The following is a 121,896-nucleotide window of genomic DNA, read 5'->3' as shown; positions in this document are numbered from 1 at the left end:
AGTGTGGGGTGCCAGCAGGGAAACATATCCCATCCAATCTACTATCAAGATACTGGGGGTAATTTTGGATCAGAATTTATCTATGAAGAACCAGGTTGATGCTCTGGTACGAAGGGGTTTCCATACATTATGGAAATTGCACACCATTAGAGTATATTTTGATGTTTCATCTTTCAGACTTCTGGTGCAATCCTGGTTCCGAGTCAGCTTGACTATTGTAATATTGTACATCTTGCCAGTACTCAAAAAAATCTTTACAGACTACGCATTATTCAGGGCTGGAGGGGTTGTCCTGAAGGATGTCCTGGACCGATGACTAGATTTCGTTATGAAGTGTCTTTTGATCCGCTGCAACGGGGGTGCGAGCTGCAGTGGCCACTTCCTCTGTGGCCTGAGCATGTCATACTGAACTTCGTCAGGTTCCTGTGGAGGTTGTCCTTCGAGACCTCGGCTTCCTGGTTTTTGGAGGGAATTATTTGGCAGCCGCACTCTGTGATATTTGACTGTGTTTACTAAGCTGGGTGCTTCTTCAGGAGGATATTATGGATTCCACAGTGGTCGGGTGATTCTTCATCCATATCTGTACTAAGCAACTTACCCTTCCACGGTTTGCCCTTTTTTATCCAGGGTTTGGATGACCTGATGGCGAGTATGCAGGACTGCAAGCCTCAGGCATTTCCTGGCTCTGGACCTCATCCGTCCAGGGGGATGGAACGGCCAAGTTTTCGGCCCTCCTGGCGAATATCAGTACGCCGGACCCCCTACGGCGGGGCAGCATTTCGGAGTGTCTTATAGACCTCGCTTTGGAGGTGCAGCGCGCCAACAGCCTTCCAACTCTCGATCTTCTGTCCCTTCTAAGAGATCTTTACGACACCAGGTCTCTGGTGAGGTCCCACCCCCCAGAATCGGGGGACGGCTTTTGGCCTTCCTTTCAGAATGGGTCCTAGCGGTTTTAAAGGATGGTCTTTGACTACAGTTCTTCTGGCTGTTACTGGACTTCTGGTCCTCTCCTGAGGGACATCCGGACAGGGCCGGCAAGCTACGCACTACGGTGTGCCGGTTAATGGATTTGGCGGCCATGGAGTCCGTCCCACGGGATGCCTGCGGCTCTAGGATATATTCAATTTTCTTCATTGTGCCAAAGAAGGACTCCGATTGCAGACTGATTCTGGACCTGTGAGCAGGGCGGCTGGACCCGGGGCATTCTGTCCTAGTGGCGGTGGCACCCAAGGAATTTTTGGCTTCCTTGAATTTCACAGAAGTGTGTCTCCACTTTCCAATATTCCCAGATAGGAGGTTCCTGAGGTTTCTTGTTCTTGGGAGGCATTTCCAATTTGTGATGCTCCCTTTTGGTTTGGCATCGGCAACCAGACCTTTACCAAGATCATGGTAGTGGTGGCTGTCCATCTGCGATCTCGTGGTGTCCTAGTGCTCGACGACTGGCTGATCAGAGCTCCTTAGTTGAAGCAGGGTCACTTGGCAGTTCAACAAGTGGTGTTGTTGCTGGTATGTCTCGGATGGGTGCTCACTCTGTGGAAGTTGCCTTGTGCCGACCCAGGACTTGGAGTACCTGGGGATCCGGGTCAACCAGGTTTGAACCGGATGTTTTTTTTCCAGGATCCAGAAGCTTGAAACTCAGGAGTGCGATTTGGGACGTATTAGCGGGACTGACACCAACGGCCTGGCAGTACCTGCAGATGTTGGGTCTCATGGTGGCAACCACAGATATAATCCCGTGGGCAGGAGCTTGCCCGCATCCTCTTCAGTTTTCGCTTCTGGAGCGGTGGAATCCCCAGAGAGATGCACTGGGGGTGAAGCTGCCTTGGTTGACAGCGGCGCATAGCGGTATGATGTAGTGGTTGAACCCAGTCACTCTGTCCACAGGGCTCCCTCTGTGGGTCTTGGATTGGGTGACCCTGACTGTGGACGCAAATCTCTGGTTGGGGAGCCGTTTGCATGTCCATCCCGGTCCAGGGCCACTGAACTCCGTGAGAGAGCCGATGGTTGATCAATCGGCTGGAGCTCCAAGTGATCCGGTTAGCTCTGCTACGATTCTGAGGGAGTTACCGCCGAAAGGCTGTTCGTGTGTTGTCAGACAATGTGACGGCTTTTGCCTATGTCTACTGTCAAGGGGGCACGAGGAGTCCTCGGCTGGGATTGGAGGCTCAGATGCTCTTTGCTTGGGCAGAGAGTCATCTCTTGGCCTTATCTGCGGCCCATGTGGACGGCATCGGCAACGTTCAGGCAGACTTACTCTGTCATCAGTCTCTGGACTAGGGAGAATGGTCCCTTTCAGGGCTGGCTTTCCAGGCCATAGTGCACTGCCGGGGTCATCCTACCTTCGATCTGATGGCGTCATCAGTGGACCGGAAGACGGACAGATTCTTCAGCCGCCGCCGAGAAGTCAACAGCATCGGACTCGACATTCTGGTTCAACCTTGGCCCACAGTGGAACTCCTGTACATTTTTCCCACATGGCCCATGATAGGGCATGTTTTGCACCGGATGTCCTTGCACAGGGGTCCAGTGATCCTTGTGGCTCCAGACTAGCCCACACGACCTATAATACATCCCAGCCCTTGTGAGGTTAAGCTCCGGGAGCGGTCTGCATCTTCCTTGCCTTTGGCAGTTGCTCACGCAGCGACCATTTGCACTTCAAGTTCCGGACAACTTTGGTCTTATGGCCAGGGGCTTTTCCTCTGTGGTTATTGCCACGTTCTTACTGAGCAAGCGGAATTCAATGGTCTCAGCCTACGCGTAAGCCTGGAGGTGTTTTCAGGCTTGGTGTGCGGGGCTCGGATGGTCCCTTTGGTACCGTCGCTGGCTCAGGTTCTGGACTTCCTGCAGGATGGCCTCAGGAAGGGTCTGGCGGTCTCTTCTGTAAGTGTTCAGATTGCGGGACTCTCCTGTTTGGATCTCTCTTTGTTCAGGGGTTCTCTAGTTTCTCACCCGGATGTTATCCGGTTCTTGTGGGGGGCAGGGAGGCTGCGGCCTCCCTTGCAGCTGCCTTGCCCGCTGTGGAACCTGAATTTGGTCCTGCGCTCCCTGACTCGTCTGCCCTATGAACCCCTAAATGAGATCTCTCTGAAAGATCTTAACATCAAGACCATCTTCCTGGTGGCGGTCACTTCTGCACGGCAAGTGTCAGAGCTTCAGGGTTTGTCGTGCAGAGATCCTTTTCTTCGCATCACGGAGTATGCGGTGTTTTTGAGGACTGTGACTTCTTTTCTTCCGAAAGTGGTTTCTCTTTCCACATCACCGGGAAGTTCGGTTGCCAGCCTTGGTTCCTTCGGGTTCCAAGTCTCAGGATTATGGTTTGCGGTCTCTGGATGTACGGTGTCTTCTTTTGACATACCTCGAGGCCACTAACGACTTCCGTCTGACGGACCTTCTGTTTGTCCTGGCGGGCCCCACGCCTCGGGGGTCAGCCTGCTTCCAAGACTTCTATTTCGCGTTGGATACGAGCGGCCATTTAAGCAGCCTATGTGGCGGCGGGGAAGAAGCCTCCCCTTGGGGTGTGGGCTCATTCTACCTGAGGACTGGCTTCCTCATGGGCTGCATCTCGTGCGGTCTCGCCTGAGGAGCTTTGTCAGGTGGCCCCGTGGGCTTCCCTTCATACCTTTTCCAGGTTTTACAGGCTTGATGTGGTGGCTAAGGGTGCTGCGGCCTTTGGCACTTCTGTTCTTGCAGCGGGCTCATCGGGCACCCCTTGAGTTTTGGGACTGCTTTAATACATCCCATCCGTTCAGCATCCAGAGAGATTGTACATGAAAGATTAGGTTTCTTACCTCTGCTAATCTTCTTTCTTGTAGATCTTCTCTGGAGGCTGAACGCCCCGCCCATCTGTTTTGTCTGATTTGCAGGTCACCTCTTCTGAAACTGGTAAGCTGGATTTCTGTCTTTGACTGGCCTCACTAAGAATTTCATGTGTATTCCCCTTCATTTTGTAATTCTTTATTTATAATTTTCTAACATTTGACAACATTATCAGTCAAAAGAAAAGATACAATGAACTGAAACAAATTCATCATAAAGGGTAAAAAACACATGATCCCTACTTTTAGGATAACAACAACTTATCAAGGTATGGTTAGTCCACAATTACAGAGAACGGAGCTAAAGAATTGACTGAGAAACATTGTAAAGAAAGCTAAAGAAAAAAGGAAAATAAAGACTCAGCTTGATAGTCCCAAAACCATTTATCATTGAGCAGAATTATTAGATTCAATCCTCACGGTGATGATGTTATCTGACCTTTAGAAACAATAAACTTAGATAATTGCTGCGGCTCGTAAAAAACATATCTATTCTACTGATATACTAATACACATTTGCAAGGGTAACGCAGGACAAAAGTCGCTCCTAACTGCAAAGCCTGAGGTCTTAAAAGCAAAAACTGTTTTCTCCTTTTCTGGGTAGCCCTAGATACACCTGGGTACATTCTCACTTTATAAGTCATAAAAGAAACCTCTCTATATCTGAAGAAAAGTTTTAGCAACCATTCCCTGTCCAAATCAATAGCAAAAGAAACAAGTAATGTTGCTGGTACCTGGACATCCATTTCCGACCTCTTCAATAAATTAGTCAAGTCCAGACTATCAGCAGAAAGATTCTGCTGGTTAGGACTCTAAGATTTAGCCTTATTAGGCAGGTAATAAATTTTGGATATAGGTGGATATGATGTCTCAGGTACTTTCAAAATTTCTCTCAAATACCTTTTAAACATATCCAATGCAGAGATAGATACAACTTTGGGGAAATTTATAACCCTAAGATTACACCTTCTGACTGCATTCTCTAGCATTTCATACTTGAAATGCAAATTTCCAGTCTTTAATCCAGACTAGGGATTGTGCCTCCAAAGATTTCAGCCTGGTATCACAGTCTAACGACTTGCTTTCCAAGCTTGAGATTTTGTTCTTTAATTCCAAGTGTTCAGATAACACTGATGTACACCAGTTGGATAATTGCTGCATTTGATTGCCCAAAGAAGACTGAAGATTTGAGATAGCTTCCCCTATCGTTTTTATGGTAAAGACTTTAGGTGTGTATTCCCCTTCATAAGGTTTAAGGGTTGGTGGGGGTTCCCCGGGGGGTACTCCTTCTAATTTTCAGGCTGTGTCCACGTTCCAGGTTTTTCCTGGGTTTTGCAGTTTATAACGTTTACATTGTGTTTGATTCCTGTTAGTTTTTGGTATAATACGATATTGAGCAGAATTGACTGGTAGCAGGAGTTCCTGCGCCCTCTTTCTTTTCTTGTTTCCCGTTGTCATAGGTCTCCATGGCTTTTCTACTAACTGGGCATGTCAGGAAGCTCCCGGGCAGGTAGCCCAAAGGGGAGGGATCATCTTTTAGTTGTCCTGCAGCTGAAGCTATCAGAGATGCAAGATCCCATCCGTTCAGCCTCCAGAGAAGATCTACAAGAAGGAAGATTAGCAGAGGTAAGAACCTAATCTTTCATTAGTGGTTGTACCTAAGTGAAAACCAGTTATTTGTGGGCATTCTGGGGGTGATGTCAGCAGCTGGCTGACTAAGTGCCAATATTAACCAGCCAAGGTAACTGCATACATGGGACCACAACCCAGTCTTAGCTTTATGTCATAGCTGCTTAAGTTCTGAATATCAATTTCACTGGCTTTGCACTAGCTGGCTCCACATAAACTGGATATTCAATGCTGAAGTTCCAGACCTGACCTGGCATTGAATATCCAGAAATAACACCAGTAGCAGTCAGCAAAACAGTCACTGCTGCTGGCTACATATTGACCCCTTAGGTGTTAAAGAGACAATGTGACAACTGCTGGAAACCATGATAGTAGTACAACAACCAGCAGCAAGACAAATATCATATCCCAAGCAAAATACTTGATGGGATTACCCCTCAACTTTCTGCCATGACCTTGAGATTTAAACCAGTCAATGACTTCTCCGAGATTAAACTGCTGAGCTTCATATCCCAGCTCCCTCTTTGCCTTCTCCGTGCTGAAGTAATGTGTGACTCCAGTTTTGTAAACCTCTGTACGTGTGAGAAGTGGCTGAAAATTATAAATGCGACCCACAAGGAAATGGATCTGTTCTGTTAGGAATGCAAAGAAGTAAACAAAAGATATAGGAAGGCGAATTGTGGGGAACCTGTACCCCAGGCTTTCAACCAAGGGACGGAAAAATTCAAAGTTGTTCACCGGTTTGCCGTCTGAAATAAAGTATGACTGGCCAGCTGCTATGCATCTTCGGTCTGGTTTAAGAGCCTCAGAAGCCAGAATATGAGCAGACACAAGATTATCTACATGCACAAACTGTACTAAACTGTCAGGATCTCCATAAACAAACTTGAACAGGCCACTTTCAATGTAGTTAACTATTCTGGGAAGGTGTTTCTGTTCTCCAGGACCATAGATTCCTGCAGGCCTCAAAGCGCAGGTGCTTAGTGCACCCTTTCCTTTCTCAAGTGTACTACCGTTTGCTTCCAGCACTTTCATCTCTGCTAAGGATTTGGTCCGTGAGTAGTGGTCCGGGTGAAGATGAAGAGGTAGATAAGGCAGAGATTCATCCCCATTTTTTATAATTTGTCCTCCAAAAACTACGTTGCAGGTGCTTGTGTAAACCAAGCTTGGCACTCCCTGTCTTTGGCAAGCCTGAATGACATTTTCAGCACCATTCACGTTAACATCCTCAATCAGCCTTCTGTTCAGCTGCTCTTTGCCAGACATCCCATAGGATGCGCTATGGAACACACAGCTGACATTGTTCAGTGCTTTTTCTATGTCGGAGAGGCAGCGGACATCGCCAGCCATGAACTTAACTCCCTCTGGCACATCATGGGCAGGTTTCCGTACATCAAACAGAATTACATTAACTCCCTTCTTGTGAAGAGCACAACCTAAACTGAAACAAACAAACAAAATTACATTAAAATTATATATTTCAGAACTTTTCATAGTTAAACATGATCAGCAAAGTGCAGAATTTTGCCTCCTTTAAGGGTTAATTTCTAACATTTCTTATGTCAAGACATAAGCACTTTAAAAAGTGTCCATAGGTATACAGGTACAACAGCAAGCACTAGCAATGCAAAGCATATACTTTTACATGATATGTAAGCAGGCCTCTTCAGGAGTGGCGGCTGGACAGAGCTGTAAGATAAAGGCATGCTATAAAATATGTGCGCATTTAGCATAGTTGCGTACCTGTAACAGGTGTTCTCCGAGGACAGCAGGTATATATTCTCACATGTAGATGACATCATGCACAGATCCCAGCACGGACGTCAAAAATGGTACTGCCACTTTAAAACTTTAAGACCTCCCATACTGTGCACGTGCTGGTGCCTTCCCAACCGAAGTTGGCTTGTGAGACCATCCATCGGTTCAGTAACAAAGCAAAGAAGCCAAATAGGGGAGGTAGAAGGGTTATGCTTGCTATACTCGGAGAACACCTGCTACAGGGGAATAATTATGCTTTCTCCAAAGACAAGCAGGCAGCATTTGGGACTCTCAAGCTGCCAGGATTATACCTCTGAGAAAAGAGCTACTGACAACTACCATGAGCCTGACAAAACTGAAAGGGTTGGAAGGAAGTTGGAGAATAATTTTTTTTAGAACTGCTTGGTTGAACCAACTATCCCACCTGGAATGATTCTCCAAATAATAGTGGGATGTGAAAGTATGCATTGAGGACCAGATGGCTGCTTTACAGATGTCCTCAATAGGAGTGGAATGTAGATGGGCTACTGAAATCGCCATTGCTCGAAATTCATGTGTAGTGACAATGGCTTTCAAGCATCAGTCCAGCTCGAGCATAGCAATAACCTGCCAGTCATGTGGAGATGGTTCTCTTGGTGACAGGAACTCCAAGTCTGTTTGGATTAAAAGGCAGGAACAGTTGAGTGAAATTCTGTGAGGTTTGGGTCGATCCAAGTAATAAGCAAGAGCATGTTTATAATCCAATGTGTAGAGTGCTGCTTTACCAGGGTGAGAATGACCCAGTGTGCAGAAGTAAGAGATATGAGGAAGACTACTGTATTTTCACTCATATACCGCGCACCCGTGTAAAACGCGCACACGGGTATAGCGCGCGGGAAACTGTAATTTATGTAAATAAATTTTTATATACTCCGCACACCTGTATACCGCGCATGCCGCCCCGACTCTCCCGTCGCCGCCCGACTCTCCTTTCGCCCGCCCCGACTCTCCTCTGGCCACCCCGACTCTCCTTTCGCCCGCCCCGACTCTCCTCTCCCCCTTGAAGTCCTGTCCCCACCCTGAAAGCCTGATGCCCCCCCCGACATCCGATTCACCCCCCCCGCAGGACCGCTCGCACCCCCACCCCAAAGGACCGCTCGCACGCACTTGCACCCGCACCCCGAAGGACCGCTCGCACGCACTCCCACCTGCACCCCCACCCCGAAGGACCGCTTGCACCCCCACAGCCTCCCGACCCCCCCATCATGTAGAAGCTCCTACCGTTGTCCTGCTGCTTCCTCTTGGCGGTCCCGGCCCTTCTGTGAGCCCTGCGTCTGCGCTGCTTCCTCTTCCGGCGGTCCCGCCCTTTCTCTGACGTCAGAGAAAGGGCGGGACCGCCGGAGGAGGAAGCAGCGCAGACGCAGGGCTCACAGAAGGGCCAGGACCGCCAAGAGGAAGCAGCAGGACAACGGTAGGAGCTTCTACATGATGGGGGGGGTCGGGAGGCTGTGGGGGTGCGGGTGGGAGTACATGCGAGCGGTCCTTCGGGGTGGGGGTGCGAGCGGTCCTGCGGGAGGGTGAGTCGGACGTTGGGGGGGGGGGGGAGAACTATGTAAAAAAAAAGTTGTAAAACGCGCTCACGCGTATAGCGCGCAAGGTTATGCACGGTTTGTAAAAATCGTGTATAACGCGCGCGTTATATGCGTGCAAATACGGTACTTTTTGAGTGAGATGCTTGAGAGATGAAGTTGAAAGTGGTTCAAATGGAGGCTTCATTAGAATGGAAAATATAACATTAAGGTCGTAAGTAACTGGAGGAGGCTTGAGAAGTGGCTTGTTATGATAAAAGGCCTTGCATGAATCTGGAAACCAAAGGATATACAGAAAATGGCCTTTTATCCAGTGATGTATGAAAAGCACTAATAGTGCCAAGATGAACTCTGACTAAAGTAGTTTTGAGACTAGAGTTGGAAAGTTGTAGAACCAATGGAAGAAGACAAGTGATTGGATCTATGGAGATCACACCAAACTATGAAGCGAGTCCACTTGAAACAGCAGTGCTATATGGAAAGTTTTCTAGAAGCTTCAATGATGGCTGATACTGGCGCACATAGTGCAAAAGCATCTACTCGCTGGGATACTATGTTGTGAGTGCTAGCAAACATAGATTTGAAGTGTGATGGGTTCCCATACACTGAGTTGTAGGAGAAGGGACCACGGTTGATGTGTCCACTGAGGTGCTATGAGAATTATGGTAGTTTCATCTTGGTGAAGTTTGAGTAGAGTGTTCCTGACTAGAGGTATTGGAGGGAAAGCATAAAGAAACTTCACTAGTCGAGGAAGAAGGCATCCGACTCCAGATGATTAGGAGTATAGAGTCTGGAATAGAAGAGTGGAAGTTTGTGGATGTGAGGGCAAGCAAAAAGGTCCACTTCTGTGATCCCATAATCCAAGAATAGCTGATGAAAGACAGTTGATTTGAGTGACCACTTGTGAGATTGTAGGAGTTTGCTCAACTTGTCTGCTAATATACCTATGTTCATTCTATCATTCTCTGCAAGAAAATTCCCTAGTCCCCCATATGTCTTGTCTGTCTGTCCAAATTAGATAGTCCCACACCTCCTCCACTCCTCTCTCCTTTCCACTTCCATCCTTTCCTCTTTGATGGTCAGCATATGACAAACATGGAGCTAGGGGCTCCCATCCTATCTATCCTGGGCAGCAACTACTCCACCCAGGGCAGATGCTGTCCCATCTATCTTTTCTGTCTTGCACAATGAAAGAGAGACTGCTCTCTAAAACCACAGGTAGCTACTGTTCAAAAGGCTCCCATCATCTCCTTAATGTACCCTTATCTCAGCCTATCTGGTGAGGGCTGACTCCTCTTGAAGGCAGTCCCAGGACTAGATGAAGTGCTAAGCATTAACTTTTGTGGCTTGGGTATCTGGTGCCAATTTTTCCAGCTCTGTTTTCCCATTTATTTTTGGTGTATGGGAACAGCAAATTAATATATAAGTCCCAAAATATCTTAAATAACAATACTAACCGGTAACCGAAATAACCACTGCCTCCTGTAATAAGGACAGTTTCCTTAGTTAGCTGCTCACAGATCATCTTTTCCTTTCAGAATGGCAAACCAAATTTACCTTGAAAAGAAAAAGAAATCACACAGAGTGCTGTAAATAGGTATCATCATGAATAAGAATCCACCATTTTCCATTCCTTCATGTCATAAACAGCTACAACATTACAGATGCTTTCTGGAGGTCTAAGAGGATTATTCCAGGAAGTGTGGACCTTAATTCTTCTTGGAGGAGACAACTTAAATACACTTCCCCCTCCCCATTCGCGATCTCGACACTTGTGGTTTCACATATTCACAATTTTTTTTTTGCTTAGTTTAGGACGTTCCCACCTCCCTCCAGCCTTCCTCCCGGCATCCCGGCCTTACCTGGTGGTCTAGCGAGCTTTCAGGGCAGGAGCGATCTTCCTACACTCCTGCCCCGTGTAGATCGCCAATAGGAAATGGCTGCCATGAGCTCCCATCGTAGTCTCGAGAGACTATGGGAACTCACGGCAGTCATTTCCTATTGGCGATCTACACGGGGCAGGAGCGTAGGAAGATCACTCCTGCCCCGAAAGCCTGCTAGACCACCAGATAAGGCTGGGATGCCAGGGGGGTGGGGTCAGAGCCGGACGAGAAGTTATTCGCGGTTTTTCTCAATTCATGGTCTGGTTCTGCCCCTATCTCTCGTGAATACCAAGGGAGAAGTATACACAAACTTTTTTCTTATCAGTTTGCTTATTTTCTTTAGCTTTTACATTGCTTTACTGTTTTTGGTTTTATTTCTGTGCTATTTTGCTTCATTTCTTTTAATGTTCACTTTTCTGTATTTTAGAAACCCAGCTCTGGATCCTGCTGACTACTAAGCCCAGTAGTCTGTCCACTGGTCCTTGTGATGCAAACCCAGTCTAAGACCTTTACCCTCACATACACGGATTCTCTGTGCTTACCCAAGCTCTCTTGGATCCTCTAACTGTTGGCCATCACCTCCTTCACTATCTGGGAGGCTGTTTTATGTATTCATCTATTAAGCTTTTGCACTTCTAAAAAAAATATTTATTTGGATTTAGAGCATCCCTTTTTAGTAACGACTGAAGGTGTTATCTTCAGGTACACTAGACATTTCCCTGTCCTTAGAGAGATTACAATCTAGTTTTTACCTGAGGCAATGGAGCCGAGTTGCCCATGATCACAAGGAGCAGCAGTAGAATTTGAGTTTGGTTTGCCTGGTTGTCAGCTTGATGGTCTAATTACTAGACTACTCCTCTACTTTTTTGTTCTTTAAAAAGAAGCAAGTAATATATTTTTTTATTTATTTAACTCATTTTCTATCCTGTTTTCACCAACAAGCTCACATGCGTAATATACAGTTAACGGGTTACAAATTGCTTCTTCAATACAAGTTTTTATCCTAACTTGACACATACTAGGGATCTAATACCAATATACATAACACTGGCCAACATTCATTTTGGTGCCTAAAACCTTGGACCTGGTTCTGGGCATATTTGACCTGCTGATTCCAAAAATGGCAACAGTTTTCTCCTATTAGCTCTAGTTGTTGAGATACAGAGCATGTGCCACACACCACTCTTCACTCTGCTCGCCCATTAAGAAATCAGGATATTTTAATGCAGTGTTTAAATTAATATCTTTTAAGCATGAAGAAACATGTTAAAAATTAAAAGAAAAGTGTACAACATGAAAATCTACTTATTTCATACCAAAAGCACAAGTTTATGATACAAATTTTCCAGTCATTCAACACACAAGCTCCTTTTATAACACTTCCGAGAGCGGGATCTGCCAGGACAATCCCGCATAAGATTCCAACAACAGTCTGCCATCGTGTGTGCATCCCATCTTCCTTGGTATCTGGCTTCCATTGTTTTTATGTCTTGGTGAAATCTTTCACCTTGCTCTTTGCAAGGTTCTCCGGAAAGCGATCTGACTATGCAGATAATGGACTTTAACACTTGTTACAGCCAAGCCTGTTGAAATGAAAGAGCATATCCTCTACTAATTGTGTGTAGTTGTCTGCCTTCTTATTGCCAAGAAATTTTTTCACCACAAGAACAAATATGACGAAGACCACGTACCACGTTAGTAGACTTCCTTTGGACCGACTCCATCCTTTTTATATCTTTTTGAAGGTGCGGTCTCCAGAATTTTACATAAAATTCCCCTTTACCAACTGTATCATGTTTTTTTTACCCTGGCTGCGGCGGTAACAGCTCTGACACTCATAGAATTCCTATGGGCATCAGAGCTGTTACTGACACAGCTGGCGCTACAAACCATGCTACAGTTTTGTAAAAGGAAGGGGTAAATAAGGTCTCATGAGATTCTTATACAGAGGCATCAATACCTCCTTTTTCCTACTAGCCATATCTCTTCTTATGCACCCTAGCATCCTAGCTTTCACCATTACCTTTACAACCTGTTTGGCTACCTTAAGATCATCACATATAATCACAACCAAGTCCCGTTCTTCTGTCATCCATATAAGTTCTTCACCCCCTAAACCGTACTGTTCCTTTAGGTTTTTGCAGCACAAATGCATAACCTTGCATTTCTTAGCATTCAATTTTAGCTGCCAAATTTCAGACCATTCTTCAAGCTTCGCTAGGTCTTTCTTCGTGTTATTCACACCATCTGGGGTGTCTACTCTTACAAATTTTGGTATCATCCGCAAAGAGGCAAATATTATGCGACAGCCTGTCAGCAATATCACTTATAAAAATGTTAGAACAGGCCCAAGAACAGAACCTTGAGGTGTACATCCCTTTCCTCAGCGCGATCTCCATTAACCACTACCCTCTGTTGCCTTCAACTCAACAAGTTCCTGACCCAGCCTGTCACTTTGGGGCCCATCCGAAGAGCACTCAGTTTATTTATTAGACATCTGTATGGAACACTGTCAAAGGCTTTGCTAAAATCTAAATACATCACATTTAGTGCACTCCCTCTATCCAATTCTCTGGTCACCTAATCAAAGAAATTGATCAGATTTGTCTGACAAGACCTACTGAATCCATGTTGCCTCCGGTCCTGTAATCCACCAGATTCCAGAAACTTTATCATTCTCTGTTTTAAAAGCATTTCCATTAATCTGCTTACCACAGAAGTCAGATTTACCGGCCTCTAATTCCTTACTTCTTCCTTACTTCCACTTTTGTATAGAGGGACCACATCCGCCCTTCTCCGGTCCTCAGGTACCACTCCCGACTCTAGAGAGGCATTGAAAAGGTCAGTCAGCGGAGTCACCAGAACTTCCCTAAGTTCCTTTAGCCCCCTCGGATGTACATAATCTGGCCCCATTGCTTTGTCCTTTAAATTTAGCCAGATCCTCATGAACAATAACCTCTGAAAATCGATCAGGGTCTACCACTCCTCCATCTCTACTTCCGTTTGTTTTCTGCAGTCCCGCTCCTGGCGCTTCAGTTGTGAACAGAGAAGCACCGAAGATTTTGGAACCATCTTGGTTTTGAACTTACATCCCAAAGCCAGTGTACGAGTAGTGCCTAATCCTGCCAACTGAAATCAATGCTGCAAGTCACATAAAGCATCAGGATGAGGTAGTGAGAAATCTAGGACTGTCCCAAAATCTCTGGCAGTCCAGGATTCACGGAATCCTGGAAAATCCTGCAAATCTTTTTTTTTTTTTTACCAGGATTTCCATACTGTTAAATGAGAATCCTGGAGATTCTAGTTTTACTTTGCTCCTTTCTGCCTATAGATCTATAATCTTTAAGAACGTGAATGTCTCACATATTCATTCTTTTTTTTACAGCCACACATTTCACTAAGTCACTTTTACTATTATAAGCAAAGCCTAGGGGCAGCCTGTGCACCGAAACCAGAGATGAAAGAACACAATAACATGCGTTACAAAAATTTCTATCCCTTCCCAGTACAAGCCAAGACTCCTAAAGCGGCTCAAGTACACTCCACGGAAGATGGATAGAGCACAACCCACACCTCACTTACCTCCTTCTGCAAGGGACTGACACTTCCTGAAGCAGACGCGGGAAAAATACCAGTCATGTGACCAGGAGCAGACGTCACTCAAAACCTTTTCTCCTCTCCCATTCGTCCGTGGAGGCGGCGCCAATACAGAAAGGAAGGCGGGCACTTGTGTACTAGCGCGCGACTATACGCGTCATGGCGTTTCCATGGCAACTCGCGCACGGCGCTCTGGCTGGCGCGGAGGCTCACTTTCTCTTTTTCGGAACGGTTGGTGGCCCCACGTCTCAGGTCGAGTTTAAAATCTTTGCGCGCGACTTGCAAGCTGGCTTCCGCATTTTGCTAGACTCCGGCAGTGACGTCTGTTGTGTGTGCGGCACGTACCAGACAGAGCCCCTCTCCCGTTCGTCTGTGGAGGCGGCACCAATACAGGCAGGAAGGCGGGTACTTGTGTACTAGCGCGCGACTACATGCGTCATGGCAACTCACGCGCGGCGCTCGAGCTGGCTGGCGCGGAGGCTTACTTTCTCTTTTTCGGAACGCTTGGTGGCCCCATGTCTCAGGTCGAGTTTAAAATCTTTGCGCGCGACTTGCAAGCTGTCTTCCGCATTTTGCTAGATTCTGGCGGTGACGTCTGTTCTGTGCGCGGCATGTACCAGGCAGAGCGCGATGGCGGGAAAACTGAACATGGAGGAGAGCAAGGCCTTGTTTTTAAGATTGGAAGTTGTTAGTCGCTCCTTGAGTAAGCGCGGGGAAAAGCATAGGGGGATTCTTCAGTAGTGCAGGGAATACATTTTTATAACTTTCAATACAATTCAGTAGAAACACACACTGCATTAAAATGAATGCTAATGCAGTGATTACATGTGCTGGGACTATGGAAGAAAACGTTTCCGTTGTGTGGCTAATCTGAGGAAATTTTGCTAGTGCAGGGCCATGTAGAAAGGGTTGGTTGAGAGGAGTGTCTAGTAACGCCTGGCTCTCCCCTCAGCTTTAGCACCCTGCACCAGGTGTCTTTTTGCATTGCTCCCCCAATCCCCCCCTTTCTCTAGCTAAAAAAAATCACTGTCTAGTTTTATTTATTTATTCAATTTTCTATACCGTTCTCCCAGGGGAGCTCAAAACGGTTTACATGAATTTATTCAGGTACTCAAGCATTTTTCTCTGTCTGTTCCAGTGGGCTCAAGAGAAACAATGCTGGAGAAGTGATGTTCCTGATATGGACTTTATTAATGAATCAACTTAACAATCTACATAAAAACCTCTAGGACCCAACAAGCCCTTCTCACACAGAGTTTCTGTGGATTAGCATATTTCGATTGTTTAGTTTTTCCACGTATCTTCACCTTAGGACTATTGGGGACCCCTGAGGAAGACATTCTTGTTGAAACATGAACTGTGTTGGGTCCCAGGCTCTCAGTGGACTGGGTCCTAGAGGTTTTTATGTGAATTGTTAAGTTAACTCATTAATAAAGTCCATATCAGGAACTTTACTTCTCCATAGTGTTTTTTTGTTTCTCTTGGACTTTTTTTCTGTGGATTTTACAGGGTTAATTTTTTTTGTTCTTGTCCCGTTGGGCTCACTTTCTATCTACTGTATCCTTTCCCAGACTCACTTTTAAATAGGAGGCAGGAGCAATGGACTAGGCAGAGTCAGTCTGCCTTATAAAATTCCATCCCATTCTGCTGCCTGTTCAACTTACAAGTATCCATTTGTTAGAGTAATATTAGCGGTGAATGACATGAAGTTTTGTTTTTTATTTATAACCCGCCTTTCCCAAGGCAGCTCACAATATAAACATACATAATAAAATACATATAAAACAAACAAGGTAAGCGACCAGTGCTTTCATAAATGCAAATTTCTTAATGCCCATATTTCATTTTGCAAAATAAATGCCTTTTCAGTAATTTCCTAAACACCTCAAGATTGCTTTGCTTTCTAATGTGTAAAGGTAGCCGGTTCCATTCTTGAGGGTCCCTACAGAAAAACATAGTTGCACTTTGAGGTATTCAGTCTCAGTTCACTTACCGATGGCCCAAACAAGTCACCATGATGGACAGAGTGCAACTTGGATAAAGGGACATAAGCTTGAATAATACCCACCAAACCTGCAGGAGCCAGACCATTCAAGCACAGGTAGATATCACAAGCAGTCTAAAATATATACGGTCTTCCAACTTCAACCAGTATAACTTCACATATTCTGTGACATGTTCAGTCTTTTCCAAACAAAAAAGTTCTAACCACTGAGTTTTGAGCCACCTGTAATGCACTCAACAGGGTTAATGGTAAACCCAAAAGCTCAAGATTACAATAGTCCAAACATGATAATACCATTGACTGCAAAATGACCCTAAAGATGCTAGCAGGCAGATACGGTCAAAGCCTATTGAAGAGCTGCAATCTGAAAAAAAAAAATTTTTATCAAAATATTGAACATGGTTTTTAAAGGTCAATTTTGAGTCCACCACAACATCTAGGTACCTAACTTCTTCAGAAAGTTTTATCGCGGTGTTCCAAATCTGTAAAGACCCAGGAGTTTCTTGCACCTGTGATCTCTGAAATAGCATCATTTTCATTTTTTGTACATTCAGCTTTAACCTACTACCCTCCATCCATTTCATCACATTCATCATCATTACTTGCAGTCGTTCCTCCATATCCCATTAACGGTTCATTGTCGGTCGCGTGTGAAACACCAGCGCGCTGACAATGGAGGGCAGACAATTCAGCGCAAGACACCAGCGCACCGCGGGAAAACTTAGTTTTAAAGAGCTCTGAAGCGGGGTGTGAGTGGGGAACCCCTCACTACTGCATAGTGTTCGCGCTTCTGTTGGGGGGGAGGGGGGTTTGGGGGTTGGGAACCCTCCATTATAGAGCAAATGGAACTTTTTCTGATTTTTTTCGGGAAAAGTTCCATTTTCTCTATAATGTGGGGGGGTTGTCCCCCCCCCAAAGCAGTGCAAACAGTATGCAGTAAAGTGTGTGTGTGTGGGGGGGGTCCCCACTCACACCCTGCTTTGGAACTCTTTAAAACTAAATTTTCCTGCAGTGCGCTAGTGTCTTGCGCTGAATTGTCGGCACACGATTGTCCCGTCACCCCATTAACAGGTAGCAAGGTTAAAATATCATCGGCATAAACCTGGTAGCTAACCTCAGAATTCCGCAGCAGCTTATAGAGAGGGAGAAGGTATAGATTGAAAAGGGCAGCTGAAAGCACTGAACCTTGAGGCATACCTATCAGTAACATAATACGTTGGGAAACATCACCATTCACTCCCACCTCTTGTTGCCTATTTGACAGAAATGACTGAAACCAAGCCAGGACCAATCCTGAAATCTCAAAAGCTTCTAATTGACCTAATAAGATCTGATGGTCCAATGTGTCGAAAGCTGCCAATATATCAAAAATGGCCAAATATTGACCTCCATTATACAATCCCCTGCGCAACTCATCCAGCATCAAAATCAATAAGGTCTCAGTGCTGTGTTGATGACAGAAGGCATATTGATGAATATAAAAAATGCACTGATCAAGAATTTTTGTCAGTACTGGCAGCAAGGATACTGGACAAAAATTACTAATGTCTTGGACTCTCAACTTTTTGTCCTTTTCAACTGGTTTGACTGTTGCAAGCTTCAACATATCTGGGCCAGTCCCCTCTTGTAAACAAAGATTCAGCAGAACCGTGATTCTTGGAACTATTTGTTTCCCCAAAAGCTTCAAAATTGCTAGGGGGCAAAAATATGACATTGTTGGTTTACAAGAGTTCAAGGTATTAGCCATCTCAAATTCTTCAACCTGCTGAAAAGACTCCCATTTCAGAGTCTCTTCAGCAGTGTCAACAACATCTATACTCCTCAACGGAATACACTGGATAATTGAAGCAACTTTTGAAGCAAAAAAGACATTAAGTTCATCAGCAGAAAAAGGACTTGTAGAGTTCTCAATAGTCTCATTCCCACACCACGTCCGCACTAATTGGTATAATTCCCTAGGCCAATTGGTTCTTCACTTCCAAAATTTTATCTCGATAAAACTGAGTTGTAGGTTCCTGAACTTTGATTTTATAAACACTCCAAGGATCTATATCACTCTCAAGCATACTCTCACCACACATGTTCTAACTTTCTCAAAAACTTACAACTCAACAAGTCGTCAGTCAGCCACATGCTTTTTTTGTATTTTCTTTTCCCGCATGGGTGCAACCAAATCACGTGCAGTTTTCAATGTCCTTTGCCAATCCTGAAATCCACCTGCAGAGTCAACCATATCAATGGACTCTAACATAGTTCATAAAAGAAGCAAATCAAAGCAGAAAATAAAGTATACCAATCCTTCTACTGCTTTAGTCCACAGTCAAAATTAAAGGAAGGGGATGAAGAAAGCAAAAGTGGAGTTCAAGGAAAAATTATGTTCTTACCTTCTAATTTTCTTTCCTTTAGACACAGCAGATGAATCCAGAGACTAGTGGGATAGCGCACATCTACCAGTAGGTGTCGATAGAGATAGAGCAGGTGGTCCTCTTGGATGGAATTTCTCCTGGCCTATTAATATCACTCTTTGCCTAAGCATCAGGAACAAGCAAACTGCACAGGAAAAAACTTTTTTCCCATAAACACTGACAAATGGAACTCTTCCCTGAACTGAAACAAACTACTAACCATAACATGCAACATACACACCCCGCGAGGGAACCAACATCAGATAGCAAGAAATGGTGGGGCTCTGGATTCATCTGCTGTGTCTAAAGGAAAGAAAATTAGCAGGTAAGAACATAATTTTTCCTTCCTTAGCAACAGAAGCAGATGAATCCAGAGACTAGTGGGATGTAGCAAAGCAATTTTTAATCTGAGTGGGAAGCAAATGCCACCATCTTCTCCATGACCAAACTGTCACAAGATGCCTCTACGCGCCACCACATCCAATCGGTAATGAATAGAAAACATGTTTGAGGACGACCACGCCACCGCTGTACAAATCTCTTCCAAGGAGAATCCCTGGGACTCAGCCCATAAAGTAGCTACCACTCTAGTCGAGGGAGCATGGAGAACCGCTAGCAACTGCTTACCCGCCACTAATCCAGGTGAAGCAATAGCCTCTCTGACCCAAAGGGCCACCAATGCCTTGGATGCCACCACACCTTTGTCGTACCCTGTGAACAAGACCAAAAGATGATCCAAATGACTAAAATCGCTAGGAAACCAAAGGTAGAGAAGGCACAGACACATCGAGCAATCGCAATGATCAAAATAGAAACCCTTAGTCCTCCCTGAAGGAAGTAAGAAGGAGACGGAAAGACCGTGTCAGTAAGATTAAACTCAATTGCTGAAGAAAAAAATGAACCCTCGAAGGACGAAGCCCACAAGAAAAAATGATAAAAGAAAAACTCACTTTTCTGGGTGGGTTTTTTTTGGGGTTTTTTACCGACAAGATAAAAGAAAAATATATAAGAACGAGAAAAAAATAGAAAAAGTACACGAAGCAGGAAGGCAAAAAACAGACTGAACAGAGTTCAGAAAAACATGACTTTGCTCTGCGGAAAATGAAGAACTGAGGTACTGTGAGTGAGCCTACATCGGGCGGGAAGGCACTCGCGCATGCACAGTGCAGGCAGTTGTGAAGTTTCTAAAAACTTGAAATGGCAATGCACTTTGTGATAGGGAAGCCTCTGTCACGTGGAATAACCCTGCTCTAAAACCCTAAATCCCTAAAGCTAAGCCAGTTCAGCAGCCAGAGAATAGGGTTTTAGGCAGAGTAAAACAAGCAGGCTTAAAACAGCCATCCACCAGGAAACCCAGTAGGGAGGGCTCACAAACCACAGTCTAATTGCCATTATTCCTTTCCCAAGAGCAGAGAAGTTTCCCTGCAAAAGCTGTGAAACAGAGAATCAACCCAGAAGGGGCAGGGCTACACTGGGGAAACTGCAAGCACTTGTAAGCTTTCAGACATGAAGCAGAAGGGAAATAAATTGACCCCAGCTGTGGCTGGAAGAGAGACTCGAGCCCAGCCCACAGCTCCAGGCTGCACATTCCCTCCACAGAGACAGAGAGGTAGCTTTTTGCCACCCAGAGAAGGACAAACAAATTCCTCAAGCAGCTAAGTACTGGGACCTTGCAGAGAGTTTTGTAAGGGAAAGGCAAAGTAATGCTACAGAGGGGGGAAGGGAAACTTGGCCAGCCTGCTCTTCTAACTACCCTGAAGGGGGAGGGGAATGGAAAAATATAAATGCAGAAAGCATGGAAATAGCTGAGTATGAGTGTGATACCAGTAGTATGGGCTTGGAGAGCCATGCTAATATCCCAGAAGAATATAATTATAAATAGCTGAGTATGAGTGTAATACCAGTAGTATGGGTTGGGAGAGCCATGCTAATATCCCAGAAGAATATAATTTGCCAGAAGAAGGCATGGAGTTGTAATGAAACTGCTCACCAGCACTGCACTTTGCAAACGTCTCCCCAGCCAGAATATTAAATGAGCTAGGAACATGTATGTACTTGGGGAGGGCTACAGAGTGCCAATAAGAAACAGGGACCAAGCACAAGTGCTAGGGGCAGTGGCGTACCCAGGGGGGGGGGGGGGATCCGCCCCAGGTGCACGGGCCCAAGGGGGTGCACAGCTGGCCTGCCACCGGGGAAAGGCTGCCATTGCAATTATCTGAAAGAAGCTGGCGCCAGTTCTCCCTCCCTCCGAATTTGCCCTGCTTCTTTTCCCGCGGGCCGACCAACTATAGCCGTCCGACGTCAATTCTGACGTCGGAGAGGACGTTCTGGGCCGGCCAATCGCTGCCTGGCTGGCCCGGAACGTCCTCTCCGACGTTAGAATTGACGTCGGACAGCCAGAGTTGGTCGGCCCACGGGAAACGAAGCAGAGCGATTTCGGCGCCGGCCTGTTTCCGACGGCCAGTGGCAGCCTTTCCCCGGCGGTGGTGGCAGCATGGTGGTGGCGGTGGCATGGGTGAGGGCAGGGAGAAAGAAAGAAAGGGGGGGAGACAGGGAGCAAGAAAGAAAGGGGGGGGACAGGGATCCAGAAAGAAAGGAAGGGGAAGGGTGAAAGAAAGAAAAAAATGGGGCATGGGGAGAGAGAGAGAAAGACAGACATAGAGAAAGAAAGGGGGCTTGGAGAGAGAAAGAAGGGGGCAGGGTGAAACAAAGAAAGAAATGGGGCACGAAGAGAGAGAGAGAAAGACAGACATACAGAAAGAAAGGCATGGAGAGAGAAAGAAAGAAGGGGGCAGGATGAAAGAAAGAAAAAAATGGAGGGAATGAGGTCTGGAGGAGAGTAAGCATACAGGAGGCTGAAAGAAGGGAAGAAATATTGGATGCACAGTCAGAAGAATAAAGTGCAACCAGAGACTGATGAAATTACCAAAGGTAGGAAAAATTATTTTATTTTCAATTTAGTGATCAAAATGTGTCCGTTTTGAGAATTTATATATGATGTCTATATTTTGCACTATGGGCCCCTTTTACTAAACTGCAATAGCAGTTTTTAGCGCAGGGAGCCTATGAGCGTCGAGAGCAGTGTGGGGCATTCAGCGCAGCTCCCTGTGCTAAAAAACGCTATCGCGGTTTAGTAAAAAGGGAGGGAGCATATTTGTCTATTTTTGTATAGTTGTTACTGAGGTGACATTGCATAAAGTCAACTGCCTTGACCTCTTTGAAAACCCATGGAATATAAATGATAATTAACATTTTCTCTGCGTACAGTGTGCTTTGTGTTTTTAAAATTTTATTGTTGGTAGATCATTTTGACTTGGCCACGAAGGTAAGAGGGGGGAGGGAGGGGAGCTGCTGAAAGACATCTAGTAATCCTTGCAGGCTTGACTGTGCAGGGAATTATTTTTGTAAAATCATGTTTTGTTATGTGACTGGCATTATTTAGACTTTAATTTCTATGAATGAATAGAATGAAAATGATATAAAATTACTTGCTTGTTTTTATGTGCGTGCGCTGAAGGAAAGTGGAGAGAGAGTGTGCTGAGGACGCTGAAGGGAAATGGGAAGAGAGTGGGGAGAAGACGCTGATTTATAAATTGACAATTGTACAGAATATTGTTTCTTTTTATACTTTAATATAATAAGTTCAATATAAAACAATTCAAGGCTTGTGTGGATGGAATCAAGTGGTTTGCGGGGATGGGGACCAAGCTTACGGGGATTAGTCCAATAAAATGGTATTTTCTTATTTCTCATTATTTGTTTTATTTTTATTTGTTAATTTGTAAAGTGGTGATTGTTATATATCAGTTTTTCAAATTTACATCTACTGTCTTTATATTTTGCACAGTATTAGAGGACATGTATTACTGTTTTTGTGGTGTTGCATTGTATGCAGAGTCTGGTTTCTTGGCGGTTCAGTTTAACTTTTGTCTACATATTTCTATTTTTAGTTTGTGATTATTCCATATTGGGCAAGGGTGTATCTGTCTGTGTGTATGAAAGGGACATGGCTTTCTGATAGCATTGACTGTACAGGATCAATTGACTGTGTGGGATCTGGCTTGTTTAGTTTTACAATGTATGTGTTGGTATTCTAGTGCTCACTGCAGTGTTTAAGATGCTGCCTTTTCCTAGGTACACTCTTGTGCGATATGTGGGTTGTTACTAAAAATCATATTTTTGATATAGAGGGGGGGGGTCAAAAAATGATGGGCCCCACTAGGTACGCCACTGCCTCCAAGAATATCAAGTTATACGATTCCTTTATATCTACAGACTACTAAATGTGATGCATTCTGTTATCAAACATTAGTGAAACTTACATAATTTAAGTAGTTTTGACATTCTATGGCTTTTTCTAGGACCTTTTGATCTTCTGCAAGAGATTGGACACAGGTGCCTGGAGTTTGGGGGCAGGAGGAAGAAAACCCACACACACAAAACAAAGACAGCTTTATTCTTCACAGAGTAAATTAAGACATGAAAATTAACAAGTGACATACTGAAACCTATGCTCTCTCACATGCATTGCCTATATGAAAAAGCAAAAGATAATGCAGACAGGACAGAATTCTCCCTGCACCATCTCTGAATATTTTCCAAGTTTTGCATCCATAGCATGCCACAAAAGCTCAGATCATGATACTCACCAGCCAATCTGCCTTGTATATTAGTTACACTTTAAAAACTAACACTACTACTACTAGACCTAAGTCCATCATATTATTCTTTCCTTTCAGCCTCACAGCTTGATTTCTTACATGCTTTGTTTCTTGTTTATTTAAACTTCTGCAGTATGTCATTGTCTTTATTTCTTTACTTCGTAAGTCTCTCCTCACAGGGTTTATGGTATAGGCTTGGGGTGCCCAATACGTCAATCGCGATCGACCGGTAGATCTCTAAGGCAACCGAAGTTGATTGCAGAGCCCATCCCGGGCTCCATGATAGACTCGCATTGCCTTTGCGATCTACCGGGCCGATCAGCTTTTCTCTCCCCAACGTCCCCCACCGCCGTCCAAAGCTCTCCCTGCAGAAGCTTTCTCCCCAAAGTCAATTCTGACGTTGGAGAGGAAGTTCCGGGCCAGCCAATTGCTGCCTGACTGGCCCGGAACTTCCTCTCCGTCAGAATTGACATTAGGGAGAAGGCTGCTGGCCTGTTGCAGTGTCGGAAAACAAAGAACTCGGCAATGGCGGCGTCTGTGGTGGCTTGGGGGCCTAGAAGTCCGGCGTGTTCCCAGAAGTCAGCGGTGGCTTGGGGGCCTGTTCCCAGATAACAGCCCCAGCAGTGGCTTGGGAAGGGGAGACAGAAAGACAGAGACGCAGAACAAGGAGACAGACAGGGAGGCAGACAAGACAGATGGGGAGGCAGAACAGGGAGACAGAAAAGACAGGGAGGCAGAAAGAAAGTGGGGGGCAGGGAGACAGAAAGAAAGAGAAAATGAAAGAAAAACAGAAAGGGGCAGGGAGACAGACAGAAAGAAAGGGGAGGGGGCAGGGAGAAAGGAAGAGTATAGAGTGGGTAAGTGGGGTTTGGGTAGGAACTGGTCATGTTAGATAGGTTTTATGTATTTTTTGAAGAGTAGGGTTTTAGTATCTTTAAGGTTTTATAGTCTGTGGTCGATGATAACAGAATGGTGATTTGTCTGTCCAGTTTAGCTGTGGTTTATTCAAGCATTATCCTTTATCAGAAGAAAAATTGAGTCCATGCATTTTTAAAAATTTATATGAAACACCCCCCCCCCCCCCCACTGCATATTGTAATGTTTTTGAGAATGGAAAAAGATGTAAAATGAGTTAAAATTCTGGACCAATAATGAGTTTCGACTGCTATGATATGCTATCTGAAAGACCAGCGGGATATGCTATTTGCTACTTGAAAGATGCATCTCTGAAGGTCCTAAAATTTTTTTTCCTTCTGATAAAGGATAATGCTTGAATAATCTATAGTATGCTGATGTGAATACAAGTACTTGAGAGTGTTTTATGCCTGGGGTTTGCTGAATAGTGTTATGTGTTCCCCTGCATATTCATCCTACTCAAAGTGGGAATACAATATGTCTGTGCATAGACCCTATACCAGCAGTAGATGATGCAGTATCTCTAGGTTTAACCTTGTGCTTCCTCATAATGCTTCTGCATGAGGAACTTGGTGCTCCTTAGGGGTACATATCCTTTTAGGCATGCCCATAAGTAGAGACTAATGGGCCTCTGAAAAGATCCCAAACGAAGTCAGGAGATCTTATCCTGCAAGTATCTGCTGGATCAGTGGTTTGATGATGGTCTGGCTTACTGGTCATAGCACAGTCTTCCTATTTACATTTTTTTAATTGTTCATGAGTAGACTGGGTTTGTGATATGTATTAGTTTTAATTAATGATTAGATTGGAAATTCTTAAATAATATTTATTTTCTATTGTTTTAACACGCATCCAGGAGAGGGTGGGAGGAGGGGGGTATCTCTTTTGTAGTCCCTGTTTGAAAATATTTGATGGGGAGGGGGTTTTATTCTGTCTGTATTGATGTTGACAGATTATAAGTGCTGATTGTGATTATTTGTGTATATGTATGTATATTGTTTGGGGGGGGGAGATAGGGGCTAACTTCTGTAGCTTGCTGCACTGAAGAGTGGCCAACATTTGAATACCTGTCAAATAGAACTTTGTGTATGAAAGCGATGGCAGGTATTGCTGTATATCCCAGGTATTGCTGATAGAGGGCGCCATTGAAGCATGCATGACATTACTCACGAGATCCTTTTTACTTTATGCACATGTTCTTTTTTAAAACCAGATCTTTGCCAAAGCTTTGCAAACACACCTGTCAGTTTGGTTCACTGCCATACAGAAAATACTAACACTGGTGGAAAAAAAGAGTAGCTATTAAACTTTGGATACAGATGAGTAATTTTAGAGCAGCAGTTGACATCTGTTTAGAGTGCTTGGCTGTATCTGCAAAATGCTTAAACTTTTGGGTTGCAAAGAACTGAATTAATGAAGAGGAAATGAAAGAAAATAAATTTTATGCAAAGTTTTTTTATGGGTCGAGATTTTATGACACGAGAGAGCATTATACCTGACTGCCTCTAAAATGTGCAGGAAAAGGATTTTGGCCTACTGTTATACAGTATAAGCAAATTTAGGAAGATTTTAATAATTGGATAAGCTTACTGCTAAGCAAATGGAACTCTCTATACGGTTGAGATATCTCGTATGCATGCATGTTCCAAGATCATAGAGCTAGCAAAGAAAGCTACTCATCTGAATGATAATAATCTATCATAATAAAACCCTAAGCACGCATGCACACTTCAAACGCCGTGATCCCTGACTCCGTGATCCGTACTTCTCTGGTGCTGCATGCGCAGTAGGACCCTGTGGCGGTTTCTCTATTGGCCTCCATTCTCATACACATACATGCCAATGGCTTCCCCCCTCCCACACCCCAGCCAGCCTGCGCCTTGACGAACGTTGCACAAACAAGAACTAGCGGCGTTTCCCCAAGGCAAGACCAGCAGCGCAAGCAGCCGCGGTTTCATCAAGCAGACGCGGGCCATTTGCTAGGCCGGTCTACTTCGATAATGCGAGGTGGGCCGGCCTAGCAAAAGCCCCGAGGCTGCCCGGGCTAGCGGATGCTGGATAGGGGAAGCAGGTAAGGGAGAAGGGGTACTACTGGAGATAAAAGGGGAGCAGGGAAGGGGTGCTGCTGGACAGGGGGGAGGTAAAAGGAAGCGAGAAGGGCTACTGCTGGACAGGGGGAGCAGAGAAGGGGTGCTACTGGACAGGGGGGAGGTAAAAGGAAGGGAGAAAGGCTACTGCTGGACAGGGGGGAGGTAAAAGGAAGGGAAAAGAGCTATTGCTGGGCAGGGGGAGCAGGGAAGGAGTGCTGCTGGACAGGAGGGAGGTAAAAGTAAGGGAGAAAGGCTGCTAGCACCCGTTAATGTAACAGGCTAAAAAACTAGTTGTCATAGAAAACCATTTATAGAGTGGAAATTTACACAGTTAGTAATGCCTTCCCTTCTATCGTGTCTCAAACTGGTTTAAACAATTTTGTATCAAAGCAAATTGTAGTCAGGTGCACTGTCCTTTTGACAATCTGTCTCTACACAATTTATTGACAAAAGGTCTTTAAGTCACACAACAATGTTAGATGCAAGGAAAATAAAAGATTACTCATGCATAGTAAATTGATAAAGACTAGCATGGCCAATCCAGTCAGCCGATCCAGACTCCATGTGCGTTATTCTCTCCCTTTGTCTATAAGGCAACTGACATCCGCTGCAATCTCTCCCTACATGCATCTTTTTTTTTGTATTCTTTAAATTGTGAAAGTCTATTTAAATTTTATTCTAAGTGGAAGTTCACTATGGGGCTCATAATCGAAAGAGAAAAACGTCCATAAACCGGCCTAAGTCGGCACTTGGATGATCATAAACGAAAGATGTCCAAGTGCCGATAATCAAACCGGGTTTTGGGCGTATTTCTAAATGACCTAGGCCTTCATAGTGCCGCTGAACGACCATAGCTAAACAGGGCGTTTCAGAAGGAATGTCGAGGGCGGGATGTATATCCGAAAGTTTTACAACAGAGCCTAGACAGAACTTGGACATTGTGACTTAGATCATTTAAAATATGGTCTAAGTCACAAAAAACCACCTAAAGTCACCAGATAAGCACTGCAAACACATAATACAGATCCCCACACACTATCCCAGTGATCACCGACTCCCCCCAACCCCATAAAAATCGTAATCATACCTTTAAAATTCAGCCTCCAGACCATCGCCTGGCATAGGAAAGCCTAGTCGTCCAGCACAGAGGCAGCTTAAGCCGTCTTGGGGGTGGGTTAGGGACTCATGAAAATGAGGACCCATGCCCATAAGCCCCTGTAATCACTGCATTGATACTTAAACATGTGCACTCCTCTATACACCCCCAAAACCCTTTTTTACTGGCATATAAGTGGGTCTAGGGGATTCTGGAGGTGGTTTGGGGGGCTCACCATGACCTATAAAGGAGCTGTAGTGAGGAGAAGACATGGCACTCTTTTTGTGAAGTTCACAGTAGTGCCCTGTAAGGTACCCCACTATTTAGGTGCCATGTCTGGGTATTCAGTCCATCACTTTGCAGACCCCTCCCACGTCCAACAGGGCTTGTTCTAGGCATTTTTGACTTGGTCAAAAAGTTGGACAAAAATGTGGTATAAAGATGGACGATTTAGCGACTTGGACGATCAGATAGGCAGGACGTATAGTTAGACGATTTTCAAAACAAAAAAAATTTTGGACGTATTTTTCGAAAACATGTCCTGGGCTGTTTTTTACTTTGGACGACTTGCAGCTTAGACGAAAGCGGACTTAGACGTTCCTTTCGATTATGCCCCTCCACACTTTTATTCCACAGTTTTGCCCTATATATGGGGAACCTCCTATGTTAAACACACACCATTTTGAATTTCATTTGTTTGTTTTTTTACCTCACCTCTTCCCATGGAAGAACATTGTAGATGTAATGACATCTTTAGTCAGTGCACATCTTACAGCAAAGATGGTGAGAGAATAGAAATAATGTGGGCTATAGGTAAGTAGGATCCAGGAGCAGTTGGAACTTGCAACTTTGCTTCAGTTTATTCATGCTAAAAGACAGAAGGTAGAGGGGCAATATATAATTTTTCTATAGTCGTATCTATGAGATCTGTCTATGTCAGATGTTAGTATTAGTTTGATATGGACATTGAAGCCCTGCTGATGAGGTATTATGCATTCATATAATTTTCTCTTTATTTCAACAGAATTTAGAACCCATCCAAACAGGATTTGTACTGAAGGAAAAGGAAAAAGCTGTTTCCAGACATGAAGCAGTTTAAATGCTAGAAGAGTGTGTATACAAGCTCTTCCTTGCTGACTTAGCGCAGTGTTCTCCCTAGAAATTTTTTCCAGCCAGGTGGCATGAAAAAGTAGCCGGGTGGAGTGGGATGGGGAAATCTGGTGGTGGGGAAAATTAACCCCCTCTTTTACTAAGATGCGCTAGCATTTTTAGCGCGCACAAACCCCTGCGCTATGTGGGAAAACTAGCGCCAACTCAATGCTGGCGTTAGCATCTAGCGCATGGCAATTCCTCCACTTGCTAAGCGCACACTAAAACCACTATCGGAACTTAGTAAAAGGAGCCCTAAATGTATACTATTTTTATTAGTTAATTATTATTATTATTTTCCAATGCTCAATATGACTTCCTTTTTTAAGGTTTGACACTTGTGCCAGAATATTTTTACTAAATTTAAGAAGTATTTGCCCTCTTTCAAATGGTATAGAGGTTTAAAAAAGGGAAAGGCATTAATGAAGTCATTAGGTTCAATCTAGCCATTTATTTCTGCATGAATTTAAACAACTTAAAAAAAAGATAAATATAGCTCATCCAGTCATACAAGAAATGGCTCTACAGCAGGGGTGCCCACACTTTTTGGGCTTGCGAGCTATTTTTAAAATGACCAAGTCAAAATGATCTACCAACAATAAAATTTTTAAAAAAAACACAAAGCACACTGTACGCAGAGAAAATGTTAATTATCATTTATATTCCACTGGTTTTCAAAGAGGTCAAGGCAGACGATTCTATGCAATATCACCTCAGGAACAACTATACAAAAATAGATAAATATACCCCCTCCTTTTTACTAAATCGCAATACTGGTTTTTACAGCAGGGAGATGCACTGAATGCCCTGCGCTGTTCTCGATGCTCATAGGCTCCCTGCGCTAAAAATCGCTATTACGGTTTAGTAAAAGGGGGCCATAGTGCAAAATATAGACAGCAGATATAAATTCTTAAAACAGACATATTTTGATCACTAAACTGAAAATAAAATCATTTTTCCTACCTTTTTGTCTGGTGATTTCATGAGTCTCTGTTTGCACTTCCTTCTTCTGACTATAAATCCAATATTTTTTTCTTTCTGCTCCTCCCCTTTTCTTTCTGTCTCTCTTTCTTTCTCTCTCCCGCTGCCCCCCCAAGCCATCGTGCCAATTTCTCCACTTCCCCGATTCTTTTCCTACCCCCTAAGCCACCATGCCGATTTCTCCCTGCTTCCACAAGCCGGACCAGGAATGTACAAGCGCCGGACTCACAAGACTTCACCTCTGATATCAATTCTTACATCAGAGAGGAAGTTCCAAGCCAGCCAGGCAGCGATTGGCTGGCCCAGAACTTCCTCTCTGACGTCAGAATTGATGTCGGAGGTGAAGTCTTGTGAGTCCGGTGCTTGTACGTGCCTGGCCTGGCTCAGGGAGGCAGGAAGAAAAAGATTGCCAAGGCAACGCGATCGACTCACATTGCCTTTGCGATCTACTGGTCGATCGCGCTCGACCATTTGGGCACCCCTGCTGTTATAGTATCCTGTCCTGACCTGAGGAAAGGGGTTTAGTCCCCCAAAACTGCCTTATTTCCATTTCCTATTTATAAACTTTAATCAATAGATACAATATTACTTGATTCTATGGTAAAGCAACAAAATTTTTTTTTCTACCTTTTGTCGTTTCTGCTTTAATCATCTTGTCTTCACTCTTCTTTCTAGCCAGCATCTGTCCGCTCTGTCTTCCATGCAGTATCAGCCCCTTCTATCCACTGTCCGCCCTCTCCCCGTTCCATATGGCATCTTCCTTCTTTATGCTCCTTCAATAAACTGTCTATCCTGTGGCCCTTCTCTTCTCCTTTGAACATGATTGATTTCAGCTCTGCCACCTCTCCATTTTTCTGTCTCTGTCAACACTCCGTCCCCTATGCTCTGGCAAGTCTCTCTTCTCTTCTCCTTTCTTTCCTTCACACCCCACAGTCTGGTATCTTCCCTTCCCTATTCTCTGGCATCTCACTTCTTTCCTTTTCTTCCATCTCTCCCTCCCCCTCCATGCTCTAACATCTTCTCCTTCCTTTCCCCCTTCCTTTTCTCTTGGTCTGGCATACTTTCCTCCTTCCCTCCAATCCCTGGCATCTCGTTTCATTCCCTCCCTCATCTTCTTTCTCCCTCCAGTTGGGTGCAGCAAGTCTCTCCCCCTCTGCTCCCTTTCCTCCTTCTGTCACCCAAGGTCTGGCGTCATGAACTTCTTCAGGCAGCAGCTTTCACAATTCGCTGCTGTTGCCAACTTCGGGCCTTCTTCTCTGTCGGGTCCTGCCTTCATAGAAACAGAAGTAGGCAGGACCCGGCAGAGAGGAAGGCCTGAAGCTGGCAACAGCAGTGAATTGTAAATGCTGCTGCTAGCCGAAGAAGTTCATGACGCCAGGCCGAGCACCCGGGGCAGACTGCTACACTTCCCCCCCCCACGACCCTCCTATCTCTCCCTCCCATCATGAGACTCTAAACAGCACTGCTCTACTCTAAGCAGGCTGCTTCAGCGCTTTCTCCTGCCGTGATTCTCTCTGGCATGTCACTGATGAGGGAAGGAGGGAGATATGGGATAGGGAGAGATCGGGTTTGGGGGGCGCCCGGGATGATGATGAGGCTGCTGCTGCTGCCAGCGAATCCAGCAAGGGTGAGGCCCCAAAGCACAGCACTGGCGGACCCCCTGACCATTTCAGGCCCTAGGCCTGTGCCTACTGGGCCTATCCTTTAATCTGGCCCTGCTTCCCGCCCCCCCATATGCCCTGACATCTCTCTCTTCCACTCCATGGTATGGTATCTCCTTTCCCTCCCTCCCATGGTCTTTGCATCTTTTTCCTCCTTTTCCTGATCTTCCTTCTCTCTCCTTCCCTCTCTCTCCCCAATTGGGTGCAGCAGCATTTCTCTTCCCTCTCCCCCTATTGGGTACAGCAGCAGCAGCAGCATTTCTCTTAACCCCCCCCCAATTAGGTACAGCAGAAGCACCAGCATTTCTCTTCCCCCTCCCCCTCTAATTGGATACAGCAGGGCCGCCATCAGAAATTTCTGGGCCCCTTACTGAGCAATCCTATTGGGCCCCCCACGCACACCTTCCCCCCCTGACCCCCCCTTCTTCCATGGGCCGAAAACACACATACTTTTCTCTGTCGCCGCACTCTTTGACCAAAAGATTTGTAAGCCTGCAACCATGTCAAGGTAGACTCTTTCAGCAGCTCCCCTCCCTCCCCCTTACCTTTGTGGCCAAGTCAAAATGATCTACCAACAATAAAATTTTAAAAACATAAAGCACGCTGTACGCAGAGAAAATGTTAATTATCATTTATATTCTGCGGGTTTTCAAAGAGGTCAAGGCAGATGACTTTATGCAATGTCATCTCAGTAACAACTATACAAAAATAGACAAATATTCCCCCTCCCTTTTTACTAAACCACGATAGCGGTTTTTAGCGCAGGGACCTGCGCTGAATGCCCCACGCTGCTCTTGAAGCTCATAGGCTCCCTGCACTAAAAAACGGTATTGCGGTTTAGTAAAAGGGGGCCATAGTGCAAAATATAGACAGCATATATAAATTCTCAAAACGGACACATTTTGATCACTAAATTGAAAATAAAATCATTTTCCTATCTTTGGTAATTTCATCAGTCTCTGGTTGCACTTTATTCTTCTGACTGTTCATCCAATATTTCTTCCCTTCTTTCAGCCTCCTGTATGCTTCCTCTCCTCCAGACCTCATTCCCTCCCCAAACTTTTTCTTTGTTTCACCCTGCCCCTTCTTTCTTTTTCTCTCTCTCCATACCCCCTTTCATTCTGTATGTCTGTCTTTCTCTCTCTCTCCGTGCCCCATTTTTCTTTGTTTCACCCAGCCCCCTTTCTTTTTTTTTTTTTTCTGGCTCCCTGTCCCCCCCTTTCTTTCTTTCTCCTTGCCCTCCCCTATGCCATTGGGAAAATGCTGCCACTGCCACTGGGGAATAGGCTGCCACTACCGCTATCGGAAACAGGCCGGCGCCGAGTTCACCCTGCTTCTCTTCCCTGCGGGGTCGACAAACTCTCGCCACTCGACATCAATTCTAGCGTCGGAGAGGACATTCTCGGCCAGCCAGGCAGCAATTGGCTGGCCCAGAACGTCCTCTCCAACGTCAGAATTGACGCGGGTGGCGAGAGTTGGTCGGCCCCACAGGGAAAAGCAGGGAGAACTTGGCACCGGCCTGTTCCCAATGGCGGCGGTGGCACTCAAGTGGCTAAAGAGACGCAGTTTGCCAGCCTAGGGAGAACACTGGAGGGTGGCCAGCTGTGCACCCCCTTGGGGCGTAAACCCGGGGCAGACCGCCCCCACCCCCACCTTGGTATGCCACTGTCTGTACCTCACTCCCTCCCTATGACCAAAAATTCTCCTTTCTTCTATTCCCCGTGTACACAACCATCTCTTTCCCTCCCTTCCTCTCTCCCAAGTCCTTGCCTTCTGTGTCCAAAAATGCATTCCCTCCCCCACCTCAGCATCTCTTTCCCTCCCTTCCTCTCTCCCAAGTCCATGCCTTCTGTATCCAAAAACCCATTCCCTCCCCCACCTCAGCATCTATTTCCCTCCCTTCCTCTCTCCCAAGTCCATGCCTTCTGTGTCCAAAAACCCATTCCCTCCCCCACCTCAGCATCTCTTTCCCTCCCTTCTTCTCTCCCAAGTCCATGCCTTCTGTGTCCAAAAACCCATTCCCTCCCCCACCTCAGCATCTCTTTCCCTCCCTTCCTCTCTCCCAAGTTCATGCCTTGTGTCCAAAACACACTCCCTCCCCCTTTTGTGTTCCCCGTTTGCCTCCCAGCCCATCTTAGCAACTTTCTCAGCAAAATGTAGCTCGAGCCGTGTAGGCTTGTCTTCTATTTCCTGCCTGTCCCGCCGCGCACACATAGCCGACCAGAAGTCTTCCCCGACTTCAGCGCTGACGTCGGAGGGCGGGCTTTGCTTAAGCCCTCCCTCCGACGTCAGCGCTGACGTCGGGGAAGATTTCCGATCGGCTGTGTGAGCGGCAGGGCAATCGGAGTAGAAGACGAGCCACGCGGCTCGAGTTATATTTAACCCCGCGGGTCCCCCATCATCCCCGTTCAGCTCTCCTGTGCACCCGGGGCGCACCGCCCCCCCTAGGTACGCTACTGGCCCGGGCCCCCTTTCAGCTCCGGGCCCCTGAATGCAGGACTGGAAGTACTGCCCTGATGGCGGCCCTGGGGTACAGCAGCATTTCTTCTCCAGTCTCACACATCCGGCAGATTCGCTACAGACAAAGGCAAGTTGCAAGTTTCCCTTCGTCGTTGACCTATCTCCCAAAGGTCAGCCACAGAGGGAAGCTTACAACTTGCTGCTCTTGCTTACTTCGGGCCTTTCTCGTTGCCGGGTCCTGCCTTCACGGAAACAGAAAGTAGGCAGGACCCGGCAGCGAGAAAGGCCCGAAGTAAGCAAGAGCAAGTAAGCTTCCCTCCGTGGCTGGCCTATATCCCGCATGCTCAGGGGCTCTAATGGTCCGTGCCGGCTTCTCTTCCCTACCCCCCCCCCCCCCGCGACGTAACTTCCGGTTTCGGAGGGAAGCCGGGTTCGAGTCGCTTGCTGGGGTTTGTTTTGTTTAAAGTCCGGCGGGAGTCTTTCAGCGGCTCTTCAGGCTGCGCGTTAAGCAGTGGTGGCAGCAGGATTCGGCAGATGACTGCCGGGCGGTAATGTAAATTTGCTGGGCGGAGCGCCCGGCTGAAAAGCGCTGGGGAGAACACTGTAGCGTATGGGTCGGAATTGCCTATATGACCTGTAAATAGCAAAAATTGATAATCAAATTTGGACTTATGTTTGTGATATCCATGTCTTCATTTTGGTGTGCTAGTATTCAGCCTAATCCTAATATTAATTTTATTTAGCGAACATCAAAATGTTCCAACAGCAAAAAAATTTCAATTTTGCTTCCAGCTGTTTAAACATTTAATAAAAAAGTGTTTAAGCCCGTTAACATTAACGGGTGCTAGTAAAGCCTCCTTCCCTCACATGTCCCCTATTTTCAGCCCCAGCTCCAAACCCATTTTTACCTCCCCCCCCGCCCCCTTCTCCCATCTGTTCCCTTTCAGCCCGAGCCCCCTTTTCTCACCAGCAGCATTTCCCTCCCCACTCCACTTCCCTGTCCAGCAGTACCTCTTCCCTGCTCCCCCTGTCCCTCTTCCCTGCTCCCACGGTCCAGTAACACCTCTTCCTTGCTCCCCGGCCCAGTAGCACCTCTTCCCTGCTCCCCTGTCCCTCTTCCCTGCTCCCACGGCCCAGTAGCACCTCTTCCCTGCTCCCCCTGTCCCTCTTCCTTGCTCCCCCAGTCCAACAGCACCTCTTCCTGGTGGGCTGCAAGTCGGGAGCGCTGGCTGCTCGGAGCTGCAGGCGTCGTCCTGAGAGCCTGCCTTGCGGGCGGGCGTCCGTGGCGTTTTCTTCAGTTGGCGCGCGGTGGTTGCACGGGTGGAGCTGTGCGCCGGGCCTTTTCGGCAGAGTCGGCATGTGTTCTCGGGCTGCCTTCGGGGCTCCATGTCCGTGCTGCTTGTCTTGGAGGGTTGAGTCGGGGCGGGGCTCCTGTGCGCAATTCCCTTATGGTCAGTGCTGTGTTGGGGCTTCTGCTGGGCAGTGACCTGTTGGCTCGGCGTTGTGCGCGTGTGAGGAGTAACGGCGGCGGGCCTGTGCTTCCTCCAGCGGTTGGTGAGCGAGGACGGGAGGAGTGGAGTGGCCAGAGTATTCCCTGCTGCTGCGTACTAAAATAGAATCCGGCCACGGATTAGAAAACACGGCGGCAGGGAACATTATGGATGTATGTCTTTCTCCCTGGCCCTTTTCTTTCTGTCTCTCTCCCTTGCCCACTGTCTGTCTTTTTTATTTTTTTTTTCTCTTTCTTTTCTTGGCTTCTGGCTGTCTTGTCTTTATTTCTGTCTATCTCTCTCCCTTTCTGTCTGTATATCATTCTTTTTCTCTTTCTCCTTGGCCGCTGGCCGTCTGTCTTTTTTTCTCTCTCTCCTTGGCTGCTGTCTGTCTCTGTATTTTTCTTTCTTTCTCTCTCTCTCTCTCTCTCCTTAGCTGCTGGCTGTCTGTTTTTCTGTCTGTCTGTCTTTCTGGCATCCTGTCTGTCTGTCATTCTTTCTTTCTATCTGTCTCTCTGACCCCTTGTCTGTTTGTCTTTCCTTCTGTCTGTCTTTCTCCCTTTCTGTCTGTCTCTCTGGCCCTCTGTCTGTCTGTCATTCTTTCTTTCTCTCTGTCTCCTTGGCCGCTGTCTATCTGTCTGGTTTTTTTCTTTCTCTCTCTGTCCTTGGCTGCTGGCTGGCTGTCTTTCTGGCCCACTGTCTGTCTGTCATTCTTTCTTTATTTCTCTCTCTCTTTCCTTGGCAGCTGTGTGGATGGCTGTCTTTCTTTCTGTCTGTCTTTCTGCCTGGCCCCCTGTTTATCTTTCTGGCTGTCTCTCTGCCTGGCCCCCTGTTTTTCTGTTTCTCTGTCTTTCTGCCTGACCCCTGCCTTTCTTTGTCTCTCTTTCCTTGGCCACTGTATGGATGGCTGTCTTTCTTTCTGTCTGGCCCCCTATTTATCTTTCTGGCTGTCTCTCTCCCTGGCCCCCATTTTTTGTTTGTCTGTCTCTCAGTCTCTCTGTCTTTCTGCCTGGCTCCCTGTTTTTCTTTCTCTCTGTCTCTCTGCCTGGCCCCCTGCCTGTATTTCTCTGTCTCTTCTGGCCCCCTTCTCTCTGTCGGCCTTCCAGCATACCCCTCCCTCCAAAGTAGCCCCCTTTCCCTCTCCCCCTCCACTTCCCTGAGCCGTATTTTTATTTTTTTTTAACTTTGTAACAGCGGCTGCACACCCCGGAATTGACACTCTCCAGTAACAGGAGAGAAAATGCCGGCGCTGCCGCTTGAAACCGCCACCGCCACTATCCTTTCGGCTCCCTTAGTCCCTTGCCGCCCCGACAAACATCCTTACTACAGCAAGGGTCGCAGCACTCTAAACAGGCTGCTTCGCGGCCGGCTACTGCCCTGATTCCCCCCCCCCCCCCCCCGAGGCGGATGTCGGCCGCGGCGGCTGTCGCCGGTTGCAGGCTGCTACGGCTGTCGGCGGAGCCCGCTTCCAAAAAGGTTCTTTTTCCTGCACTGGAAGAATGAGCTCTCGCTGGTGTGAAGCCGTGGCCAGCTGAAGGCGCGCAGGGCTGAAGAAGGGAGGGCCCTCCTCCCCTCTCTGTGCGGGAGGAGCCGCCGCACGGCTGCAAGGGGCCAGACAATTTAAAAGTAAAAACCACCAAAGCCATCCTACTGTATTCTCCTTCCCCGCCCCCACTTTTTTAAATTTTCAATCTTGATGTATTTTTCACTCCCCTGTCCCCCCTTCTCCCACTGTTCCAGTTAGTACTTTTCAATTTGTCAACCCCCAATCATTTTAATTATAATTTATTTTATTCAATATTACTTTTTTTGTTTCTTTTAAGCATTGGCTTTGTTTTTTTCATTGTAAAAGTATTGTAAACTGTTTAGGTATTGTGAGAGAGAGAAAGGGCATGATGCTGGACAGGGGGAGCAGGAAGAGAGGGGGAAAAAAGGAAGGGAGGCCTGCTGGACAGGGGAGCAGGAAGAGGTGCTGATGGACAGGGGGGGAAGTAAATCAAAAAAGGAAGGGAGGCCTACTGATGGACAGGGAGAGCAGGAAGAGGTGCTGATGGACAGGGGGGGAGGTAAAACAAAGGGAGAAGGGCTGCTGCTGGATAAGGGGAGCAGTGAAGGGGTGGTGGTGGACAGCCAAAAGAAAGAAAGACAGAAATACAGAAAGTGGCTAAGGAGACAGAGAGACAAAGAAATAAAGACAGACACACACACATATATTCTAGCACCCGTTAATGTAACGGGGTATAAAGCTAGTAATCCAATAGTCTGACTAACAGGAAAATCCTAGCTATGAAGCTGACCATTAAGCTTGAGTCAGAGCAGGCACATCAGATAAACTGCTGGATGGGGAGGGGTGTTCAGCATACCATCCCTAAGTACTAGAAAATATATTATCAAGATAAGAACCTAGTGTATATTTTGCTCCATTAGATGCACTTTTCCTCCCAAAAGTGGGTGGAAATAAGGGTGCGTCGTATGGAGTGAATACCCAAAGTGCCCCCCCCCCCCCCCGTTACCTTATTTTAATGCTGCCACCCTCCCTTGCTTGCTGGCCCTCTTGCTCCCCCTACGTACCTTTTATTTAAACTTCTGGCGCCTTCACTCGCTGAGAGCGGCACACAAGGCTGGCTGGCTGCCTGGTCCCCGCCGCCTCCTTGAGAACAGACGGCAGACGTGGCAGCCTCCTCTTCTGTTCTTTCGCAACATAGCAGTGCAGGACAAGGCAGGCAACCTAGTGTGCCGCTATGCTGTGAGAGAACAGAAGAGGATGCAGCTGCGTCTGCCATTCTCAGGGGAAGCAGCAGGAACCAGGCAGCCAGCCAGCCTTGTGTGCCACTAACAGCAAGTGAAGATGCCAGAAGTTTAAAAAAAAAGGTACGTGCGGGGAACGGGGTGGGGGGGAGGAGGAAGAGGGCCAGGGCCTGCCTGCCTGGGGGGTGAGGAAGGAGAGGCCGGCCTGATTAATTAAAAATAGGGATGGAGGAGGGAGAGGCCGGCCCCCTGCCTGGGGCCCCTGCTGCCTGCCCCCTGCCTGGGGGGTGAGGAAGGAGAGGCTGGGGCCTGCCTGCCCGCCCTGGCAAATTAAAAATAGGGAGGGAAGAGGGAGAGGCCGGGGCTTTCCTACTGCCTATCTGGGGGGAGGGGGAGAGGCCTGCCTGCATATCTACCTACCCACCCTGTCCCTACCTGCCTGCCAGCCACTAGGCCTGCCTGCCATGTGCCCTGTCCCTGCCTGCCCTGTCCCAGCCTACCAGTTGACCACCAGAGGGGGGACAGGGTACAGAGCCTGGCAGGGAGGGAGGACAGGGTGCAGAGCTTGGCAAGAAGTGTGGGGTTGGGTGCAGAGCCTAGCATGGAGAATTTGGTTCAGAATGGTTTTTTTCTTGTTTTCCTCCTCTAAATCTAGGGTGCGTCTTATGGTCAGGTGCGTCTAATAGAGCGAAAAATACGGTAATCCCTTTTTCCAATGCAATAGGGATGGTATGCTGAACCATAGGAATGTATCTAACAGTCCCCAAAGTCTAAGGTAAGAGAGATGAGCCTGCAGTTTAGGGTGGTCCAAAAAAATTAACATTTTGTTTGTCCACAAGGTTAATTTTATTCCTTTACTAGCTGATGCCCCAGCGTTGCACGGGTATTTAATTATAGCAATAACACTGTAAACGGATTCAAATAAAGATACTTTATAGTGGTGAATGAAATTATTTTTTTACAGCTTAATAAAAAGTACAATATTCAAATTATAATGTGAAATATTTGACAAAATGAATACAATACAACTAACGCAAAACGTGAATATAAACAACATTATTAGTTTCACCTCCAGGAGCAAGAACATATAAATTCTTGGGTGAACCCACCCTTGAGCAAGCAACATAGAGTTGTGGGCCGAGAGACCCACAGTACATATCACCCCAGGTAGTGAGGGATCTGCATACCAAGTTTCGTTCAAATCGGTCAAGCCGTTTTTGAATTACTGTGAGAATGGCAGCTTTTTACATTTTTTCCAATGACATGAATGGGTGAAATCTGATTTTCTGTTTGTAGCTCCGCCCACGTGTGCAGGTGGGCCGCGAGACCCCCAGAACATATCAGCCCAGGTAGTGAGGGATCTGCATACCAAGTTTCGTTCAAATCGGTCAAGCCGTTTTTGAATTACAGTGAGAATGGCAGCTTTTTACATTTTTTCCATTGACATGAATGGGTGAAATCTGATTTTCTGTTTGTAGCTCCGCCCACGTGTGCAGGTGGGCCGTGAGACCCCCAGAACATATCACCCCAGGTAGTGAGGGATCTGCATACCATGTTTCGTTCAAATCGGTCAAGCCGGTTTTGAATTACTGTGAGAATGGCAGCTTTTTACATTTTTTCCAACAACATGAATGGGTGAAATCTGATTTTCTGTTTGTAGCTCCGCCCACGTGTGCAGGTGGGCCGTGAGACCCCCAGAACATATCACCCCAGGTAGTGAGGGATCTGCATACCATGTTTCGTTCAAATCGGTCAAGCCGGTTTTGAATTACTGTGAGAATGGCAGCTTTTTACATTTTTTCCAATAACATGAATGGGTGAAATCTGATTTTCTGTTTGTAGCTCCGCCCACGTGTGAAGGTGGGCTGCGAGACCCCCAGAACATATCACCCCAGGTAGTGAGGGATCTGCATACCAAGTTTCGTTCAAATCGGTCCCACAGCTTTTTACATTTTCTCCATTGACTTGAATGGGTGAAATGTGATTTTCTGTTTGTAGCTCCGCCCATGTGTGCAGGTGGGCAGCGAGACCCCCAGAACATATCACCCCAGGTAGTGAGGGATCTGCATACCAAGTTTCGTTCAAATCGGTCCCACAGCTTTTTACATTTTTTCCATTGACGTGAATGGGTGAAATCTGATTTTCTGTTTGTAGCTCCGCCCACGTGTGCAGGTGGGCCGCGAGACCCCCAGAACATATCACCCCAGGTAGTGAGGGATCTGCATACCAATCTGCGTTCAAATCGGTCCAACAGCTTTTTACATTTTTTCCATTGACTTGAATGGGTGAAATATGATTTTCTGTTTGTAGCTCCGCCCACGTGTGCAGGTGGGCCGCGAGACCCCCAGAACATATCACCCCAGGTAGTGAGGGATCTGCATACCAAGTTTCGTTCAAATTGGTCCCACAGCTTTTTACATTTTTTCCATTGACTTGAATGGGTGAAATCAGATTTTCTGTTTGTAGCTCGCCCACGTGTGCAGGTGGGCTGCGAGACCCACAGAACATATCACCCCAGGTAGTGAGGGATCAGCATAGCAAGTTTCGTTCAAATCGGGCAAGCCGTTTTTGCGTTGGCAGCTTTTTACATTTTTCCATTGACATGAATGGGTGAAATCTGATTTTCTGTTTGTAGCTCCACCCATGTGTGCAGGTGGGCCGCGAGACCCCCAGAACATATCACCCCAGGTAGTGAGGGATCTGCATACCAAGTTTCGTTCAAATCGGTCAAGCCATTTTTGCGTGATCGCGGCACATACACACACACATACATACCTCCGATTTTATATATATAGATAGATATAAAATAGAAAAACACACAAAATTTGACTTAAAACAAAGTTTAGGGGTCGCTCCACCTCGCTGATTTTTTAAAAACTGCTGCTGCAATAAATCCCCCCATCCAAACAAGCTGGCATCTGTTATCAAGATGACCCATGAATCGATTCAAAGTGGGATCCCCTTCACCAGAGACTGTGGTCGGCTGCCACTGTCCAGGGAAGCGGAACTTGCATGGAGTCTCTCTGAGGCGACCAGGGAGACAATAAGGCATCTTGGAGAGGGAGCATGTGTGCCTTTGCTCAGAGCACCACCTCTATTGTGGCTGCTATTAACCCAAGGACATGAAGATAATGCCACACAGTAGGCTCTGGCTTGGTCAATGCACCTGTAATCTCACCACAAAGCTTCTGTTTGTGTGCTTGTGGTAGAAAGATTTAGCCTTGTGCCATGTTGAATAAGACCCCCTGATCCTCAAAGGACATCGGGATCAGAAACTGCAAAAAGGAGGAAACCATAACTACAAATCTGTGAATTGAAGTTCCTATCTTTAACTTAAATCTATATATATAAAATCGGATGTATGTATGTATGTGCCGCAATCACGCAAAAACGGCTTGACCGATTTGAACGAAACTTGGTATGCAGATCCCTCACTACCCGGGATGATATGTTCTGGGGATCTCGCGGCCCACCTGCACACGTGGGTGGAGCTACAAACAGATAATCGGATTTCACCCATTCATGTCAATGGAAAAAATGTAAAGAGCTGCCAACGCAAAAACGGCTTGCCCGATTTGAACGAAACTTGGTATGCCGATCCCTCACTACCTGGGGTGATATGTTCTGGGGGTCTCACGGCCCACCTGCACATGTGGGCGGAGCTACAAACAAAATCAGATTTCACCCATTCATGTCAATGGAAAAAATGTAAAACAGCTGCCAACGCAAAAACGGCTTGCCCGATTTGAACAAAACTTGGTATGCAGATCCCTCACTACCCGGGATGATATGTTCTGGGGCTCTCGCGGCCCACCTGCACACGTGGGTGGAGCTACAAACAGATAATCGGATTTCACCCATTCATGTCAATGGAAAAAATGTAAAGAGCTGCCAACGCAAAAACGGCTTGCCCGATTTGAACGAAACTTGGTATGCCGATCCCTCACTACCTGGGGTGATATGTTCTGGGGGTCTCACGGCCCACCTGCACATGTGGGCGGAGCTACAAACAAAATCAGATTTCACCCATTCATGTCAATGGAAAAAATGTAAAACAGCTGCCAACGCAAAAACGGCTTGCCCGATTTGAACGAAATTTGGTATGCAGATCCCTCACTACCTGGGGTGATATGTTCTGGGGGTATCGCGGCCAACCTGCACACCTGGGCGGAGCTACAAACAGAAAATCAGATTTCACCCATTCATGTCAATGGAAAAAATGTAAAAACTGCCTCCGCAAAACCGGCTTGCCCGATTTGAACGAAACTTGGTATGCGGATCCCTCACTACCCGGGATGATATGTTCTGGGGGTCTCGCGGCCCAATTGCACACGTGGGCGGAGCTACAAACAGAACTTCAGATTTCACCCATTCAAGTCAATGGGAAAAATGTAAAAAGCTGTGGGACCGCTTTGAACTAAACTTGGTATGCGGATCCTTCACTACCCGGGATGATATGTTCTGGGGGTCTCGCGGCCCACCTGCACACGTGGGCGGAGCTACAAACAGAAAATCAGATTTCACCCATTCATGTCAATGGAAAAAATGTAAAAAGCTGCCATTATAACTTGGGATGTTGATTTACATATATTCTGTAAGTATGTAGATAGTGGAGACCATCTCATTGATACAGTTTGAAATTGGCCTCTCTTTCTATATAATTGAAGCTCAAATTTTTGATGTAATGCATAATGCCGCTGTACTCTGTACCTTTTCTTTGTTTCTTGTTATTTGTTCTTGAAAACCTAATAAAAATTTCATGGAAAAAAAAAAAAAAAGCTGCCATTCTCACAGTAATTCACAAACGGCTTGACCGATTTGAACGAAACTTGGTATACAGATCCCTCACTACCTGGGGTGATATGTTCTGGGGGTCTCGCGGCCCTCCTGCACACGTGGGTGGAGCTACAAACAGAAAATCAGATTTCACCCATTCATGTCAATGGAAAAAATGTAAAAAGCTGCCATTCTCACAGTAATTCAAAAACATCTTGACCAATTTGAACGAAACTTGGTATGCAGATCCCTCACTACCTGGGGTGATATGTTCTTGGGGTCTCGCGACCCCCCTGCACACTTGGGCAGAGCTACAAACAGAAAATCGGATTTCACCCATTCATGTCAATGGAAAAAATGTAAAAAGCTGCCATTCTCACAGTAATTCACAAACGGCTTGACCGATTTGAACGAAACTTGGTATGCAGATCCCTCACTACCTGGGGTGATATGTTCTGGGGGTCTCGCGGCCCTCCTGCACACGTGGGCGGAGTTACAAACAGAAAATCAAATTTCACCCATTCATGTCAATGGAAAAAAGTTGATTCACTATAGCTTGTAGGAGTAATTAGTTGCTATAATAGTGTGAGCGGGCGGTGTGAGTAAAGTCACCGTTGGGGGAGGGGGAGCGATTCTCTCACACCAGTCCTGACTTTCTCTGCTCCTCTGATGCTTTGTGGACTGCTGCAGTCATTTAGGGGTTTCAAAAGACAGCTCATGGAGGACGAGGAGCTGCCCCAATGTCCTGCCTGCTTCCACTGGAAGATGGTTGCAGCAGGCTCTGCAAGTGTTCCCACATCACGACTGACTCACTCTGCTTCTCCAATGCATTTTGGGCCAATGCAGTCATTTGGGGGCTTCAAAAGGCAGCTCCTGATGGATGAGGGGCTACCCCAACATTTTGTCTGTTTCCCAGTGCATTGGAAGAAGGTCATCACAGGTTCTATAACTGATGTCAGTGTTGGGGAGGCAGATCAATTCTCCCACGCCAGTCCCAACTCTCTCTGCTCTTCTAATACTTTTTCGGGCCGCTGTAGTCCTTTAGTGGAGCCCAGTGGGATAACAGTGTGTCCTGGAGAGGACATATATGTGCTTTCACTCATGGAACAACTTCTATGGTTGCTGCCATGGACCCTAGTACCTGTAGGTAGTGCTAGGCTGTAGAATCTGGCATCTTCAGGTCTAAAATCTGACCCATGACTCAGTAAGAAAAACCTGGCCCTCTGCCTTATTGAAACCGATCCCCAAGTTTCAGGTGACTTTTCCTGAAATTTACTATCCAGCCAGCTATTGTTAAAGCTGGACCACTCAAGCCACTGCTCTCTGTACTTTTGTTTTGGACAGTGCACTGATTAGTCCATTGTCCAGATAGGGATCCCTGCCTTGAGGAGATGTGCCACTACCACAACCATAACTTTGGTGAAGGTCTGTGGTGCTGTTGCCAGACCGAGAGTGCTGAGAGTTGGAAATGCCTCCCCAGCACGTGGAATCTTAAGTATTTCCTATGCTCCAGGAATATAGGAATGTGTAGATAGGCCTCTGTTAAATCTAAGGAGGCTAGAAATTCCCCTAGCACAGGGATGCCCAAGTCCGGTCCTCGAGATCTAATCTTCTATTTGTGCATCGCTCATACCTATACAGGCTCAAGGCGACTGTAAAGAGAGGTAAGAGGGAAGAGAAAGAGGAAGGAGAGAGAGGAGGTGGATAGGTAGGAGGAAGAGGAAGGGGAACGAAAAAGAGGGGAGAGGAGGAAGGGAAAGGGAGAGAAGAGAGGGTAAAGGAGATTAAGTATCGAACAGATGGGTTTTCAATTTTCTTTGGAAGATGATGTGGCAAGGTTCAGTTCTGGTCTTTTCTGTAAGGCCAGTCCAAGTTTTGGCTCCTAGGAAAGTAAGCATAGAGTGGAAAACTCGTTTATAGTGAAGATATTTAGTGGATGGGAGACTTAGTAGCATCCGGTGAGGGTTCTGCTGGAAGTAGGCCATGCTATTGAGAGGCGTTGGATGAGTGGGGCTGCAGAGTTTCCATAAAGTATGCAGTGAATGATCTACTGGTAGGCTAGGTTTTCAGGAAATCCACAATGAACATGCATGAGAGAGATTTGCATACCAAAAAGGTAGTGCAGGCAAATCTCTCTCATGCATGTTCATCATGGATATCCTGAAAACCTGGCCTGCCAGTAGATCTCGAGGACCTGCCCTGCCCTGCCCTAACACATCTGCTGTTATGACCGACTACACAGTTTCCATATGGAAACAAGGCACTTTCAGAGCCACGCTGATCAAGGATAGGTCTCTAGTCCTCGGAGTCTTTCATGGGCACTATGAAGTTCAAGGAGTATCTACCCAAGCCCGATTGTTCTGATGGAACGGGCTCTATGGCCTGAAGATCTAAGAGTCTTTTTACTGTTGCCTGAACCTTGACTGCCTTCTCTGGCCATCTTGCCAGAGAGTTCACAAACTGGTTTGCCAGAGGGTAGAAAAATTCAAGTTGGTATCCCTCTTGAATGATATCCAACACCCAGCAGTCTGAGCAGATCTGTGCCCAGGCCTCCTAATAGGCTGACAGCCACCATTCTGTCTGCGAATGTGTGGCTCCTGACCTGACTTCATTGGAATTTATTGGAGGCTGCTGCAGCACGAGATCCAGAGGGCTGAGGTTGTCTGTTGCTGCCAAACCTGTCAACCCTTGAAAAGATCTTTGGGTAAAGGATCCTCCTGAGTACCGACAAAAGCACCGAGATCCACAAAAAATCACATTGACCAGCTCTCCCTAGGGTGATGATCTGCCACACTGGTCATCAGATTGTCTAGTCCTTTCCCAAAGAAAATCTGCCCTTTAAAAGGAAGCCTGCTTAATGTGGCCTTGGAAGCAGAATCTCCTGCCCATTGTGTGATCCAGAGCATTTTGCGGGCTATAATAGAGTAAGCCGAAACTTTACTCATGACCTCAATTTTGTCATATAGAGGTCTGCAGATCAATCTATTAATATCTCTCCAGTTGAAATCAGTGCTGGTAGCACAGAAAATGCTCAAAAGCTTAACCCCTTATCAGCATTAAACTTCATTTTCAAACAGGCATAACTGGACAAGGGAAAAACGCCTCAGAAGCTGCAGGGCAAATGTTGCTCTGGAGCTATGAAGGGGAGCTTAAATTGCTCTTTAGCTCCCCTCCAACGTTCTATCATAGGCGAAACAACCCTTATTTAATGCTATATGTAATGCTGTATTTAATAGTACAAAACTCAAGCAGCACTTATCTTTGCCTTAGCGTGGCTACAGTTTCCTCACTGAATCAAATAAAGCCGATGATGGCCAACGTTTCATGATCTGCTGATCATTTCTTCAGAGCTCTTTAGTACTAGCAGCGCTAGTTATATTGAGAGGTCTGCTACATAATCCACTCCAGCCATTACCATTTGTGGATAAACGTCGCCATTCAAACCACGAGTCTGACGTAATCTAGTATGACAAGTGTAGGCCATAAATGAGGCCGCTGCTGTTGCCTTAATCCCCAAGGTCTCAAATTGCCTTTTCAGAACCATATCTACCCTGTGAATCTTTTATGAGAATACCTTTGAATCCCTGGGCCCCAAAATCTGGAATAGTCTACCCCCCTATACATAGGTCAGGTCCCCTCCTATTACAGCTTCAGGAGAATGTTAAAGACTTAATTTTCCTCCTTATAATGACTGATCGCTATCCCTTATGCTCTCTAGAATCTATTTATTAATGTAATTACTAATCCCAAATCTTATTGTAAACCACAATGATTCCTTGTTGAAAATTGTGGGACATAAGAAACTATATGGTATGGTATAATTACTCCTCTCTCATCAGGGAGGGAAGTACATTTAGTAATTTACGATATCAACGAATCCAATTTTAGCTGAACAAACAGCTACTGAAATTCAGGAACTATGGGATACAGCTTGGACATAGTCTTTGCCAACCATAAGGAGCCTTCTGAGGCCTCCGACTGCTGTGTGACCAGAATAGTAATGTTAGGATATGAGGGAAAATATAGTCTGTCTTAGAGACACTCATCACAGGGCATTGAGCCGCTGAGGTCTGTGGAGATTCCAGGTTTAAATCCTGCAGAGTCGGTAATACTCTGAATCAAGGCCATTGGCTTGACGAGATGGCATACTGTTGGTCAAAGGCCACCATTACCTCCTGATTGCAGGCTTTTGTTGGAGACACCAAATTCTCCCCAAAGGGATGAATCACTGTGGGGCAGCAAAGGCATGGACTTTGACTCCCAGTCTCAGCCTGGTCTTCTGGTACCTGATCAGCAACCTCCTCGGGGAAGGGGGGCGGAATACGCTCTGTGAGGAAGGACCCTCTTGTGAGCCATAAGCATGCCTTCAGGCGTTGTAGCAGGATCCTGACAGCTTATATAGGCTTTCCCCATAAGACTTACAAACTCTGGGGTAAAACCCTGAGACTTGCCACTTTTGTGAAATCACCATCTAAGGGCTCCGGAAGGGATTTTCTCCCTGGAACACAAGCCATCTACAAGTCCCCACTCCTAGTGGTACCAGAGAGGGCTAAGTCCACAGCTCCCATCCCTCCTTTGTCAGAAGTGAAGAGGAAATAGTCAAGTATAAAATGCTCGTATAATAAGAGCAAGACCAGAAATATGCAAATTCTGAGTTTTTAGAGGTGTACAAAGTAAAAGTGTTCCTTGCTAGACACCAGCTCAAAGCAACTAATCAAGGTACAATGGCAGCCAAACCCTTAATCTCACCTTCCTACCACCCCCCCCCCCCCCCACGCCACTCTCCTCTCTTTGCCCCATTATGTCTTCTGTTGTATTCTTTCCTAAATTTCTTTCACTCCACATTCTTACTTTGGTCTCTCTACCCTCCTTCCCCTTTTTTCAAATGCATACCTAACGTGATCATTTATTTTTTTCATTAAAAGGGGACATCTATTAATTGCATTTCATTAGTGATTTCTATTCCGCCTTTACCTTGCAGTTCAAGGCGGATTACATAAGAGTTGTTATGATAATAGGAAGAACATATTGTTAAGATATTAAGACGTACTTAGGAAAAGTTTGAGCATTTTCTAATTTGTTAAGGAGTAGTTGGTAATTGCAGGAGGAGTTCCAAGCCTGTTTGGTTGTGTTATATTGGTTTTATGTATTTTTTGAAGAGTAGGGTTTTTGTTTCTTTTTTGAAGGTTTTGTAGTCTGTGGTTGAAGTCAGCGGATTGGTGAGCTGTCGGAGCAGCTGGCCAGCTGTCGGACCAACTGACAAGGATGTTCTGGGCCAGCCAGGCAGCGATTGGCTGGCCCGGAACTTCCTCTCTGACGTCCAAAATTGATGTCGGGAAGAAGGCAAGAAGCAGCAGCGACGGCGGACCAGGGTTTGAATCAGCGCAGCAGGGAGAGAAAGTGATCGCCCATCCTGGTGTCCCCTCACACAGCTTCGGGATGCTGTCCCTGAAAACGGGACATTTTGGTGTCCTGAAGTGGTGGGTTGGGACAATGGGACAGTCGGTCCGAAAACAGGACTGTCCCGTTGAAAACATGACATATGGTCACCTTATGCATACCCCTTCCCCTCTTGCTAACCTAAAATCTCTCCTCTGTACCCCACCCTTTCCTCTCCCCACCATTATCATTTTTCTGTTGCTGTACTCACTCATCCCAGTAAAAAAAATTTTCCTTACCCAATGCTAAAGTTGCAAGTTCTGGGTTAAGGAACCGAAGCAGGGCTGTAGCTGAATATCCTGATCTAACTAAATGGCCATGGTTTTGGAGGAGGCCAGGGGAAGGAGCTGCTTTTAATCAGTAATGGATCAACACGGAGCAGAGCTCTGGCAGTGATAATGGTGTCCTAACCTAACTCACATGTAAGGCATGGGGACCAATGGCAGCCCTCATCATTCTGATTTTTTTTTTCTGTTATTCTCAGCCTCTCTTCAGGAGGAAGAGCCATATGCTTGAAGGACAAGGCATTTCTCAATAGATTAAACAACATATTGGAAATGCCCACCTCCTTAAAGATATACCCAATAAAAGTGTGAAGGTAGGCTGGTGCGGTGAATATGATCGACAAACACTGATCAATAGTGTTGAGGCCTTGCATGGAAAGATATTTGGTGCCTTTTCTTCATATGGATCAAAAATGGCCTCGACTTAAAAAATTAGTGAAGACCACTACTTTAGGGTCTTGTTTTCATGCCTTTTATACAATGTCTAGACAAACTAGGCCTAACCTCATATGCAGATGACATCACCATTCTCATACCTTTTGATCAACCCAAGCCCTCTATGACAGACACACTACACCAAACACTAGAAACAGTAGTAACATGAATGAAAGATCATAAACTGAAGCTGAACCCTAAGACAAGTTGAAAATTCTTCGATAGAACACAATTCCAGCTCTTAGTACAATCCCTAGTCCTAGGTCTCTTAAGACTATTGCAACATTCTCTACCTCTCCTGCCCAGCAACAATGATAAAACAACTACAAACAATCCAAAACACAGCTCTGAGACATTGAGGAAACATGACCACATCACAGGGGCATAACTTTGCACAGTGGCAGTATCCAATGAGGTTAATCCGAGACGCGATTATTGCTAATTGAAAACTTTTCCCACATCACGGAGGCATACCTCGACTCACACTGGCTTCCAATTCCGGCAAGAATACTATTCAAATTCTACTGTCTACTATTTAAAATCATAAAAGGCGACAGCCCAACCTGCCTGAACAACCGCCTCAACCAAACTACATCAACTAGACACAGGAAAACCCACACTCCATTCACGCACCCTCTAATCAAAGAAGTCAAACGGAAAAAACCATATGATGGCCTCCTAGACACACATGCAGCAAAAATCTCCAATCTATTACTTATGATCCCAGACTACAAAACAGTCAGAAAAGAAGTAAAGACACTACTTTTCAAGAAATTCCTGCAAATGACTTAATACCACTAGCTCCTTCCCACTTCCCAATACCACTTCCCAATACCTTCCCGACTCCCCAAAGCAACCTCATCTATTCTTTATCTCCTCTAGAAATTACCAGATATCTTCTTGTAATACGTTTTTTGTAATCCGCCTTGAACCGCAAGGCAATGGCGGAATAGAAATCTCTAATGTAATGTAATGTAAAATAAAACCAAGGAACTGGAATGAACTTTGTTCCTTGGTTTTATTTCCCATGGATCCCATAGAAACTCGAAGGTATCAAAATAATAATTCCTCTTCCTATAATGATGCGTTTTAAGTCCCTGTTGCTGCAAATATGAATTCATGGGAAGCCAAGTTTGTGGTTTCTTTACAGTCTTGCCTAAACTAAGGCGGAGAACATCGTGTACATACTTAAAAACTTAATGATATGTAAACAATGAATAATATAGTCAGACAGATTATACTGCCTTTCCTGCACTCTAACATTTCAACATTAAAATGCCACAGCTCATGTAGCTTCCACCTTACTTTTTACATGATCAACATGTCAGTATAAAGAAATTAATTAAGAGTTTAGTAACTCTTTAACACCTGAATGAACAAAAATATATTTTAACAGTTTCATAAAGCTAGCTGTATCAGTTGACAATCTCATTTACAGGCAACTGGCTCAGCTTTAGAAAAGGATAGGAAATTAGTTATTTTTTTTCTGTGTATATATTTCTGGGGACTGCATGTGTTTATGTATAATGTATATCTGTGTTCTCTGTTGAGTGTGTGCTGGGCATGTGTTGCTGCTTCAGATACAAATTTAGAAGCCTTTATACAAAGCTGTAGCAAAAAAGTGACCTTAGTACGCCTGTAGTGCCCACACATCAAAAGTATTGTATGCCTCGGTATGCCCTGCGGTATGCCATTTTAAGCTGCAGTAAGCATGCATTAGTGCTTACTGCAGCATGGTACAAGGGTCCCTTAGATTGCAAGTCCTCTGGGGATAAGGAAATACATGCTGTAACTTAATGTAACTCTTCTTTAACTACGGTATTACTGAAAAGGCATGAAAAGTACATAGCTTGCAGGCCTATGGAAATATTACACTCGTGAGTCTGGAAGCAAATTTTCAAAGGAAATAAAGAACATCCTATCCTCCCCCCTTAAAAAACCCAACAACAACCCCCCCCCCCTAATATGCCAATTGAGGTCCCATGTCACCTGCACCTATAATCAGTTCCTGTACTAGTTAAGCCTTGCTCCTACTTGTCCATGAATATTAATGATCTTATAACTGGGAGACTGAGGGGAAATGAGATAGATTTAGGGAATCGGAGGACTAGGAAAGTAAGAATGGGAAATGGAAAGCTGGTGAAACGAGGGGGACTGAAAACTGGAAGGGGAGAAGGCTAGATTTTAAAAAAAGATAAGAGAAATGGGGGCAAAAGAATGTAATGGAAGAATGTCAGAGACAAATGTAGAGGAGGAAGGTAAAAAGAAAACCAACAAGATGAAGTGGTAAAGAGAGAAATTGGAAATATTGAGACAGACAGTAAGGGTAATTTTTTTTTTATCAGAGCAGAGCAGCTGGCATAAGCATTATTTTATAAAGAAAAGCATATCTCTGCTTTTCTTTATAAAATTAACTTACTCTGGTGCATGCCTACATTGCAGGTGTAACCATTTACACCAGCCCCTGAGCTTGGTAGATGAATTGTAGTATTTCATCATCTCCACACATACTGTCTGAATTCAAGAAGTGTGGGACACGCACGTGGGATCTCTTAAGGGGGATAGTGAATGCTGCTTACTGGATGGGCCATTTGGCCTTTATCTGCCGTCATGTCTCTATGAAACTGTACAGAAAATAAAATCTGTTTTGTAATCTGCCTTGTTTCATTCTTCAGTTGCATGGATTTTTTACTAAAGTTGTGGATGGGCAGAATCAAAAGAAACGTCTAAGTCCGTTTTGGCCTAACTCACAAGTCATCCAAAGTCGGACATGGGAAAAGATCCATTTTCAAAAAATACGTACAGCATATTTAATTTTTTTTTTTTTTTTTTAAATAGTCCAACTGTACTCCAGCCATCTGATCATCCAGACCACTGAGTCATCCATCTTTATACCCCATTTTCGACCAAAAATTCGTGGCCAAAAAAGTATGGAACTGGACACCCAGACATGGCAACAGAGTAGTGGGGCACCTTATAGGGTACTGCTGTGAACTTCACAAAAAGGATGCCACATAAACATCTCACAACAGCTCCCTTATAGGTCATGGTGAGCCCCCCCCCCAAAAAAAAACCACCCCCAGAATCTACTAGACCCACCTATCTACCACCCCAATAGCCCTTATGGCTGCAGGAGCCACTTATATGGCAGTACAGTTGGGTTTTGGTGGGCTCATATTTTCCACCATGAATGCAGTGGTTAACAGTGGCTTATGGGCCCGGGTCCTCCTCTCCATGGTTTACTAACCCATCCCCAAGACCACTTAAGCCACCTCTGTTCAGCTCTACTAGGCTTTCCAATGCCAGGCTGCCAGGTGCTGATGTTCTGGAGGCAGATATGTAAAGTTGTTATTACGTTTTTTTATGGGGGTGGGGGGTCAGTGATCACTGGGGCTGTGTGTGGGGGTCTGTACTTTGTGTCTGCGTTGCTTATCTGGTCACTTTGGATACCTTTTGTGAACTTAGACCTGGTTTTAGATGGCCTAAGTCACAACGTCCAAGTTCCGTCTAGGCAGTGTTGTAAAACCTTCGGTTATATATGCAGTACGACTAAGTCTAGGAAGGCCCATGTCCTGCCCAAATCCCACCCTCACCACTCCTCCTAAAATGCCCCGTTTAGCTCTGGTCATTCAGCAGCAGTGAAGGCCTAAGTCGTTTTAAAATACATCTAAAACCCTGTTCGATTATCGGCACTTGGAAGTTACTGATCGTTCAAGTGCCGATTAGGCCAGTTTTTATATGTTTTTCTGTTTCGATTATGAGCCCCTTAGTGTATGAAGAACACAATATCTTCTATTTTTCCTGTGATGTAGCAACGTGAGTGCTGCGAAACAGGAGTACTTTCTGTCGGGCAGACTCTGTACGTGGCGTCTGAAGGAGAAATCATTTTGGCAATGGATTCAGATAAGTGTTATTTTCATGCTGCTTATATGCTTGTTAAAACAGTGGACTTAAATTTGACTGTGATTTCCTCAGCTGTAGCTGTGAGCTGAAAGTTTTTTGCAGTGAACACATTGATTCATTTGATTTTGAAAGCACTTATTTTGAAAACAGATTGCTCTGAATGCATGAAAATTTACAATATATTTTATGTGGAGTTTTTTTCAGACCCATGATGATACAGACTGCTTAGGGTACAGTGTAGTCCCAGCGATCTGTGTGAGGTGTGTTTTTTTCCACTTTTTGTCCTTATTATTTTGTGATATGTCTTGTTATGACTGAATGACTGCGTGATCCTGTAAGAACTAATCCAAGAGTACGAATATCTGGTTTTTATTTTCTGTGAAGAACCTTTATGGCTGTTTTTCCCGTGGGATTCTATGAAACTTTACCCATATCTATGTGGCTCATATTGCTAGATTAGCCCCAAGATGGATCACAGCTCTGGGTGCCCCTTGAGCTGGCCCTACTTCCATAATAAGAGCTTTTCCACAAGGGTCCCTATTGTGGAAATCCTATATTGCGTTCTTAGCATCTTGTGCCTGGGCTCACAGTGGACCAAATTGTTTGGTGACTCCCCAACTAAGGTGGGTTTGAATAGTACAGAATCTGAGGAATATACTCTCATCTCTGCATTTCTAAATTGCAAGCAAAGCTTTTATTTCTGAATTTAGAACTTGACCCAAGGATAGGGTGTTAACACTCCTGTAGGGCAAAGTACAAAGTAGAACTTGGTAATATGTTTGTTTTTTCCTGTACTCCACCTTGGATTAACTACAGGAAGGTAAAATTGTCTGGAAATTCTGTAGGGCAAAGTATAAAGTATACCTTGGTAATATGGTTTTTTTTTCTGTATTCCACCTTGGATAAACTAAAGGAAGGTAAAATTGTCTGGCAAAGTTTATCTTTTTGAGGATTATACCAAGCTTTGTAATAAGGTAGACACCCTGGAGGAAGTGGATAACATGAGGCGGGATTTGGCGAAGCCTGAAGAATGGTCACACAATTGGCAACTAAGATTTAATACTAAAAAAATGCAGGCTTATACCCTTGGACTGCAAAAATCCAGAATGGTATAGTATAGGAGTTGAAGAACTATGCATGGAAGAAGAGCGGGACTTGGGGGTGATTGTGTCCGATGATCGCAGGGTAGCAAAAAAGGGAGAAAAGGTTACAGTCAATGCCAGGAAGATGATTTGGTGCATAAGGAGAGAAATGGCCAGTAGGAAAGGGGAGATGATAATGCCATTGTACAAGTCTCTAGTAAGGCCCCATTTGGAATACTGTGTGCAATTTTGGAGACCACACCCTCTAAAAGATATAAATAGAATTGAGTTAGTCCAGAGGGCTGCTACAAAACTGGTTAGTAGTCTTTGTCATAAATTGTATGGGGTCAAGCTTAGAGAATTTAATATGTATACTCTGAAAGAAACCCAATAGATAATACACATTCCCTATTATGCCAGAGAATAGACTTCCAGTCTTTATGGATCTTCAGACCACCACTGAGTATCTTAACTTCAAGTGGTTTAATTCCTCATTAATCCTGCTGGTGTATACTATTTTTGTATACTTTTTAAAGTTTATAATTTTGTTTTTTTCTGATTTTGTCATAACATTAGGTTCAATGAAATATACAGGTACTTTTTGTATCTGTTCATCCCTATTGCTGACGCGTTTCACAACTCTTTTTCAAGGCGGGGAACGTTGTGCTGTTAGCACTTGCTTGTTCATGATTGCCGCTGCTGAGTGTAGTCCCGGCAGTCTGTGTATGAGATCTGTTTTTGGCTCTTAATCTCCTAAAAAGCTAATCTGGTTGTTCCATTTACATGTTCTGATTCAATTTTCTGACAAATATCCTTGAGATATGGTTCTTTGTCTTGCCGAATTTGACTTTGAAACATGCAGTTCATTTGTGATACTTTTTATCTATCACCAGATAGTTTCGCTTGTTTTCTTTCTTCTTCTAATTTTCTGGTTTCTTCTAAGATCCAGGGTGATTTCTTGGCTTTCTTTTCCTTCTGGAGTATTTTTTTTTAGCTTCATCACTAATTACAGTTTTGATGTCATTCCATAACTCTTCGGGCTCTCTATCTCCTGTATCAAGCAGGTCAAACCTGTTGTTTAGTTTTATGCAATAGTCTGATAGAATGTTTTCAAAAAATGAAATAGGTAACAAAATGAATATATAAATTACAATCAAGCAAAAATAGAAGAATGAAGATAAAAGTAATAAAAGAAAAATTAAAACAAACCCAACAAAAACAGTCCTGTTAGAACAGTAAGCTGGTTTCTGGAGTGGCCTGTCATTAATCCGGTCATCTTCCTGTGACTTGAGGCAGCTGAAAGCAGAACCTTCCCCAGCGGAACGAAGTAGGCCAGACAAATAGGCGCTGAGGCAAGAGAAAGTCAAGACCCGAAGAACCAAGAGCAGGTACTAGAAGAAGAGGCAGGCCAAGGAAAGTCTCCTGATGCCAGCACCACTCGGTCACACAACACTGAGGCAACAAAGAGTTACAGCAGCACCAGGTGAGCAAGCACAGGATCCCAAGGGGGGGAGGGGAGGACGATGACTCTGGATAGGTGTGCAGGGGGCAGAACTCTGAATAGGTGCACAGGGAAGGGGGGGGGAACTAGATGTCATTTCCCCAGACAAGTTTTAAAATTTAAAAGTTGCCCGGACGCCCCACAGAGCCCTCAAAAAGAGGATATATCCGGGGAAATCTGGTAACCCTTTGTATAGCCCTTGATAGTTGCTATATTGTTTAACTTGCTTTTTTACCAAACTTTTAAAACCACCCTCCTATATATAGATGAAAGTAATTCCAACTCTCGAACATTTAAATGTTTGATTTAAAAAAAAAAAATACCAACAACCCCAAACACATACATTTTTCATCTCTCCCTCCCCCATTCTGAACTTTTGTGAGGCCCTAAGCTGTTGCGTATTTAGCTTGTAGGTAAATCTGGCCACTAGTGATTTGTTCAGAGTCACACAAGCTGCAGTGGGAATGGAACCCAGTTCCTGAGGTTGCCAGACTGCTCTACTAGGGCCTAGACTACTCCTCCACAAGAGAACTAATTTGCGAATAATATTAACTGCTGCTCAATCGTTTTCTCTTCTCCCTCCAACCAGCAAAAGAGGGAATTACAGAACAACTTTTTCGCCCATTTGTTGCCCTTGAAGTAGCGTAGTTGAGGCTCCGCCAGGTGAAAACTCCCCTCCCCTCCCCCATCGATCTTTCAAACGTAGCTTCCCGCCCAGAGGTCGCCACTAGCGAGCCTCGATTCAAACGAGCAGCATGCGCTGACTCTACAGTTTCTTTTTCGCGCAATTCCCGTTTACTCATAGGCTGGAGTAGACCACGTGGGTGAGGAGCTGGCACGCGCAGTTTATGAGGCTCCACCTAACAGTGATCTGTGGGCGGGAAAGGATACATGGGGAGAGGAAAGAAAGCGGTAGAGATGCCGGATTGAGGGGGAGAGAAAGAGGAAAGAAAGGTAGAGAGATGCCGGTTTGAGGGAGAGAGAGAGAAAGAGGAAAGAAAGGTAGAGAGATGCCGGATTGAGGGAGGGAGGGAGACAAAGAGAAAAGAAAAGTAGAGAGATGCCGGAGTGAGGGAGAGAAAGAGGAAAGAAAGGTAGAGAGATGCCGGATTGAGAAAGGGGGAGGGCAATCCTTGCGCCCGCCCACAAACTCCTGTTAGGCGACGGCCTAGTCATGTTGTGTTTTGCTTAAAAGAGGTCACTAAAATACCTAGACTCCCATAATGGCTGCGACTTCAGAGATTTGAATTCATTTCTCCTTAGGTCAGGCTTGTGAGTTTATGCCTAGCTGAAAGTTCTGTCAATCATTATCCAAGTGGTGGTGTCCCCATAAGAGGTGGAGTCGCTTTACAAAGGGAAAAGACATCAATGAAAAAGAGGTGGGGATAGGAAGTGTGACATTTGAGCAGGCAGCCTTAGAACAGAAAGCATCTTCCACTTTAGTCATCATCATAGCTTACCTGGTGATTATATTGATCCCTCTGCCTTCTGCACGCTCGTCTCCCGCTGTAGTGCTTCACGTGAGTCGGCCTGAAACCAAGAGCATGGACCAGCTCTTCGCTGAAGCTAGCTTTTTGCACTACTTGGGGGTGAGCCTCCTCTTAGGAGGAGCAGTCCTGTACAAGTTAAGAAAGAACCAGGTGCGGCTAGGGAAGAGATGTGCCTTTGGTGTGCTCTTGCTTGCCCTGCTGGAAGTATTCTGTTTCCTAGCACTGCCTGGTTTCCTAGGGTTGAGCCTCTTCGCTCTGTCTTGTCTCATCTTTTACGTCAGCATTTCTCCAGGAATGCTACCTGTGGACAGCAAAGCGGTGCTTATCACAGGTAAGGGGAAAGAGAGCAGAGTGGCTGGGGAATTTCATGTGCAAACTTTGAGGGATGCAATGACAGCCCTAATCTGAAAGGTTTGTATGGAGTTAAATTCAGTTTTCATTTAGCATAGAAATTTTGAACAGTTATTTGCTTCCAGTCCAAAGCCATGAGAATGAGTTTGCCAGTATAGCATTTGCTTTTCTGTTTCATTGTGTTCTGTTTACAAAGGATAACTCTTAGATAACCTTTGTTTTTGTTTTATTTTACAAATCTGCACATTTTTTTCTCATTCATCAAGGGCTTCTTTTACTAAATGGCGATGGTAGAGGTCTCTACCGTAGGCTGGCGAAGTAAATGCTCCGACGCTCAGAGAAATTCTGTGAGCCTCAGAGCATTAGTATGTGCAATGCTTGCCCAGGAAACTCAAATAATTTAGTTGCTCATTCAGAGAGATGTAGCAGCCTAATTGCAATGAGAGAACACCAAGAGAGAAACTGATAACTTATGTGCCCTTTATAACAGGCAACCTCAAAGCTTCCCCACAAACTTAACCTGCTCTGAGGCTATGTGCCAGTAGGAATTGGTTACACAAGTTACAATCCTGCCCCTATTCCACCTTTTTTTTTTTTCTTCCAGGAATGCTTACATGTTATCTAAAAGTAGGTGTTTTGCTTTTTGTATGTCTACTTTTCCTGAGATATAACCATGGCAATTATAAGATTTTATTTTTTAATGTCTAAAAAACATTTTTTAAAATGTTTGTCCCACAGTTATCCCCAGTATTGTGCAACCAAAGAAATAACATGAAAGCACGGTGTGATCTGAATTCCATCTTTCCTTGTTTATCCAGCCTTTAATGCTCCCCTCCCCCCTTGGTATTTGGTCAGTAGAGTACAAAGGCAGTGATGGCCTTAGGGGCACCTCAGATGTTTCAACAGTATATTTGGAGGTTAAACATTTTTTTGTGAGGGAATAGATGAGACTTAAAAAGCAAATATGCCCTCAAAAGAAAATTAGAACAGTCAAGAATACAACTTTCACTATAGTATGGATGTGGCAGAGTGAAATTGAAATTTGAAAATAATCTCATTTATATACAGGTCATCAAAATTAAGAATTTAAAGGGCCCGAAGTGACTGTGTTGCTCTGAGAACCATAAAACCACCAGTGTTGGAAGTTAACTGCATAGCGATATTCAAAGGTTTTTACATGATTAGGAAAAGTACACAGGCAAGGGAGACGTCTTTTCAACCAATGACAGAATCTTTATTCAAAGGTTTTTACTTGATTAGGAAAAGTACACAGGCAAGGGAGACGAGACGGCTTTTCAACCAATGACAGAATCTTTATTCAAAACTATGGTCCCAAAATAAAGACTGCCTGTATCCTAAGGCAATGTGTTCTTCTTTTGCCTGTCTTCTACAATAGGAAAAGTGCACAACATAGTGTGTTGCCCTTTGTGAATTATTCCTGAAAAATACCCATACTTTAATTTTTAAATTGTTGTGTTTCTCCATTTCTCACAGTCGTTTTTTTATCTTCTTTCATTCTTTCTATTTCTTTGATTTTTGATCTTAAAAATGTATTACATATTTTTATTTTAATCAGGTACTAGATTGTGAGCCTTCAGGGCAGATAGGGTAGTTTTTCTTAAGTACCTAATTTCATTTTAGTTTAATACATTGTAAACCGCTTAGGTCAGTAAAATGCAGGAGCGGTATATCAAATCTAACATAAACATAAATCTTAAATAAACATTGCATTCAAAGATTTTTCATCCTTTTGCAAAACTGTCTGCAAGATTTCACCAGATTGCTGTTATAAAAGTATTCGGTTTTAGGTCGTAAATGGTTGAGGGCAAAACTAAATAGCAAGTTTCAGTAAAATTGTTTGAAAGGTGAGAATTTGGATTTCCCAGGCTAGGAATATAGGATCCAAAATTTAGTTGAAAAAAATAATCTTAGTAGTTTTAATTTTTACACTTCTGAGTGCGCTCATCTTGCATATTCCAAAAATGTCTAGCTTTTAATCAGTTCTGGTAAAGTTCTATTTTTAATTTTTTCCCCTATGATGTTAATTTGGGGGATGTCAAATATACAGACATAACAATTTTTGATTCAAGTTGTTAATGTCATACAAAATATAGATTAAAGCATCTAACAAGATTGTTTCAAATTTTATGGATATTCAGCAGCACCACCTAAATGAATAGGATGATTGAATATATTTTTAAATTATTTATTCAGATTTTCAAAATATAAACAAGTAAATTACTTGAATACAGCTTAGAAATGAAAAAAGAATTTCCAGTCTTTGGTTGAGTTCGGCCAATACAATTCAAAAATATTCTAGGAAATCATAATTAATTATTTAATCCACAATATGTGATCCAAGAAATATGTGATCCAAGAAATAAAAAATAAGAAATAATGTTATATCAGGACAGCATAGGAGAATAACCCTCACCCAAGACAGCCGGTTCATTAAACTGCGGGTGACATTATTGAACTTCCCTTCTTTAGCCACAATAAATTCCAAAAGTTGTTTTGGTTCAAATAAAAGGAAATTTTTTGCATCTAATGAGACACAGCATTTAGCAGGAAATTTCAAAACAAAAGATGCACCCAAAGCTAGGACCCTTGGTCTATACACCAAGAAGTCTTTTCTTCTCTTTTGCGCCTCTTTAGATATATCAGGAAACATTCGAATGGCTGAACCGAAAAAGGTATCATTCATATGTCTAAAATAAGATCGAAGTATTAAATCTCTATCAATCTCCAAGGCAAATGTCACTATGAGATTTCTCAGTTATAACTTCCAGTGAGTTCTCCAGAAAGTTTGTCAGATTCATTCCACCTTTTTGGGTACCTACTACAGTAGGTGTAGAACTATCCTGTTTCTTCCCCAAGGAAATTTATTGGGCTCTAGTTATTGGTGGCAAATTTTCCGTTGGTATTAACAAAGTTTCTTTTAAATATCTCCGCACCATGTCCACCGGAGAGATTATTGGAGATTTAGGAAAATTCAGCAGCCTCAAGTTACCGTATTCCTTCTTTGCTTATTTTCCATATATTCCAATTTTCTCTGAATAGAGGATCTTTCTTTAACAATCTCCAATTCTAAAGAATTAATTTGACTTATCTGTTCTTCATGTCTCTTTATATTCTCAGTTTGTGGTTTTAACAATACCCCATGGACATTAACCTGGGAGCTAATAGAGGCACAATCAGAACGTACCATTGATACTGCTTTTTTGTAGTTGGAGTCCATGGTTACAATAGCTTTCCACAGTTCATCCATATTGACTACTACAGGCTTAATCAACTCTCCAAAATGTTCGTTATTAGTTAGAGAAGATAAGGTCTCACCAGACTGTGTTAAGGTCTCACCAGCCTCTGTGTTAGGTGCTTTTGACTGGGCATCAGCAGGAGTCTGCTTCACCGACGACTCTCCTCCCACTGCTCCTCCAGGGCTCATCAGCTCTGCCTCTTCTCGGGCATACTGAGTTATCTCCTCCTCCACAAAGCTCTCTCTCCCAGGTTGGAGAGAAGCCTGACCCTGGATTGGGCTATGAGAAGCCCGCTCAAAACTAAGGTTTGCCGAGATATTTGGCGTTCCTCCCGAGGTATGGGGAGGCTCCTTCAATTGATGCGTCATTCTTGCGGCCAGCGTCATCTGGATAAGGTTTCTGGAGCTCCTGGCTGCCGGAGGATTTGGCCGAGGAGCTCCCTTCCTCTTCCACTTCTCAAAATGCGGCCATAAAGCACATCGCTATGAAAAAAACACAAATGGCTTACAGATAAAAGTATAGGTGGGTAGCGCATTACCAGCCCCAGGTAATGGGAGGAGGGTTATGGAGGACAACGCTGGCAGGAAGCTCCGCTTAAAGTGTCTATACTCGATGCTATCTTGGATCGTTCCCGGATGATTGAATATTCATGTACTAGTTTTTTAGCCCATTACATTAACGAGTGCTAGACTTAGGCATTTACATAAGAACATAAGAACTGCCATCTCTGGATCAGACCTTCGGTCCATCAAGTCCAGCGATCCTTACACGCAGAGGCCCAGCCAGGTGTACACCTGGCGTAATTTTAGTCACCCATATCCCTCTATGCCTCTCGTAAGGAGATGTGCATTAGAGAATGACACGGTGAAAAAATTGGTCCCCGTCACCGCCCCGTCCCCGTCTCACCATCCCCGTCACCGCCCCGTCCCCATCTCACCATCCCCGTCACCGCCCCGTCCCCGTCTCACCATCCTCTTCACCGCCCCGTCACCGCCACTGCCACCCCATTCACCGCCCCGTCACCGCCACTGCAATCCCATTCACTTTTCTTTATTTACGTATAAAGGAAACATTCTTTAAAACTTTAAAACTTTAAAACTTAGTTAAATATTAGTTAATAACTATACAAAAACAAAACACGCAGAGAAAAAATTAATTAATATAAATTCTCAAAACTGACACATTTTGATCACTAAATTTAAAATAGTTATTTTTCATACAGTTTTTCAATCACTAATCTTCCACCACCCCTGGGGCTAGCAATGCAAAAACAAACACGACATGTACTTTAAATGCTGCCGTGATTAGCATAGTGACCGCGGCTACGGCTGCAAGTCTCCCCTCCCCCCAGCGATCACGGCAGGAGGGCACCCAACCCCTCCTGTAGACCCCCCCAACGGCCCTCCCGACAATCGCAGCAGAAGGGTACCCAACCCCTCCTGCCGGTCCTCCCAATGGCCTCCCCTAAGATCGCCGGCAGGAGGGTACCCAACCCCTCCTGCTGGACCCCCCCCCCCCAATGAACCCTCCCACCCCGGAACCCCCTTAGTCTTACTTTCCAAGTTGGACCGGACGGCTCCTCACACGTATGGCCAGCAGGCTTGCCTCCGTCCAAATGAGGCGGGCCCGCCCCTACCCTGCCCAACCCACAGGATCCTAGGGCCTGATTGGTCTAGGCACCTAAAGCCACTCCCGCTATAGGAGGGGCCTTAGGTGCTTGGGCCAATCAGGCCCTAGGATCCTGTGGGTTAGGCAGGGGAGGGGAGGGGCGGGCCCGCCTCATTTGGACGGAGGCAGGCCTGCTGGCCAGACGAGCGAGGAGCTGTCCGGTCCAACTTGGAAAGTAAGACTAAGGGGGTTCCGGGGTGGGAGGGTTCGTTGGGGGGGGGTCCAGCAGGAGGGGTTGGGTACCCTCCTGCCGGCGATCTTAGGGGAGGCCATTGGGAGGCAGGGGAGGGGAGGGGCGGGCCCACCTCATTTGGACGGAGGCAGGCCTGCTGGCCAGACGAGCGAGGAGCTGTCCGGTCCAACTTGGAAAGTAAGACTAAGGGGGTTCCGGGGTGGGAGGGTTCGTTGGGGGGGGGTCCAGCAGGAGGGGTTGGGTACCCTCCTGCCGGCGATCTTAGGGGAGGCCATTGGGAGGCAGGGGAGGGGAGGGGCGGGCCCGCCTCATTTGGACGGAGGCAGGCCTGCTGGCCAGACGAGCGAGGAGCTGTCCGGTCCAACTTGGAAAGTAAGACTAAGGGGGTTCCGGGGTGGGAGGGTTCGTTGGGGGGGGGTCCAGCAGGAGGGGTTGGGTACCCTCCTGCCGGCGATCTTAGGGGAGGCCATTGGGAGGACCGGCAGGAGGGGTTGGGTACCCTTCTGCTGCGATTGGCAGGAAGGGTTGATCTGACAAATGAGGAGCACGGTGAAACACAGGTAAATAGCGGTTCCTAGAAGGGGGTACATTGGCCCGCGGGGACAAACCTGTTCACCGTTTCCGCGGTCGGTGAATGGCCTTGTCCCCGTCACCGCAGCGACTGCTAGTTTTCTTCCCCGTTTTCGGCGGTGACCCGCGGCTTAAATGCGGTGGCCGCGGGTAAACCGTCACCGTGTCATTCTCTAATGTGCATCTAGTTTGCTTTTAAATCCTAGAATGGTGGATTCCGCAATAACCTCCTCTAGAGCATTCCAGGTGTCCACCACTCGTTGCGTGAAGCAGAACTTCCTGATATTTGTCCCCCCACCTTAGCTTCAGTCCATGTCCTCTTGTCGTGTCACATTGGACATTGTAAATAATTTTTTTTCCTTCTCTCTTTTGTCGATTCCTTTCAGTATTTTGAAAGTCTCGATCATATCCCCTCACAGTCTCCTTTTCTCAAGGGAGAACAATCTCAGTCTCTTAAGTCGTTCCTCGTATTCCAAGTTTTCCATACCTTTTATTAGCTTCGTTGCTCGTCTCTGCACCCTCTCCAGCAGTTTTATATCCTTCTTTAGGTTGGGAGACCAATGTTGGACACAGTATTCCAAGTGTGGTCTGACCATTGCCCTATAAAGCGGCATTATAATTTTCTCCGATCTACTCGTGATTCCTTTCTTTATCATGCCTAACATTCTATTTGCTTTCTTTGCTGCTGCTGCTGCACATTGTGCCGACGGTTTCAGGGTCCTATCTATCAGTACACCCAGGTCCTTTTCTTGTTCACTCTTACCCAGAGTTGTACCTGACATTCTATACTCGTGTTCCTTGTTCTTTCTGCCTAAATGCATTACTTTGCACTTTTCCACATTAAACTTCATCTGCCATTTCTCCGCCCATTTATCTAACTGGCACAAGTCACTCTGGAGTTCCTCGCTATCCTTCTGCGATCTGATTGCCCGGCATAGCTTTGTGTCGTCTGCAAACTTGATGTTCTCACTGGATGTTCCTTCTTCTAGGTCATTGATGAAAATATTAAATAAAATGGACCCGAGTACCGAGCCCTGGGGCACACCGCTAGTCACTTTCTCCCAGTCTGAGAACTTCCCATTTATACCCACTCTCTGCTTTCTGTTTTCCAGCCATTTGCCTATCCATCTTAGTATATCTTCCTCTATTCCATGGCTTTGTAGTTTCCTGAGAAGTCTTTCATGTGGAACCTTGTCGAACGCTTTCTGGAAGTCCAAGTATATTATGTCCACCGGTTCTCCACTATCAATTTGTTTGTTCACGGTCTCAAAAAATTGAAGTAAATTCATCAAAGATTTCCCTTTCCTGAAGCCATGTTGACTGGCTCTCATCATAAGAACATAAGAACATAAGAAATGCCTCCGCTGGGTCAGACCCGAGGTCCATCGCGCCCAGCAGTCCGCTCACGCGGCGGCCCAACAGGTCCAGGACCTGTGCAGTAAATTTCTATCTAGACCCCTCTATCCCCTTTTCCAGCAGGAATTTGTCCAAACCTTTCTTAAACCCCAGTACTGTACTCTGCCCTATAACTTCCTCTGGAATTGTATTCCAGGTGTCCACCACACGTTGTGTAAAGAAGAACTTCCTAGCATTAGTTTTGAATTTGCCTCCTTTCAACTTTTCCGAATGCCCTCTTGTTTTTTTATTTTCTGAAAGTTGTGTGTATCCAAGTGCCGGACTATGCTATCTTTAATCAGTGCTTCAACCATCTTTCCAGGGACAGACGTAAGACTCACAGGTCTGTAGTTGCCCGGTTCTCCTCTTGATCCTTTTTTGAAAATTGGCGTGACGTTTGCTATCTTCCAATTGTCCGGTATCTGTCCAGGTCTAATTGACAGTTTGGTAAGTTTTTGCAAAAGCTCTCCGATTTCAACCTTCAGTTCTTTTAAGACTCTTGGGTGAATTCCATCAGGTCCAGGGGATTTGTCGCTTTTAAGATTGTCGATCTGATAGTATATCTGTTCCAAGTCTACTTCTTACTTTCTTTCTCTCTGCCCCCTGTCTGTCTTCCCTTCTCCCTTACTTTTACCTCCCCCATGTCCAGCAGCACCCCTTCCCTGCTCCCCCTGTCCAGCAGTAGCCCTTCTCCTTTCCTTTTACCCCTTCCCTGCTCTCCCTGTCCAGCAGTAGCCCTTCTCCTTTCCTTTTACCTCCCCCCTGTCCAGTAGTACCTTTTCTCCATTACCTGCTCACTGTCCAGCATCCACTAGGCCGGGCAGCCTCGGGGCTTATGCTAGGCCAGACCGCTTCGCATTATCGAAGTGGGCCGGCCTAGCAAATGCCCCACAGCTGCTGCCGCTGCTGGACCAGGGGTGAGAAGGAGAGGCGTCATCAGAAGTCAGACGGCGTCGATCAGGGCAGGAACGTTGCTGGGGAAACCGCCGCACATGTTGCAAACCACTGACGGCTCCTACTGCGCATGTGGTGACACGGAGCCACGGATCAGGGATCATGGCCGCACGAAGTTTCAACTGTGCATGCGCGCTAAGGATTTTATTATAGCGAATAACAAAATCTTTTCGGCTGGCCACTATGGTATACATTTATGGGAAATGTACAAAATCACTTCCTTAAACACACTACTGAAGATCAGCAGGTCTGTTTTATGCCATGCCTCAGAGACCGAGTATTCAGGCAACAACTGCTAGATACTTATTTCGGTCAGAGTCTCAATCACTGGCAAATGGCATGTACAATTAGTACTAAATTTTTTAAATGTTTTATCAACTTTTTTTCTTTTTTGTTTTCTTTCAATAAATTATTAAATAAGCTTTTAAAGCAGATGTAATAACATCTTTTTTTGACATCAAATATCATGAGAATTATTTTAGATAGTGCATATCTTTGAAACAAAAGCACTTATCTTTGTGAGATGTCTGCACTGTTTTAATCCCAACGGGGCCTCCGTTTCACCTGGAATGGCTTCATCAGGGGAAAACGTGGACAGTGCCTGTAGAAAAGACAAATCATTAAACATTCAACCTTATTGAGATATTTGAAGACATACTAAGTTTTAAACTTTTTTCCCCCGATTTAATTTTTGCTTTGTGCAGAGCATATTTTCAGGTGACTGGGGGTCCCGTGTGCGCCCAGGGGGCTTCAGGGGGTTCCCTCTGCATCCCTCTATGCCTTTGGCATCCCCTCTTCCTCCTCCCTCATCCAAGTGCCCAAGGGTGGCTTGGGATGAGGATTTGTGTGACGGAGAAGCGTGACAGCCTAGATGAGGACCTGGACCTTTTTGAGGAATTCCAGGATCCTCTCGAGGGGACGGCCGCTGGTAGCGGGGTGTTGGGTTTCTCGCATTCCGTCAAGGAGGCATCCATGGTGTGCCTTTTTCAGAGGGATGAGCTGCAAGACCTGATTCAGCAGGTCTCCTCAGTGCTGCATTTCGAAGAGGCACCACCGGAGGCCCCATGTGTGGGTGACCCTCTTCATAGAGGGATCCGCGCTAGAGGTCTGCACAGGAACAGGGATCACGGGAATCCCGCGGGTCCCACGGTAATCCCCCTCTAATCCACGGGACTCCCACGGGGACACCCCTCTGGCTCACAGGACTCCCACAGGGACCCCCCTCTAGCCAACAGGATGGAAGGCTTTGGAAGCAGGTTCATCCATATAATATAATGGACACGTTAGCCTTAGTAAAAGAGGGGATTTATAAGTTAATTACCTGAACAGAAAAAAAAAGGGTTCCACCAAAGAGATTCCACAAGGAAAACAGCAGCGCAAACACAAAAGAAACTGTGGAATTGATGATCCTGTCCGAAGTAATTGCTGCTTTTTATGGGGATGGAGGTAATTTCTTGCGGGGATGGGTGGGGACGGAGAGGATCCTGACAGGGATCGGTGGGGATGGAGAGGATCCTGGTGGGGATGGGTGGGATTTCTGTCCCCACGCAACTCTCTAATCCGCGCTGCTTCCCGCTTTTTTCCTATGCATCAGGATATTTGGGAACTCGTCCTGGCGCAGTGGAATACGCTGGAGGCGTCATTTCGGTTTTTGCGCTCCATGGCTCGTTTGTATCCCAGGGGGGTAGGGCTACCTTGAAGTTGCCAGTGGTGGACGCAGTGGTCTCAGCGATTGCTAAGAGGCATACCGTGCCTGTAGAGAGCGGTTCTGCCTTACGGGACTCTGAAGAGCATAAGTTGGAGATGGCAGTTATTTGTGGTGGCTGGTGGCTTGAACTGTTTTTTAGTAGGCCGAGTGTGTCCTGAATCGTGAGTCTGATGACTGTTCCTTGGTGGATCAGGAGGTGGCAAAGATTGAGATGGCTGCCTTGTTCCTCTCGGATGCCCTTTATGACTTGGTGTGGACGTCTGCCAAGTCTATGGCTTTTGGTGTGGCCGCGCGTCGTACCTTGTGGCTTTACGCTTGGTCGGCGGATGCAGCGTCCAAAACTAAATTCACTAAATTTCCCTTTTGGGGGTCTGGAGTTTTCTAGGGAGCAGGTCATCTTGCGGCTTGTTCCTTTCTTTCTGCCAAAGGTAGTTTTTCCTTTTCATGTCAATCAGGCAGTGGTCCTCTCAGTGTTGGGTAGTCGGGAAGGATCTTCAGAGTAGAAACAGTTGTGCAAGCTAGATGTCTGTCGGTTTCTTCGTTCTTATGTGCAGAGGACTCAGGAGTTCAGGAAATCAGATCATCTCTTTGTTCTTGTTGCGGTTCCTTGTAAGGGGATGGCGCTTCCAAGGCTACCATTGCACATTGGATCAAGGAGACTATTGCGTCCGCATATCTTCTTCAGAAAAAGCCTGTCCAGAATTTCTCAAAGCTCATTCCACTCAGGGTCAGGTGGCTTCTTGGGCTGAATCTTTGCTAGTGCCTCCAGTGGACATTTGTAAGGCTGCTGTTTGGTCTTCCTTGCATTCCTTTGTCAGACACTACCGTGTGGCTTTCAGGCACGTCGGGACGCAGTGTTCGATGAGTGTGTTTTGGTGTCGCCCCTTCGGGGGTCCCACCCATGATGGGGACTGCTTTGGTACGTCCCGCTTGTAAGATACCTATGCCGGTCTGGAGAGTTGCTAAAGAAGGAGAAATTAAGTTCTTACCTGCTAATTTACTTTCTTTTAGCCTCTCCAGACCGGCATAGGACCCTACCCTGTCTAATGTCATTTTGTTCTTATGGTTGTTGCACATACAGATTTTGTTTTTTCTGCGGTTCTAGTATTTTTCTAGAGCCGGGGAGAATTGAAGAACAGTGGCTGTGGCTCAGCTGGCGTAGCTGGCAATCTGTGGGGACATTTTCTTGCTGGGATCTCTTCTTTGCAATTTCCAACAGCATTCAGGTATATTAGTTGTTACTCTTGTTCGGAGTCGTGTTTATTTCTTTTTCAAGTTCTTAGTTCTCCTTGGCTATTCAGCAGACTGATAGGAATAGGGAAAGATACCTACTATGTACTATTCCAGAGTTTTGTTTGTCTCCACCTGCTGGTTATGATGAGATATATACCTGCTTGTAAGATACCTATGCCGGTCTGGAGAGGCTAAAAGAAAGTAAATTAGCAGGTAAGAACCTAATTTCTCCTTATGCATCAAAATTTCAACATATGGAGTTGAAAAATAGTACAATCTCCAAATATCAAAATCCCATTAATAACTGTTTTCAATACATTCAATATGTTAAGGAGAAAGGCTTCTTAGGTCAAAAATTGATTTTTTTTTTTTCCAGCGCAATTGTAACCTGAGAGGTAGGTTGAATCAGAATGATATTTAGAGCTGACAAAGCCCTTATTCAGATTTAAGGGGGAGTCCTCGCAGTTGTGGACAATTCTCTGTGTTTGACGTAATGATAGACTGTGAAGTATATGAAGATCAGAGGAAAAATCTTTTTTTGAAACCAAAAAAATTCACTATCAATCTACTACTGTGATTTTATTTTACTGTGTTCCTGCAATTTAAATTACATAGAACAGCATGTGGAGAGGAGAGTGTGGAGTAGTGGTTAGAGCTATAGCTTTGGTGCCCTGAGGTTGTGGGTTCAAACCCTGCACTGCTCCTTGGGACCCTGGGCAAGTCACTTAATCCTCCACTACCCCATATACATTAGATAGATCGTGAGCCACCGGGACAGACAGGAAAATGTTTGAAGTATCTGTATGTAGACTGTTTTGAGTGTGGTTGTAAAACTACAAAAAGGTGGTATACAAGTCCAAATCCCAACTTCATGTTCATTGTGGGAGAGGCTTATAAAACATCGGTCTTATATCAATGTTTAAAAACAACACTGCATGGAGAATGGACATGGTTTTGAAACTTTGCTTTGTGTGGTCTTACAGAAAATGCAAATATCATTACAGAGAGGTATGTAAAGTGCCACTTCTTTCAAAAATCTCCAAAATATACCACTATTACTTAACTGATCCAACTTGGTTGCATTATTGCAGTGTCTAATTGTAGATTTAGAAAATCTTTGTAGCCAACAATCTGACATGGATTCTCTGTTTTGTTTACTACTGCCTCAGAGGAAAAACTTCTCTGTTCTGCTTAATCAGCTGCCAAACAAAATGGTTATGGAAAGGCTTAAGATGCTTAGTTTACAGTCATATGATCCCAAGTCATGTGACTTCAAACCTGCCATTTAAAATAATGCAGCCCATGCAACCAAGATATTCAAGCCACAAGGTGCCACAGTATAAAAAGAAAAAATCCTTCGCATATGAACCGTTCTATATATTGTGAAAGATTAAAACAATTGCTCCCAGTTCTTTAATATTGGTAGGTTTTTTTTTTTTTTAAACTGTGATGTTACAACGTGCTTTATTTGCTCTTTGAAGACATCTACAGTTTTGAATGAGTGTGCTTACTGAGGGGAGAGTGTGGCACAGTGGTTAAAGCTACAGCCTCAGCTCCCTGAGGTTGTGAGTTCAAACCCACGCTGCTCCTTGTGACCCTGGGCAAGTCACTTAATCCTCCTATTGCCCCAGGTACATTAGATAGACTGTGAGCCCACTGGGACAGACAGGGAAAAATGCTTGAGTACCTAAATAGATGCATGTAAACCTTTCTGAACTCCCCTGGGAGAACGGTATAGAAAATTAAATAAATAAATAATATTATAGTAGTTAATGGCCTTTCCTTAAGTTGGATTAATGGAATGAATTGCTTTCTCATTCACATATTGAATTTACTGAAAACAGTTGCCTAGCCATCAAGCCATTTATAAGAGAGCATTTTGGTACTTTATGCAGATTTTGAAAGTGTAGCAACCATTGCGCTCATTGCAATCTATGGACACAAAGGCACTGTTCTATAAACGGTACCTACCAGTAGGCGCGTAGATCAGCACGCCTAACCATTTTTAAAAATTAGTTAATCTGTGCTAATTGAAAGTGCCATTAAAAAAATAATTTAACAAAATGAATTTGCCAGTAGAACTTGGATGTAGGTGTCTACACCAAGGCACCTATGCAAAAAAAATAGGCGTGGTTAGGGGCATTGTTTGTGCATGGATCGAGTTAGGCAACAGTATTTTAAGCCAAAAAGCCCTTGCCTAATATACCGGCATCTAATTTTTTGATGCCTACTGGTGCCTAATTTGATTTAGGTGCAATTCTATAAATGGCGCCTAACTTTGAATGACATGCAGTAGGTGCTGATTTCCCAGGCGCTCTTTATAGAATCAGGCCAAAATGCTTAGAGGCATGTATCTAGATTTTCAGAAAGCTTTTGACAAAGTTCCTTTTGAGAGGCTTCCAAAAGATTAAAGAGTCATGGGACAGGAGGCAATGTTCAATTGTGGATTAGGAATTGGCTATCAGAAAATAGAGGGTAGTGTTAAATGGCCATTTTTTTTCAATGGAGGAGGGTAAATAGTGGAATGCCACTGGGATGTGTACTGGAACCAGTGCTATTTAACTTACTTATAAATGATCTGAAAATTGGAATGAAGTGATAAAATTTGCAGATGACACTAAACTGTTCAAAGTTGTTAAAACACATACAGATTGTGAAAAATTGCAGGCAGACCTTAGGAAATTGGATGACTGGGTGTCCAAACGGCAGATAAAATTTAATGTGGACAAATGCACAGTGATACACATTGGGAAAAATAACCCAAATCATAATTACCAGATGCTAGGATCCACCTTGAGGGTTAGCGCCCAAGAAAAAGATCTGGGTGTCATTGTAAACAATAGGTTTTTTTAAAAACTAAGGCGCGCTAGCCAATTTAGTGCGCGCTAAATATTAGTGTGTCCATAGAATATAATGGACGCGTTAGCATTTAGCTCGTGCTACATCGGCTAGCATGCCTTAGTAAAAGACCTCCAATATGCTGAAACTTTCCACCTAATGTCCGCTGGCAGCCAAAAAAGCAAACAAGATGCTAGCAATTGCCGACAAACTGAACACATTTTTTGCGTCTGTATTTACCAAAGAAGATGTACACAGCATATATGCTGGAAACGAAGACGGAAAGCTGACAGGATTTTGACAGTCAGTCAAGAGGAGGTGTGTAGGGAGATTGATAGGCTTAAGAGCGATAAATCACCAGGACCGGATGGCATCCATCTGAGGGTCATCAAGGAACTGAAAGGGACCATAGCTGAACTGCTTCAACTAATAGCCAATCTGTCGATCAAATTGGGAAAGATTCCGGAAGACTGGAAGGTGGCAAATGTTACGCCGATCTTCAAGAAAGGTTCGTGGGGAGATCTGGGAAACTACAGACCTGTGAGTCTGACCTCGGTACCGGGAAAGATGGTAGAGTCACTGATAAAGGACAGCATCATTGATCACCTTGACGGACACGGGCTGATGAGGACTAGTCAGCATGGTTTTAGCAAAGGCAGATTGTATTTGACGAACTTGCTGCACTTCTTTGAGGGAGTAAACAGACAGATAGACAAGGGCGATCCGGTCGACATTGTATATCTGGATTTTCAGAAGGCATTTGACAAGGTTCCGCATGAATGACTACCTTGGAGAATTGTGAGACATGGAATCGAGGGTGAAATACTCACGTGGATTAAAAACTGGCTGGAGCATAGGAAACAGAGAGTGGGGGTAAATGGACAATACTCGGACTGGAAGAGCGTCACCAGTGGGATGCCACAGGGCTCGGTGCTTGGACCCGTGCTCTTCAACATCTTTATAAATGATCTAGACATTGGTACGACGAATGAAGTGACTAAATTTGCAGACGATACAAAGTTATTTAGAGTAGTGAAGACACAGGGGGATTGCGAAGATCTGCAACGTGACATAATTAGGCTCGAGGAATGGGCATTGACATGGCAGATGAGGTTCAACGTGGATAAGTGTAAAGTGATGCATGTCGGTAACAAAAATCTCATGCATGAATACAGGATGTCCAGGATGGTACTTGGAGAGACTTCCCAGGAAAGGGACTTGGGAGTTCTGATCGACAAGTCGATGAAGCTGTCCACGCAATGTGCGGCGGCAGCAAAAAGGGCAAACAGAATGCTAGGAATGATAAAGAAGGGGATTATGAACAGATCAGAGAAGGTTATCATGCCGCTGTACCGGGTCATGGTGCGCCCTCACCTGGAGTACAGCATCCAGCACTGGTCGCCGTACATGAAGAAGGACATGGTACTACTCGAAAGGGTCCAGAGAAGAGCAACTAAGATGGTTAAGGGGTTGGAGGAGCTGCCGTACAGCGAAAGATTAGAGAAATTGGGCCTCTTCTCCCTCGAACAGAGGAGATTGAGAGGGGACATGATTGAAAGGGAATGAAGGGAATAGGCTTAGTAGATAAAAACAGGTTGTTCACCCTCTCCAAGGTAGGGAGAACGAAAGGGCACTCTCTAAAATTGAAAGGGGATAGATTCCGTACAAATATAAGGAAGTTCTTCTTCACCCAGAGAGTGGTAGAAAGCTGGAATGCTCTTCTGGAGGCTGCTATAGGGGAAAACATCCTACAGGGATTCAAGACAAAGTTAGACAAGTTCCTGCTGAACAAGAACGTGCGCTGTTAGGGCTAGTCTCGGTTAGGGTGCTGATCTTTGACCTGGGGGCCACCGCGTGAGCGGACTGCTGGGCACGATGGACCACTGGCCTGACCCAGCAGCAACCATTCTTATGTTCTTAGGGATGGTTAACAAAATTAAGGATGTTATAATGCTTCTGTATTGCTCCATGATGCAACCACACCTTGAGTACTGCATTCAATTCTGGTTACCTTATCTCAAAAAAGATATAGCGGATCAAGAAAAGGTTCAAAGAAGAGTGACCAAGATAATGTGGATGGAACTCCTCTCAAATGAGGAAAGACTAAAGAGATTAGGGTTCATCAGCTTGAAAAGATGAAGTCTACAAAATCCTGAGTGGTGTAGAAAAGGTACAAGTGTATTTGATTTTTTATTCCTTCAAAAATTACAAAGACTAGGGGACACTCAATGAAGTTAAGGGGAAATACTTTTAAAACCAATAGGATGAAATATTTTCACTCAGAGAATAGCTAAGCTAAGGAACGTGTTGCTAGGACAGGAAGCTAAACTAGGGCAGAACATTGAGTATACAGTGTTCCCCCAGTTGTTCGCGGTCGGGGGTTTGCGGTCCCGGTCATTTGTGGTATTTTCCGACCGTGAACCGCCGACAAGGAGAGGGCAGCGGGAGAGGCAGGAAATCACTCGCTGTATACTCCGACTGCCTCTTCCTGCACTAAGTCGGGCCTTATCCAATCAGGAGCTGCTTTGACACACAGCTCCTGATTGGATAAGGCCTGACTTAGTGCAGGAAGAGGTGGCCGGAGCATACAGCGAGTGATTTCCTGCACTCGCTGGCGCTCCGGCTGCTCTCTCCCGCTGCCCTCTCCAGTCTCCCCCATGAAAAACCGTATTCACGGTTTTTCAAGGTTCGCGGGGGTTCCTGGAACGGAACCCCCACGAATATCAAGGGAGTACTGTATATGGTATTTACTCTTGTTGACTGTCTGCTTGAAACATCTGTGCCCTGCTTTCACAGGGTGTTAACAGCAATTAACTTCCAACCTCACAGCCGTTACTTAAACAAAGACAGAGTGTACAGGATTAAAATACTAATTAATGTTACTATATATGACTTTTTAAATAATGAATGCTTACTATTTGATGGTACCTGATGGGTTGGGTCATTCTGCATCCTAAATTTATTGTTCTTTAGCTTCACAGATTGTACTTTTCTCTCGTTCTACAGGGTGTGATTCTGGCATTGGATATGCACTGGCAAGATATCTGGATACAGTAGGCTTCAATGTCATTGCTGCTGTTTTAAATAAAGATGGACAAGGGGCTGTGGCTTTGAAAAGCAGCTGTTCACAGAGACTTTCACTTCTGCAACTGGATGTAACCAACTCTGCACAGATAAAGAAAGCCTATGAGGAAGTGAAGGCAGTTCTACATAACAAGGGTACTTGCACTAATCTGATTATTAGTATATGCAAATTGAAGATTGCTTGGGTTATCCTAACTGGATGAACTTGGTTTTATGCTTTTTGGATCAGTTTAATTTGGATAAGTTATTAGCCCATAGAAACATAGAAGATGACGGCAGAAAAGGGCTATAGCCCATCAAGTCTGCCCACTCTGCTTACCCACCCCCTGTCTATGCCCTAATGACCCAATTTCCTTATCTTGACATGGGTATCCCATTTATTCTTAAAGTCTGGCACGCTGTCTGCCTCGATCACCTGCACTGGAAGCTTGTTCCAATGATCAACCACTCTCTCTGTGAAGAAATACTTTCTGGTGTCGCCATGAAATTTTCCGCCCCTGAGTTTGAGCGGGTGCCCTCTTGTGGCCGAGGGTCCCTTGAGAAAGAAAATATCATCTTCCACTTCGACACATCCCGTGAGGTACTTAAATGTTTCGATCATGTCTCCCCTCTCCCTACGTTCCTCAAGAGTGTAGAGCTGCAAGTTGTCCCACTGAAGAAAGAAACTGTAAAAATAAGACCCTTTTCTCTCCTTGGCTTTGTACATCATGATCAATGGAAATCATTCTGCATGCTTAATCATGTAAAAGTTACTATCAGATAGTTTCACACATCAGGTTTGGCTTATTTTTCTGTGCATTCCATGCAGGCTGATTTCAGAATCCAGCCAATCCACATACATTTGAGAACTGTCATATTGGAACTGGTCTCAATAAGTAGGTAAAACTGAATTGGAAGGGAAGAAAGTGCTGAGTTCTTACCACTCTAACATGTGCTAAGGAATGAGTGTTTGGAAGTAATTTTTATGCATCTGACTCCCTTCAAATAAATGATGATCGTTTGAAGGCTACTCTGAATTTCTGGCAGTGACGTCAGACTGCTGGTGTATAATTTCCCGGATCACTTCTGGCTCTTTGAGTGCAGTTCTGGCTCTTCTGGCAGTTTTGGAGTGCAGAGATGTCATCTGGGCAGGAGAGGGAGGGGGCAGCTCCTCATGCCAAGCACCAGCCTGTTTAAGAAGCAGCCTGGGAGCATTGGGCTCTGTGTCCCCTCCCCCTACCCCACAGTTACTAGGATGGAGCAGTGACGCTTAGTGCAAAAGTCTGGATAGCCTCCATCTTGTTGCTGGACTGCTACCTGCATCTTAATATTGGTGATTTCTTTGCTAAGTTGCTACAGGAGTTAGAATATGTACTCAAAGTTCCCCTAAGATTGCTAGTTATATGTTAGGTTATGATAATATTTCATTTTTATTATTATTTTGTAATGTTGTAATAATAATAATAATAACTTTAGTCTTATATACCGCCAACAATCTTGCGACTTCTAGGCGGTTTACAATAAAAGAAACTGTAAATACAATCAAGTGAAGCTTTACGAACAGCTGATTAAAGAGTATAGCAGTGTATATTGTAATTGTAATTAACCTCCAAGGACTTCTTAGACTATTTTTTAAGCCTTCTAATTGGTCCAAGGAACTATAAATCAGAGATCAGGCCAGGGGTGGGTGGGAATGAAATACTGTACTAACTAAACAAAGACTTTCCTAATCTGATTTTATCTTATGCTCTGAAATGTAATCTAAAATATTGTTCTAGATTTAAACACTTTTTATATAAAACCCCTAACAGAGACTCTAAAGGCTATACTATTGCCTAAACTGATTTTGCTGTAAAAGCAGAGTACTGAACTAAAAAAGTAAAAGAGAAGGACAATGAAATAACCTACTGAAGCCCAAGTTTTACCTTTTCCCAAGTTTGAATGCTAGTTGGTAAGCTATTCCAATTGAGTTTTGCTTCCTCATAGCAGGTCCTCACTCGGCAGTACCACTTCAGGACAAGGAAAATTGAAATCTGGGTTACCTAATTGTAACTGGCTCTTCTCCAAAATGTAACCACCCCCCCATCCCCCATTATTCAAAGCCCTCTTTCCCTCCTATCTAACAGCCCTTCCCATTGTAGTTCCTTTCTCTTTTTTAATTCCTGTAAACCGTGTCGAGCTCCACTCCGTGGAGATGACGCGGTATATAAACCTAAGGTTTAGTTTAGTTTAGTTAGCTGTGCTTCTAAAGTGAAAAATGTCAGCTACACCTGGTTGGCACTATTGTTTAACTGAAAGGCAACTATAAAGCAAGTTTCTAACTGCCTAACTGAAAGACCTTTGCAAAAAATATGTTCTGTAGGGCTGCTTTTTTTTCTAGCTCTATTTTAAACTAATGTTAAACACTAAACAAGACTTTCCTCAGCTGCTATCTGGGCCATAATCTGATTTTATTTTATGCTCTGAAATGCAACCTAAAATACTTTTTAAAAAAAATATCAATGTGGTTTTTTTTTTAATTAAATCTTTATTCATTGTTATACTTTCTTTTTTCTTTTTTTTTTTCAGACAAAGGTTTTTATTATGATCACAAATGGACAAGTAAAAACAGCCGTCTCAGTTCTATCATCCTCTTTATCCTCTTTCAATAAGTGAAAACAGTATAAAAAACATTTTACACTTTAAACATCACTTAAAATTTTACAAGATTCAAACAGATAAATACCCCTCCCCCCACCCTACCTAACCATTATCATTGAAGCATCTATAAAATTTTCCATAGTTTTTAGAAATGCGCTATACATGTCATAACCATAAATTAGAAAAGACCTTACTTCCACACCGTTTAAGGCCAACACTGAAACTAAGAAATCTGCCTGGCTCACTATCAGAGACGAAGATTAAATTTCTCAAGAGCCCACGTTTAACTACCAGAGCTAATCATGGTTATTTAAACTGTTGTTGGGGCCATCATCGAATGAAATCTTATTTTCTCTGTGAGCCTTATGTTATATTATGTTTATTTAATTTTTGTTATTTTCTTGGTATTTTCTCACATTTTATCATAAATATATTTTAAATCAAATGCTCTATCAAGTGCTCTTATAGTATTCTCTACTAAACTTGCTGAAAGCAGTGTGGTACTTAGCTCAATAGTAGGAGCCGGCTGACGTCCACACTTAATGAAAATGCAGACGGAGGATCTCCGTTTCGCCCTGCGTGTGTACTGAGGGCTTCTTCAGAACCGCTATTTTATAAACAGCAAATCTATGAAGAAAACAGATATCTATCTGATTATCAAGCACTTAATACTCTAGTTGTTATATTCTTTTAAAATTCCCTAGTATAAATGTCCTAAGAAAATGTCACATGCCTACACTCCTTTCAGGAAATACCAAAACTCCTTACGTCTAACAAATACTTTTTCCGTTTAACTCATACTGTTACAAATCACTTACTTTTCACATTAGAAATTTTGGTAAATGTGATTTAGCTATGCGGACTATGCCGACACTGCCTCAATTTTGACAGAAGAGAAATGATTAAGACACCAGCCGCGAACTTTAATCTTTAAATTCGCTGGCGGTGTCTGACGTCATATCCGGAACACGGACCATTCAGGATCCTTTCTACCCCGAATTAGAAAATATTAAAGGTCAACTACACAAAATTGTAAAGAATTGTTAATCACCTACGATGTGGATATTTAATTGGATATTAAGATTTGATGTTAAATTTTACAATTTTTTGACTCTAGGTTGAAAGAAACTCAAAATTTGACTCTCAGTTGAAAAAGGCTTGCCAATTGACGGCTATGTTTAAACCCTTAGGTTGTACTGTGTGGAGCCTATCTATCCACTTTTGTTCCAATTGTAATAGTTTTTTACCCCTATCTCCTCCTCTGCATGATTCTAACACGTGGTCAATAACCATGCAAGTCAGTTGTTGAAATGTGTGTTGATATAATAAACAATGGGCTACCAGCGGAGCCTCTTTTCTTTGCAAATGTAGACATGATTTATGCTCCGCCATGCGCACTCTAAATTGTCTAGTTGTCTTCCCTATATACAGTTTAGAACAGGGACATTTTATCATATACACCACATATTCTGATCTGCATGATGTTTTATGCCTAATAGTATATATCCTATGGTTAAGAGGATTTTCAAATGTGGAACCCTGAATTGTCATGCTGCAAATTTGATACCTTCCACAGCTAGAGTGGTGACCCAGGGAGCTCTCTCTTGGATTATACGTATCTGGTTTGAGACTAAAATATTCCTTGAGATTGCGGGACATAGTATATGCCAGTCGTAAATGGAAATCCTCAAAACATGGGTGACCTTTCAATATTCTCCAATGGTTATGAATGATGTTGGATAGTGCCTCAGACTGAATATTGTGTTTAAGGACACAAGTCATCAACTGTTCATTACTGGCATTCTGTGTATTTCGGTCCATGTTGGAACTTAATAACCATTCTCGATGATTATTTTTCGCCCTCCTGTAACTGGTTTTTACAACCCTCTTAGGATAGCCTCTGTCTGATAAAGATTTAGACAGACCTTTAGCGGACACTTTAAAGTCCTGGGTGTGAGAGCAAATCCTCTGGTACCTTAAAAATTGCGAAAAAAGTAAGCTGTCTTTGAGCCTAACTGGATGACAACTGGTATATTCTAGTAGGCTACAAGTATCAGTTGGTTTAATGTATAATTTGGTTTCTAATTTTCTTTGATGTGTATAAACCCACGTATCTAGAACATTTATGCCTGTAATGGATTGCTGCATGGTAAACTGTATATGCGGATCTTGTATATTGACCCATTCAAAGAACAATTTGAGTTGCTCATCAGAACCCTCCCATATTAGAAACACATCATCGATGTATCTTTTCCATCCAATGATATTACCAGCCCACTGATTGTCATAAATGAATAATTCCTCAAAATCTTTCATGTATAAACATGCTATAGAGGGAGCACACGTTGCCCCCATGGCTACTCCTTTTGTTTGTAAATATAAGGAGTTGCCATCTGTAAAGAAATTTTCCATTAGGGCTAGACGCAACAGTGATATAATAAATTCTGTTGGACACTGATGTGGACGAAGTCTGCCATCTAGGGCTTTTTGGGCTACCTGTAAACACTGACTTTGTGGCAGAGAAGTTTATAAAGATACTACGTCCATAGTTACTAGTATGATCGGTCCTTCTGGTAATGTTATACTTTGTAACCATGATAAGAAATGACTTGTGTCTTTGATATAAGACTTACTGGTTTCCACGATCGGTTTTAGATGATAATCAGAGAATGTAGAAAGGGGTTCCAAAATGGATTGTTTGGAAGAAATGATTGGACGTCCTGGAGGTTTATGCAGGCGCTTATGAATTTTCGGCACCAGATAAATCCAAGGAATGGTGCATTGTTGTGAGTTTAAAAATTGAAACTCATGGGTGGTAACAAAACCTTCGTCAAACCCTTCTTGTGTCAAGGTTAAAATTTGGGTTTGCAATTGGTGCGTAGGATTTGTGTTTATAGGGAGATAAGTCGCTGTATCCGACAATTGAGTTCTTAGTTCTTCTAAATAATCTTGTTTGTCCCATATCACCGTAGCACCGCCTTTATCGGCTCTAGAAATTACAATGGATGGATCATTTTGTAAGTTTTTTACCAATTCCCATTCCATCTTGGATAAATTGTAAGATTCTATTTTATTAAACCGCAGTTTGGCTGCATCTTGAACAACTAGATGTTTAAATGCTGTTAGAAGAGGGTCTAGAGGACCTGGAGGAGACCAAGAAGATTTCTTTCTGACAATCGATCTGTCAAAGCCCGGCTCCTTTCCCCAAAATAATTTTTTCAAAGATAATTTTCGGGTGAATCTTTCAATATCAATTTGGAACTGGAAATGGTCATATGGAGTGGTTGGGACAAAGGAAAGCCCTTTTGATAAAACCTCCAATTCTTTATGGTTCAATTGTCGATGAGATATGTTGACTACTGTAGAACTTTGAGATTATATGTCCCTATCTTGACCTTTCTTTAATACCGATTTCTCGGAGCATTGCGTCTGCCTCTGCTTCTTCCTCTGGGACGCCCTCGTCCTTGGTTTTTTGGAGGATTCCCATACTGTTGTTGTTGATCTGAGGAACTTTGAATTGAGCCCTCACTATTAGATGAGCTCGTGGAACTGGAATCCAATGATTTATCTCTACTAGATTGCTGTTGAGATGTGAACATCCATTTATACACCTTCTTGGAGGAATAATCTGCTGCGTCTCTAGTGGCTTTTTTTAATTTTTGTTTTTTTATTGTTTCTCTATAATTTTTAATGGTGTCATTGATCGATATCATTTTTTGATCTAATAAATCCGATGTCATGGATAGACGCTTCTTATTTAATTGTTCTTCCAAAAGACCTTTTTGTTGTTGTAGCTCTTTTTTACTTCTTTCAATGATTAAGAGCATGAGGTCTAAAGAGCATCTATTGAGTATTTTATTCCAAGTATCCACGAATTGGTCATCTGTTTTAAATATACTAGGTCACGCAACCTCAAGGAATATTTTAGTCTCAAACCAGATACGTATAATCCAAGAGAGAGCTCCCTGGGTCACCACTCTAGCTGTGGAGGGTGTCAAATTTGCAGCATGACAATTCAGGGTTCCACATTTGAAAATCCTCTTAACCATAGGATATATACTATTAGGCATAAAACATCATGCAGATCAGAATATGTGGTGTATATGATAAAATGTCCCTGTTCTAAACTGTATATAGGGAAGACAACTAGACAATTTAGAGTGCGCATGGCGGAACATAAATCATGTCTACATTTGCAAAGAAAAGAGGCTCCGCTGGTAGCCCATTGTTTATTATATCAACACACATTTCAACAACTGACTTGCATGGTTATTGACCACGTGTTAGAATCATGCAGAGGAGGAGATAGGGGTAAAAAACTATTACAATTGGAACAAAAGTGGATAGATAGGCTCCACACAGTACAACCTAAGGGTTTAAACATAGCCGTCAATTGGCAAGCCTTTTTCAACTGAGAGTCAAATTTTGAGTTTCTTTCAACCTAGAGTCAAAAAATTGTAAAATTTAACATCAAATCTTAATATCCAATTAAATATCCACGTCGTAGGTGATTAACAATTCTTTACAATTTTGTGTAGTTGACTTTTAATCTATATATATAAAATCGGAGGTATGTATGTTTGTATGTATGTGTGTATGTGCCGCGATCACGCAAAAACGGCTTGACCGATTTGAACGAAACTTGGTATGCAGATCCCTCACTACCTGGGATGATATGTTCTGGGGGTCTCGCGGCCCACCTGCACACGTGGGCGGAGCTACAAACAGAAAATCTGATTTCACCCATTCAAGTCAATGGAAAAAATATAAAAAGCTGTGGGACCGATTTGAACGAAACTTGGTATGCAGATCCCTCACTACCTGGGGTGATATGCTCTGGGGGTCTCGCGGCCCACCTGCACACGTGGGCGGAGCTACAAACAGAAAATCAGATTTCACCCATTCATGTCAATGGAAAAAATGTAAAAAGCTGCCAACGCAAAAACGGCTTGCCTGATTTGAACGAAACTTGGTATGCTGATCCCTCACTACCTGGGGTGATATGTTCTGTGGGTCTCGCGGCCCACCTGCACACGTGGGCGGAGCTACAAACAGAAAATCTGATTTCACCCATTCAAGTCAATGGAAAAAATGTAAAAAGCTGTGGGACCGATTTGAACGAAACTTGGTATGCAGATCCCTCACTACCTGGGGTGATATGTTCTGGGGGTCTCACGGCCCACCTGCACACGTGGGCGGAGCTACAAACAGAAAATCAGATTTCACCCATTCATGTCAATGGAAAAAATGTAAAAAGCTGCCATTCTCACAGTAATTCCAACTACCTGGGGTGATATGTTCTGGGGGTCTCGCGGCCCACCTGCACACGTGGGCGGAGCTACAAACAGAACATCAGATTTCACCCATTCATGTCAATGGAAAAAATGTAAAAAGCTGCCATTCTCACAGTAATTCCAACTACCTGGGGTGATATGTTCTGGGGGTCTCGCGGCAGCGAATCTCCGATGACCACCACTCTGCGCTTCTTAGGGGTGGGCCGTACTGCTGGTTCCGGAGCTGGAACCTTCTGCTGAACAACTTCCTCCTCGTTCTCCTGTAGCAGCTGATATCTGTTCCTCAGGGCGATTTGTGGTGTTGGTGTAGAGCTGTCCTGTATGAGAGAAAAAGAGACAGGGTTAGGTCCTCTGTGTTTTCCTGTGGAAGAAGTCACCAGCTGCCAGGAGTCAGCGTCTACAGCCACTTCCTGCATTCCGGCGGTCTGTCTCAAGGTAGCCGTTTTGGATGCTTTGGGTGTTCCCAGGGTGGTCTTGACAGGTTCCTGTTCAGTGATCTGAGACAGCTCCTGAATGACTCCATCGATGAAGGTCTCGTCGTCTCGGATGCTCCTTAAGCGCTGAACCTCCTCTCTCAGGCTCCTCAGCTCCATCAAAAGGCTTTCGTCTGGTAGATCCATTCCTTCTGTCTGCGTTGAGACTGTAGACATCTTTGAGGGGATGGCCTCGGTCTGTACAGAGACCTCTGCCCTCCGTCCAGGTTCCCCTTCCATCTGTACTTGGTCCATAGCCATCCCCTGGGTACTCTCGGTGCCTGTTTTGATTGAAGTCTTGCTGCTCCTAGTCCTGACTGCCATTTACAAAGGTTTATTATTATTTATTTATCCCTTTTTTTTTTTTTTTTTTTAATATTTGTCAAGGTTGGGGCTGTTAGGTGTTGGTCAGTAAGTGTTGAGGGAGAATAGAGGTAGTTCTTGGTCTGAGGGATGGAGTAGTTATTTAACAGTTAGTTAATTGTCAGTTAAGGATGTCTGTTTGTTAGTGTGCTGGAGAGGTCTGCCTGTTAAAGTGGTTTGGGAATAGAGTGATTGGTGAGGTCTGCCTGTTTAGTGAGGAAGGCTCTAGTAGCTTGTTGGTTAGATAGAAGTTGTAAGTTTGGGAGTTAAAAGACTTGGTAGAAAGTTAAAGAAAGACGAAAGACAATTGATTAGTTAGCTAGTTTTATAATTTGGGAGACTGGCTATTAGTTGATAGCCCTTTCTTGATGCCCTTCGCAAAGGCGCTCTCGCTAAGGCGAGCGCCTTTGCCGCTCGCCTTTGCCGCGCGCCGAACGGCTGCGCGCCGTTAGCTCGCCCCCTTTTATGGGGGCGATCGGCTGTGACGTCGGGGGGTGGGCGGAGCTACCACCCGCCTCTTCCCCTCTCTGTGTCCTGTCTGCCTCTCTGTGCTGCGTACTCCGATGGCAGTGCTGCTCTATCTGCTGCCTTTCACTGCCTCTTCTTCACTCCTCCTCCGACTCTCCTGTGCACTTATTGGAATATTCATATTTATCTCTATCTCTACCTCTGTCTTTATATTTTTATCTTTATTTTTCATAAATTGTTTCTTCAGGTACTTTAGTTAGATTGTGAGCCTTTGGGACAGTTAGGGAAATTTTCCAAGTACCTATCTTATTTATTTTTATCTATTGTATCTTTGTAATGCATCATTTTTGTAAATCGCTTAGAAACCTCACGGTTATTAGCGGTATATAAGAATTAAATTAAATTACTATGGCAGAATCCTTAACTATAGTTTTACCAAAGCCAAATAAAGATCCCATGTTGGTTTCAAATTACAGGCCCATTTCTTTGATTATTGTAGAAGGAAAACTTCTGGCTAAATTATTGGCTTTACGCTTGGCCAAGGCTCTCCCTTATATCATCGGTATGCACCAGACGGGATTTGTTGCTCAAAGACATTCTTCAAATAACACCAGACTGGCTTTTCATATGTTAAATTTGACGAAAGCCATGGAAGATCCGCCTTCTCTGTGTCCCTGGATGCAGAGAAGGCCATTGATTGTGTGGAAAGGACCTTCATGTATCAAGCAATGTATTGGTATTGGTTCTGGATTTATACAAATGATTCAGACCAGTGAAAAATGAAACCGTTTTACTACTTGGGACCTGGGCTGGCCTCTTTTGGAGACAGGATACTGGGCTTGATGGACCTTCGATCTGTCCCAGTATGGCAATGCTTATGTACTAAACGAATGTTGAATAGTGAACACTCTGTTAAGAAGATACCATTTAAACGAGGAAAAGACCTCAAGATTATTTTTGCTATGCCGTAGTTTCAAGCCGACACATTAAGGCATAAATTCTTATCATGGGTCAAAAACCTTTTGTGAATATAATTATATTGCAATTCACAGTGGGAATACAGTACTCCCCCAATATTCATGGGGGTTTCGTTCTGGGAACCTCCTCGAATGCTGAAAAAATGCGAATACTGTTTTTAGTGGGGGGAGACAGGAGAGGGCAGCTGGAGAAGCAGGAGACAGCAGCTGGAGCGCCAGCCTCCGACCGCCTCTTCCTGCACTAAAGTCGGGCCTCACCAATCAGGAGAAGGGTAGAAGGGTATAGATAGAGGATTACTATACAGGTCCTGGACCTGATGGGCCACCGCGTGAGCGGACTGCTGGGCATGATGGACCTCTGGTCTGACCCAGCAGAGGCACTGCTTATGTTCTTATGATTCAAACCTCCCCCTACCCCACAAAAAAAAAGGCAGGAGGGATGCTCACTCCCTCCTGCCACGAAGGTGTCCACCCACCCGCTCACTTCTCCCCCACCCCGCCCCAAAGTAAAAGGCAGAAGGATGCCCACTCCCTACTGCCACCGGATGCCCCCTCCAGGCCCCGTACCCCATACCTTACAGTTGGGAGCAGGAGGTACTGAAAACATCTGCGAAATGACTCTGGGCCTTAGGCCCCTCCCCGGTGCATCATGGAGCTCTCCTGGGAGAATAAATAAAATAAATAAATAAAATCATTGGTGCAGTGGTCAGTTTTTCCAAAGTGCTGTCCAACAGAGATGACATCTTGGTTGGTATTGCAATTTTTAATATATCTGTGTAAATTAGCATCTGGTCTGTTTCATCAATATGAAGCAACAGAACCAAAAAAAAGGGGGGGTCCAACCTTGTCTGCAGTGAAAAAAACCAACCAGGAACAAACAAGCCAAAACTGCAGATATGTACAACGAAGTAGGCAAATTTTATTGTGACAACCAAACTATATATTAAAACCTTTTTACCAAACAGGGGACCCAACACAGTCCGTGTTTCGGACAACCTTCATCAGGGGTCCATGGTAGAAAAAGGAAAAAACATATGTCACAACAAATGTTGAAAAATATATAGTAAAACCAAACAGATGATGTGTCACGCCAAGAGTCACTACAAATAGTAAAAATCACTAGCGATTTTTACTATTTGTAGTGACTCTCAGCGTGACACATCATCTGTTTGGTTTTACTATATATTTTTCAACATTTGTTGTGACATATGTTTTTTCTACCATGGACCCCTGATGAAGGTTGTCCGAAACACGGACCGTGTTGGGTCCCCTGTTTGGTAAAAAGGTTTTAATATATAGTTTGGTTGTCACAATAAAATTTGCCTACATCGTTGTACATATCTGCAGTTTTGGCTTGTTTGTTCCTGTTTCACCAATATAACATCCAATATAGCATCTGGTATGTTTCAGCAATATAACATCCTTCTTAGCACTTTTTGCATCAAATAATATATATCACATTAGAAGATGAACATGTGAAAAATTCCCTATGTTGAATGTTTTTCTCATATGAATGACCAATGGGATCCTGTGAGATGTGTTGGCAAAGTTTGTAGCTTGCCACACTGCAAGGATGTGTGCCATTCTCTTCTTTGTGGGTGGGTGTGGGGAGCTTGCTTTTTACCAATTTCTGTTTCTGATAAAGCCAGTATAGGTGGAGCTGGGAATATTTCTTTTAGTAATTCACCTTCCTGGATTAGTAATTGTAGATCTCGTATAATTTTTCTTAGTTTTTCCAGCTCTGGATTGTATATCACTAACAAGGGGGTCCTGTAAATGTGGGTTTTTTTGTTTGTTTCTACCAGCTGCAATTGCTTGTATCTGTTGATACGTTAAAACAAACCCAATCACTGTTGCTACATTAACTAACCCTGATGCCATTATCTCCTGCAGGATTGTGGGGCTTTATCAACAATGCTGGGGTGCTTGGATATGTGGTGGATGGCGAGTTGCTTCCTATAGATATGTACAAGAAGTGCATGGAAGTGAATTTCTTTGGGGCTGTAGAAGTTACAAAAACATTCTTTCCACTACTGCGGAAAGCTCGAGGAAGGCTTATTAACATCTGCAGCTTGGGTGGTGAGTTAAACGATGCAAATCTACATGAAAGAAATATTTGACGCAGATAGTTGAGGCAGTACTGTACTGACAGGTTTAGACATCTTTAATAAGTGGAAAATACAGGGTAGTTTGCATCAGCTCATCCATTCTAGATTTTTGGACATTATCAGATATTTTTTGATAATGTATGTTTCATCCATGCTCACATCCCAATATGGTTTTATTAGACCAGGGGGGCAATTTATAACTTGGTGCCAAGATGTAGGTCTCAGAAGAACAGGAGATGATTGATTATTTCCCAAACCTTGGAAAGTAACAAACAGCGAAGGAAGACTCTGGTGCTCAAATGTTTTTTATTGATATGACCTGACACGACCGTGTTTCAGCTCCAACAGGGCCTGCCTCAGGAGTCTATTAGCAGGTTGATGTATTGCTTGCTGTTTTCCTACAAATATCCTATATCGCTATGTAAGATGTAGCAATTGGCTCTGTGAGCGGGTGTAGCGATTCATGATAGAAAGGCTGGGCTCATATCTAAGTACATAGTTTCCTCCAAACGAGCAAAATTTGAAAAGACATTTGAGCACCAGAGTCTTCCTTCTCCAAGATGTAGGTGCCACAATGAGGCATACTTAGTGCCAATTGTGTAACGGAATTTCCAGTGCAATAAGTGTGACATTCTGGACAAGCGGTTATCTCCTTATGGCTGTGAGCCTGTGTAGAAGGAATCAACTCGGATTTTTTCTATAACCCTCCTACTTCACTGAGAGCTCTACTGCCATCTACAGTTTTTCCCTTTTGCATGCGAGCCAGGAGTGTTTCTGTTCTGCTCTGCTCTTTTCTTTGTTTTCTTTGAGTTTTTTGATTTCTTCAGTTTTTCGGTGCTTGGAGCTTCCCTGTTTGTGGGTCCAGCTCTGTCTGCTTGGAGAGGAAGCAGACAGTGGTCTGCAGCTGACAGGCTAATTTCTTGTGCATCGGGGACCCCGATGCGGTTAATGCAGCACTGAGACTCTACTTCTTCATCATTGGGAGAACTAGCACATAAAGCTAAGAAGCATTAACATTTTTGCCCTTCTAGGCATACCACTGTATCCTTCCAAGCATCGGTTTCATCAACGCATATTAGAAACATAGAAACATAGAAAGATGACGGCAGATAAGGGCTATAGCCCATCAAGTCTGCCCACACTATTGACCCTCCCTATTAAGTCTAATGAACCCCTTAAGTATAATTGTAATTATACTGCCACTCTACTGACCCGCTCTTTCAAGTCTGTACCCTAGAGACCCTATCGCTTGGCATGACCCTCGTAGGGATCCCACATAGGTATCCCATTTATTCTTGAAGTCTGAGATGCTGTGTGCCTCGATCACCTGCACTGGAAGCTTGTTCCAATGCTCAATCACTCTCTCCGTGAAGAAGTACTTCCTGGCGTCACCACGAAACTTCCCTCCCCTGAGTTTGAGCAAATGACCTCTTGTGGTCGAGGGTCCCTTCAGAAGAAAGATATCATCTTCCACCTCGACCCGTCCTGTGATGTACTTAAATGTCTCAATCATGTCTCCCCTCTCCCTACGCTCTTCGAGAGTATAGAGCTGCAATTTGCTCAATCTTTCTTCGTACGGGAGATCCTTTAGCCCCGAGACCATCCTGGTGGCCATCCGCTGAACCGATTCAATTCTGAGCACATCTTTACGGTAATGTGGCCTCCAAAATTGCACACAGTATTCCAGATGAGGTCTCACCATGGTTCTGTACAATGGCATCATGACTTCAGGCTTCCTGTTGACGAAGCTTCTCTTGATACAACCTATCATCTGCCGTGCTTTAGATGAAGCCTTCTCCACTTGAGTGGCTGCTTTCATGTCAGCACTGATGATTACTCCTAAGTCTCGTTCTGCCGTAGTCCTGGTTAAAGTTTCTCCATTCAGGGTGTAAGTTCTGTAAGGATTTCCGTTACCGAGATGCATGACCTTACATTTCTTGGTGTTCAATGTTCTTCATTCATCCAGCTGGAGTCTCTGCACAGACATACCTCAATATTGAGGTCTCCCATGTCTCACCAACTGGTACAACAGACTGCTACTATGCCACTGTCTCTCTTGGTACCAGCACCACCTCTTCAGGAAGAGATCTGGGCTATGCTCAGATGAGCTTTCAGTGCTACTGTAGATGCAGTCCATAAAGGCTTCAAAGGCTACTATGCCTGCCTCAGCCTAGCCCGAGGATGCATCAAAGCATTTATTGAGGACATGGTCATATATACCTGCTTGACATTGAGCATTGGCATCGTCAAGGACCCACTCAATGCATACATCATCCTCACTGATGGAAATATCTCCTGTTTCATCTTGACACAAAGTTGACATTTTCTTTGAGGTACACTCTCATATACTCAAGAAGATAATACTTTAAAAAAATACTTTAAAATACTTTGTATTTTACTGGCTTCATACGACAGATGGGGCAGGTGTTACCCATAAAAATGGAGACCTCATTGAAACTCCACCAAACGAATACATTAAATTACATTTACACAAAGTCATTAAATACGTTTTATTTGAAAACTGAGAGATTCCTTTGTAAGAAGAAGGCACTCCTGGAAAGACAGATACGATGGGGCTCGTTTTTAAAAACTAAAGATGTCCGAAAATTGGCATAAACTGGCACTTGAACTACTGGCTATTCCACTCCCTTTGCACCCAAGCATCTTTCTCGCTTTTGCCGTCACCTTTTCAACCTGTTTGGCCACCTGTGATTGGGCCAAGCAGTCACTACCTGTCATAGGTACATCTGGTCTTCTACTTAGCTCTACTTAAACACAACAGTAACAACAATGTTTAATCATTCATACAATCTATTAAAACATTTCTAAACACGTGTCCAGGTCCTTCCAGGCACTTTCTGTTCTCCTCAGAGTCCTCATTCTTCTTCAGGTCCTCCCTGACTCTCACTGGGTCCTCGTTGACCCTTATTGGCCCTCCGGGTCTTCAAACAGCTCCCGGTACCATTTACTGATCTCTCTGCCAGTCATCACCAGCCCCGCCAGTAATTAACATTAAAAAACTGAGGTTGATTGTTAATTAAAATAAATTTTAAGCTGCATCTGTTAGTAATGTCTCCTACCATATGTGTGTAAATCAATTAGACAGACAGTAAGCATTATGTAGCATCCAAATTCATTATTGCAGCTTAAAGAGCATATGATAATAGCCAAGAGATTCTGTAACTCTTTCCCAGAAGTTTTCAACCTCATTTTTCATCCGCACATTTCAGCATTATGCTGTGCCAAAGGTAAGTGAAACATTTTCAGTTATTCTCAGAACAATAAAATAGACAATGCAGTAATTACAACTTGAAAAGGTAATACATAGATACAGCTTACAATTAAAGCATAGCTATGGAACAAGATTCTTCTCTTCTAATGTCCCAATGAGTTCTATGCAGAATACAAAAAAAAAAGGGAGACTATCAGGCAAATAATCAAAGCATCCAGACATCCAAAAACCTGCCTAAATTGGCTCTTGGATGACCTAATAGCTAGGTCGTCCAAGTGCCGATAATTAAAACCATCTTTCTGGATGTACAGCAGGACTTCTAAGCTGCTGTATGTCCAGAGTGTAAAGAGGAGTGTTCTGGGAGGCGTTTGGGTGGATTCTGGGCGGGCTTAGACTTAGTCATCATGCAGGGATAATCAAAACTTTTGGCAGATGTCCTGGACAGAACTTAGACCTGTTTTAAAAGGGTACAAGTGAGTCGAGGGAGGTAGGGGGCTCTATTAAACACAGATGTCATTTTTTTGCTTCTTTGGGCCCCGTATTTACACTCCTTACCTCCTAAGGGGTGCAGTCTAATTTTAAACACCCTTGCTTGACTGTTGCGGGTCGGCTGGAGACCTCACTAACTTAGGATCACTCTGCTTTGGTTTCTTGGGGGAGGGGGTTGTTACTAATCTTGGCAGGCTGGTTGTAGCTTGTTGGGTGCCCTTAGGGTCATGAGTCAATGCCCTAGGGGTATATTTTCCTCCTTGTTCAGAGGTATGGTTTGCCTTGATCATGTATTGGACTTCTGATGTTTTTTTTTGGGGGGGGGTTACACCAGGGGGGGAACTAGAGGGCTGGGAGGGATAATAAAATTAAAAACTTGTAATTTCTCTATTGTTATATGGCGGAGTTCCCGCTTTTTTTCAGTTGCATATTGTTTCCTTGTATTTTGTTGTTGGTCCACTTTGTATCATGTCAATAAAAATGTTTACACTATACCAAAAACACTGGTTTTTGAATTAAATAATCTATTAGGTTCAATTCACATTTATATTTTATATTGAATACATATAAGTGCTCAGTGCCCAATCTCCTGCATTGGAGCCACAGTGAGATTAAAGAGGAATCATCGTGGCACTTATAAGTCCCTTTTCTCTTCCAAATCTTATGATTGCTAATAATAGAGCCACTCTGCCATATTCTTTGATCAAGTCTCTATTGGTGTACTAAATAATGGCACTTATCTTAGTTGATGATATAGGCTCGAGTTAATGTTCCCAAATGTGGCTCCGCAGGATTCCACCACCTTGTATTATATAGTGTATAGTGTGATCATTCCTGCCTGGCTTTTAAGATCATTCATGACATCCTTCCTTCTCTAATCCCACTATCCTTTAACTCCTCATGCCCTAACTCCACCAGACCCGCCCAAAGATATAAACTATCTTTCCCTTCCCTACACGGTATTCTCTATGCAGGTAAACTGGGAAAATCACTTCTCTTCAAAATCACAGGTCTTTGGAACGACCTTACTATCCCGCTGCGGAACCTGAGCTCCCTCCATTTATTCCGCAAACAACTGATGTAGAGCGGCTTAGACTTAGTCGTACAGCATTTATAACCGAAAGTTTACAACAATCTAGACAGAACTTTGATGTTGTGACTTAGACCATGGTCTAAGTCACAAAAACCCACCTAAAGTCACCAGATAAGCATTGCAAACACATAAAACAGATCCCCACACACTACCCCAGTGATCACCAACACCTACCACCCCCATAAAAATTTTAATCATAACTTTAAAATTCAGCCTCCAGACCATCATCACCGGCCACCTGGCATAGGAAAGCCTAGTCGTCCAGCACAGAGGCGGCTTAAGTCATCTTGGGGGCAGGTTAGGGACTCATGGAGAGGAGGACCCATGCCCATAAGCCCCTGTAATCACTGCATTGATACTTAAACATGTGCACTGCCCTATACACCCACAAAACCCTTTTTTACTTGCATATAAGTGGCTCCTGCAGCCATAAGGGCTATTGGGGTGGTAGATAAGTGAGTCTAGGGGATTCTGGAAGTGGTTTGGGGGGCTCATCATGACTTATAAGGGAGCTGTAGGGAGGAGAAGACATGGCACCCTTTTTGTGAAGTTCACAGCAGTAAGGTACTCCACTATTTAGGTGGCATGTTTGGGTGTGCAGTCCATCATTTTGCAGACTCCTCCCACGTCCAACAGGGCTTGTTCTAGGCATTTTGGACTTGGACGGAAAGTTGGACGTAAATGTGGTATAAAGATAAGACGATTTAGTGGCTTGGACGATCGGATCAGCAGGATGTATAATTAGACGATTTTCAAAACGAAAAAAAAGTTGGACATATCTTTCGAAAATGTGTCTTAAGCTGTTTTTTTACTTTGGACGACTTGCGAGATGGACATAAACGGACTTAGACGTCCCTTTCGATTATGCCCCTCCACATATATAATACAAGGTGGTTCCCCCTGTACTGAATTTGGCCACTCTTCTTTGTCTCTTGCCATATACGGGATGCAGACCATACAAGTCTGTCCGCCATTGGGACTATTCTTGCCCAGAGTAACACCTCAGCAGCCATGCTGTGTTTCCATCTTCTTTCTGTTTAAGCATCCATTGTGTCTATCCCACCAAGCATTTTTGAATTTGATCACAGTTTTGGACTCTACCACCTCTCTCGGACGGGTGTTTCAAGCATCCACCACTCTCTCTGTGAAAAAGTATTTCATGGCATTACTCCTGAGTCTACATCCCTGTAAGCTCCATTCATGTCCTCTAGTTCTACTGCACTAATGTCTCTTGAAATCTTTATACTCCAATAATTTTTCAAACAAAGACATTAGTATATTGAATAATAGAGGAGATAAAGATGTCCCCTGAGGTATACCTATTTCTACACACCATACATTCGAATAAGAATTCAAGAATTTTATCTTATATGTTCTTGAGGTTAGAAACCCTTGTGACTTGGACAATACGTGGCCATCAATGCCAAAACTACTCCAGATATTCAGCAACAATTGAATTCCAGGGCAAGTCTATAAAGTATAAACACATTTTATAGGTGGGTATACACATAGACAGAGTCTGGAGCACAGGTGGGACTTACATATATGTGCATAACTTACAGAATATAGTATAATCTCGTTATAATGGACTTCAAGGGACCTGGAAAAACGGTCCGTTATATTCAGAGTCCGTTATATCTAGAGTTGCATTTTTTAAAAACTTTATTTAGGGCAACTTGAAACAACATAAACTGATGATCAACAGTCACTGCACAAGCATATCGGCAACATCAATAACAAAACTCAGCAAAACATTGGTATGGTACGAAATGATTGCAAACCAGAACACTGTACTGGAAAGAAAAATACTCTGTCATTTTTTTTCTGAGCTGCTTTTTGATACTATATCAACGGGGCATGCCATGTGCCTTGTAGGCGGAGCCTGCATGTCCGTTATAGCCGAATAAAACTACAGCTAAAAGCGTCTCTGGGGACCAAAATAGATGTCCGTTATATACGAAAGTCCGTTATATGCGAGTCCGTTATATCCGATGATTTTCTGTATGTTTTTAATGGCGCTCGGCCGAGACCAACGGACCTTGTCCGCTATAGGCGAGATTCCATTATAAGCGAGTCTGTTATAACGAGATTATACTATGCTATAAATTAGATGTACTCACAGCAGCTCTGTGGCTGACTTAAGTGTTTATGCCTAACTTCTAGGCATACATATTAACAGTTATAATAATAACAATAACAGTTTATATACCGCAAGACCGTAAAGTTCTATGCAGTTTACAATAGTTAAAAATACAATTGAATAACACTTAAAAGTAAAAGAACAATAACTAACAACCTTAAAAATCTAATTATTACATAAATTTTACAGATCAACTACCTAAGTACTTCAAAAACATGTTTTTAAATGTCTCCTAAATTCCCCATAAATATCAGTGAGCAGAAGCAATTGTTCTAGATCTTTGCCCCATGATGCTGCCTGATATGAAAAAAGATGTTGATGATGTTTTTTAAGTTTATATCCACTAGCCGGCGAAAAAACAAAATTCAGGTGTGAGCTTCTTTTATGGCTGTTGGTTGAAAAAGAGAAAAGCTCAGTTATATAATTAGGAGCTAAACCAAATAAAACCTTAAAGCAAAAACAACCAAACTTAAACTTCACACGAGCCTCCATCGGCAACCAGTGCAGCACTCGATAGGAAGGTGTTTCATAATCGTATTTCTTCAACCTAAAAATTAACCTGACCACTACATTTTGCACCATTTGTAATCGTTGCATATTCTTCTGAGAAATTACTAAGTAGGCAATATTACAGTAATCAAGTTGACTTAATATAAGAGACCACCAAAATTCTAAATGATAAAACATCAAAATACGCTCTAATGAACCAAAGCTTCCAAAGAGTAAAAAAACCCTTTCTAACCAAAGAGTCCAACTGGTCCTCCTATATAGTCAAACCCTGGTCCAGTATTATACCCAAAACCTTCATAGTAGATTGAATGGGATAACTAAGTTCGTTGATACACAATGATGTTTTAGTATCAAACGGGTGAGGTGAAGCTACAAAAAATTTCATTTTTTCTGAGTTAAGCTTCAATCTAAATTCAGTCATCCATTGCTCCATCAAATTTAATACTTCTGTTGCTTTAGGAATGACTTCAGAGAGAGGTAGCAAATGGAATAATAATTGTAAAATCATCTGCGTAACTAAACAACTTTATCCCCAGCTGGGACAATTGCGTACCTAACGAAGACATATAAACATTAAAAAGCAATGGGGATAATGGTGACCCTTGCGGAACGCCAGATGAATTACTCCAAGTACCAGAAAGATCATAATTAAAACATACTTGATAGGTGCGAGACATAAGAAAACCCTGAAACCAATCTAACACTTCTCCTCTGATGCCAATTGCATCCAAGCATTGTAACAATTTCCTATGGTCCACCAAATCAAATGCAGAACTCATATCAAATTGCATGATCAAGGCATTAAGGCCCCTACTGAACAAAGAACATATCCTGTAAAAGAAGGTAACCACATATGTTCCTTTATAGGATAAGTTCCTACCAGGCACTGAGCTATACAATTGCCTCCTTGCCGTTAAACCTCTTTAATAAAAACCCTATGCGCGCATGTGCACTTAGGACGGCGTGTTCCCTGTGACCATTTTCGAACACGGAGGTAGGGAACACGCCAGCGACTTTCCCCTCCCGCCCTCACTCACCGCCAGAGAAACTGCTGCCGCCGCTGATTCCATAGGCATCAGAATGGGGGTGCACAGGAGCCCCTGCCGGCATCTGCTTCTCCCCCTCTCCCTCTCACCTGCTCACCCGCCTGCAGCGTGTAACTTCTTAGAAAAGCGCTGCGCCGTGCTGTCGCTGGCCTCACCGTCTTCTCTCCACTGTGGCACACCCTCTGACAACTTCCTGTTTCCGCTAAGGCTGGCCACAGTGGACAGAAGACGCCGAGGCATGCAACAGCGCGGCGCAGCGCTTTTCTTTGAAGTTAAACATAGCGGGAACAAGGGAGAAGGGAGTTGGAAATAATTTTACATAATATGTTATACTATGATATATAATATGTGTATATTATTATTGAAAATATGATGAAGTGTGGGTGGTGGGGGGGGGTTATTGATTTACTAGATTTTTATATGGTAGATATCAAACTGCTATTGTGGAATAATTTGTTATAATATATTCTTTTGTGCATTTGTTATTTAATTTGAAAACGAATAAAGAATTATTTAAAAAAAAAAAAAACCAAATAAACATGGCGGGTTGATTAGCAGGTAGGAGGGGGGAGGAGTAGATGCTGGCAGGGGAGTGTTACAGAATGAGGGAAGCGGGAGGAAGGGAGAAATGGATGTGGAGGAGGCAAGATGGGGAGAGGGAGAGAGATTCAGGGAGGGGACAGAAGGGGGAGGGAGAGATATGGGCAGAGGAAGTAAGAGAGGGAGAGATGGACATGAGGTTTGTGCCGGTGGGCCAGAAGGGGTGCTGCTGGACAGGGGGAAGGTAAAAGGAAGGGAGAAGGCCTACTGCTGGACAGGGGAAGCAGGGAAGAAGTGCTGCTAGATGGGGGGGAGGTAAAAGGAAGAGAGAAGGGCTGCTTCTGGACAGAGAGAGCAGGGAAGGGGTCCTGCTGGACAGTGGGGGAGGGAAAAGGAAGGGAGAAGGGTTGCTGCTGGACAGGGGGAGCAGTGAAGGGGTGGTGGTGGACAGCTGAGGAAAGAGAGAGACAGAAAGAAAGAAAGACAAACAGACAGAAAGCAGCCAAGGAGAGAGAGAAAGAAAGAAAGACAGACATACACATCTATTCTAGCACCCGTTAATGTAACGGGCTTAAAGACTAGTTATATATATTGTGCCATAAATTAGGTGCCAATTTGGTACATAACCTCTGTGCTGAAATGGAAGTTATGCACAAAATGGAAGGAAAGTGGCAGTAACATGTATAACTGCACATAAGTGCCACTTTATAGAATAGCACTTCAATGCTGTAGCATGTAACTGCAAAGGAGACATAGGTAGGTCCAATACTCGGATGCAAAGCTTATAAAATACCATAAGTTACACGCCTAAGTATCAACATTTAGGCATGCTCATTTACAACTGCTAAGGACCATGGCTAACTTTACTTTACAATTCCCAACATACAGTATTCTATAACAGTTTTAATGCACAAATTTGCCATTATATAATGCCAACTTAGCCACTAAACTTTTGGCAGCATATATACAATTCCCCTGTAATGGCCATTTTTGGTCAAATCATTTTATAACAAAAATCCAACACAATTTATTTTTCTCCCTGCCTTTGGAACAGGGGTTCTTAACCTGGAGTCCGTGGACTCCTAGGAGGTCCATGGACTCCTAGGAGGTCCATGGATGGGTTTCAGGGGGTCCGTGAGGGTAAGATAAAAATTACCATTTATATTCACTATACAGCCTGGTACTATTTTCTTTTTTTTAGATTGTTTACTTGCATGAAAGTTTTTGGGGACCATAAAAAAATGGGTATTAAACTTGGTCATACTTTATATTCTTCCTACAGGATATATTCCGATGCCGGGGTTGTCAGCATATGGTGCTTCAAAAGCTGCTCTCTCTATGTTTTCTGGAGTAATGAGACAAGAACTTTCCAAGTGGGGTGTTAAAGTTGCTGCATTTTATCCAGGTGGTTTCAAAACAAGTATGTATTGGATGGAATTACAGCTCTAAGTTCATTCTTTTACAGAAGTTAGATAGCTCTAAATGTAATTGATGCTGGCACTGTCATCTCGAAGCTGGGACATTAGATCATTTGTTATTCTATTGTCCATTGATTCTTGCTTTTTGGAAATCAATATGGGGTCAAATAAATTGTTGGAAAATCCAGTAGCATTATTGTATGATACTGTGCTGTTTGGCATGTCAATGAGGGCTAAGAAGAGTCCAATATCATCTAAGAATAACAGGCTTCTACTTATTATGACAGGAGTTGCCATACAACAGATTATGAGTAATTGGAAAAGACTCAATTACAGTTTTTGGTGGAATTCCTTATGTCACATTTATAAAATGGAAAGGACAATAGCCACACAAGGGGAATTTTAGAAAATTTCAGGAGATATGGGAGCCATTAACAAAATATTGTAATGACTGAATATTATTTTTCCCCTTAAAAATGCACATCCGGGGGGGGGGGGAAGGAATTTTTGGTTTGATTATTAAATAAGGTATGTAGGAATGGAGTTTATGGTAGATTTTATTGAATTTAAAGAATGTTATTGATTAGGGGGGAGGAGGGATAAATTCTGATGTAGATTTTAACAGAATATTAAGTGTTGTATCTGAGTTGAAAGGGTTATATATGCTGTTACACTTATTGTAAGTTTTTAAAAATGAATAAAGAATTGGAAAAAAAAATAAGTTTAATTCTTTTCTAAATCATAAATTAATTGATTTGCATATTTAAAACTTTACTATAACCTGCCAAACAAAATACAACTACAATAAAAATATCAAAGTAAAAAAAGGAACATTTTAAGTTGTTTATGAAAAATCAATAAAATTGGAGATTTCCCAAAGACCAGGAGACAGACTCTACCATAATGAAAAAAAGCCCTACTTCATTATCCCCCCCCCCCCATTACAAAACTGTGGAAACATTTTTTAGCGCAGTTTGGTGCTCTGAATGCTCTGCACTGCTCCTGATGCTCATAGGAACTCTTGAGTGTCTGGAGCAGTGCAGAGCATTCAGGACTCCTTTTACGAAAGTGTGCTAGCGTTTTTAGCGCGTGCTAGCTGAAAATCTATTGCCTGCTCAAAAGGAGGCGGTAGTGGCTAGCGTGCGCAGCAATTTAGTGCACGCTATTCCACGTGTTAAGGCCCTAGCGCACCTTCGTAGAAAGAGCCCTCAGTGTGCCGGCCTGTGCTAAAAACTGCTTCTGTGGTTTTGTAAAACGGGGTGGGGTATGTGACTTTAGTAACCTCTTTAATGGATGGAACCACAAAGGTTTAAAAGATACTATGATGTATAATATGTAGAAAAAAACAAAAACATAAAGGAAAAAAAAATACCTTTTTTATTGTACTAACTTAACTATTTTTTTTCCCTTTATATTTATATTACCTTGAAGAGTGAACTATCACAGCCAACACACCATTTCACTAAAGATATTATGTAAGCATAAGAACATAAGAATTGTCTTACTGGGTCAGACCAATGGTCCATCTAGCCCAGTAGCCCGTTCTCACGGTGGCCAATCCAGGTCACTAGTACCTGGCCAAAATCCAAGGAGTAGCAATATTCCATGCTACCGATCCAGGGCAAGCAGTGGCTTCCCCCATGTCTTTCTCAATAATAGACTATGGACTTTTCCTTCTTAAAACCAGCTACGCTATCTGCTCTTACCACAACCTCTGGCAATGCGTAACTATTCTCTGAGTGAAAAATAGTTTCCTCCTATTGATTTAAAAAATATTTCCCTGTAACTTCAAGTGTCCCCTAGTCTTTGTAATTTTTGACGGAGTGAAAAATCGATCCACTTGTACGCATTCTACTCCCCTCAGGATTTTGTAGACTTCAATCATGTCTCGCCTCAGCTGTTTCTTTTCCAAGATGAAGAGCCGTAACCTTTGTAGCCTTTCCTCATACGAGAGGAGTTCCATTCACTTTATCATCTTGGTCGCTCTTCTTTGAACCTTTGCTAGTGCCGCTATATCTTTCTTGAGATAAGGAGACCAGAATTGAACGCAATACTCCAGATGAGGTCGCACCATGGAGTGATACAGGGGCACTATAACATTCTTAGTCTTGATAACTATCCCTTTTTTAATAATTCCTAGCATGCTGTTTGCTTTTTTGGCCGCTGCTACACATTGGGCGGAAGATTTCATCGTATTGTCTACAGTGACACCAAGATCCTTTTCATGGGCCCTACCCCCCAAGGTGGACCCTAGCATCTGGTAACTGATTCGGGTTATTCTTCCCAATGTGCATCACTTTGCATTTGCCACATTAAATTTCATCTGCCACTTGGACGCCCAGTCTTCCAATTTTCTAAGGTCCGTCTGTAATTTTTCACAATCCACATGCATTTTAACTACTTTGAACAGTTTAGTGTCATCTGCAAATTTAATCACCTCACTCATCGTTCCAACTTCCAGATCATTTATAAATAAATTAATTAGCACTGGTCCCAGTACAGACCCCGTGGCACTCCACTGTTTACTCTCCTCCATTGAGAGAAATGACCATTTAACCTTACCCTCTGTTTTCTATCCGATAACTAATTCCTAATCCATAGCTGAACTTTGCCACCTATCCCATGACCCTTTAATTTTCTCAGGAGCCTCTTGTGAGGAAATTTATCAAAAGCTTTCTGAAAATCTAGATACCGGCTCACCTTTATCCACCTGTTTATTCACAACTTCAAAGAAGTCAAGCAAATTGGTGAGGCAAGATCTCCTTCGGCTTAGCCCATGCTGACTCCGTCTTGTTAAATCATGTTTGTCTACGTGTTCCACAATTTTATTTTTTATAATTGTTTCCACCATTTTGTCCGGCACTGAAGTCAGGTCTGTAATTTCCCAGATCTCCCATGGAACCCTTTTTAAAAATCGGCGTAACATTGGCCACCCTCCAGGTACTACAGACGATTTTAGCAAGAGGTTACAGATCACTAACAGCAGGTCAGCAATTTCATGTTTGAGTTCTTTTAGTACCCCGGGATGTATACCTTCTGGTCCAGGCGATTTATCACTTTTTATCTTGTCGATTTGACTTAGTACATCTTCCAGATTCACCGAGATTTCTTTCAGTTCCTCCACATCATCACCTTTGAAAACCATTTCCAGTTCAGGTAGATCTCTTACATCTTCTTCCTTAAAGACAGAAGCAAAGAATTCATTCAGTCTCTCCACTATGGCCTTATCCTCCCTGAGCGCACATGATAGTTTAACCAAAAAAAGCCTCCTCAAAAGCAGTGAAGCACTACTGGCCGATTTGAAGATCTTTAATAAAAGTTTATCATGCATTCTATACTGAATAAGCAGCCAGTGTAACTCTGCAAGCACTGGGGTAATTTGCAGTGCCTTAACAATCGATCCTATTAAATCCCAAAATAGCATTGCATAACCAAAACAAGGAAATAAAGCTGGAAGGATTACATGAAAATCGGAGAAATTAAAAAATGTTCTCAAGCCTAACATAATTTTCTGCTATCATTTCTACAAAAGGCACAGACCTGCTAACTTGTTGCTATGCGTGAGATCTGGTGTTAGCTTACTAGTATGAAAGCATAGGTTCTAAAATGCGTTGTTTTTTCAAATTCTTTATTCATTTTTTCATCTTACAACAAGTACACAATATTACATCATTTAAAACTTTTACACATCACTTGAATTTCTTTCCATTGTCATTGTAAATACATAAATTTATTCCCTCCCCACCCACCCTTCCCTCAAATATTTCAATCAAAAATATCCTATAAATATTGTATTCTTATTTATTGATTAACCTTTAAATAGAACTTTTTAAATGCACAACTTTTACTTTCTAACTATACTGTACATTGCCAACCATTTAACATGTTCTATTAATTTTTAAAACAAATTCAAACAGCACTTAGAATTGTGATCCAAACATGGGATCTATGTTCATTTGAAAGTCTATGGGCTCCTTTTACTAAGCTGCGTTAGTGTTTTTAGTGCACGCAACATTTTAGCACGTGCTAAACCCACGCCTGCGGCTGGCATTAGCGTCTAGCACGTGGGGTAATTTAGTGCATGCTATTATCCCAGGTCAAGCAGGCAGCATATTCTCACACATGGGTGACGTCACCGACAGAGCCCCGCAGCGGACAGCCTCGAAAGCAAACTTGCTTGAAGATCTTGAGCTTTCGAGTGCTGCACCGCGCATGCGCGTGTGCCTTCCCGCCCAACTAGGGGGCGCATCTCCTGTGAGGATCCTCAGTTCATTGTTTTCCGCGGAGCTGAGAAGACTTGTGCTTCTGGCTCTGCAGCAATTTGCCTTCTCTTCACCGCGGCTGCTATTGTTCGGTCGCTGTGCTCAGGGTTTATTCCCTTGTTTATTTTCTTGTTTTTAAAAGTTAAAAAAAAAAAAAAATTTGTTTCTTTTTTGTTTTCCGAGTCCGCGGGCTTGGGCCTAGGCCCTCTTCCCTTCTTTTCGACGGACTTTATTTTTTCTATGTCCCGGCCTGTGACCGGGTTTAAACGTTGCTACCAGTGCGGCAGGACGATTTATTAAGTTTATTAGGATTTGATATACCGCTTATCAAGATTATCTAAGCGGTTTTTACAATCAGGTACTCAAGCATTTTCCCTATCTGTCCCGGTGGGCTCCCAATCTATCTAACGTACCTGGGGCTATGGAGGACTAAGTGACTTGCCCAGGGTCACAAGGAGCAGCGCGGGGTTTGAACCCACAACCCCAGGGTGCTGAGGCTGTAGATCCAACCACTGCGCCACACACTTCTTACCTAAAGTGGTTTCAGAATTTCATATCAACCAATCTATTGTTCTACCAGTCTTTTTTCCTAAGCCACATTCTCATCCTGGAGAAGCGGCTCTGCATACTTTAGATTGCAAACGTACCTTAGCTTTCTATCTTCAACGCACTCAATCTCACAGGACATCTCCTCAACTATTCATTTCTTTTGATCCTAATAGGTTGGGATGCCCTATCTTGAAGCGTACCATCTCCAACTGGTTAGCTGCTTGTATCTCTTTCTGTTATGCTCAGGCTGGTCTTCCTCTGCAGGGTCGAGTGACGGGCCACAAAGTTCGAGCTATGGCGGCATCTGTAGCATTCCTCAGATCAACTCCTATTGAGGAAATCTGCAAGGCTGCCACTTGGTCCTCGGTTCATACTTTCACTTCTCATTACTGTCTGGATACTTTATCCAGGAGGGATGGCCATTTTGGCCAATCTGTTTTGCAAAATCTTTTTTCTTAACTTGCCAACTCCCTCCATCCCTTTATAATTAGCTTGGAGGTTACCCATGTGAGAAAATATGCTGCCTGCTTGTCCTGGGATAAAGCACAGTTACTTACCGTAACAGTTGTTATCCAGGGACAGCAGGCAGATATTCTCACAACCCTCCCAACTCCCCTGGTTGGCTTCTTGGCTTGGTATCTGAACTGAGGATCCTCACAGGAGATGCGCCCCCTAGTTGGGTGGGAAGGCACGCGCGCATGCGCGGTGCAGCACTCGAAAGCTCGAGATCTTCAAGCAAGTTTGCTTTCGAGGCTGTCCGCTGGTGACGTCACCCATGTGTGAGAATATCTGCCTGCTGTCCCTGGATAACAACTGTTACGGTAAGTAACTGTGCTTTCCGCGCGTTAATGCCCTAACATGGCTTAGTAAAGGAGCCCTATATATAGAATCATTTTTGGTTAATTATATTCATTGAATCAAAGCTATCATAATCTTCAGAGTCCACGAAGGTTCCTTTGAGCTAAGTTAAAAAGGATACTGTTGATCTTGACCTGTAGTTCTAATGCCATGTCTCACAACCGTTGGGTTCATATTTTTAGATATTTGTGGATCAGAGAGACAATGGGATGAACAAGGCAAGGAGATCCTGGCAAGCATCATGCAAGAAACAAGGGACGACTTTGGTGAAGATTATATCTTTAAACTGAAAAATCGTTACAATGACATGATTGATAACTCTTCTGCAGACATCTCTCCTGTGCTCTATGACATGCACCATGCTCTTTTAGCAAAGAAGCCAAATTACATGTACACACCAGGTCACACTTTGCTTCTTCTTTCCCTCTTTCATTATTTTCCTCTCTGGATTTATGACTTGGTTGCCAACAGGTTGATTATAAAAAACAAGCAACTTCCATGTGGAGTCTTAGGGACCTGTCAGCATAAAAGTAAAGATATGTAGAGAGAAGGAGCGAGAGGGCATTGATTACATCTCTTTAGACATTCTGCCAGACCACGGAAAGATTGTCCTTGGAAAAAGTTTGCCTTTTACTCTAGTTTTTCAGTTAATTGAATATTACACATGAGACTGAATTCAGTTTTGCCTCTAGACAGTGAATCCAATGGAAGAGTATTCTGATTTTATGGAGAGGGGGTAGTGTCATTTTCCAGTGCAATAAGGATGGTTTGCCGAACCATAGGGTTGCCCATGCGTGCTCGCTAGCAAACACATCAGTTCAGATAAGTGTTCCACCTTTGTTTTCTGAAGAGCTATATGGACATTTTTATGTGCAATAGAAGCCGTAGTGTTCAAGATAATGTGCTGTGGTTAAGAACCTATGCAGTTTCAGCAACTCTGCATCACTGTATGGCACCCTGTTGAAGTGTCTATGAGCACACTAAAACCTAAGAATAATTTTTGCGCGCTTTGTAACACTTTTTAAACCCCCTCTTTTACAAAGGAGTGCTATGCTTTTTAGCGCACGATAAAAATTATCGCACGCTATACGCTAACGCATGAATGTTATCCTAGGGATGCGTTAGCGCACGCGTTGATTTAGTGCGCGCTAAACATGCGCTACACGGAGCCCTAAGTTTGATGATACAAGATTTTTCTGATGGGCGAGGGATTTTGTGTTTAACTACATCCATCTATGGCATTAACTTTTAGCATTCAACTTTCTTCCATTTTTCTGCTTTCTTCTCAAAATCTTCCATGTTTTACTTCCCTTTCCCATCTATCCATGTGTACCATTCCCCCCCTTCTTCTTCCCTATTCCCATCCATAAGAAGCATTTTTTCAATTTCTCTTCCCTTCCACACCTATCACTGTGCGCCATCTCTTCCCTTCCCCTCCATCCTTATGCACCATCTCCTCCCTCTCTCTCCCTTTCCCGTAGTCTGGCATCTTTTTCCTCTACTTCCCACAGCCTGGCATCTCTCTTCTCTCCCATGCTCTGGATGATGATCCTGCCAATTTTTTATTTGGCATGACCCTCCCTGGCCCCCCTGTTCCAACGCTTATGTATATGCAGTCACATGAGGTACCAAAAATATTGGGGGTGCTTGGATACCCACAGAGCTGGTGCCTATGGTTTCAGCATTTCACGTCAGCTGAGAGGTCTGTCTACCCACTTTTTATGCTACTTATTCAGCCAAGCAAGATAAAATTGCAGAGACTGGACATACAGAGAGTTTTACTTCACTATTTAGAATGGACAAATGACTGTTGTCAGTCAAAACAAGGCAGACCAGCTTCCAAGGCATCTATTGCCAGATGGAATCATATGGCAATTTCATTGACATATATTGCTTGTGGCAAACAGCCACCTATTTTTCCAGAAAACTCATTTGAATAGAAGTGTAATGACTTCCTGGGCACAGACCAGAACAGTTTGACCTAAAGAAATCTGTAGAGCAGCTACTTGATCTACTCTCCATACCTTTACAAGATTCTATAGAGTGGACATGGCAGCTCAGGAGGATGGTGCTATTGTATTCTCAGTTTTGCGGGCAGGCACATCCGTCTCACCCTAGGCATTGCCACTGCTTTCATACATCACCTAGAGTACAGACTCCTGTATGTATTAACAGAAATAAGATTATCCAGGTAAGAACCTAATCTTCCATTACTGTGTGGCCATTAGCACATGAGTCCTTACCACCTTGTATTTTTCAGGCAGTAAGGACTTGATTCTATAAACAGCGCTTAACTCCTAGGCGCCCTTGAGTGCAATTGTTGGTTATCCAGTAAGCATCATTTATAGAATTGTGGCTAAGCAGTCTTAGTTGCCAGTAGGCGTTGAATCCTTAGGCACACTGCCATTTAGGCTAGAGTTTTCCTGGCCTAAATGAGTGTGCCTAAACCAAACCATGCCCAAAATTTGCCCCTAAACATACCTGCTTGTCCCTAAACATGCTTGCTTGCTGGTAGGTGCCTCAATGAAGTGGTAGATGCCTACCAGCTAATTGATTTTTAATAGATTTTTAATGGTGCTTTCAGTTATCAGAGCCGATTCAAAAAATTAAGTTAACTTTAGGCGTCATTTATAGAATCTAGGCCTACCATGAGGCAATGTAGCTGCGCTAAGTTTCAAGTTTCTTTATTTTTGATATACCGTCTATAAAAATACATGTCTAGATGGTGTACATTATAAAAAATTATAGAAAACAATTATAATGAGAACAGACCTTGTGTGTAGCTTATGCCAAACCCCAAACTATCGCAGGATGCCTGAGAGCGCCCTACAGTCCTTTAACTAAGGCGTGCTAGTGCATCTTAGCGTGCTAAATATTATGTGACAAACCCAGAGCTAATTCAGAGTTTTTGTCTCTGAATAGCCAGGATTTGCAGGGGAAGGAAGCCCTGCACTGTGTAATACCTAAGCCTGTATTTCCCACCCTGGCTTAGAGCTCCTGAAAAGCCAGCTCAGAGTACAGGAAGTCAGAGGGAGAGGGGAGAGACAGGATCATGGGAAGCAAAGCTACCAGAGCCTCACAGACCAGGAAGGAAGCTGGAGTGAGGGCAAGGAGAACTGGTCTGGGCAGAGATCATTCAGGAGCCCAGCTAAGGTCCAACGTGAGTGCCCTACCAGTGATTTTCCTGCTGCCTGGGATATGCAAGAGGCAAGTGAATTTCCTCTCTGTCCTGAGGCAGAGTCTCTCCCACAGCCTGAAGCTATGGAGATCAGTTCAGGCCTATCAGAGAGGCAGGAGCCAGCTGTAGCTTTGCAAGTCAACTAAGACTGTAAGTTTAAGATTGGCTTAGATCCTTCCTGTGCGCTGCTATGTGATTGTGAGTTTACTGTGTGTGTTAGCGCAAACCTTTGCCTGTTCACTGAACAGAGAAAACGTTTTTGACTTTTTGTGTCCGTATCCTGTTGCTTTCAGTTGTGGCCGATTGGTGTGCTACGTGCAACTGAGACTGGCTCAGTGCAGTTCACACGACTACTGCAAAGAGAGCTGGAGTTACAAGTATAGGTTGCAAAAATTCACCTGTGAATCTGCAATAGACTTTCCCCTATCTCTTAAGGATCTGCTAAACCCTGTGTGTTTCCAAACCTGAGACTGTTAAAGAATGGTATGAGCCAGGTTAAGGAAAACTACTGTGCCTACCTCCAATTGAAACCTGCTAACCTCTTTTGAGTTTGTTTATTGCTGTTTTGTTTTAGATCTTTTTTTTGTCCATGCCAGTGCCTCAAACTGGAGGTTGGAAATTTGTAAAGTATTTGTTTCTGCAAAGACTAGTCCAGGGCAGAAATCCCTGAGCCAAGGATTGAGTGTATTTTCAGTTTCCTGCTTATGAAATATATAAGACTTTTAACCAAAGGGTTGAAACTTATTTGGCCGGTGGCCTGAATAAAACCTTTTATTTTTGCTTCAAGCCATTCTGACTTGAGTGTTTGTTTTGAAAGACTTTATAACTTACCTGTACCTGCACTACTAGGTAGTTGCCTAGTGTGGTTGAAAGTCCTGAAGGGAGCCCTCAAGCTACAGAGGGCACGCTGAGAAGTACATTGTCACGGCCCAAACACACTAACCAGGTTAGGTGCCTAGGGTGCCAATTAGAACGTGCTAAATGCCAACGCCTGACAACACATCCATAGGATATAATAGACGCGTTAGCACGCGTTAGCATTTAGCGCACTTTAAGACACCCTAGTGCGCCTTAGTAAAAGGACCCCTTAATCTTTTATTGATATGTATTGATGGAGAGCAATAGATGGTCAGTATTTATAACTTGAGATCATTAAATTCATGAATTAATATAAAAGAGTCCATTTATTACCTTGTTCCAAAATCAACAACTAAACCAGTGCCTCTCAAATTTTGTATTCTTGGATTATTTTTATTAAATTATTGAATTTTGTCTGTATGTATACATTGTCTTTATTGAATGACTTCTTTTTTTTTGTACAAAAACAATTTATTGTATCAAAATATTTATAACCACAGAATACATACAATATATATTACATAAACAAAGTTTGATTGATACTACTGGTAATTTGTATTAATTTTTTTAAATAAATTCTTTACTCATTTTTACAATTTACAAATATATCAAGAATAACATTTGAACTTAAAAACATCACTTGATATTCTAACATAAATTGATGAAATTTATCCCCCTCCTTCCCACCCCTATCATATCATATACAATCACATATATTATATTATACTATATAATCTTTTCTATTAATTGAAACAGTTAATGAAAGACCAGAATCCCCCCATATTACCTCCTATTGCAATAAACTGTTTCAAAGTAGAGAATGACACGGGGACAAATTTTTCCCTGTCCCTGCAGGAACTCATTTTCCCGTCCCATCCCGGCGAGTTCTTTTCCTGGCCCTGTCCCATTCCTGCAAGTTCCATCCTCATCTGCACAAGCCTCAAACACTTTAAAATCATTAGTGCTCAAGGCTTGGGTGGTTAAGGCAGAGCTTACAGGGACAGCGACTAAACTCACAGGGATGGGACGAGGACAAATTTGTCCCCGTGTCATTCTCTACCCTCCTCATATTATAATTATAATCATATTATAAATGGCTTTAGTTTTTCCTTTTATGTGTGAAGCTATTACTCTAGAGCACAGGTGTCAAAGTCCCTCCTGGAGGGCCGCAATCCAGTCGGGTTTTCAGGATTTCCCCAATGAATATGCATGAGATCTATTTGCAAGCACTGATTTCATTGTATGCTAATAGATCTCATGCATATTCATTGGGGAAATCCTGACGCTTTCAATATTTAATTGAAATGCCAATTGCTCTTTATAGTTGTCGTTCATTTTGTTCAACTGTGTATTATACTCCCAATAAACTATTTTGTTTTCCCTTTCCCTTTGTATATTACCCTTAAATGTTCTTCCTTTCCTATCATAAAATGTATTTCGTTCCCTTCTATCCTAGTGTTTCCTGTTGTAATTTGTCTATTTTTAAAAGATTTTATATTTTTTATATATCCTTGTTATTGTTTACCTTATATTTATATTTTATGTACATCGCTTAGTAACTGTGATAGGCGATCAATCAAATAACGAAGAAACTTGAAACTTGAAAACCCGACTGGATTGCGGCCCTCCAGGAGGGACTTTGACACCCCTGCTCTAGAGATTTCACAGGGAAGTATGGGTATTGATTTCCAGCTCTTATGGTTAACATTGTCGTTTTTGACCTTTGATGTGCCTCCTTCCATTTCTGTGCTCAGTTTAAAATTCATTCCAAGTGTCAGGATGTAAAAAAAAAGCTGTCTTCACTCCAGTGTGAGCTTTTTAAGGCAATCAAAACGGCTCTCTTCTGGTAATACAACTTTACAATAGATTACTCTATGCAATCAACCGAATGTGACGAATCCTAAATAACTTGTTTCTACTAAAAGACCGGTGAAAACCACAGCATTTTGTTTTTCACTCTTTCCCCCTCTTTCACTAAGGTGCGCTTAGCGCGCTAATCGAATTAATGCACGCTAAACGCTAATGTGTCCATAGACTAACATGCATGCGTTAGCCTTTAGCGCACCTTAGTAAAAGAGGGCCTTAGTCTTGTTTCTCTTTCACAGTATGTAAGCAGAATGCCAAATTTTGTCATCATACAATCATAATTTCTCTGACCTTACTAATTCTTTATGCCAGTTGAGTTGTGCATTACATTAAACAAGCCTGAAAACTAAAACGAAAGCTTGCCAAATATAAAACCGAGTAGTGCTGGAAGCAGGGTGGAGCAGCTAGGGCAGTGGTCTCAAACTTGTGGCCCGCCAGGTACTATTTTGAGGCCCTCGGTATGTTTATCATAATCCCAAAAGTAAAATAAAAGTTTCTCGATCATATGTCTCTTTAGCTATAAATGACAAAATTATTATTAAGACTTAGCCAAAAGGAAAGATTTATACACTATAAAGAGCTTTACCTCATGCAAAATTGTCATTTCTTTAATAAGACGTTAACTATTTTCTCTGAGGCTGTTCAAGTACCTACAAATCCAAAATGTGGCCCTGCAAAGGGTTTGAGTTGGAGACCACTGGCTAAATTGTAACCATGACATCCTATTTGCCTTTGGGAAACAGAGCTGAGATTGTGATGTCATGTTGCCTCATTCCACCAATAAGAGCCAGCCTCATCAGTGATGTCACAATGGCTGATTGTCCTGTTCTCCCCTCTGCCCTCCAACCCAGCCAGCAGATTAACTGTTCCCGTTAACTCAGTGGTCTCAAACTTGCAGACCGCCAGGTACTATTTTCAGGCCCTCGGTATGTTTATCATAATCACAAAAGTAAAATCAAACCGTTTCTTGATCATATGTCTCTTTAGCTATAAATTACAATATTATTATTAACACTTAGCCAAAAGGAAAGATTTATACACTATAAAGAGTTTTACCTCATGCAAAATTGTCATTTCTTTAATAAGACGTTAACTATTTTTTTTCTGAAGCCCTCCAAGGACCTACAAATCCAAAATGTGGCCCTGCAAAGGGGTAGAGTTTGAGACCACTGAGCTAGGGCATTGCCCCAGGTACCGTGTTTCTTAGTGCACCCAGCCTCTAATCTTTGTGAAGAGAAAAGAGGAGTACTTGTTTCACCTGGCTCCTCCCTGAATGCTGCAACCGATAAGATTACTGAAGATTTTCTTCTATTCAGGTTGTGAACTCCTGTGACTTTGCTTATAAGTACCTGCCACATTCTTTTCCATAACTTTCTGCTGAATAGTTTTTCATCACAGTTGCCCAGTTTTCAGGAAGGGCAAGTATGCTTTTGAAGTAGAGAATGACACGGGGACAAATATCCCTGCGAGTTTTGTCGCTGTTCCTTTAAGCTCTGCCTTAACCGCACAAGCTTTGAGCCCTTATGATTTTAAAGTGTTTGAGGCCTGTGTAGATGAGGATGGAACTTACAGGAATGGGACAGGGCCAGGAAAAGAACTCGCCGGGATGGGACGGGAAAATGAGTTCCTGCAGGGACAGGGAAAAATTTGGCCCCGTGTCATTCTCTAATTTGAAACAGTTTATTGCAATAGGAGGTAATTTCATGCTTTTATTGTATTGTGAGCCCTCCAAAACCTACTGTACCTATATTAAGATGATACTTGCAGGCATAAGGGCTATTGTGGGGTACAGGTGGGCTCAGTAAGTTTGGGGTGGGTTTTGGAGGGTTTACAATAGAAGTTAAAGTGACATCTGTACCTGGGACTTTTAATATGACATTCTCGGTGAACAGTTTGATAGTCTGTAAAACTGGCTTTTGTGCGTTTTTCATTTGGATGACTTTATATTTGAGAATGGCCAAAAAAAGATAGACATACTAAGGACCAAAACGTCTACAGAAGTCATTCTCAAAAAATAGATGTCTTGCTGTTTTGAGAATGGATATTTTCTCTACTGCATTTCTGGATGCCTTTTGCAAAACATCCAAACCCAGACGTCCTATCGAAAATGCCCCTCCACGTCATATAGCTGAGGAAGCAAACATTTGGTCTGGTGCCCAAACATGAGAAGTATTTTGATTTGAGACCCCTTTTCTCCGTGATAGTGGCTTCATATTTAGAAAACAGACAAAACGAATTCCACTAAAATTGAAAGTTCAGAAGTGAAGCATTCTTCCAAGCTCCCAATATATTTTGTAAAGCTACTGCAGTCATGATGAATATCAACCATCTTTGATCATCTGTAACGTCCAATGCAGACTCAAACACATTAATGGCAAGGACAAATTGAGCACTTTCTGAACATGAGCTCATATTTGCGATCAAAATTTCTTGACCAGATGACAAGTAAACAACATGTGATCTAATGTACAATTTATCTCAGTCGTAAGAGCAACAATATTGAGGAGCAGGTCCATCAGTTTTGTTAATCTTAATTGGAGTCCAAAGAACCCTTTGTGTCAAACAATGCAAAGATTGTCTCAAAGAAGAAGAAGTACAATGCTGTAATCTTCGGGTCCAGAAGTATTCCTCTCTGCACATCTATGAAATTAAGCTCAGTTTCTCTAGACAAGTGTGCCGCAGTAGATTCCAGGTGTGCCCCGATGAGACACTGGTGAGAGGTGCCGGCTGAATGCTTATAGGACATGCCTTTCGTGGCGAGGGGTACATCCTGTAGGTTGTTGGCCAGCGCCAACTACTCTCCTCGCCAGCGTCTCTCCTCTCCCCGCACCTCCCCTCCTCCAGGATCCCCACCACCAAAGTCACAGGTACAGGGTCACAGCCAGATGGGCCTCCGCACATGCATGGACGTTGACATGATGATGTCACACATGTGCATGATGTCATCACATCAACATCCGTGCACTGTTGGCTGCCTTTAGGCCGGTGCATTGGGTTTAGTGTGCCCTGGCTGAAAAGTTTGCGGGACACTGTTCTAGATCAAATCTCAGTCTATCCACACTAGCTTTCCATTTTTCCACTGTGCTTAGAACTTTTGTACAGGCATAAGGCTTCAGGATCCAGTACTTATGTTTGGAGACACAAATCCGCAATGCTGGCCTTATTGTTAAGAGTAGTTACTGATGATAAAGAACATTTGATAGCATGGCATAGTTGAATCCATTTATAGCAATGTGCAAACTCAGTGCCATATTTTTTATGCAACAGAGTAAAGGTAATCAGTCCGCTTATATGCTGTCCTACAGAATAGTGCGTAGTTCACTTGTGCACAGTGACATAATAAGGGGGGGCGGTCTGCCCCAGGCACTGGCTTGGTACGGGCGTTGGCACCCATCATCTCCACCTCCCATGCCCCTCAATACCGTATGCGCACCCCTTCCCTGTACCTCTTTAACTTTTGGGGCACGAGCAGTAACCCCAACCTGTGGCTCACACCAGCATCAGCTGTTCCTCTGACATCACTTCCTGGACCCGCGCCCAGGAAATGACGTCGGAGGAAGAGCCGATACTGGTGCGAGCAGCAGGTTGGGGTTACTGTTTGCGCCCCGAAAGTTAAAGAGGTAGAAGGGAAGGGGCGCAGGCACGCGGTAGGAGGGGGCGGGGAAGGAGCAAATGGGGTTGGGGGGGAGAAGAGGGTGGGGGAGGGGCGCCTCTCACCCTCGCTACGCCATTGCTTGTGTGGGTAAGTGCTAATTAATGTGCTACTTAAGTGCACAAGATACACACCACTGCAAGTGCCCAGTTTTAGAATTGACCGAACTGGGTTTTATTGAAAGAGGACTTGGAGGATGAGATGTACAGTGTCAGCATGGTTTTTTCTGTTATATCAAATCTTTTGGACCCCTGTTGGTTTGCAAAAGTTAGACAGTTCAAAATCTAATAGATGCTGGCGCTGAAGAAGGGACACCGGATCACTTGTTATTCTATTGTCCCTTGATACTCAACTTCTGGAAGTCTATCTGGGGGGAAATTAATAGAATACTGGAAACTTCTATCCCATTGTCATACGACATTATTTTATTCGGGACCTTGTTACAAAGTAAGAGTCCAATTAGTACAAGCCAGAACAGATTACAGTACTTCTAATTATGACAGGGATTGCGATGCAGTTAATTACAAAAAAATTGGGAAAACTGTGATAGACTGAATTTTAATTTCTGGTGGGAATCCCTGTGCCAATTTTATAGATTTGAGCGAATGAATTCGGAACAACTGGGACATTACAAAAAATTTAATGAGACATGGGGGCCATTGGAGACATTTGTAAAAACTAACCACTAATATAAGCCTTTAATTTCTAAAAGGAAGTTCACACACATCCATGGAGGATGGGAGGGGGGAAGGGTGGGGGAAATATACTTATATCATTTTTGTGAGATAAAAGTGCTGTTTTATTGTACCATTTGTTTGTTTTCTATTGCACTTTGTATTTATTTCAAAATTAATAAAGAATTACAAAAAAAAGGAGGACTTTTGACCATTCTGTGCCAGTGGAGCTTTAAGACTTTTCTTAATGGATTCAGGGCACTGACCCTCTTATTCACTTAAATGATGCATCTCATTTGGAGCTAATTTTTGAAACTGTGTCAATACTGACCATGCCTTTTCCCATGTTATAGGGTCCTGCCAGTAATATTCCCCAGGCCGCGTTGAGACCCCTAAGAGCCTGTACAACCACAAACTTTAAAAAGCTTGCACAGATAAGTGTACAGTTTCCAATGAGCAAGAGTCTTTTTGTATAATATTTTTGAACATTTTTTGTCGATTTACAAAACATTTAAACTGTTCACAATTTTACCAGTGGCTAGAAAGTGAAGTTCTGTAAAGTAAAATGCAATGACTGGACGGTAAACTCTTGTCCCAAGGGAAGGTATCCACCTCCCCTTCAGAGTTTCACTTCTCTGAGCGTTTTTAGGAGTCATTTGCTCTCTTCCCACTGGTATATAGTATCAATATAGTCAGTCTCCTACTTATTATTAGTAATATTCCCCAGGCATATTTGCTCTGTCAGTTTGTCATCTTGGTTTTTTTCCCTTCTTTGAGATAACATAATGAACACTTCGAGGCCTCTCAAAAATGATAAATTGAAATATCACTCCAATTTCCATTTCCATTCATGTTGTAAATACAATACGCTGAATTTAAAAAAGAAAGCGGCTTTTCTTATACTAGATGAAGGTTGCCAATCTTGAAAAGCTACGTGCATGCTATATTAAAGGCTAATATTTTGACTTTTAAAGAGCAGTAATGAATAGATGTCATGCTAGTGGCACTTTGGCTCACAAGGTTCATCTCTGATGAATTAAATGCACTTTTTAAGTAACTTGTACCAGGTCACAATAACCTGGGTGTGTGAGTCATCTTACATTTTCTATGTAGCACAGACTTGGTGTTTGTGAGGTCCCCAAAGAAATTTTCATAAGCGATTTATTGTACTGAGCAACCATCTGCAGCATTTGTACAACTATGTCAACAGAAATATTATAGGAACATATCACATATTAGTTTTTCATCAGCCACTTTATTGTTTCCTGAGGTTTAAGAACATAAGAAGTTGCCTCCACTGGGTCAGACCAGAGGTCCATCGCGCCCAGCGGTCCGCTCCCGCGGTGGCCCATCAGGTCTATGACCTGTGAAGTGGTTCCTGACCATTTATATAACCTACCTCTGCTTCTATCTCTACCCCTCAATCCCCTTATCCTTCAGGAACTTATCCAAACCTTCCTTGAAACCCTGGTACTGTGCTCTGGCCTATCACAACCTCCGGAAGCGCGTTCCATGTGTCCACCACTCTCTGGGTAAAAAAGAACTTCCTAGCATTTGTCCTAAACCTGTCCCCTTTCAATTTCTCTGAGTGACCCCTAGTACTTGTGGTTTGGTCATTGTGTGTTTGCATAAGGTCAACTTTGAGCATCCAAGGCATAAGGAAACCGATTTTTGTAGGAATTTCTTGCAAAGAAAACTCTGAACCAGAAATTGAGAAATCAGAATGGATATACGAGCATTTTAATTCCTTTTGGTCTGTGATCAGATAGCTCCAAGAGATGTACAGCAAATAACATATTTAGCAGGTCTCCCCACTAGACCATTAAGCTCATGGCTCCAGAGGCTTTGAGAGAGAGGTTTTTCTGTTTTGTGAGTCCTGAGAAGTGTGGCAGAGATCTCTCAAGCCTTATATCTAGAGACAGTCTGTTGTCTTCCAATCTCCCTTTACAGAGTCCACTTCTAAAAGGACAATAATATGATTAAAATAACCGGGGTCAATATTCAGCCAACGGCGCTGAGCATTTTGCTGTCACTGGCATTATTCCCTGATAGTTAATGATGAGCTTTGGCACAGAATATTTGGGTTGGTTTTTTTTTGTGGAGCTGGCTGGTTAAGTCGATATTCAGAATTTAACAGACCATAGGTTACTGCAAAAAGGGGTCCTTTTACTAAACTGTGAAAAGTGCTTGTGTGCACTTACTGCATGTTAGGTCTTACCATGGAACACAAAGAGAAGACTTCTCAGAAGAAAGGTCACAAACTTATTTTTAGAAAAATATTCAGTTACTGTAAAGGACACTTAGGCATATACTCAGAATATTTGTAGTCCGACCAAGAGCCAAAGCTCCTATAGCCAAACCCACCGTCCCATCACTGTGTATGGCTATTAAGTGTTGAAAATAAGGTGTTCTTCTGAAATATCTGATTGAATTTTTCAATGGCAGGAAGGATAAAGAAATCCTACTTAACTTAAATTTGTTAGGAGGTCCCGACATGGGCCATGTTTCGTGGTCTTTTTCAAGGAACCCAGAGGGAAGAAGTGGAAAAAATTCCAATGCCAGAGAAAAGCAGGGTGATGTAGACAAGGAGATAATTCTAAAAAATAAGGAGAGATAACAAAGCTTTAGAATAATAGCTATGCATAAATTCAAGGTTGTGTATAATCATCCTCACCTCTCCTATTTTTGACTAAGTCTTATCATGGGACATGCACTGGTGTCCCATGGTAAAATGAGCAATTTGTGTAAGTGCAGTTTTTTTTAATTTATTTATATTTTATTTTATGAAAAAAGGGGTTAGAGAGTGGATGTGACAACACTAATCAGCATGTGAGGCACTGCCGTGCACTAATTGATTAGCATTGGGTCCCTTACCGCCTACAAAATAGGTGGCTGTAGCGGCTCACTTGGTATTTTTTTTTTAGTAGCCGCATGCTAATGGCAAAATTAACACCTGGCCATTAGGAAAATGGGAAAATCAGCCTATTTCTAGGCACAGCAAAATGGCCTTAGCGAGTAGCAAGGACCTGGGGTAAGGGCGTGCTAAGGCCACTTTTGATGTAGCTTTAGTAAAAGGCCTCAGAGATGGGTCTGACTTTTCTGTGATCCCATTTATGCAGTTATCTTGGCCGGTTAAGTGCTAAATATCGGCATTCCTGGAATACCCGCAAAATAGCCGCTCTGCAACACTTATCTTCTCTTATGCTCTTGTTTCCTTTTTTTGCTGGTCTTTAATTATTTGTAAACCAAGTCGAGCTCCGCTGGGAGATGACCCGGTATATAAATCGAAGACTAGATTAGATTAGATTCAGCTAGGCACTAACCCCCAGATTCTGTAACCAGCGCCCATGTCGGCGGCTGCCGATCGTCTGCCAATCACATGATAGTGCCGGTTACAGAATCGCACCTAAACAGCTAAGATAGGCAGCTGAAATGTAGGCCTGCAAACCCTGGGTCAGGGTCAGCTGCCTATCTATGCCATGGTGGGGTTATCAGATTTCCTCTTTTAAAAAAGAGAACACTTGGCCCTGACCCTCACAAACCCCCTGAAACCATCCATGGACTCCAGGTTAAGAACTCCTGATTTCAGATGTTGTTTCTGAGCAGAAATCCAGTGGGAAGTTAATTGGGAAGAGAGTCTGGGTAGGGATGTACTGTGATGTGTCGGTGAGTGGGAGTCTGAATGGAGTGGGGTTTGAGAAAGATTTCCTTAGAAAGATTTACAGAACTGAAGGTTAGGGTGATAGAGGGGAGAGGTGGGGAGGGAAGGGATAGTCAAGGCAGAGACCGATGGGAAGAAAGAGAGGATGGTTGAACAGTTTCAGGCAACCATTATTTCAGATGTGACACTTGCTCCACATAACCTACCATCGCGTGGGATAAGTATATTTTTCTTCATGATTATTTGAATGAAGACAGGATGTAATGGAGAGTGCTTGTGTACAAAATTTTTGTTTTCCCTGCATTGCTTAAGAATTTTAACATCTCCCAATGTGAAAGTTTTTTTTATGCCAATGATGTGACTTACCCCTGGTACATTTTCCCACACTTTTTTCACTCAAGATGGTGTGTGCGTGGGGGGGAGGGGACTCTGAGGCTTTTTCCTTTGCATTGGTTTGGCTAAGATGTTTTTGAAGCCTTTGCACTGACAGGGATTTTGACATTTATTCCCACCTTGTCCTCTTTTCCGTGGAGTGTGTTATTCAGTAGAAGGGGGTTGTATTTCGTTTCCTTCTTCCTTGAACGGTGGCAAGTCAAAAGCGCGCATGACAGTTGCGCAAGATGACAATTGCGCGCAAGACAGCTCGGCGCAAGACAATTGCACGCATGACAATTGAGCGAAATGACACTTGAGCGCAACGACAATTACGCGCATGACAATTGAGCGCAAGACAACTCAGCGCATGACAATTGCGCGCATGACAATTGAGCGAAATGACACTTGAGTGCAACGACAATTGCGCGCATGACAATTGAGCGCAAGACAACTCAGCGCATGACAATTGCGCACATGACAATTGAGCGAAATGACACTTGAGCGCAACGACAATTGCGCGCAACACAACTCAGTGCAAGACAATTAAGCTCATGACAACTTAGCTCAGGACAATTGTGCGCAGCAAACCACAACACATGCGCGCATGCGCAGGAAATTTTAACAACACAATCACATGCAAGACAGAACATTCATCTCCCTCATTTTAACATTCACGCTGATGACCACTCCAACTCTTATTCTTCTAGGTTTCTAGCCCTAACATCTTCATTTGATCTTCAGCTGCTCCACCACCCCTACCCCCCAGAACGACCCCTGCCTTGATCTTGTCTTCTTCTCCAACTGCTTTATCACAAATTTCTCTACCAGAGTCCTTCCCCTCTCTGACCATCATCTTATAATTTTCAGAACCCTTCACCTTCCCCCAGTCCCAGCTGATCTCCACATGTACATCTAGGAATCTTCAGGCCATCGACCCCTACACTCTTCCACCACTGTTTTCATCCCTCCTCTCCACCACTATGCTACATACGTCTGTCAACGAGGCTGTCTCTTCCTATAATACCACTCTCTCGTCTGCTCTAAATACTTCACTCCCCCCACTCCATGCTCTGTAAGGCGCGCCAAACCCTATCCCTGGCTAAACTCTAAAATCCACTTCTTACGCTCTTGTGCCAGATCCACTGAACTTCTCTGGCTCAAATTCCACACTCATGCTGATTTCATTCACTTGAAATTCCACCTGACCTCCTTCCAGTCTGCTCTCTCACTTGCCAAACCAAACGACAATACTGTACTCACCTGACTGGCTCTCTTGGCTCCAGCCTTCACCGCCTTTTTACCACACTGAACTTCTTACTCAAGGTTCCCCAACCTCCAACCCCTCCATCACTCTCCCCCCCAGGCTATGGCTGAGTACATTGTGACAAACCAAGCATCCGTGCTGGTTTTGCACCTAGAACTGCCAAGAAGATCCTGTGCAGAAGAGCTGACTAGATCAGCTCTAGTGACCAACTTGAGACTGACCTCCCTTGTCTTTATTGCAGAAACAGTAGTAATCTGGATCAGGATGTTTATTAGCAGGCAGAAACACAGCATTTGCACCCAGGCAGTACATCAACTAGGGCAGTTAAAGCCAAGGTAGCTGTGCCTATGAGATTAAGGCAGAACAGACTGGGGAAGCTGGAGCTTAGACAGCCTGCTGTGAAACCAAAGCCCATCCCCCTCTGCAGGCTAAAGGGGAGTGGCTTTGGGCTGGTTAAAGGCAGGCTGAAGCAAGCAGTAAGGGACATGGAATGAAGCTAAGGGGGGACAAGTTCAGGACAAATATCAGGAAGTTCTGCTTCACGCAGAGAGTAGTTGACACCTGGAATGCTCTCCCAGAGGAGGTTATTGTGGAATCGACCATCCTAGGATTCAAAAACAAACTAGATGCATATCTCCTTATGAGAAGCATAGAAGAATAAGGGTGACTAAAAATTACACCTGGCAGGGCCTCCGCCTGTGCGGATCGCCGGACTTGATAGACCAAAGGTCTGATCCGGAGATGGCGCTTCTTATGTTCTTATGGAGAGTGACGTGGTAGAAACACTCCAGCAGGATGAAACAAGGCAGGAGCCTTGAAGAGAGAAGGCAGACTCTGAGGTATTAGATTGGCCTATGCAGGAATTAGAGGACAGTTGCTCTACTTCCAACTTTCATGTTCCAGAGGATTTGATGGAAGTGGAAATCCAGGGAGCCTTCCCTTCCTCAGAGGTCCAAGAGAGCTCATGGAAATTAACTGAGGCAGTGAGTAGCTGTGAGACAGCTAGTGGTTGTTTGTTTTTTCCTTCAATGTATGCTTTGTGTTTTGGTGGACAGTATTCCGCTAAGCAGTAATTACTTACCTGGCTTCTTGTACAAGCTGCTAACTCTATGCTTAGCTTGAGCCAAAAGGAATTGAGACAGAGTGAATGTTTTTATGCTGAAACTCACAGTGTTTGCCGTGGTGGAGAAGCAATCACAGCATCTCGTTTCAGCTGAGCTGCTTACTAATGTGTGCTGCAGTGTCTAGAAAGCCTCAAGGAAAGCTTACCTTCTGTTTTGTGCCTGAGAGAATATTTAAAACTGTCTGCTGTTGGTGTAGGGTCATGAAATGGTTAACTGTTGTTTAAAATATTGCTCTGGTCTACATAGCTGAAGAAAGGGTACAATCTATTGACTTCATCTGCCTAAAATGTATGTCCCTACCTTACCACATTGTAAGCTGAATAGATAAGAGTTTGAGCCATGATGCACCCTGCCCTTCTGTACATTTAACATTTAGAACTGTAAGAGTTAGATAAGTGACCTGCTAGTGTGAGCTTAGGACCAATAATAATTGTAGAAAAGTTATAGAAGTAACAAATGAAAATTGTAGTTTTTGCATATATTAGTTTGCAAAAAGGGCATAAAAGTCTGTGTATTTCCTATTTCTGACACTCTAGTAGGCAGGCTATTAACTGCACTAGAGTCCGGTATACCGTAATAAATTTCTTGTACTTTCTTCACGCCTCTGACTTTGTGTGTCCAAGTGACCTTTCACTGGGAATTATAACATTCTTATCTGCACTGTGATGTGAAAACCTTGTTCCTGCTTAGAAATAATCTTTCACAGAGAAGGCAGTTTTTGTTTCCAGAAAGCCAGTATGTTTTGAAGTCTAAGCCAGAGTGGATGGTCTCAGGCAAGACAAAATGGATCTGTCAGCGCTAAAATGTCATCGAGGTCTGTCAGAGCTAGAGACTAGTGCTAGAGCAGCTCTAAAATGAATCCTTTAAACCGGTTTCCTGCAGCCCCAGTAAATTTAAAAATCTGAGGTCCGCGGCTCTGACAGACATCAATGACATTTTAGCGCTGACGGATCCTAATACTTTTCCCTCCCTATGCTGAGACGGATCCATCAGCGCTAAATTGTCATCGAGGTCTGTCAGAGCCAGAAACTAACTACAAGTGGCACGGACCTAAGATTTTTAAGGACGTGTGGTTTTAGATCCGCGAAGTCCGTCAGGTCCGCGTTTTACTCCTTCTCCCCTCAATATCTCTCCTCTCCCTATACTCCTACCCAGGGACTCTGCTCATTGGGTAAATCCCTCTTATCTGTACCTTTCTCCTCTATGGCCAACTCCAGACTCCATCCCTTCTGCCTTGCTGTACCGTATGCCTGGAACAATCTGCCTTACTTGGTGCATCAAGCTCGGTCTCTGGCAATATTCAAATCCATGCTCAAAGCCCACTTTTAATTCCTAAGCCCAACCCACCTGCTCTGCACCTATATCTGTCTTATCACTCCCTCTGTAAATCCCCACCCGAGCACTGTGCATAGATGCACCTTTTTGTCCAATTTGTCTGTCATAACTAGATTGTAAGCTCTTTCGAGCAGGGACTGTCTCTTCCATGTGTGGTGTACAGTGCAGCATATGCCTAGTAGTGATGTAGAAATGATAAGTAGTAGTATTAGTGTGTGTTGGGGGGGGAAGGGGGGCTTTTAACATTACGGCAGACCTGCCTGCTAAACCTAGACTGAAAGGGAGAGAAGATAAGGGTGCCAAATTTCTGGCATTTAGGCTTAATGACATTTGGCGACCTCTGCACCCTGACAGATCTGATTTTACTTTTTACTCCCAAATATACAAAGAATATGCCCGATTAGATTACGTGCTGGCGGCAGCAGTGCTTTTATCAAAGGTGTGAGATGGTCTCGGATCATCACATGGTTTGACTCAATGTCATAATTTCACAGGGGACGAACAGCGCAAGGTGGCGAACAAACACTTCTCTGCATTTAGATGAGAATTTTTAAAAATAAATTTCATCTTTAGCATTGTGAGTTTTATCTTACGGATAACGATCCGGAAGATGTCGATGAGGTGACATCCCGGGAGGCTAGCAAGGGGGCCGTCCTTAGAGGTAAAATAATAGAATTCTCTGCCCATTAAAAGAGGTCGGTGGATAAGATTGGGGAAACTGCAGATGGCTAGAGGAGCAATGATGGCTAGAGGATGCAATGATTTGCAAGGCAGATGACAACCTCAGGCAGCAGTATTATGATCTTAAGAAGCAAATTAATGAGGTATTAAATCAGAGAGCAGCTGGTGATGTACAACTTTATAAATACCAGCTACACCGATGGGGAAATAAAACGGGTAAGCTGCTGGCAGCCTTGGTCAAACAAAAAGAAGCTGGTTACTAGGCTTAAGATGCCTGAGGGTCTGATGGTTTCTAGAGAGGTGGATATTCAAGAACAGTTTCTGAATTTTATCGCTCTCTGCGATGTGAGCAAATAGGAATTTTTCCAAGGCCTAAATATACTGTCTCTTTCACAAGAACAAAGCAATATGCTGAACTAGGGTTGCAAGATTTTTAGTAAAATATGGACCCCTAAACCTGCCCCCCCAGTTCCATCCATCCCTGCCCTGTTACACCCCAGTCCCACCCTAGCTCAGCCTCACTCCCACTGCCTGCTCTCATCAGGCAGGAGGAGATCCGCGCATGCGCGGATTTCCTCCTGCCCGAGGTGATTTAGAGGAGGCTTTTCAAAACCCGGACAAAGTGTCGGGTTTTGAAAAGCCATCCGGACTCCCGGACATGTCTGGAGAAATCCAGACGTCTGGAACCCTATGCTGAACTCTCCAATGACAGGCCTT

General features: G+C 43.8%; 2 protein-coding genes and 1 pseudogene across 9 annotated transcripts; 2 read left to right on the top strand and 1 right to left on the bottom strand.

Annotated features, from left to right (window-relative positions):
• Window positions 1-1,059: 1,059 nt before the first annotated feature.
• SDR42E1 (short chain dehydrogenase/reductase family 42E, member 1) lies at window positions 1,060-56,810 on the bottom strand. 7 transcript variants are annotated; one of them, XM_033941446.1, is made up of 5 exons: window positions 56,792-56,807; window positions 10,228-10,327; window positions 7,627-7,855; window positions 5,879-6,885; window positions 1,060-5,417 (listed from the first exon to the last, which is right to left on the bottom strand). In XM_033941446.1, exons 3-5 carry the CDS (start codon window positions 7,740-7,742, stop codon window positions 5,185-5,187), a joined length of 1,356 nt encoding a protein of 451 aa, XP_033797337.1. In that variant the 5' UTR covers window positions 7,743-7,855; window positions 10,228-10,327; window positions 56,792-56,807; the 3' UTR covers window positions 1,060-5,184. The 7 variants fall into 7 exon arrangements, with proteins under 7 accessions (XP_033797337.1, XP_033797336.1, XP_033797340.1 ...); XM_033941445.1 differs by lacking the exon at window positions 56,792-56,807 and adding an exon at window positions 14,236-14,714; XM_033941449.1 differs by lacking the exon at window positions 7,627-7,855 and having other exon boundaries at window positions 56,792-56,810.
• On the top strand, window positions 49,232-49,381 carry LOC117360167 (annotated as a pseudogene).
• Window positions 56,410-103,866, top strand: HSD17B2 (hydroxysteroid 17-beta dehydrogenase 2). 2 transcript variants are annotated; one of them, XM_033941452.1, is made up of 5 exons: window positions 56,410-57,152; window positions 73,995-74,207; window positions 86,160-86,345; window positions 96,707-96,844; window positions 102,694-103,866. In XM_033941452.1, the coding sequence occupies exons 1-5, from the start codon at window positions 56,876-56,878 to the stop codon at window positions 103,053-103,055; spliced, it is 1,176 nt and encodes a 391-aa protein (XP_033797343.1). In that variant the 5' UTR covers window positions 56,410-56,875; the 3' UTR covers window positions 103,056-103,866. The 2 variants fall into 2 exon arrangements, with proteins under 2 accessions (XP_033797343.1, XP_033797344.1); XM_033941453.1 differs by lacking the exon at window positions 86,160-86,345.
• The last annotated feature ends 18,030 nt before the right edge of the window (window positions 103,867-121,896 follow it).

Source organism: Geotrypetes seraphini, chromosome 4 (genome assembly GCF_902459505.1).
Source record: "Geotrypetes seraphini chromosome 4, aGeoSer1.1, whole genome shotgun sequence".
Taxonomy (NCBI): Eukaryota; Metazoa; Chordata; class Amphibia; order Gymnophiona; family Dermophiidae; genus Geotrypetes; species Geotrypetes seraphini.
This window is presented reverse-complemented; position numbering and strand designations above follow the sequence as displayed.

What these genes read in the sequence shown, in the direction of transcription:
- HSD17B2 (XM_033941452.1), top strand. Translation starts at nt 56,876, where the DNA reads ATGGACCAGCTCTTCGCTGAAGCTAGCTTTTTGCACTACTTGGGGGTG. An exon ending in TAACATCTGCAGCTTGGGTG is followed by an intron (nt 86,346 to 96,706) that starts GTGAGTTAAACG and finishes TTCTTCCTACAG; the next exon opens with GATATATTCCGATGCCGGGG. An exon ending in TCCAGGTGGTTTCAAAACAA is followed by an intron (nt 96,845 to 102,693) that starts GTATGTATTGGA and finishes TCATATTTTTAG; the next exon opens with ATATTTGTGGATCAGAGAGA.
- SDR42E1 (XM_033941446.1), bottom strand. Translation starts at nt 7,742, where the DNA reads ATGGCGATTTCAGTAGCCCATCTACATTCCACTCCTATTGAGGACATC. An exon ending in TATTTGGAGAATCATTCCAG is followed by an intron (nt 6,886 to 7,626) that starts GTGGGATAGTTG and finishes TGTTTGTTTCAG; the next exon opens with TTTAGGTTGTGCTCTTCACA. An exon ending in TCATGGCAGAAAGTTGAGGG is followed by an intron (nt 5,418 to 5,878) that starts GTAATCCCATCA and finishes TCCTTCTTGTAG; the next exon opens with ATCTTCTCTGGAGGCTGAAC.